This window comes from Oncorhynchus masou, chromosome 9, assembly GCF_036934945.1.
Source record: "Oncorhynchus masou masou isolate Uvic2021 chromosome 9, UVic_Omas_1.1, whole genome shotgun sequence".
NCBI classification, from domain to species: domain Eukaryota; kingdom Metazoa; phylum Chordata; class Actinopteri; order Salmoniformes; family Salmonidae; genus Oncorhynchus; species Oncorhynchus masou.
The window spans coordinates 50,475,339-50,619,517 of record NC_088220.1 but is presented as its reverse complement, the minus strand read 5'-3'; the positions used below and the strand labels follow the sequence as shown (position 1 = coordinate 50,619,517).

The 144,179-nt window shown below is 42.5% G+C and overlaps 4 protein-coding genes, 2 long non-coding RNA genes and 2 pseudogenes across 10 annotated transcripts; 5 read left to right on the top strand and 3 right to left on the bottom strand.

The window, feature by feature from the left end:
- The window catches only part of LOC135546128 (NTPase KAP family P-loop domain-containing protein 1-like), a 5,491-nt pseudogene extending 3,739 nt beyond the window's left edge, over positions 1 to 1,752 (top strand).
- A 143-nt stretch (positions 1,753 to 1,895) lies between these two features.
- On the bottom strand, positions 1,896 to 3,121 carry LOC135546127 (biogenesis of lysosome-related organelles complex 1 subunit 3-like). Its single transcript, XM_064974296.1, has 2 exons — positions 3,018 to 3,121; positions 1,896 to 2,637 (listed from the first exon to the last, which is right to left on the bottom strand). Exon 2 carries the CDS (start codon positions 2,622 to 2,624, stop codon positions 2,025 to 2,027), a length of 600 nt encoding a protein of 199 aa, XP_064830368.1. The 5' UTR covers positions 2,625 to 2,637; positions 3,018 to 3,121; the 3' UTR covers positions 1,896 to 2,024.
- Positions 3,122 to 3,367: 246 nt separating this feature from the next.
- LOC135546126 (uncharacterized) lies at positions 3,368 to 7,366 on the top strand. Of its 2 annotated transcripts, none has more exons than XM_064974294.1 (4): positions 3,368 to 3,542; positions 4,472 to 4,941; positions 5,058 to 5,324; positions 5,535 to 7,366. In XM_064974294.1, exons 2-4 carry the CDS (start codon positions 4,530 to 4,532, stop codon positions 6,053 to 6,055), a joined length of 1,200 nt encoding a protein of 399 aa, XP_064830366.1. In that variant the 5' UTR covers positions 3,368 to 3,542; positions 4,472 to 4,529; the 3' UTR covers positions 6,056 to 7,366. The 2 variants fall into 2 exon arrangements, with proteins under 2 accessions (XP_064830366.1, XP_064830365.1); XM_064974293.1 differs by having other exon boundaries at positions 3,368 to 3,570.
- A 242-nt stretch (positions 7,367 to 7,608) lies between these two features.
- LOC135545017 (RRP15-like protein) lies at positions 7,609 to 10,791 on the top strand (annotated as a pseudogene).
- Positions 10,792 to 11,741: 950 nt separating this feature from the next.
- On the top strand, positions 11,742 to 20,635 carry LOC135546125 (uncharacterized). Of its 2 annotated transcripts, XR_010456546.1 has the most exons (4): positions 11,742 to 11,865; positions 12,122 to 12,303; positions 18,527 to 18,710; positions 18,885 to 20,635. It is a non-coding gene; the product is annotated as an uncharacterized LOC135546125 (long non-coding RNA). The 2 variants fall into 2 exon arrangements; XR_010456545.1 differs by lacking the exons at positions 18,527 to 18,710; positions 18,885 to 20,635 and adding an exon at positions 12,359 to 15,113 and having other exon boundaries at positions 11,763 to 11,865; positions 12,122 to 12,213.
- Positions 20,636 to 27,580: 6,945 nt separating this feature from the next.
- Positions 27,581 to 35,392, top strand: LOC135546124 (mRNA decay activator protein ZFP36L1-like). 2 transcript variants are annotated; one of them, XM_064974292.1, is made up of 3 exons: positions 27,581 to 27,856; positions 28,936 to 30,063; positions 34,969 to 35,392. In XM_064974292.1, exons 1-2 carry the CDS (start codon positions 27,785 to 27,787, stop codon positions 30,061 to 30,063), a joined length of 1,200 nt encoding a protein of 399 aa, XP_064830364.1. In that variant the 5' UTR covers positions 27,581 to 27,784; the 3' UTR covers positions 34,969 to 35,392. The 2 variants fall into 2 exon arrangements, with proteins under 2 accessions (XP_064830364.1, XP_064830363.1); XM_064974291.1 differs by having other exon boundaries at positions 27,582 to 27,856; positions 28,933 to 30,063.
- A 22,698-nt stretch (positions 35,393 to 58,090) lies between these two features.
- Positions 58,091 to 60,651, bottom strand: LOC135546123 (mRNA decay activator protein ZFP36-like). The gene is made up of 2 exons (XM_064974290.1): positions 60,527 to 60,651; positions 58,091 to 60,255 (listed from the first exon to the last, which is right to left on the bottom strand). Exons 1-2 carry the CDS (start codon positions 60,557 to 60,559, stop codon positions 59,194 to 59,196), a joined length of 1,095 nt encoding a protein of 364 aa, XP_064830362.1. The 5' UTR covers positions 60,560 to 60,651; the 3' UTR covers positions 58,091 to 59,193.
- A 7,583-nt stretch (positions 60,652 to 68,234) lies between these two features.
- Positions 68,235 to 96,316, bottom strand: LOC135545242 (uncharacterized). Of its 2 annotated transcripts, none has more exons than XR_010456431.1 (4): positions 95,881 to 96,316; positions 87,008 to 87,083; positions 68,696 to 68,764; positions 68,235 to 68,533 (listed from the first exon to the last, which is right to left on the bottom strand). It is a non-coding gene; the product is annotated as an uncharacterized LOC135545242 (long non-coding RNA). The 2 variants fall into 2 exon arrangements; XR_010456430.1 differs by having other exon boundaries at positions 95,885 to 96,316.
- Between the last annotated feature and the right edge of the window lie 47,863 nt (positions 96,317 to 144,179).

Here is a 144,179-nt window from a genome sequence, read left to right as displayed (position 1 = left end):
ACTGGGAATTTCTCTGCATTTGAAAAAGGCAAGCTTGATGACAGCCTTGTGCCCTTCATTGGAAAGGGCAAAAGTGAGACTGAGCTACTAGAAAATGGCATCCATTGGGAAATCTGGGCCAAGAAAATCAAGGCGCTAACAAATGAGGCATTCCACGACATATATACCAAATACAGCCCTCATGTTTATCTTATGGGAAACCATGTGCATATGAGAAGGATAATAAACTCTGTAAGGGGGACAGTCATCGTCATGGATGCTATGAATTACAGGGGCTTCTCCAAAGCTAAAGACCTTGCTGCCTGGGTGGTGATGGCCAACCTCTGGCCCTGCCACCTGGGCTGGATCCTGCAATGCTCAGACGATCGCCAGCAGAGGGCTGACACTGATGGCGCTGATGGTGACATCAACCAGGCCAAGACCTTATGGGAGGTGTTCAGTGAGACCAGTCTGGAGCTCCACATGCTCAGAGATCGTCTGGAGACTGTTCTAGAGCAGGATGGAGACCCTGAGCTGTTTGAGAGGTTCCGTAAGGTGGACTTCCAGTTTACTCTGAAGGATGTTGAGAAACAGAACCAAGTCAAATGCCATCTGCTGATTGGAAAATCTATCAGTATGAGAACAGAGGACACCTGCAAAGAGGTTAGTTCAAAATAAGAATCTTTATGCTGATAGAATTATTTTATGAGAGACGCTAGTATTTCATGGAGGTCAGTATAGTGTCATGTATACATACTTATGGTATTTACACAACTCATGTGGATAAGTCCATTAGTGCCTTAAAATAATTGCGGAACGTTACACTTTTGTATCACAGATCAGTCACAACAGAATCCAATGGCCCCGTAAGACGGTTTCACTCAGTTCGCTGCTACAGAGAATCAACTCGATCATGCGTCTCTGGTTTATGGGTGAAGCAGTGAGATCAGACATGCACTAGTTAAAACATGGAAAATGCCAAGTCAGTGACCTTGAAATAAGCTGTTTCAGGAGGGTAGTATGCTAATAGCCCTCAGCTGATAAGCATTGGATTCATAGCAGCAGCACTGAAGAGGGGTAGTCCCATGCACGCCATCGCCAATGATGGAACTTCCCACACACCAGAATATTTTCCCACGAACCACCGTTGGCCCATGAGAACAAGTAAATGACGACCAGCAATGTCTAATGACACAATTTAACAATATATGTCAATGTGTCTCAATGTCATGTCTGCATTGTTCTCTAGATGGAGAAGCTGAACATTCCAGTGAAATATCAGCAGCTGCTGACAGAGAATCAACTCGAAGGAGCGTCTCTGGTGTATGGGCGCAGCAGTGAGATCAGACATGCCCTTCAGATGACCTTGGGACAATGGATTACTTTCAGCTCACACTTCCTGGAAGCCAGATGCTCAACCTCACGCGACATGACGGTGACTCTGCAAAAGCATTGACTGATCAAACCCTCTGGATTCAAAATGATCTTTAATTTTATAACACTTTCTATATCTTTGGTAAGACTACACTGTATAGGGATGGAATGTATATTAAACGTTTTGAAACTGTTCCTTCAATGTTCCCTGAAGATAGAAGCCTATTGACTGACTTGTGAATACAGCAAATGCACAATGAATGTCCTAGGATTCATTTTGTTAATACATGAGGATTCTGTAGCTACTTCAACTCTAGGCCTAGACTAAATTGACCACAGCAGTCCCATCACTTGCGGTGTTTTGCTTACACCACAAAAGTGGGCGCTTCGGGAAAATACATTGCTTAACGAGACGTGTTACATGGTTGTGAATGTGACCAGCTAAATACTTTCTGCTATGATCAAGATCAAAAAGCATCCTTTGCGATGACCAACTACAATGAATAAGCCATCGGAATGTAAATCAGAACATGGAGCAGAAATAGCAAAACAGCATGCATCATTTATTCACCTAATGCAAGTGCCTTTTACAAATAACAATACTCCAGCCCGTTGTTTAGCCTACCTAAGACATATGAAAGCATATTGAACAAGGAACATCATAAGGAAGATCATTGGCCGGGAATAGGGGTAGTGGGAGAGGAGGGGATGGTAATATCGGGGAGAAGGTAACAGCTGGTGATAATGTCCATTTTCTCTGAGACAGACTTGAGGTCCTCCAGAATGAGTCGGATGCTGTGGGAGGCGTTGATGATTCCGTTCTGGGAGACGGTCAGGTGGGTCGTGGCCATGCGGATCTCCTTTGTGGCATTACCATACACCTGTTTGATGGTCTGGGACACATCCGTGCACAGACGTGCATTGCTCTCCTGTAATTTCTGCTGGAGTAAAGTGTTGTAGTAGAGCCCACTGTGTTCGGGCTGAGAAACAACCCTCTCCTCTACCACGGACTGAATGTCAGAGTTGTCTCTGATCACAAGCAGGGGAGTTAAGTCCTTGCGTAATATTTGTGTGTTTTCAGAGCTTGCAGCAGTGACACATTTCCGTGCGTTCTCAACCTCCCCCTCGCTCTCAGTCTCAGATGCTTCCCCTGGTACCTTTTGCCCTCCGGCTGTTGAATGTGGAGAGAGGGAGGTGATGTATACCTCATCATCTGAGTCGGTCTCTGACGCCTCTCCTTGCACCACTATCTGGTATTTGTCACTTGCCATTACACCACACCACCTAAATACACAAGAGAACAGTGAAGGCCTACAGTAGGAAGTAGAAACTGCTCCCCATCTTACGGGGAGGCATAGTTTCAATGTTACAGGGGGGGCATGTTCTGATGTTTAATGGAACTGCTATGATGATTCCTGTCTGCCCATCGGAATGTGCCTCCCCCACATTTGAGCGCTAGCCCAAATCATTTTTTTAGCACGAGATGATACGCAACGAAATGCATCCCTCACCCCTGTTGAATAACATTATGTTATAAAGTTGAACTCAATTTAACTAATTGACATGTTATGTAAATCAATCTACGTAAAATCAAATCACCAAATCGAATATAGATAGCTAGCCTGCTATTATTCGAAAAATGTATGTAAAACAAATTCTCATACCTCCACAGTCCTGTAAAAAAGGAATCACATGAGCACACGGAAGTAGCCGGAAATCGCTCACTCACGGGGGTTGGCCCACACTAAGTACTGCACAAATTCACAAATTACAACCAGATGTCTGTTAAATCCGTTGGAATTGAACATTTAGATGATGTGTAGATCTGAGAATTTGCGCAGCTCCTCACACAGACTCACCCTCTTGAGTATGCGGTAAGATTTTAGACCAATCACAGTAGAGATCGAAGGACATGTGACATTGGGAACCTCAATCAGAAACAGTCATTGGGCGTGTTCGAGAGCATCAAATTCGTGATGTATCATGGGTAAATAGTGACTGACTGACGGATCTACAAATAATAATGAGTGGTTATTTATGAGGCACGGTGATTTGTAGATCAATCAGTCGGCAGTTTCCTCCACAGTTGGCTGCAATTTCGAACAAGACCATTGATGTCAACAAACCCCATGTGATCGTGCGACGCGAGCAAGCTTCCTCGACGCAGCGTAAAATATATCGAGATGAAGGTATGAAGTGCAATCTGTAGCAGTAACAGTAAGCGCTATTTTTTGGTTATTAACTTAGAACAATGGTTTGTGTATGAAAAAAATGTTGTCCGCAGAGTTCTGTAGGAAATTACATTCTTCATCGTCAGCATTCGCCGGTGATGGCCACTGTAACCACCCAGCTGAGTCCACGGCCACTGTCAGCAATTGGCACACACACTGCACCTGTCAACTAGCCAGTGATAGCTAGTTAGGTTGTCAGTGGTCAGACTGTTGATGACCACTTAGTTAGTTTTAAATGAATCTGTATGGTGTGGTTGTCAGTAATATCCAGGATCAATTTTATTTCAAGTAATTCAGTGTTGTACGAAAAGGGAAGACTATTATTGCATATGTATTTATTTTTTGGGGTAGAGGAAAGCGTTATACAGTACTCCTGTTTGGCTGCATAAATTCACATTGTAAGCGTACTACTGAGCTCATCATGTCTCATCTGAGTGGAATTGACGTGGGAAAATCGTGATTTGCTGTTGGGTGAACTTCAAAGGGACTGGAGAAGAAACTGTCACTGTAATCTTGTGTGAATGTTGTAATGAACATCTCTGGAGTGGTTTATGTCATAATTTATTCCTTTCATTTATATCCAGTATCTATTTTGGATGCTGTCATGACTTATTTATTCTCCCATAGTGAGGTTGTCCTATACCTTCGATTAAAAACACCAATGTTCCCTTCTTGAATACAACTTTATTATAATGCAACGTGGATGCTGCTCTTTGAATATTGCTACAAAATGTAATTTGAGTAAAAAGTCTTAATATTTATTTCAGGGTCATTTTATCATAATCATTCGACTACCCCTCAGTCTACCTCTAATGTATAGAAATTACATTAGCCTATGGTGTAGTACTTCAACCTCTCTCCATGTGTTCTTGTTTACTTCCAACCAGGAGGAGCCCAAGGGGCTGCTACCAGCACAGGTACACCCAGTGAGAAGAGGCAGAGACCATGGACCTGAGTGAGAGGAGGCCCAACAAGTGGTGGACAGAGTCGGACACCTTCGCCATGCTGGCCCTCATCGAGCAGCTGGACCTGGTGCATGAGCTGGATAAGAAGCGCCAGCGCAACGACTCGCACTTCCGCCGCCTGCGCTACAGCCTGGCCAAGCGGGACATCCACTTCACTGTCAACCAGATACGCAACCGCTGGAAGAGCCTAAAGCACAAGTACCGCAAGATCAAGACGGCAGGATACCGTAGCCCCGCTGCACGCCTGTCCGCCATCGAGTCATTCCGTTACTTCCGTATGCTGGACCGCATGCTGGCCAGGAGGGCCCGGGTGGGGGCCCCAGTGCAAGGCACTGCAGATGGACACAATATGGTGGTGTTGACCCATTCAGACCTGGAGGATCATACTGATGGTACAACTTTCTGGCTTTATGATTTTTATACCTTCAATATTTTCCATTGAAGAATTGTAAAGAAGTGTTTGCTTTGCATTGGCCTGCGCTGCTCACTCTTCTCTCTCTCTTCCCAGGTGATGTTGCTCAGCCTGACTCTGTGGCCCCTTGGCAGGAGAGCCTGGCTCCAGCTCTAGAGGGAGAAGGAGACAAGACTAACGCCATCCCAGAAGAGGCCAACATCAGCACTTCGGGCTGGGCCCTGAAGTCAGAAGAGATTATGACTTTGGGTCTATCTGGAGAGTATCTTTACCCAGTGAAGAGTGAGCCACATTCAGTACCCTCTTTACATGATGGGGAGGAAGCTAGTGACCCCACTAGCTGCAGTCCAGAAGAACAAACTGGTGAGTGCTTTTACAACTGATGAGTTTAGAGTGGCTACATGACCATGACCATATTCTATGTCAATAATGTGATCTTTGTAACTAATATCATGTCATGAATATGTTGGAATTTTACTTTGTATTCATCAATTGTTTAGAGCTTTGGATAATAGATATTACAGCAGTAACCTAAAACAAATGCAAGTTGTCCTGCTGTTCATTTCTCTACAGGCACTTGTGAGGACACCAGCACCCTGATCCTCCAGCAGCTCACCATCCTGAACCATCAGCTAGGGGAACAGCTCGCTGAGCAAAGGGCCTTCCACTGCAGCATGCTGGGTATGATGGACCGACAGATAGAGGTCCTGGAGCAGCTCTCTAACTTCTCCACAGACCGTCAGGTCAAGACCGAACCCGACGACAGTGACACTCCTATCAGCCGGCAGGTCCACAACTCCCTGGTGCGTATCTTGAGAGGAGTGGAACAGGTCCAAACCCAGGGACACCAGCCGTGCTCATGCAAGGCCTCCCCCTCACAGCCTACATCTCCCTCCTGGACGGTCTCTCTGTTGGAGATCCACAAAGGATCACCCTCCAGGGATGGAAACTCAACTAGTGACACATCCAACCCTCAGCCCTCAGACCATGGGCGGCCTGAACCTCAAGGACCATCCCCCTCAGAGCAGCTTTCCCCTTCCCAACAGAAAGGTGATCTGCTTAACGGACTCTCAAACAAGTGCCAGCACAAGTGAGTGTTCTTGTAGCTTCATAGTGGAAGGTACAGTAGTGGAACGTACAGTGCTCTGACAGAGGAGAGCATACACTCTTAGAAGAAAAGGGTTCCAAAAGGGTTCTTCAGCTGTCCCCATATGAGAACCCTTTAAGATTCCAGGTAGAACCCTTTTAGATTCCAGGTAGCACCCTTTTAGATTCCAGGTAGCACCCTTTTAGATTCCAGGTAGAACCCTTTTAGGTTCCAGGTAGAACTCTGTGAAAAGGGTTCTTCAAAGGGTTATCCAATGGGGACAGCCAAAGAACCCTTTTAGGTTGTAGATATAACCTTTTTTTTTGGAGAAGAAAAATATATGGGTGCTTACATTTATGAATGAGGGACTTGTCCTTTTGAGAATGTCTCAGAATAAAAAAACATTTTTATTTTTTTTACATCTTCCCTCTTTTGTTTAATTTTGTCATGTCCAAATGTTTTAATGTGCAGAAGTAAATCATCTGATGTTTTAATCAAGATCATTTTGACAAACCGTAGCGCAGAGGTTTACTTAATCTAGTCAAGAAGAGAAATTCCAACTTGCCAGTTATCATCCACTGAGATATGCTAGAATCCCCAAATGATGTTGAAATGTAAGTTTCCATACTAGGAAAAAGTACACTTTCATGAGGATGTAATGGTGTTTGATTAACTCATGAAAATGTATGTGGAAGCTGGGAAAGCAAAGGCTTCATCCAAATGTGTCCTCTTCCCTAAATGTTTCATTTCCTAAGCATATAGGATATTTTGTGTAACTGCATTTCTACTATGAAAACTTGTTTAGAAAAGGGCCTTTGTCGAACTCGATTTGCACAGCTGTTTGCAATAGTACTGGATACACACGGCTGCTTTAATTTAGGCCTGTTTTACTTTGCTTTAGCTTTGCTGAAGATGAGAGGTACTGTAGTGTGTAAGTGCAATATGGTAATGAAGTCTACATTTGCAATCTTACAAGAGACTCATTCATCCAACATGTTTATTTAGATTTTGAGATCGCTTCATTTGTGTCCTGGAATTGTATTACCACATATTGGCAGTACTGCAATTAGGCATGTTTTGCTTGTAATGTGTTACCTGGCTGCAATTTAAGACGGACCATGTATTCAAACTCTCAATTTACTTAAAAATAGGGTATCATCAAGATACTGTAGACTCGCACACAGAGAATATTGTTTTGTATTTTTCTCAACTATTTACAAAACTGGAAATGCTGTATTAATACTGTATGCTTATAAGATAACTTAAAGGTCCAATGCAGTTGTTTTTATCTCAAGATTAAATCATTTCTGGGTAACAATTGAGTACCTTCCTGTGATTGTTTTAAATTAAAATGGTCAAAAGAAACAGCAATAACTTCTTAGCAAAGGGCAATTTCTTAAGCAATCATTTTTGCTTGGAATGTCTGGGAGTGGTCTGAGTGGGGAGGGGAAAACTGAAAATTAGATGTTATTGGCAGAGAGGTTTGCATTCAGTACGCTTTTACAATCTGGAACATTCAATTGAATGAAAACGATGCTGTACTGAACGACCAGTCGAAAAATGGGGAAGGGTTGGGGTACGCTGTCAACATGGCCACTGCCCATTAAATACGTCACTCATTGCTTCAAGCCACACCTCACCACACCCACCAAATGGGAACAAACGGTCAAAGTCTGTTCAAGAATTTTTTAGGGAAACGTGTCGTTCAGTACAAGCCGTTCCGCAACTTAGCAAACGTTCGAATGAACTGAACGCACCTTTGGTCTATGAACTAATTTCAGTGGTGGAAAAAGTACCCAATAACAGTAAATATACCTTAACTGAAAATGACTCAAGTGAAAGTCACTCAGTAAAATAGTACTTGAGTAAAAGTCTAAAAGTATTTGGTTTTAAAGTACTTAAGCATCAAAGTAAATGTAATTGCTAAAATATCAAGAAAAAGTTGAAATATTTTCAAATTCCTTATATTATGCAAACCAGATGGCACCATTATCGTTTTTTATTTTTTATTTACAGATAGCCAGGGGCACATTCCAACCCTCAGACTTAATTTACAAACTAAGTATTTGCGTTTAGTGAGTCTGCCAGATCAGAGACACTAGCGGTGACCAGGGATGTTCTCTTGATAAGTGTGTTTATTGGACCATAATGGTGTCCTGCTAAGCATTCAAAATGTCCTTTTGTGTGTCAGGGAAAATGGATGGTGTAAAAAAGCAGTGAAGTAAAAGTTGTCAAAAATATAAATCGTAAAGTACAGATACCTCAAACTACTTAAGTAGTACTTTAAACTATTTTTACTTCAGAACTTTACACCACTGACTAATTTATCGCATGGTGATGTCACCATTGAAGGCCAAAACTCCATCCCACCAAAACAGGCTGAAATTTCAGGCGTCCTTTTCAAAGAGCTATAATACACTAAAAGGTCGTTATCATAATTTTCTCAATTTCTCATTATTATGCCAACCTCTTAGTGTGGAAATATACGGTGCATTCGTAAAGTATTCAGACCCCTTCCCTTTTGCCACATTTTGTTATGTTACGGCCTTATTTTAAAATTGATCAAATTAATTGTTTTCCTCATCAATCTACACACAATACCACATTATGACAAAGCGAAAACAGGTTTTTAGAATTTTTTTGCAAATGTATTACCAATAAATAACAGATACCTTATTCACATAAGAATTCACACCCTTTGCTATGAGACTAAATTGAGCTCAGGTGCTTCCTGTTTTCATTGATCATCCTTGTGATGTTTCTACAACTTAATTGGAGTCCACCTGTGGTAAACGCAATTGTTTGGAAAGGCACACACCTGTCTATATCAGGTCCCATAGTTGTCAGCAAAAACCAAGCCATGAGGTTGAAGGAATTGTCCATAGAATTACAGAGGCAGGATTGTGTTGAGGCACAGATCTGGGGAAGAGTACCAAAGAATGTCTGCAGCATTGAAGGTCCCTAAGAACACAGTGGCCTCCATCATTCTGAAATGGAAGAAGTTTGGAACAATCAAGACTCTTCCTAGAGCTGGCCGCCCGGCCAAATTGAGCAATCGGGGGAGAAGGGCCTTGGTCAGGGAGTTGGCCAAGAACCCGATGGTCACTCTGACAGAGCTCCAGAGTGCCTCTGGATATGGGATAACCTTCCAGAAGGACAACCATCTCTGTAGCACTCCACCAATCAGGCCTTTATGGTAGAGTGGACAGACAGAATCCACTCATCAGTAAAATGCACATGACAGCCCTCTTGGAGTTTGCCCCAAGGCACCTGAAGCTTCTCAGACCATGAGAAACAACCTTCTCTGGTCTGATGAAACCAAGATTGAACTCTTTGGCCTGAATGCCAAGCGTCATGTCTGGAGGAAACCTGGCACCATCCTGATGGTGAAGCATGGTGGTGGCAGCATCATGCTGTGGGGATGTGTTTCAAAGGCAGGGACTAGGAGACTAGTAAGGATCGAGGGAAAGATGAACGAAGCAAAGTACAGAGAGATCCTTAATGAAAACCTGCTTCAGAGTGCTGAGGACCTTAGGCTGGGGTGAAGGTTCACCATCCAACAGGACAACACCCTAAGCACACAGCCAAGACAATGCAGGAGTGGCTTCAGGACAAGTCTCTGAATGTCTTTGAACACGATCAAACATCTCTGGAGAGATCTGAAAAATAGCTGTGCAGCAACGCTCCACATCTAACCTGACAGACCTTGAGAAGATCTGCAGAGAAGATTGGGAGAAACTCTCCAAATACAGGTGTGCCATGCTTGTAGCGTAATACCCAAATAGACGCAAGGCTGTAAATCACTGCCGAAAGTGAGTAAAGAGTCTGAATACTTATGTGAATGTGATATTTCAGTTTTTTATTTGTAGTACATTTGCTAAAATATCTAAACCTGTTTTTACTTGGTCAATATGTGGTGTTGTGTGTAGATTAATGACGGAAAAAAATATTTTATCAATTTTAGAATAAGGCTGTAACGTTACAATATGTGGAAAAAGTCAAGGGGTCTGAATACAATGAATATAAGACACAGGAAAATCACATGTCTGACCTCACTGGGGATTTAAATTTTCCGCCTCTCTCCAAAAGTAATTTTAATACATGACTTCCAGCTTCAATCACAATTTGTATTAAGTCCATTGATATTGAGTTATGTAGTGTAATGTATTTGATGCACCTAGTCCAAATGAGTACAACACAAAGAGGCATACTTATGACAATAGTCTTATTTATGGACTGAAACGTCTGTGAACATGTCATTGTTGTAAAGAAGAAGAATAAAGGAGAAGGAGAATCTGGAGAGGAAGAAACAGACTGATAAAAAGCAAGCAGGGGAGATGATGTGTCGAGAGAAACCAGATTTTGTAAAAGACCGAGAGAATGAGAGGAACCTGCAGAGAGTTGCTACCAGGGGAGTAGTACAACTGTTCAACGCTGTGAGGAAGCACCAGAAAACAGTGGATGAGAAGGTGAAGGAGGCGGGCGGCTCAGATAGGAAGAAGCTCCTCTCCTCTTGTCTCCAAGAAAGACTTCATCAACGTGCTGCGGGGCAGCGAGGTCGTCACCAAGACAGAGAGACAGACGACTGGTAGGGAGGCAGAAGAGAAGCCAGCTTGGAGCGTGCTGAGAGACGACTTCATGACGGGTGCCTCCATGAAGGACTGGGACAAGGAGAGCAACGAGGAGGGGGAAGAGGAGGAGGCACCAGGGGGTGCAGAGGACTACAACAGCAAGTCGGACTGAGCAGACAGGCCCATCTGTAGGCAGCCCTACCAGGCCCAAAGACCCCTCTTTTGAATTTTCTACATGGAACCAGGAGCTGAAGAAAGACTGTGGTCAATGTCCTGTTCTGGCGCACAATTATTTGCGTCAGGATCCCTAGTTTGTTTAATGCTGGTGCTCTCTGGCTTGTAAATGTCCCACTGAACATTTTTCTGTCTGAACTCTGTTGTATATATACCTATTTTTTGTTGCATGTCCCTCAATAAAAGCCAGTCATAAAAAAAAAATTAAAAATAAACTATTGCATTTTTAAAAGTGAAGAATTGAACATGCAATGTATTGGAAGGACTGTTTTTTTATATATTAATTGCAAATCTCATTAGCAGCTTTAGCCATTTTGGACTTAGAAATGCATGTTGCCATGTCCAACGTGGGCCTACTTCAAAAGGAGAATATGATGCACATTTACTTCAAATGCAAAACAATTTTGCAGGAAAATGATTTGTGTGGCCTTTTTCCGACTCAGATATTCCAAGATCTCCAAACTGTTTTGTAGTATACTCTAATAATGCTAAGCAATACCAGAGGCCTGAATATATTTTTTTATCATAGCATTGAAGTGGTAACAAAAGGTAGCCTAAAACGAGAAGATATTCAACAAAACATAAATTGTTTATTTTGACGTTTTGTGAAAATGTGAATTAGAGAGTGAAACATTTGCGTTAGAGAATTAAACCTGTCAATTTAAAAGTAAATGCATTGAGATTATGTGACACTTAAAATATGTATTTGAGAATTTCACATGAATGTGTAAGGGTGTGAGCTGGATGAAGAAAATAACTGTTTGCATTGTTGTCCTAGCTGGTGACTATATTAATAAATGAAGAGTTTCTGATCATTTTTTCTTCTGAAGTTAACACTAAATAAAAATGTTTAGCCTTTTCACTTGTTATCAGTCATCCAAACCAACTATTTGTGTCCTTCGACACGCCTAAGCAAAGTTGTGCCTCATTTGCAGTTTCCGTAATCAGGAAGTAACGCTTTGTTTACATCGTGGGCAAGTTCGGGGAAAATACCTCAAACCAGAGCTGTACAGTAGGTATTCTGTTGGATTTACATGCGTTACCAATATATGATCATGTTGATTGCACATAGATAGAAAATTATTTTGTAACTTAGAAGAAAGCATTGCCCGCAGTATCAAGCACTAATTTAGCTAACGTTAGCTACAGTAGTTGGATGTTGTCCCCAAATGTACCAGGATCATTTAGCTAGCATGTTGTGTTCGTTTGTCAGTCAGCTAGAGAACCTTGCCTAGGTTTTTGTATTAAGAGTAACATTTTAATTTCAGACATGGCCGACGACGTACTCTTTGCGTTCCTACACCTAGAGATGGTGTCCCATATTTACAAAGACCAAGCCTCAAGAGGGGAAATGGACAAGGTGACGTTAGGTTAAGCTCGTAACGTCACACATGACATCCACCCGACATACACATCAACAATTGTTTGAAGGCTTGGTCATCATCAAACGGTATGTTTGTTGTATCCATTATTGTCACATCGAACTATTTGTTTTCTCTCCACAGGATAGGACCTCTTGTGTGTTCACTTGAAGGCATGGGCAGTTTTCACTATTGCATATGCCCAGTTGTACTGTATTTCAGTTTGACCTAAGTTCCACCTTTAAGTACTTTAATATGAGTTTACCTGACTGAAATGTTGTTACCTAAATGGCATGCTCAATATACAGCACCAGTCAAAAGTTGGAACACACCTACTCATTCCAGGGTTTATTTTTTTATTTTTGCTGTTTTCTACCTTGCAGAATAATAGTGAAGACATCAAAACTATGAAATAACACACATGGAATCATGTAGTAACCAAAAAAGTGATTTTCATATTTATCCCATGTTGTTTCATTGGCTCTTTGTTGACTGTATATGCTAAAGCAACAACACATAGTTGTGGGGAAAAAAACATTTTATTGCCACTAGAGGGTAGTGTCTGCAAAATACTCTTCTGACAGCAAGCAGGTGAATTGTGTCAGTGCATTTTCCTTTGAAAAGAGAGCCCAGTTGAACATTATAGCAGTGATATCCAGCTCTCAAGTTGACTCTGTTATTATCTTGGGATATGATCTGTCTGCCCTACCCTGCATCAAAAGCAATACATTTAAGACCTGGATTGAAGATGTTGTTTGTACAAAATAATACTTTAAAGGGGCACTCTGCAGTTGCTACATTTTTGTACTTGTGAATGATATGTACCTATTGATTATTTAAGAATATAATTTATAAATGCCTTATCGCTTAGTTCAACTGTTGTACCCCTTACAGAACCCAAAATATACGATTATTTTACCCCAATGTTTGTAAATAATTTAAACGTAAACAAACACTATATAGCCTTAACTTGGTTAAAACTATAATTTGGTATGGTCAGTCCTTGCATCCATAGCTTTATCTATGATTTTCAGAGTGGTTCCATTTCTCCAGCCCATCCCTCAGCTTTTTACCAAAACGGGCTGAGAGTACACTTTTGTTATTTTTACAACTACCGATTGCCGCTTTAAAACACTATTTGATCTAGTTTGGTACTTCCTGGAAACAGGAAGTTACCTCATCTCTTACTGTTCCATGAGAATGTTTTATGGATTGAAATGCATAATTCTGTTCTGTTTACGATCAGTGCCTCAGGCTCTAGAAAGGCTCTGTGTTCAGCTTTCAACATTTCAAAGGGAAAGCCACCTACAGCCAAAACCTCTGTTTTGTATGAAATTGTGCTTACATTTTTTTAGGCAAGTCAGTATAGAAAAATTATGATTTACAATGACGGCCTAACCCAGATGACGCTAGGCCAATTGTACGCTGCTATATGGGACGCCCAATCACGGCCGGTTGTGATACAGCCTGGAATCGAACCAGAGTCTGTAGTGGTGCCTCTAGCACTGAGATGCAGTGCCTTAGAACACTGTGCCACTCGGGAGCCCCAACAGGACATGATTGATTTATTTGGCACAAAACTTTTGTGATGGTCAAAATGGCATATTGTTAAATACAGAGCAACAAAATTAGCCTAGGTTAGATAAATCCTCTTCTAGTTTTTTACTTGTCCGGGGACTTTTAAGAGGAAGGATGATGTATGTAGGCTATGTGACTGGAGTGTGTCCCAGATATCCATTCCCTTGTGATCTTGGCTTCATTCGTTTTGACATCAAGCAGAATATTTTACAGTACAAAGCCATTAAATATTCAACATGGAAACCTCTCCCTACCTCTGATGATAGGTTTTATACCTTTTTCAAAGACCCTGTCCTCTTCCTGATTTTGACATGTCAGTCAAGTCAGGTTTATTAGTGCTCTCTTAAAACCAGCTTTATTAGACTGACACATCTGTTATGTAATTCTCTGTAAGATTTTGGCTTTGGTTCACATTACTTGGAAATGTCTTGCCTTGCCCTTTTTAAGGAAAGGCATTCTTAGGATAAAAGGATTTGTCAGTACCTCCAAAACCAAAACTTGTATTGCTCCCCTCAACATAGCCAAAGGTCGATCATTCCTTCACCTTAACGCGTCTTAAATCGCCGTATCCAAGCACATAGTCCACCGCGCCACACCGGCGCCTTCGCTTAAACGCCTTTTTCCCCCTTTGATGAAAAGAAACAAATACAAAATGCTTTGGCTTTAAACTAAGATACACAAAGGAGAACGTAGGGCAAGACTACCCGGGGTGAGCCATTCACCGGTTCTCTTTGTGGAGAACTTTTACTTTGCCACAGGGAGAAGTAAATAAATGCTCTGAGCCAGATCTCCAGCTGTCTCACTTCTCCTTTCTAAAGCAATAAAAAAAAGAGAGGCTGGAGCGAGGTGGTGTCTACTCCTCCATTCTAAAGCAGAGAATTAACTATGGCCAACTTCAAACACCCCGTCTGGTCTGAATGTATGTTCAAGTCAACATCCTCCACAGTTCCACCTCTTCATTTCTTGTCCTTCCATTCCTTTATTTTCCTTCTGATGCAGTTCTCTGTTTTATTTTTTTTTGGGGGGAGGGGGGTTTCCCCAAGCATAACCACCTGCGCTGGAGCGCTTTCTTCCCTCAAATGTTTTTTTTTTCTTTTCTTTTCTTCCTGTGTTGTGTACTGTTTCTGTTTTATATTTCTACCTTATAGAGTTGGTTGTTGTGAATGTATTTCAGATTTTTTTTTTTTTTCAGGAAACCGGTTCAAAGACCTATGCAATTTTTACTACCATGGTTGTTGTACTATGCGTACCTGTACTTTAATAGCTGTTTTGGTCTTTAATTGTATGTTTTTTTCCCTCCAAATAAATATCATTTTTTGAACTCTTCAATATATTCATCATGCCCACTGTGAAAGAAGTGGCACACTGTCTTGTGATGTAGAAGTTAGACTGATTCAACATGCAGAAAGCAAGGAGGCTGGCAGTGAGCCGAGTGTAATACACAGTGACCCTCCATTGTCCATATGGCATTGTAATATTTTCAGAATTAACTTCCGTAATGTTTGCAACACTGATACCGAACTCTTCTGACCATGAAAGGGAGTCCTGAGAGAAGTGGAAGGAAAACATTAAAAAAAGAAAGGGAAGATTATATGAATTGCTAAAAAAAACAACATTGACACAAGTCAAAGGGACAGAGACGATCTGGCTGACAGCATAAGGATCCTCTTCTCCAAACTCCTGTAAAATGGTCTCTGTCTCCAGAGCTTGATTGTGCTGGAGCAGTGAGCTTGTGGATAAGAGTGGGCAGGGAGCCAGCTGCTGCCCTGCATAGCGCTGCATGGCGTTCCCAGGCCTTCCCTGCATCACAATGTAATCAATAGAGTTACAAGAGGGGAAAAGGGGACTCTTTGGTTGTCCCACCACCCCTCCTGCATTCCCCCCCCCCCCCAAACCCAGCCCGTGGAAAACACTCCTCATCATTCTCCTTTTCTCCTTCCTTTCTCCTCCCCCTCCTTCATCAGTAACCTCTTCACACACACACACACACTCATTTATCGTTCGAATTTGGATGATTTAATCTAAGTATTGGAACCAGAGCCCTGAAAACCGTCTGCAGCTGGGGAGTGAATGAGTGAACAACGTACTTCTGACACAAAAGCAGCCCCCCTTCCTACACCCACTGCCCCATAGCTGCAGGCCTTACTGATTTGTGCTGCTGTCACAAGTTCTCTCAAGATTCCACTCTTTGCTCATGGCAAAAGAGAGATGCAGAGAATAGTTTTTTTTGTTGATGCTCATAGCTATGTTATTACACATCTCTCTGAATTCAGTGTATTTGTGTCTAATGATATTATAGTCACTATACTGACAGTAAAACAAGATGAGTTGGATCTTGATTCAATGAATCAACTAAATATTTAACAACTACTCATATCAAAATGTTGAAAGCTACATCAGAGAGGCTAATTTTGCAAGAGTAGTTTACGGTATGCAGAAAGATTTCTGTTCTTCAAACAGCTTAACTGTGTTATCCTGTTTGCAGCGTAGAGGGCTATATAACCCACATCATTGCTCCAGGTTTACCTCAAACTGTTTGACATTTGCGCTCTCCAAATTACTTTCCACCCATTGTTTCTCCAATAAATCTTCCAGAAGGTTGGAATGAGGTAATGGGTGGTGGGTGAGTATGGGGTCCATATCTCCAGGAAAGTAACAATAACTTTTAATTTACCACTCTTTCCTCAAAAGGGAAGATATGACCATTTCTTTGTGGGTGAGAGAGGAAATCTGGCTACAATACCAGGATGTCTGGGGAACTTTTTTCTCTTTTGCCGTTAGTGAAAGGATTACATTTTTTTTTTGTACGAGCTTGTGGCTAATCACTTCCCCCAGATAAAGCCCCTCTCTTGATTAATAGACAGGCAGAGACCATAGGAGGTTATCAAGGGGATAGGAAGGCAGGTCTTGGAGGAGGGGGGGTACCTGAGAAAAGCTTTGGAAAAGATTGTGTGGACTGGGGTTGGTGTGGCAGTTCACTAATCAAAGGGTTCTGTTGCCGTTACAAAAACCTGCCCAGCCAAAGCCTGTGTTGTCAGACATCACTTCAGGCTATTCAAATGGGTTGATTGGTCTCTAGATTATTTGGGAATTACATTGCTAAATTCAGTTAAAACAGTATTAACCAATCCCAACACTGATTTTTCCCCCCCACAACAAATCTTGATCACCTGATGCATTTTGGGCCAACCAGTCACATGTAGGCTACTAAACCGACTCAAGCTAATGGGATTGTTTTGCCTTTACACAAGCTGAAAAGCTAATCGTGCCACTGCAAGGAATTGACAGAAAAAAGTTGTTTAGAATCACATTGTTTTCCTGGATCTTAGCACTCGCACTCTAAAGTTGTAGTCTTCGTCGTCATGAGCCACATGGGTTTGTTTACGTTGAACTGGGGTGGGGTCGCGTTAGAATCCCCCGGATTAAAGAGCACCTTTCTTTCAAATAAACCTTATAAGCGCCACTTTCTCAACTCCCGGACTGCAGTCACACACACACACACACACACACCCTCCCTGATCTGACTCCGGTGCCAAGGTAATGCAGGCAGACCTTGTGGGTTTTGGGTTTCACAGAGCTCAGGGCTAACTTCATGGATTGTTTGGACAAATCAGACACTTTCCTTTGTCACACTTGTTTTCGTCCTTCATGAAGACAATGCCCCAAATGCCAATGGCTAAGAAAGCTAGGTCCAACTGGTATTTCATTAGAATGCCCATTTGGAACCTTCACAGTTAGTTTAGCCTGCATGTATGCTGTGCTGTTGGGGAGGGATGTCTCAAAGCATTTGCAATGTTGACTTTTGAGGTTTGCCATTACTGGCTTCGAGGAGGCTATGTTGTTAACTGTTCGTGACACACAAAGGCTGATAACAAAGCAAACGGTCTACCTCACCTTTCCCCTCACCTTTCCCCACCACAACCTAATGAATTGTCTAATCCTTGGGACCAAATCTATTTACTATACCTACATTACTTGATATATAACATTCGTTAAAGCTCTTAGTGGTTGAGAGTAAATTAACAGCTACCTTTCTGCTTTTCATCCCCTACCTACTTGTCAACACGAATTGAATGTGAGATTGTGTTGTATGTGTACATAGCACTTTAATCAATCACCTCACCAAACCTACATGTACATATTACCTCAATCGCCCCAACTACCTCATACCCCTGTACACTGACTCGGTACCGGTACTCCTTGTATATGGGGCGGCAGGTAGCCTAGTGGTAAGATCGTTGGACTAGTAACCGAAAGGTTGCAAGATCAGATCCCTAGCTGACAAGGTAAAAATCTGGCGTTCTGCCCCTGAACAAGGCAGTTTAACCCACTGTTCCTATTCTTTCATTGAAAATAAGAATTTGTTCTTAACTGACTTGCCTGGTTAAATAAAGGTAAAAAAAAAATACTGTCTAGAAATAGGCTCGTTATTTTATTGGGTCACTTTTCTTATCTATTTGTTAATTTTGTTATTTTTTTTAACTGCATCGCTGGGAAAGGGCTCGTAAGTAAGCATTTCATGGGAAAGTCTACACTTGCTGTATTCGGCACGTGAAAAATACAATTTGATTTGAAGTACTGTTAGTGTAATAGAATGTACAGGATGTATAGTCTACTATATCTGGCCTCAGTGTGTCTGCAGCTTGAAAACATTTTATAGTGTCTTGTTAAATTCTCATTCTATTTGTTGCCTAACTTGCCAGCTCTGACCTACAGTATATTGATTTTCCACAGGCCATAGTCACCATGGTTCACTGCGACAGGCCCTCCCCTCACCAGAGTACTCACTGGGTCATGAGGGCTTTGGGGGCACATGCTGCCCTCGGGATCAAACCTTTAGGCGGACAGATTAAAAAGGAGAGATTGGGTGGTTCTGCCCTCTCACCTTCCAAACCAGCTCATCATGACAGAAATGCAGGTGTGTGGGCTTGCTCAACCTTTAAAATCAACAGTTTGATTTAAATCACGAGAATAAATATTTGTGTATAACCACCAAATATGTCATTTTTTCTCTCTCTGCCTCATACAAAGTTATCGCAGGGCTGTATGCATTTCATTTGCGTCAACATTGTCATTTGTGTTTTGTTTGCAGAGCAGCACAACAGACACCTTCCCTGTCTCTTCTCATCTCAGAACTGACACAGTCCTCAGTAGAAAGCCACATCCCCTAAAACCCATAGAAGAGTTACTCTTGCTTATCCTTCAATGTTTACCTAATGAAATGTCGTGTCAGTGGTAATCTGGGCATTCGTGGCCAGTCGACCCCCATCGAGTCCTTCACAGCTGTCTCACCCTATGTCATCGCTGCTGGGATCCAATGGGCTACCCCCCCCAACAATAATGACCCCTTTGTCCAACCCCTTTACCTCCTCCTCTACCCCAACCCTCCCACCTCCACCCATTTGGCCTCTCCCCGGTCACAGAGCATTTGTTTGCCTGTCTATGGCTCTAATGGATGCCTTTTTGCCTTCCATCTCACTCCATGACTGGCCTTGTACCTTTGCCCCTTTGTGCGGGAGCACCACAGCACTTTTTGTGTTTAATTGAATCACCAGGATTGCTGTTTCAAGGAACGGAATGGCAGGGTGGGGGGAGTCCAAGGGTGGGGAAGAGGCCACCTGTGCGGTACCTGCTGAGCATGCCTGATGGGTGTCAGGGCCTCTGCGTTGGGCTAAATTAAGCCTGTGTGTATTTTGCTAACTCTAATGGGACCCAGATGGATAGAGGAGGCTGACTGTTTTTCTAGTGTAGGGTGAGCAAGGAGAAAGATCCACTGGTGAACTCATTACCATGACCCGAGTGAGTTTTTTCCCCCTTCTGGCCACACTGATTAATCTTGGGTTATGAAGGTAAACATAGAAAATATGTGACCGAATTACGATCTGTATTTGTCATTAGGAGTAATTGAGGGATAGAATACAATCGAACAATCTGTTTTTGAGTGTTAATGGAAAGTTTGAACAACTATTGACAACTATTGACTTACAACCCTTCAGTAGCAACACTTCACATTATGCTTTGGGAAATGAAGCATATCATGACATACTCACCAACATGAAACAACATGAAAATTGTCCAACAATACGTGCGGCTCCTATAAAAATATTTTTCCCATAGAGTCGGCTTTGCTTGGCTTTAACAGTGAGGGGATACGGAACCAAATTACAATCTCAACAACAGTAGGCCAACAAAGCAACCTAAACAAACATCGACTCAAACAGACATGGCTGAGAGACCATAAAAACATGATTTTTATGAAGGCCTGGCAGAAACCTGGAAGTTGGGAAATGGTTAGCCAGCTGGCAGCCTGTTGATGCCTAATCATCTCAACATGTTCTGACCCAGAGCCCATCTGCCTTACCTCTGCCTGGGGGGTGGCTGGAGGTTTGGGTGGAGCGCACACCTCCCCCTCCACCACCTCCCTCCTCCCCATCCGCCTCTCTCTCCATACCCTCAGGATTCACAAATCAGGCCAGTAACCAGATGATTTGTCAAGTGGCCTTAAGGAGGAACAAACAACAGAGCCTAAAGAGAGGGTGAGGTGTGGGACTGTTTTAGATTTTGGAGTTGTTCAAATGGTGACCTACGTAGTGCTGGGGGTAGAGCAACACAGGATTGTGGGGGAGGGGATCTGTCTCTTTTTCTAAGCATCCCCTCAGCCATACATTTTGTATATAGGCTTTTTTTCTTTCTTTTATTGTTATTGCGGAATATAAAACTGTGGTGCTCTGCGGAAAAGTGCTGAAATACTAGCAAGGAAATTCCCTCGGTCTGAGATACAGATAAGGAAATATAACTCACTCTGTCTCTCTCGCTAATTACTATAATAAATGGTGAAACGTCTTTATGAAAGAACAGTTTGTGTTCTCTCATGGCAGTGTGACATCTGATTCCTGCCACAGCCCTCATGTGATTGTACCGATAACAGGGAACTCTGAAATGTCATAACACTCTAACCTGGTTTTCTCCCCCATCCATTTCCACTTTGAACCAGCCGAGCCATTTTGCTCCCCCGTGGAAGGACATTATATTCCAAAACAATACCAAGCACTAAGAGGTAGTTTTAGAAAAGCTTTACAATTGGGAGCGATGGGTGATGGGGAAACGCACAAAAATGGTGTCCCTGCCGTTTAGGATTAACTTGCATATCTATATCTCATGCATTCCATCGATACATCCGGCATTCTTTCCGGTTGACTGGCAGTGATAATATTCCATTTCAAGACTCATACTAATACCTTATCACAATGGAAATCGATGAACATTTTATGGTAAACAAATCTTTGTAAACCATCTAATCCGTATTGATTATATTCCTACAAAAAAAGAGAGGAAAAATCCAAGATGCCCAACTAGCTACTTTTACAAAAAAAAAAAAAAAAAAACGGCATTTCATTTGATACAACCCCATTTCCTTGAGGTGAATACAGGTAACTGCCAAAACAAAGGAAAAACAAACATAAAATGTCTTAATAGGGCTTTAGGCCACCATGGGCCGCCAGAACAGCTTCAATGCACCTTGGCATAGATTCTACAAGTGTCTGGAACTCTACTGGAGGGATGTGACGCCATTCTCCAACAAGAAATGACATCACTTGTTATTTTGTTGATGGTGGTGGAAAACGGTGTCTCAGGCGCCGCTCCAGAATCTCCCATAAGTGTCCAATTGGGTTGAGATCTGGTGACTAAACTGACACACACGCACCCTTTAACCCCACTATGCTTCTTTGAGACCCCTCTTTCAAAAGTCTCTGCCATTTTTTTCTTCTAACCATGGAAGCCAAAATAATGGGCAACTGGGCATTTTTATGCATGACCCTAAGCATGATGGGATGTTAATTGCACCTCTCTGATTCAATGCGGAAGACACATTTCGGTTGAATGCATATCAGTTGTGCAACTGACTAGGTACCAGGTGCCCCTTTCCCTAATTGACTCGGGAACCACACCTTTGTGGAAGCACCTGCTTTCAATATACTTTGCATCCCTCATTTACTCGAAGAGTTTCCTTTATTTTGACAGTTCCCTGTACATTTAGAGTCATTAACAACTTTTGTTCTATACCATTTCTTTACAATTCTATACCATCAATTTCCCTCATTGAGCATGTGCCTCAGCACGGTACTGTAGCTGGATTATTTCCTTTAGAAGAGGAGCCCCTCTACAGAGCAGTGGTGGTGGAGGTGGACTCTTTGTTCACGTGACGGATAATCACAATCACTGTGCTCAGGCATGCACAGCCAGTCGCTCCTCAGCCGGCAGGCCAGCCCTAATTAGAGCAAGCCCTAAAGTTTGTTATGATTGGATGGCCGTGGTGAAAGGGAAGGAGCGGGAGACTGAAAGAGAGGGGGAGGGGAGGGGAGGGGGAGGGGGCTTGTTCACTGCGAGCAGATGTTCAGCAGCGTCCAAATAACTCCCGGGGCCTTCAGAAAATCCCTCACCGGCATAGCTGTGCAGCACCCTCGAGCCTCGTTCAATGGGGTTTTGTACAGCAGGACGTGTTTTTTTTTTTAAATGTATCTCCCTCCCTCCCTCCACCCCTTCCTCCCCTCTCCCATCTCCCATTATGCACCCACATTTCCATGCTTTTGAATGGCCATTAAAGAGTGGCCATAAAGGGGGCCAGCAGGGGCAGCCTTTGAAAGAATATCTGCCTGATGTGAGGTAAGATAGGGCCCCCGGCGGGGAGCGGGACAGAGCGGACGGCGTGTGGAACACAAGGGCCTTCCTGTGGGTTCAGCGCTGGAAAATAGAAAACAGGCCCTCTGAGAACTGAAGAAAAGCACCGTCTCCCCTCTCATATCCAAAGATTAAAAGAAAAGATTTTTCCACTCTCACTCTACCTCTCTACCTTCATTCTCCCATGAGTAAGGGGTTTGTGGCTAGGTTGTTGCAGCTGGTGTATGTCAACATATTAAAGCTAAGGCTCAAATAATATACTGATTCCTCACGTGTAAATGAAAATGTCCACAAAAATGAAGAGGTCAGGTCAGTATTGTCACTAAATGATTTTCAATGATCTAAAAAGCATCACTTGATTAAAACGTTGCTCTAAATGCTCTGAAATCATGCTCTGTTAGATATTTATACATTTTCCTGCCATTACTACTGTGTTTGTTCCAATGCATTGTGGGAAAGTGTTTCATGCCCTTTCTGGTCCTTTTACTATACTAGGCCTTTAACAACCGAGCTGACCCCTTGGATCGAGTTGCCAAGTACATGCCATTTGGACCCCTCACCATGACCTGCCATTCCCTAATGCTCTTTCAAAAACTCCACTTTTGTGAAGAGAGCATGCTGAGTAGTTTAAGGCCCAAATGCCTCATGTGGTTTTGCAATTATATCTGGCTAAACAAATCCAGTGAGAAGGACCATCAGAAATCAATCTTCCTCCATCCTTCCTTGTGCTTTATCTCATTGCCTGCACTGGATGGCGCATCCTCTAACAACAAACCAGAGTGATTCTTGATAACTCATCCATAACCCCTGGGCAAACTTTGGAGTATTGCCAAACGTTCATTATCTTGTATATGGTTGTGGTTTTCTGGAGACCCGATCTGTCGGTCGAGCCGTTTGTTTGTGTCGGGGTAACCAGACTCCTCTCTGCTCCAGGGCTGTGGCTGATTAAAGTACACCCCCACCGCCCACCCACCCACCCATATCCCCTCAGCCTGTTCAGTGTCATACACTCTCATGCTCACAAAACATAGACACAAACACACACCAACACCTTGGCAAGAGAGGTTGTGGTGGGGAGGGTTTTTACCTGTCCTTCTGTCCTGACAGAGTGAATACCTCCCCTCAGGATGAGAGGTTGTTTTGGCTTGTCTTAAGTAGAGGTGTATCACCTGCTATTGGCATCCCCTCAGGATCTCTCTGGCAGTTAACACTATCCACGGTTAACACTGCGCACTACTCTCTTACCGAAGAATATAGGTCTATAGACACACCGCTAACATTACAATCCATAAAATACTTCAGTTGGTTATCATCAAATCTTTGGCATAGCCATTTACAGTATTTTTACCCAATCCGACATAGAAACCACTGTTCACTCACAGCATTATGCTACCGTATTTTAACTATCACTTTGGCTTCCTGAGCACAAGCTGGCTCTCCGGTGTTCAGGCACAGATGTATGGTGTCAAACAGTGGACATCAGTGTGTGTGACACGTAATAACACGCAGGTGGGGTTCATCACCTGCTTAATGAAATCACAACAGATTTGCATTGGAGAGGACAAACAAACGGGGCGACCCGCTGTCACAGGGCTGTGTGCAGATGGCCCAGAGCCGAAGATCATGGGAGCTAGCCTGAAAGAGTAGGCTACAGGTGGTACGCCTCTGATTCCAGGCCCAGACTGTTGTTGTTTGTCTCATGAGCGATGAAGTAGGACTACCACTTGAAATAGGCCTCACAGACCAATATGAAGCAGACACATCAAAAGGCCTGGGGACGCACTAGATGGAGCTGCCAGACTATAGAACTGGTTGAGGGACTGTCATGTCCAACATACTTGGTACAGAATATTCAAGATTTCCAGAAACATACTTCAGTAATAAGGCCCGAGGGGGTATGGTATATGGCCAATATATCACGGCTAAGGGCTGTTCTTATGCACGACGCAATGCAGAGTGGTGTATTGGCTATATACTATACCCCCTCAGGCCTTATTGCATAAGTATGTTCCTGGAAATCTTGAATATTCTGTACCAATTAAGTTGGACATGACAGTCCCTCAGTCAATATACCACGACTAAGGGCTGTATCCAGGCACTCCGTGGTGCGTTCCGAAGAACAGCCCTTAGCCATGGTATATTGGCTATATACCAGAAATCCCAGAGGTGCCTTTTTGCTATTATAAACTGGTTAACAACATAATTACAACAGTAAACAAGTAGCTCTGCGTCATACCTGTGATATATTTAAGCAATAAGGACCGAGGAGTTGTGGTATATGGTCAATACACCACAGCTAAGGGCTGTTCTTAAGCACGATGCAATGTGGAGTGCCTAGATATAGCCTTTAGCTGTGGTATAACATGGCTTTCAGCCAATCAGCATTCAGGGTTCGAACCACCCAGTTTATAATGTCTGATATACCACGGCTGTCAGCCAATCAGCATCCATGACCCAAACTTCCCAGTTTTTAAAGAAAAAAACCTGGCCATTTTGCATCAGAACTGTGGAAATAATTTTTAGAGTAGATGAATCATGTGTATTGGTGGGTATTACACTTGAAATATGTTTTATTTAACCTTTATCTAACTAGGCAAGTCAGTGAAGAACACGTTCTTATTTACAATGACGGCCAAACCCGAATCACATCCCACAGGTATGCTCTCTCTCTCTCTCTCACACACACACACACACACACACACACACACACACACCACCATCCCTCAGGAGAAGAGTTTTGGGACTGGGCTCTTCAGTGCCTCCTGACACTCTTCCCCCTAAACAATCGCACCTTACCCCCAATACCCCTCCCCCAGTCCCTTCCAGTCAAACCACTCCCCTTCACATCTTCAATGGGGGAGGAAGGCATTGTTAGCCCAAAAACATCTTACTCATTATGCACTAAAGCCCTATTAACCAAGCTGACCTAAAAGAGGCAAGGATGCACATCCACCTCTTCTCCCGGCCTTCTCTTCCTAGCCACACAAAACTCACCCACTCCCCCTGCTTTTGGACAACATTGCATCAAACGTAGAAGCCCTTAATGCTCCGCTTAAACTCACAGATTGATGTTTACCACACTCGAATGGTCTTTAGACCAGACGGTTTGGAGGTCTTGTCTGTGAGGTGTTTGCATTTGTCATGGTCCACATAATCTATTCGACAGCTAGCTGTTCCCTTAAGCCCTATGTTTTTCAGTCCTCTTTTAATGGAAACCAGAGTCATGGGTTATTTCACTGTGATTATAGAACAGCAACTTCATTTTTGAACGGTTAAAATATTGCAGAATCACAATTTTTGTCCGCTTCCTATTCTTTGCATTTGGCTCCAGAATTTGAAAACAGTCATTCTTCTTCATTAGATTAGATTACATTAAATTATTGTAATGAGGCTTGATTTCTTAATTGTTGTGACATTCATTTTTTTGTTTTCTTTCAAGTTGTTTTTACAATTGATACTGGGGGGTGGATAGAGGAGCCTGTTTTGAACTCTGCTATAGTTTCCTTCATCTCACAAAGAGGACCTTTGATTAAAATGTGCTGCTGTTTCGAGAGGGCACAAACCATTGAGCTTTGGGCATAACCAAAACAAAGCTTTTCTTTCGGCATTGTCCTGTGCTCAAGTTATGTTACTGAAAGACCTTAAGTGCATGGACATAAGACCTAAGTCAGCTTGTTCACAAGTGCCCTTATTTCTCCAAAAGCCCCTTTGGCCTAACTTAACCCTCTGTCTACCCCCTATTCCTCCTCCTCAGTCTTTTCTCCTTTCCCTCAACAAGGTGCGATGCTCAGTATAGCAAAAGGGGACCATAATATGAACTAACAAGTTGTCACTGACTACTTACTAAGAGAGATTGGGACAATGGGATAAGACTGCAATTGATAGGATCCTGCAACAGTTTCTTAGTGTTGAACATCCAAGATCACATACTATGTGTCTGCAAACATCCCCAGGGCCATCTCCACTCACGCTGCGTCTGGTAGGTTTTTAGTCTGCCGTCCCTGACCGCGCTACCTCTAAACCAACGTCCCCAATGCTGGCTGCACCCAATGTGTGACTACGTCACCCCTGCCTGCCTTCCGTCACCTCCAGGCATCATTGGCTTTAATGTCTGTATCTCTGGCCTGGGGGTGAAAACATTCAACACCTTCCAACTCTGAAATCAAAGGCCTTTCTCCAGGAGGCCTGTCGTCTCTGTATGTTTGAGCTCCAGTGGCTGATGCTACTGGTGGGCTCTGCCTGGTCTAGCCAACACTCGTTTATCTGACCAGGGCCATAACTCCCCCGTGATCATGACATCAAGGTACTTCAAGATCCTCCTCCATATGGACACACACTCACAACGGGTTTGATGTTTTAATTTGGTGAGCCTTGAGGATGAAACTATATATTGATGTGTAGTATGAGATTTCCATAAGTTAATCTTGTGGGCTACAGACTCCACAAGTGAGATGGTTTGTGACTATAGCACGGGCTCCTGAATGGCGCAGGGGTCTGAGGCACTGCATCTCAGTGCAAGAGGCGTTACTAAAGTCCCTGGTTTGAATCCAGGCTGTATCACATCCGGCCGTGATTGGGAGTTTCATAGGGCGGTGCACAATTGTACCCCAGCGTCGTCCGGGTTTGGCCGGGGTAGGCTGTCATTTTAAATAAGAATTTGTTCTTAACTGACTTGCCTAGTTAAATAACGGTTTAAAAAGCATTGCCATGCTGGCCAATGTGGCCATGCATTTGAATGAGCATGTTATGGACACAACTTAGTGTTGGATTCATTACATGTGTTCTTGGATGGTATGCAGAATGCTGATATTTTGCATGAGGTTCTGTTGCTCATTGCAATGCACTGACATTGGTTTGAATTGCTACATTGCTATTGCATCCTATCATCTGCTCATTTATATTTATGTGAGGAGAAAAGCGCACCAACTTCATCATCTTGTTCAATTTGACCGTGAATAATTATGTGCTTGTGGCTTCTGGCTTCATCAAACTGCAACATATATCTGGCGTCTTTTGAGAAACGTATTCACTCAAAATTCCAAAAAGGATTGTACGGGAGAAATGTTATGTTGTCCAATATTGATGTTCATCAAAATGTTATGTTGTTGTGATGTGCTGTTTTGCCTGACTGGTATGCATCCAACTACTCGGACGGTGGGCCATACAGAGGGATGAGAGTTGGTGCGGGGGTGTGGCTATCGTATACAGTGTAGAGTTAAAACCACACGTGGACCAACACACGATTTGCAGTTCGTACAGGAAACTTTGAAAAGTTTGACAACTGGAGCTGACATACTTCCCCGTGTGTCCAAGATGGAACCCCATCTAAAGAAAATGCCATACGCGCTTAATACATTTCTTGATTTGGAAGAGGTTATGTGCAAGGTAATTTTGATGATTTTTATACCATTAAACATAGCTACTTAGTTAGCAAGTCTATGTTGCACAAATCAACGGATGCCTTTTAAATTCTCAAAATCCTGCATTCTATATCCATAGTTTTGCTATATACCTAATTAGTTCAACTTGCCAACCAGTCGATTTCGAATGAATACCGGTAGTGAGTGAATTTGCAATGCTGCATTTTGGAACTGCAATATGGAGCCATTTGTTTTCATTTAGCAAGTTCAGCCCTCAGCTAGTGGTGTGGTACCTTTTGGGTTCGTGATATCATGTTAGCTAGCTATGTTAGACGGCAAATTGTCTGCCATATTTTCTAACATAAAAATCTGCATATAGTCGTGCAACTGCTAGTGACGCTGAGAAATTGCATCTTGTCATTAATTGACGTGCGTTAAGAACTTGTTTCACTAGAAATGACTCAAAACTATTGTTGGTTAACACTAGCTCGATTGCTCTTCAACTAAACATTCGTTTCCAACATACAATTGAAGCTTTCAGTGCACAAGCTAAACGTGAAGTGCCGATTGTGTCCATGTGTAGATTAACCAACGTGCATTTCAATGAGTTTTTGTGCGCGCTTCAAAATGGTATTAGCTAGCTATAGTAACGATATTCTGCTAACTTGCGAACTGAATCCAAGCAACTAGCTAGAGGTAATAGCAACACTGAGAAGTTGCATTTGCTAAAGTCACCCACAGTAGCCTTTCTTGCACATTTGCGAAGTAAATCTTACAGCACCTAACTAGATGATCGACTGAGTTGAACTATGCTGTTTCTTTGGGCATTTGAAAGTATAATCATTGCAAAGTTTAACATGCTCATGTTAGGCCTTTGGACAGAATAGAACAGTCTCAGTTGATTGACTGTGCTTAAGTTTCCCTTGGTTTTTGCTATTTCCTGTCATTGTTTTTATGTAGAAGTGGGTCCTCCAGATGAAGTTAACATGAGATGCTGTTCTTGGCTTAACATAAAGAAAACTAGTCATATTTTTGTTTTGAAAATGTAGATGTATGTATAAGTTGTTTTTTTCTCTCCCCTTTTTCTTACTGTCTATTCAGCAGCTTCTGAGCCTGGACCTCCGGGACGCATCCAAGCAGTCAACATTCCCAGTGAGACCTGTTGGTTACAATAAGCCCTGGGCCCCATGTCCCCTCTCTGCATCTAGCTCTGCCCTCTCTACTCACTCCACAGAAAGTGCAACCATGACCTCCAGCCACTGGGGGCAGAACACAGAGGCCTCACTCCCATCAAGATTGAAGATGTCATTCTGGGCTGAGCGCTCGGTCAGCATGGTGGAGCCCAGTACGTGCACCCTGGGCTGGGCCTCTACAGAGCCTAAACAGCCCCCAGCCTCCCCTACTGGTGGCCCTGTCTCTGGGTCTCCCACCTCCTCACGCTATAAGACTGAACTCTGCCGCACCTTTGCTGAGAGTGGCATCTGTAAGTACGGGGGGAAGTGCCAGTTTGCCCACGGCTTTGATGAGATGCGTGACCTCAACAGACACCCCAGGTACAAGACGGAGCCTTGTCGCACCTTCCACACCATTGGCTTCTGTCCTTACGGCATCCGCTGCCACTTTGTTCATAACAATGAGGACGACCTGGGCCCTGGTCCTGCCAGACCTGGGCCTGGTCCTCAAACCCCCCGACCCAGACGACCCCCTCTACTTAGGCAGAGCTTCAGCTTCGGAGGCTTCCCCTCCGCCCCTCCACAGCCCCTGGAGCACTCCCTCCCCCACCCCTTCCTTCTTGGGCCTTCAGTCTCCCCTCCCACCTCAGCTGACATAACCGACCTGCTCTCCCACGCCTTCTCTGAGGTGGGCTGTGTCTTTGAGCCGGCCCATGAACTCCAGTCTCAGTTTCTTCCCTCTCCTGACTCAGGCTGTTCCCTCTGTGGGCTGTCCCCTGTGCCTTCCCCCTCCCAGAACCCCTGTACCTTATCAGAGGGCTGCAGCCTGCAGCAGAGCCAGAGTCCCCCCTGTGGGCCTGCTCTCAGGGCCAGGAGCCTCTCCTATACCTCCCTGTCTGACCACGAGGGTGGGTGTGGCAGCTCAACCAGCAGCCTCAGTGGGTCTGACTCCTCTGGTCCAGATGGATCTGGTCGGCGGCTGCCTATCTTCAGCCAGCTCTCAGTGCCTGACGAGGGCTTCAGCAGCGAGCTCTGCAGCGGCACTAGCTTTTTCCTCTAGGTAGGACTTGCGTCTTTTTTTTTTTTTTTTTTTTTTTTAAGAACCATGACTGCATACTATTGTGTACCTAATGTATTTTTACGGGCAGATGCTTGACGCAGAAATGTGCTTCAGTTAAGCTCAAGCGAAATTAAGCTGTACAATTTTGAGGTACAAGTTGACAACAAGGCAAGGTGCCAGAGTTGCATTGCACTGACTATTTTGGAGAGAGAAAAATAGTGTAATCAATGTTATTGCCCCTGGAAGTCCTCCATTCCTGCCACCTGCAGTTGTAAGAAGTGAACTAGTCATGTAAATGACAGTTTGAGAAGCAATTCATGAATCTTAGAATGTTAAAGCAAAAAAAGCCAAAGACAAGAACACAATGCATCTCTGCCAAGTTAGATTTACCCCTATGAATGTTGGTTGACTATTGTGATATTTGTTTCTTTATTGTACACTGTTCTTCTGACTGGGCTTAAGAAATGGACCTTTCAAAAAACCCACTTTTAATGACTTCAGTGCCTGTAAACTTTTACAGTTTATTTTTTATGTTGTTGGAAACTGCAATTTTCATTGTTAGTTGCAGGGGGACCTTGGATTTTTTTTCTCTATTTTAGATCAAAGCTTAAATTGGTTTCCTTACTTTACTTAGCAAGGTGGCTTGTGAGAATGAATAATTGTTTTCTCACTTGTTTCTGTAATCTCTGCAAATGTTTGAAGTTGTATGAAGAAGTTCTATGTCCCTTGTGTGGTAGACTGCACGTAATCCCCGATGAGCAGAAAAATACATGTGCATGGCAAAGTGATATGATTCAACTGGGTTGCCGTTGGAATCCGATTTGGACCTAAACGGCACCCGGTTCAGTAGATTGAATCGTAGTCTTTCTAGAAGTCCTTGGGGAGATCTAATGGTAGATGGTTTGTATCTGAGATGTTTTGGTAGTTGGTTCTGAGAGTGGGTGCTTTTTTTTTTTGCATTCCATTGTATTTAAATACCTTTTTGACCAACATGTTTAGTGATAATGGAGAATCTTTAGTAAATTAAGTTTAATTTATTTTAATGTATTTATAGAACTTTTTGAGTTTGTATTAAGTTTAATATATTTTTTGTTGTACTGGAAATAAACTTTTTTTTAAACATTGTTTAATCTTACATTAATTGTATTTCCTCTGCCTTCCAAGGTGGTTGGGGGCATCTGCACACAATGGTGGCTTCTGTGAAATGCAGCACTACATTTTACAAAGACTGAATTTGTCATGGAGCCGTTGTTTTTGCATAATATCGACCAAATTCCCAAATGAACATCAGACTCTTAAAATTCTGCTGAGTCGCACCAAATAACTTGTGTATATCACACTGAGAAACTTTTGGTTTGTTTGCCGACAACATCCTGCCGCGCTAACCTAGTTAACACAGCTACACTGATTTTCTTTGGAACTTTTGTTTCAAAGTAAAGCAGCTCAATAGAAACACGACCCACAGATTTATCTGTTGGCTACTGTAACGGGACTACTCTTCTATAGTTAGTCCTTTTGTTATTCCGAGTGTGTGGGGAGCTCTCTCTCTGTGTGTATAGGGTGGGGGGTGGCCAAGCGGATCAGATTTCATATGGAGATAAGATGGCTTTTGTTTCATCCCTAATCTTTACACCCCTCTGCTCACTCCCTGCATAGCAACACAACTGAATGCCTTCAGATGACAGCTGACGCCTGGCCAAACCACTGCTGTGCCGTTTGCGGGGCTGCTATTTTTAAAGACGACGACAAGCTAATAGTTGCTCAATGTGAAACACAATCTCTTTACTTGAGTTACTCTAGGCTTCCATCTCCCTTTTCCCAATGACGAGACAATGACTTTAAATGACCATGTCGAATGATATCCAATAAGTGTTCCTCATATTTTAATAGGTTGATCAGTTGCCCTCTATCTCCAGTGAGCTTCATGGGTCATCGCAACGACAAAAAAGAATCGGAGCACAATAAAAAATATTTAAAAGTCAACCCACAGCACCGTTAGTGGTTCGCGGTTCAGTAATGAGAAACTGATAGTTCATCATTCCCTTGTCAGCGTGACAATGGGATGGGGTGGCTTCCATTGAGGAAGGCGTGGCCGGGAATGGGTTAAAAATGTTGACTGTTCTCCATTGTTGGACGGGGGAATTCTCCCACGTCGAGCCCAGTGAGTTTGTACAAAGACGGGCGCATTCTCACACAGCCGCGGATCATCTGGTGGACGGAGCAGATGGCTACGTTCACGGGTAACCACGGGTCAAACATATGCTCCTGGATAGAAAGGAATATATTTTAGAGGGAGGAGAGGTTAATGTGTCCATGCCTCTCAGCACTAAGAAGGGTGAGGGGAAAAGGTCTAAACATGAATGAATACAGAAAGTTTTCCAGTGGCTCACCTCGAAAGGCCTGGTGTATCCTTGTAGATGCTGCTGGTTTTTCGTGGTTGTTGCTGGGAAAAGTTATTTTCTTTTACTGCACCTTTACTTGTGGTGTTTCATTGCGGAAAAAGCCTCCTTGTCACAATAGCTTGTAATGTTACTTGGGACCCTATTGACGTGAGCTGAAAAATCTGCAGATTTCCAAGCCATGGAAGTGCTTCACCTGTTATATTTTTACTCAAGGCTATTTTCCACTGTTCTCAGCATGTCTGTGTTACTTTTAGTGCTGCATTGATATTGATTACTACATTGTTGAGTTCGGAGCTTGCAAGAAAGGCATTTCACTGTACTTTTTAAACATTTATTTTATTCTTCTTTGCACATAAAATAGCAGTAAGGATGTTCGCCACCAGAGGTCAGTAAAGGCTTGTTTAGTCTGATCTACACTGCTACTGATTCTGCTGTGCCTTGGGCCTAAAAGAGAAAATCAACTGCATCTAGGGGTCAGCATTTACATGTTCACCAATGCAAAGCATACACTTACTGTTGTGTATATATGATTGATATATGATAATTTGCTTATTGCTGGTCGTGGTTCAGTGAACTTTACATGCCCACATGGGTATGTTTTTGATTTATGGGGATTTTTGCATATGGATAGTATTTATGTTATCTCTTGATCTGTTTATGGCACTTTCTGGAATTATTTTAGTAAAGCATGTTGAAAGAATATATAATGTTGAAATTACTCACAACCCAAAACATTTGTACGTGCTCTCTCAGAGTCGCACAGTTCCCCTTTATAACAGTACATACGCTTCACCAATGGAATTCACCTTTGGGTAAAGCACGACTGGTACTAAAGCAACACCCGGGCTCTGACTTTTAGCCATATATGTATTTTTTGCTATTTCCTATCACTTCCCATCACATGATTGGTCAGTATGGTGGCGGTTAATGATCCTCTGAGCCCTGTCCAGTTGGTGCCAGCCTGGCGCCCACAGACCCCATTGCCTTAGTTTCACTTCCTCTTCCTGCTCTGCTCACTTCCCCTCATTGACACGCACCACAGGCTCACAAAAGAGGAAGTGGCCTAGGTCATCACCATGGCTCAGCCAAAGATGGTGGATAAATTAAGATGGTTCACTCAGGCCGTATCCTTGCAAAAAAAATTAAGTTCCTGTCTTCTTAAAGGGTGTCTCTCCCATAGACACCAACGCGATAGCAGCTGGGTCTGGTCTACTTAGTTCATTGACTTCTATTGAAACAGAAAAAATGAGGGAGTGGGATATTTCGCTTTGTCTTCCGTCTCTGGCTCAGCTATTTGCAATGTCTTGGTTTTATAGACCAAGAGGATATACAGGCTTCACAGCGAAATGCTGTTTTAGACCATCAGTCAACACACTGTAGTCATGGCTGGAGGTTAGAGTCGTCTATCTCTTTCTGAGTTCTCCTTTTGTGTTATTCCTGTATTCTCAACCAAATACCAGAGGCACCTTCCAAGTTAGTTTGTGTACCGGATGTCAATAAGTGTGGCCTTTTTCTACACCTTGAAAATAATGTAACAGGGTAGGAACCAAAGTTAGGTCAGTGTTTCCCCTGGGACCCTAATTAGTGGTAAACAAATCATGCCTTAGACCACTTCAGGTGAGAGCTTTCAACTGAATGTCAAATGTAGAGTATGTGTTGATGTACAAGTCTATTATTTGAATGAGGGCAACCATTTGAGAGAGGAAATATTTGGGGTGTGGTCAATTGTATTGAGGAGGTATGGGTTGAATTTGGTTATCAGTGTTTATTTAAGTTTGACAAATTCACAAATGTTTATTTAAAATGTATGCCAATGCAGTCTTTGGAGAGACTCAGATGGGGGTCCCAGCAGTGGTTTGAATCCAACTTCTCAATATCAAATCATTTTGGGTAACAATTAAATACCTTACTGTGATTGGTTTCAATTAAAGTGGTAAAAAAAAATAGCTTCTTAGCAAAGAGCAATTTCTCAAGCAAGAATTTTGCCAGGACTGTCTAGGAGTGTCTGAGTGGGGAGGAGAAACAGAAAATTAGGTGTTATTGACAGAGGTTTAAAACGTTCTTATTGGTCTAATGACTAATTTACGTCCTGGTGATGTCACCAGGCAGGCCAAAACTCCACCCCATCAAAATAGGAAGAAATTTCCGGCGGCCTTTTCAAACAGCTCTTACACTAAAAAGGCATTATCATGATATTTTACAATTTCGTAGTATTATTCCAACCTCATAGTGTGGAAATATGTATAAAACACAGGAAATCACGTTTTTGACTGCGCTGGGCCTTTAAAGGGAAACTTCACTCAAAAACCATATTTTCATATTTATTTTCCTTAGTCCACTCTTGATACAGTCCTAAAATGTTTTGCTGTCAAGTTCACGATATTGGACTTTCAAGAAGCAGTGTCAATGATCACATCACCATGTCGTGTATTTAAATTGCTATATTATTTACTGTTTATGTTTAAAATGGAGTGGCTAACTGGGTTCTCTCTTCTTTCATCAGAACTTGTCACTGTTTTTGGTAACCCAAAGGAAACCTGGTGAAGAACTGTGGACATGAGATGAAGGGCAGTGGCCTGTCATGGAAAAACATCCCCATAAAATCTAAATATCAGCAGCAGTGTCGCTTTCTTGTGAAAGCGTTATGTTCCGTCTAGGAACGAAGAGGATTAAGGATCTCTACGGATCGGAGTCCCGTCCGCGGGACGGTTGAGCTAACGTAGGCTAATGTGATTAGCATTATAAGAAACAAACAAAAATCCCAGGACATAGACATATCTGATGTGTGTAGAAAGCTTAAATTCTTGTTAATCTAACTGCACTGTCCAATTTACAGTAGCTATTACAGTGAAAGAATACCATGCTATTGTTTGAGGAGAGAGCACAATTATGAACTTGAAAATGTATGAATAAACCAATTAGGCACATTTGAGCAGTCTTGTTACAACATTTTGAATAGATATGCAAGAGTTCACTGGATCACTCTAAAACTTTGCACATACGGTGCTGCCATCTAGAGACCAAAGTCTAAATTGCGCCTGGGCTGGAATATATTGTATTATCTTTTACCAGATCTAATGTGTTTTATTCTCCAACATTTGTTTCACATTTCCACAAACGTCAAAGTGTTTCCTTTCAAATGGTATCAAGAATATGCATATCCTTGTTTCAGGGCCTGAGCTACAGGCAGTTAGATTTGGCTGTGTCATTTCAGGCGAAAAAAAAAATATTTTAAAGGGGGCGGATCCTTAAGAGGTAAGTATGTTTCTCGTTATGTTCTCGGGCCTGCAAAAAAATGGAATGTTGAATCTTTCATTGCAAATCCATATAGCTGAATGATTCCCAAGACTAAGATTGTTACAATGAGTGTGTTCACTGTAACCAAAAAGAGAGAGCACAAATATTTAAGGAATATAATTTCCAAGGAATATCTTGTCAGTATTCTCAGTTATCTGGTTGACATGGTCATTTACCAATATCAGCTGAAGGATCTGGACAACAGGCCTGTTGATACAGAGAGAAAACGGAAATGTTTTTTTTTCTCCACCAGACTCGACGATGCTCCACTTGAATAGATAAGTGAGTGAAGCTTCCTGGGTGACGCAAACCTTTTTTTTGCAAACATGTGCATTTCTGAGAATTTCATGGGACGAATGGGGGTACATGTTGTTGTCAGCAATTACCACTGGGGATACATCGTGAATTGAGATCAACCAAATAATGCATTTTTGAGTTAACCTTTCCATGTTGTGTTAGTCACGCTCAAGTCACTCTCCAATTATTTTATACAGCCACTTTAGCCACTGTGTGCAAGCACCGCCGGAAATGGCAGCAAACTCACAGCGAGTGAATTAGATTGACTTATTTTGAAACCCAACGGAAGTTCATTCACACCTTCATAGTATAGTGTACCTACTTTATACTTTGAAAACCACAAATATTTAGCTCTTCAGAGTTTTCTCACATCAGATGTACACGTACAATACATTGAGAACAACTTAGTAATATTGAGTTGCAACCCCCTTTTGCCCGCAGAACAGCCTCAATTCGTCAGGCCATGGACTCTACAAGGTGTCAAGTGTTCCAGAGGGACACTGGTCCATGATGACTCCAATGCTTCCCACAGTTGTATCAAGTTGGCAGGATGTCCTTTAGGTGGTGAACCATTCCTGATACACACGGGAAACTGGAAAACTCAGCAGCGTTGCAGTTCTTGACACAAACCGTTGTACCTGGCACTTCCTCATACCCCGTTCAAAGGCACTTAAATCATTTGTCTTGCACATTCCCCCTCTGAATGGCCCACATACACAATCCATGTCTCAATTGTGTCAAGGACTCAAAATCTTTCTTTAACCTGTCTCCTCCTCTTCATCTACGCTGATTAAAGTGGATCATAATAGCTTTCACATGGATTCACCTGGTCAGTCGATGTCAAGGAAAGAGCAGGTGTTCCTAATGTTTTGGACACTCAGTGTAGCGTTCTATTATTGAATGATGTGTATAGCCAAAGGGGGTAGATAGGGTTCAGTGGCTAACCTCTGCTTCAGAGGAGGGTGTTTACTGTAAGATGCAGATTAGGGATAACCAGAACCCTCAGATCCATTCAACGGGGCCGGGAATGGTGTGTGAGCCATTCATCTTGGGTAACAAATTCATGATTTGAAATATCCTCACATTATGGTCCACTTTTTCAACCCATGACCTGTGCTGTACTTGAAAACATTCCCCGAATTTACAGGAGTTGACTTTCACCTTGCCCACGTGCTTTGCCCTAAGAGATGCAGCTAGGGATAGGCTAGTGTGTGTGTGTGTGTGTGTGTGTGTGTGTGTGTGTGTGTGTGTGTGTGTGTGTGTGTGTGTGTGTGTGTGTGTGTGTGTGTGTGTGCGTGTGTGTATTCTTGCATGAAAGTGTGTGTGTGTGAGGAGATTACGAGAGCGGGGGCTCACAGGGCAGCTCTGTTCTGAATGGCCACCTTTGTGGTTCTCTCATGCTCGCTCCATTTCCCACAGGCCTCTTAGAGTTTACATCTCTCTGGTGACGGTGGGGTTGGAGCGGGAGCAGTGGGGAAAGCTCAACTTTTCTTTCTGTTTTTGTGGCACTGACTCTTCTTACTACATGTGTGGATTTGTCCCATTGCTGCAGGCACTCTGACAAGAGAAAAAAAAATCTTTTTTGTTCCCTAAATGCTTCTAAAAACACGTGTGGGTTTTGCAACACACGTTGTTGTCAGTTAGATTTATCTCTGAGTCAGTTCGAACTCTCCCACACTGCTTTTTCCCAGTTGTGTAAGATATGTCTGTACACAGTAACCTGGATGTATGTGAGGATTTTGTCAACATGCCCTTTTGTAAAGGGGTGAATTTCATATTTGGGAGGATGGTACATTTTGTGCCACACTGTTTATATATGAAAAGGGGATAAACAGTTTTGTGAACCTTATCCTCTAGTGTAATTTCTTAGCGTTTACTATAGAGGTGGCCAATGTATTTTGTAAAGCAAGTGGCTGATAGCACAAACTCTTGAAGTTTCCCACTGGGCACAGACGTCAGATCAACATCTTAGCTTTGATTTGAATTTGGTTGAGTTGTCAACTAATGTGAATTCAACGTGAAATCAACCAAACATTTCACCCTGTCATTGGATTTAGGATAAAAGTTAGGTGAAAAAAAATAGGAAATTCCCTTACGTTGATGACTTTTTGCAAATCCAATCAGTTGTCCACGTTAATCCGGCGTCATCACAATACATTTTTTTATTTAAATGATGTGGAAACAACATTGATTCAACCAGTTTTTACCCAGTGGGTTGTTTGGTTAGAATGTGGGTGTTCATATTTCTTTTTTTTAAGTAAAACCCCAATGATAACAAAAGGTAGGGTGGTTCAAGCCTGAGAACATCTGTGAAATCTTGAAGACATTGCCCAGATATTAGACGTGTGCTTAAACTCTTTTCAAATGTTTCATCCTAGTTTACGCACTGCAGCAAATATTTTTATGAATCCTTTATCGGGCAATGTTTGTTGCCTTGGAGAAATAAAGTGGCAGCTGTTGGATGTGTGGAATGGTGAATGTGAGTGTTTTCAGATGTGTGTGTGTGTGTGTGGACAAATGTGGCTTTAATATTTCAACATGAAGCCCTCATTTAGAGATGGCAGACCTTTAACATGGGCTCCTGGGCTTTACGGTCCTTACATGGCAATCGGAATGACTTGGACGATGATACATTTATGAACTAATAGATACCAAATGTATATCCATTTGGCAGCAACCTTTCATAGTCATGTCAGTATGTGATGATGTATTGTGTTAAAAACAATTGTATCTTTGAGACTTCTCCAGCACAGGGAAACCACCTAGTTCATTGCAAAAGCTAGCCTGGGTTGTTTAAGCCAGTGATGTAAGTCTAACACTGCCTAGCAAAGGCAATAATGCTTGGCTGGGCAGACGTATTGTTTGGACAAGAGTGTGTCACTGTATAAACTGAAACATGTCAAAGAATCATTTAGCACTGAGCGCTCCTGCTGATCCGACTCCTTAGTAGCGGTCTGGGTCATGAGGTTTAGTGAGAAAACAGTGATTTTCGAAACAGGAGGGGCACTATCGGTGAAGTTCAGTTGTCTACTGCTGCCATTGCAAACCTGACAGCAAGTCAGGGTTACGTTACAGTCTTGTTTTAAAATGGATGATATATATATATATATATATTTAAATCCAGCCATACACCTTAATGACAAAGCGAAAACATGTTAAAAAAAAAAAAAAAAATGCTATGGGACTTGAAATTAAGCTCAGGTGCATCCTGTTTCCATTGATGATCCTTGAGATTCAATTGATTGGACGTGATTTGGAAAGACACACACCTGTCTATATAAGGTCTCACAGTTGACAGTGCATGTCAGAGCAAAAACCAAGCCATGAGATTGAAAGAATTGTCCGTAGAGCTCAGAGACAGGATTGTGTCGAGGCACAGATCTGGTGATGGGTACCAAAATTAATATCTGCAGCATTGAAGGTCCCCCAAGAACACAGTGGCCTCCAACATTCTTGAATGGAAGAAGTTTGGAACCACCAATACTTTTCCTACAGCCGGCCGCCTGGCCAAACTGAGAAATTGAGGGAGAAGGGCCTTGGTCAGAGAGGTGACCAAGAATCCATTGGTCACTCTGACAGAGCTCTAGAGTTCCTCTGTGGAGATAGGAGAACTTTCCAGAAGGACAACCTTCTCCGCAGCACTCCACCAATCAGGCATGGTGGTGGCAGCAACATGCTGTGGGGATGTTTTTTTCAGTGGCGGGGACTGGGAGACTAGTCAGGATCGAGGCAAAGGTGAACAGAGAAAAGTACAGAGATCCTTGATGAACCTGCTCCAGAGTGCTCAAGGCCTCCGACTGGGTCGAAGGTTCACCTTCCAGCAGGACAACGACCTAAAGTACACAGCCAAGACAATGCAGGAGTGGCCTTTGAATGTCTCCGAGTGGCCCAACCAGTGCCCGGACTCGAATCCGATTGAACATCTTTGGAGAGACCTGAAAATAGCTGTGCAGCAACGCTCCCCATCAAACCTGACAGAGCTTGATAGGATCTGCAGAGAAGAATGGTAGAAACTTTCCAAATACATGTGTGCCAAGCCTGAAGCGTCAAACCCAAGAAGACTCAATGCTGTAATCGCTGCTAAAGGTGCTTCAACCAAGTACTGAGTAAAGAGTCTGAATACTTATGCCAATGGGACATTTAAGATATTTTTTAATACATTTACAAACAATCTAAAAAACTGTTTTTGCTTTGTAATTATGGGGTATTGTGTGTAGTTTGATGAGGAACAAAAACAATTGAATTTATTTTATGTGTAAAAAGTCAAGGGGTCTGAATACTTTCTGAATGCTCTGTATGTCACAGGTTGTGACAGCGCTTGTCCGTGCGCAAACAGTCTATTATTTGCTTTGCAATGTGTTCAATGGGTGTATGCAATGCTGGGAATCCAGGCAACTGCACAAAATATTGAGCGTGATCATGGATATTGATATACTATCATGTCGGTTGACATCTTTCTCTGTTTGTTTGTCCTCCGAAATTGGATTTACTATCTTTGTCTCGAGTCCCTCACTAAGTATTGCCATTAAACATGTATTCTCATGTATTATGGAACCAGAATGGACAATTACCATGGAACATCTTTGTAGAGGGAACAGCCTTCAGACATGTGATCATTGTCTCCCCGTACCTAATATAGGACTGTCTGCCCCATGGGACAAACACCTTAATTTAACAAGATCTTTAGTAACTCTTGAAAAAAGGGAGCCAATAGCTAATTCAATTAGTATTGAGGGATGTCGTCGTGTCGTGGCAAATTTGCCGTGTGACACTCAAGTAGGCCAAGACTTAAACTGAGTAATTATGTGTTCGCTAACGATAGACATTTGATAAATATCACATAATCACAGTGCAAGAGGTACAAAGCAGGAGTGCTGAATAACAGGCTGGAAGCTTAACTTGACTGTCCCACATTTTGAACAATAACCTACAATACACAAAACAGCCAGTGATCATCTTTAATAGTTTAAGATGTGTACGGTCTATACTAACGATGGTTTTGTCCTGGTGATTTCTGCATTGAGAACCGAGATACCCAAGTCTATTAATCCCAGGTAAATCCCCCTAACACTCCAACCCCTGTGTGTGGGTCGGGAACATTGTTTTTGGGCTACACTGTGTGCTGTAATCACTTCCTTCAAAAGGTTCCCCTCTCACTGCCAGCTAACAGTTCTCTGGCCTCTAAAGTAACCTTGTGCCCATCGGAACACCACTTTGTCCGATGAATATCTGAATCAGAGATGGATAGTCTCATTGACAGTTGGTGCGATTGAGGAGTTTTGAGCAATATCTTGTCCTCAGGCTTGAGCTCAGGTTACCGTAAGCAGCTTAGTAAAGAATATATTCCCACTTAACCATTTGAGTGACTACCCGAGGGGTTCTCTTAAAATAATATTTTGTCAGAATAAAGAAGTTGCTACAAGAACGCGCTGCAACATTGTCTCGTGTAGAGGTGACTCATTTGTGAAAAGTGCGTGGCATATCGGTTTCTGTTAGTTTCTATAGAATTACAAACCATATTGTGAAATGGGTAAACCATCCATCGAAGCAAGCCCATCCTTCGTCCCTTTTCACTCCTTCCTCTGATTATTTTCCTTGTTCCTGCTGGTTCAAAAGGAGGAGCTTGTCTCCCCAGCAGACCAAAGCATGTCTGTTCCCCTGCTGCACCCTACAGTCAGCTCTCCCTTCGTCACCCCCGGGCTGTAGAATGCGTCATTCAGCTTCACACCCAACACAACTCCCATCCTCGCCCCCTGCCAGCTCTACTAGACTGCACTTGATTCCCAGAATGGGTATGAGACTGAGAATATGAAAACCCCAAAAAACATGAGGATGCATGTATTGTGGTGTAACAGTGTTATTACACTGAGTGTACAAAACATTAGGAACACCTGCTCTATCCATGACATAGACTGACCAGATGAATCCAGGCGAACGCTAGGATCCATTATTGATGTCATTAGTTAAATCCACTTCAATCAGTGTAGATGAAGAGGATGAAACAGGTTAAAGAAGGATTATTAAACCTTGAGACACTTGAGAAGTGCCTTTGAACGGGTTATGGTAGTAGGTGCCAGGCGCATATGTTTGTGTCAAGAACTGCAGCGCTCCTGGGTTTTCCACGCTCAAAAGTTTACCGCGTGTATCAAAAAAATGGTCCACCATCCCAAAGGACATCCAGCCAACTTGACACAGCTGTGGGAAGCAGTGGAGTCAACATGGGCCAGCATCCCTGTGTAATGCTTTTCAACACCTTGTAGAGTCCAGTGAATTCCCGACATTTTGAGGCTGTTCTGGGGGCAAAAGTGGGTGCAACTCAATAATAGGAAGGTGTTCTTAGTTGTTTTCCTCTTTTCTTAAGGTTCTAGGCATCTTGACTGGATGAGGGCAACAACAAATAAATCATATCTGTTCAACTCTCTTCACAAACGAGCATCATTGGTCATGTCAGTCTTCTCCCTGACAATAATAGATTTTTCTCATATCTATTGCCCTATGCTTTGCCCAGTCATGTCCTCCAGTATTACCATAGAAAATGAAACTCTTTCACAAAAACAGCTCAATCGTTGTCCCCTGTACTCAGTTCGGCCCACATCAGCAGAGTAACCAAACTCTTCCGTGGACACACAACGGGTAGTAGCAGTTCGACTCGCAATGTCTGGGAGAGGTTGATGTACTGCCAGAACCAATGTTGACGCTAGAAGTGTATCTTGTACTTATCAACACTTGGCAACCCTCACGGTCTCCATGTAAACTTGTTTTACTTTCCTAAGGCTAATGTGGAAGATTGTATCTGTCTGCCTGAATGGCTGCAGGGCAATAGCATTCCAAAATGTGTTACCGTTGTCTTTCTGTTATTTTAACAGGTTGAAACATCGAAACCGTTTCTTTGCAGACCCTTTTTTTGCCTGAAACTATTTCCCAATATTTATTTTATTTTATATAACCTTTATTTAACGAGGCAAGTCAGTTTAGAACAAATTCAATGACGGCCTACCCCGACCAAACCCTAACGACGCTGGGCCAACCGTGCGCCGCCCTATGGGACTCACAATCACGTCCGGTTGTGATACAGCCCAGGATCGAACCAGGGTCTTTAGTGACGCCTCTAGCACTAAGATGCAGACCTCTGCGCCACCCGGTGGCCCAAGATTTCCCAAGATTTAATGCCTTGAACCGAGAAAGTCAGGGGCAAAAAGCGCAAACTCAAAGAGGAAATCCCATAAAGTTGTCAGAGACTCCAGTCACCCAAGTCATAGACCGTTTTCTCTGCTACCGCACGGCAAGTGGTACGCGCCAAGTCTAGGACCAAAAGGCTCCTCAACAGCTTCTACCCCCAAGCTATAAGACTGATGAACAACTAATGGCCACAGGACTATTACATTACCCCCCCCCCATGCTACTCGCTGTTTATTATCTATGCATAGTCACTTCACCCCTAACTACATGTACAAATTACCTCAACTAACCTGTCCCCCTGCACACTGACTAGGTGCCGGTACCCAATGTATTTAGCCTCGTTATTGTGTTACTTACCGTTTATTATTTTACACTTACATTTTTACTTTAGTTTATTTGGTCAATATTTTCTTAACTCTTCAAGAACTGCACTGTTGGTTATGGGCTTGCAAGTAAGCATCTCACGGTAAGGTCAACACTTATTGTATTCATCGCATGTGACAAATAAAGTTTGATTTGATTTGAAGTAAAAAGCCCAGACGTGATCATTACATTATACTGAGAATAAGCTATATCTTAGTTCAACATTTACGACAAAAACCACAGCTTATTGAGCAAATCATAAACAGCACGTCAGCATGAGTATCAGTTCCCCTTTTATGGTCGTCAGTAACTACCAGCCGTAGGTTAATCAAGTCTGAAGTTGTCAACAAACACTCACTAAGCTCTGAGGGCTGCATATTTTGGACCCTAGTCCAGTCTGACCTGCAGCACTGCCAATAAGGTAATACGTAGACCTTCAGTGACTATGAATGGTCCTAATAGGCTTTTCAGTAGACTCTATCATAAAGCCCAACTGAGGGAGAAAAGTGAGGGTTACGTTGTGAGTGCACAGGTGTCCCATTTCCCAGGAGGATAAGAGTTGCTGGGAGTTGGTGCTCACCTTTTGAAGTGGCCGCTGATATTCTGAGACTAGGCTCGCAAATAATGAGCCTTGAAGATGGCAATTTAGTCTCAGCCACTTTCAAAACACACAAGGGCAGTTATTCTTCCACGGAACAGTTCCAATGTTTCACTGGGTCCTTGACAATCTGTTTAATCAACCAGAGAAATGTAAATTGATACATTCTTGAAGTCCAGAGAGATGTTAAGAAATGGTGGATGGAGAGGAAGTTTACTGGAAACAGATGTCTAACGTTGAGTTTTGACATTCCCGGTATGTTTCCATTGTTCTTCCATCCTTTTTTTTTCTAGCTTCATTTTTCCATGATGGATTATTTTCACTGAGAGAGGAAATCATTTTGCTGTCCTCTGCAGTCGAGTTACCACAGTATGCCTGGGGAGGTCTGCCAGTAATATACCATTCAAAGCGACTATACATACCACCCTAACAGAATTCGCACCCCTGTTCAAATACCCAGCCTGTCCACAAAGGAGAATTGTCCGCTATCAGTGGTGGAAAAAGTACCCAATTGTCATACTTGAGTCAAAGTGTAGATAGAAAGTTTACTCAAGAAAAGTGGAAGTCACCCAGTAAAATACTACTTGAGTAAAAGTCTAAAAGTATTTGGTTCTAAATATACTTCAGTGTCAAAAGTAAAAGTATAAATCATTTCAAATTACTTATATTAATTTAAGCAAAGCAGACAGAACCGTTTTCTTGTTTTAAAAATGTACGGATAGCCAGGGGCACACCTCAACACTCAGACATCATTTACAAAAGATGCATTTGTGTTTAGTAAGTCAGCCAGATCAGAGGCAGTAGGGATGACCAGAAGATGTTCTCTTGATAAGTGTGTGAATAGGACAATTGTCCTGTCCTGTTAAGCATTCAAAATGTAACAAGTACTTTTGGATGTCATGGAAAATGTAGGGAGTAAAAGTATGTCATTTTCTTTAGGAATATAGTGAAGTAAAAGTGTCCCAAAAATTTAAATAGGAAGGGAAGTACAGATACCCCCCCCAAAAAATAAAAAAACTGCTTAAGTAGTACGCACTTTAAATTGTTTTTACTCAAGTACTTTACACCACTGTCCGCTACCATGTAATTGCAATGTCATGTGCTGTATTTCCAAACACTAACCAGTGCTTATTTTAGACCTAACAAAAACACAGAATTGTAATGACCTATTTGAAGTATGACCATCTGTACTATGCTAAGACAGTTCCTCTCTTGTATGCAAAATCACTGCATTCTCAGCTATACCTATAAAGTAAATGCATGACTGTCATTGCTGCTTTGGGATCTCAATGTAATGCACATTTTTTTTGAAGAGGGGGGGGGGGGCGCTATATATATTTTGGGGGGAATCGTCACGAACGAGAATGAATGGTTGCCAGTTTCGTTAAATTGACATGAAAATAGAAACATCATAAAGCTGCAATGAAAGCTTCAGACGCGCATTACTATTGAGTCTATGCCATCTGATTGTCAAGCTTCATCAGAGGTCCATTCCCACCCACAGGATTTCCATAGTCCATAATAAGGTAAACCTATTTGCTGTTGTTATGCGTGACTATCATTGTGCAACCAACACCTGCAAACGTGCATGGCTTTGTCAAGGCATTTCTTAACTGTGTGGAGTCAAATTCCCTCAGGACACCATTGTGTACGTGCTATTTCAGTGGATGCTTATTGTGCGAGTGGAAAGAACTCTGGGACAATACTTGAAGGGTTCCCGGTGCAAGATATCTGAGGTCAAGTTGAAAATGGAGCCAGAAATGTGATTTGATTGTGTTTGCCGTTTTTGATATGCACGTTGTAATGACCACCCAGGGCTATAGGGTTCCACAAAGGAACATCAGACAGGAACGTCGGTCTGAACTTCTGCAGGTTTTAAACACACGGTTTGTGAAGTCTTTTTTTTTTTTTTTTTTTTTGAAAACTGGAGATGTGAAACAGGCTGACAGGGTATTTATTTTACAGAAGAGAGTTACACAAGGTATGCCGTGTGCAGATCATCAGCCAATGGCAGGGTTCAAAAGGAGATGGCCTCACTATGTGAGAGCATTGCTTTGGGGTTGATGTCTGTTTCCCTTTTTTGAGTCCATTTAGACCCTTGTTTCACTTCATTTTACATGCTCAATAGTAAAAGCACAAGACAAAGAAACATAGCTTGGGAGATGGTATGTCACAGTGGTGAATTATTAAAATATATTTTTACTCCCGTGCGATACGTATATATTTTTCTAGGGTTAACCATCATTTGATTTCCGGTGACCAAGGGCGTCCTCCAAAGAGCACTACTTATTTCCACCCTAGAAAGCTAAAGTGTGTTTTATTGAAAGGCATGCCAGAGACTGTGAGGACAAAAATGGCAAACTTCTAAACTGGTTTAGAGTCATCGCATTGAACGTAGCTGCAAAGCAGAGAATGAGCTGCTTTAGTTTTGCTTGTACTAAAGTGATTAGAGTAAAGGGAAATAACTGTCCTCTGACGTCAACGCCCATGAGTGGAAGTGATCTCCTTTTATAGCCACGTTTTCGCTCTCTCTCTGCATTCCTTACAGAAGCAGTGGAGAGGGCCGTGACGCACACACAGGGAGAAAGAGAGAAGTTGGCACATGCCGGTCCGTGAGGGAAGAAAAATCCCCCCTCCCAAAGCTTTTACTTTCACTCGACAGGCTCAATCAACTCAAATCTCCTTATCTTTGAGGAAATGTAAGACACGTTTTACTTTAGAATGGACTGAGGTCACACTAAGACTTGGCAAGGAAGACGCCGTCGGACTACTGCTGAATCTGTTCAGCATTGTCAAAACGTGACGTATTGCACTTACACCGTGAAGAAGATTTAGTATTTAGTAGAAAGCACAGAATGTTAAATACATAAATACATATTCTGTTTTCTTCTGATTTAACATTTCCTTCCCCCCTTGGCACAGAATGACGCCAAATCACATGCCCCAGTATTATATTGTTAGGGATATGTCAACATTTTTTGAAGGGGAGGGTTGTCCAAAATAAGGGAGGGTTGTCAAACTTTTTATTTTTTTTGCATAGGGGAGGGTTATGTGCTTTTTTTTATTTAGCACAGGGGAGGGTAGTGTGTTTTGTCCCTGGTTTACATTCAGTCATCTGCTGGTATTTTCCCCATAAACAATGGCTTGACTTACCTTTGATGTTACCCTAATACATTTCGAAAAGATTGTGAAGGTTTGGTATGGTGTGGCTATTATGACGTTTTCGCTACTGTCGGCCTTTGATATGAAGGAAGCGCTCCAACTTACTCCAACAGCTGGAGTTGAGTTGAGGAAGACTGTTACTCCTATAATCGAACAATATAATCTTTATAAAAAAAATGTTCTGGTCATCTATATCTGCATAGCAGATGCAGTAGCCATCTGACAGAAAGAAATGCATATCGGTGTCGTAGCATGCCACTGGCATATCTCTCGCTCTCTCTGGGGTTAGGCCTAAGCTTCTCTTCCTTTTATATAGACTATATATTTATTAAAATATGAATATCACACAGTGGACACCTAAGGCGATAGGCCTATGCATGCAGTACCTTGATGCAATTAGTGCTCAAATATCTGACAGCTGAACTGAGAGGTGGACAATTATTGTTTAAAGAAAGTTGCCTGAAAAGCAATAAAAGAAATTGGCTATAAAGTTTTGTATCACCTACACATCGAAACACAAGTAATGGTGTTTTTCAGTTGATTTATTCTTGCTCACAGATACAACTGAAGAAATGTAGAATTTACATAAATAAGAATGGCAAAACACTAATTAAAAACACACAAAATGTGATATACAGCGCATTCAGAAATTATTCAGACACATTCCCCTTTTCCACATTTTGTGCATAGTCTATGGCTGTCTGGAGTGGTTCTCAATCAGAGGCAGGTGTTTATCGTTGTCTCTGATTGGGAACCATATTTAGGCAGCCATATTCTTTGAGTATTTCTTGGGTGATTGTTCCTGTCTCTGTTTGTTGTCACCAGATAGGCTGTATAGGTTGTCACGTTCCGTTTGTTGTTTTTGTATTGTTAGTTATTTCATGTCCAGTTCATTTCATTAAAGAACATGAATAACCACCAAGCTGCATTTTGGTCCGCTTCTCCTTCGACAGACGAGAACCGTTACAGAATCACCCACCACAACAGGACCAAGCGTTGTGGTAACAGGCAACAGCAACAGCAGGAGCAACAAAGAGAGGAATGGACATGGGAGGACGAATTGGACGGAGAAGGACCCTGGGCTCAGCCTGGAGAATATCGCCGCCCCAAAGAAGAACTGGAGGCGGTAAAAGCGGAGAGGCGCCGGTATGAGGAGGCAGCACGGCGACGCGGATGGAAGCCCGAGAGTCAGCCCCAAACATTTCTTGGGGGGGGCTCAGGGAGAGTGTGGCAGAGTCAGGAGTCAGACCTGAGCCAACTCTCCCTGTTTATCGTGAGGAGCCAAGGTGGAGACCAGAACCAGAGCCGGTGTTGGAGATGAGCGAAGCAGAGACTGTGAAGGACTTAATGGGGAGATTGGAGGAGAGAGAAATGAGGGAGTTGCTGTGTTGGTGCTTTAAGCATGGAATTCGCCCGACAGAGCGTGTCGGGGATTTGATGGCACCTGGGTCAGCGCTCCATACTCGTCCTGAGGTGCGTGTTAGTCGGCTGGTGAAGATGGTGCCAGCCTCACGCACCAGGCCTCCTGTGCACCTCCTTAGCCTTGCACGTCCTGTGCCAGCACTGCTCTCAAGATCTCCAGTACGCCTTCACGGTCTAGCCCATCCTGTGCCACCTCCACACACCAGCCCTCCGGTGGTAGCTCCCCGCACCAGGCTTCCTGTGCGTGTCCTCGGCCCAGTACCACCAGTGCCAGCACCACACATCAGGCCTACAGTGCGCCTCGCCTCTCCAGCGCTGCCGGAGCCTTCCTCCTCTCCTGCGCTGCCAGAGTCTCCCGCCTTTCAGCGCTGCCAGAGCCTTTCTCCTCTACAGCGCTGCCAGAGTCTCCCGCCTGTTCAGCGCAGCCAGAGCCTTCCTCCTCTCCTGCGCTGCTGGAGTCTCCCGCGCTGCTGGAGTCTCACGCCTGTTTAGCGCTGCCAGAGCCTTCCGCCTGTACAGCGCTGCCGGAGTCTCCTGCCTGTTTAGCGCAGCCAGAGCTGCCAGTCTGCATGGAGCAGCCAGAGCTGTCAGTCTGCATGGAGCAGCCAGAGCAGTCAGTCTGCATGGAGCAGCCAGAGCAGTCAGTCTGCATGGAGCAGCCAGAGATGTCAGTCTGCATGGAGCAGCCAGAGATGTCAGTTTGCATGGAACAGCCAGAGCTGCCAGTCTGCATGGAGCAGCCAGAGCTGCCAGTCTGCAAGGAGCTGCCAGTCTGCAAGGAGCTGCCAGAGCTGCCAGTCTGCAAGAAGCCGCCAGAGCTGTCAGTCTGCGTGGAGCAGCCAGAGCTGCCAGTCAGCATGGAGCAGCCAGAGCCGCCAGTCAGCATGGAGCAGCCAGATCCGTCAGTCTGCCAGGATCCGCCAGTCGGCCAGACTCTTCCAGATCCGCCAGTCAGCCAGACTCTTCCAGATCTACCAGTCAGCCAGACTCTTCCAGATCTGCCAGACAGCCAGACTCGTCCAGATCTGCCAGACAGCCAGACTCTTCCAGATCCACCAGTCAACCAGACTCTTCCAGATCCGCCAGTCAACCAGACTCTTCCAGATCCGCCAGTCAACCAGACTCTTCCAGATCCGCCAGTCAACCAGACTCTTCCAGATCCGCCAGTCAGCCAGGATCTGCCAGAACCGCCAGCAAGCCAGGATCTGCCGGATCCAACTACCTGCCTGAGCTTCCTCTCAGTGCTGAGCTTCCTCTCAGTGCTGGGCTTCCTCTCAGTGCTGGGCTTCCTCTCAGTGCTGAGCTTCCCCTCAGTGCTGAGCTTCCCCTCAGTGCTGAGCTTCCCCTCAATCCCGAGCTTCACCTCAGTCCCGAGCTTCCCCTCAGTCCCGAGCTGCCCCTCAGTCCCGAGCTGCCCCTCAGTCCCGAGCTGCCCCTCAGTCCCGAGCTGCCCCTCAGTCCAGTGGGGTTCTGGGTGAGGACTACTAGGCCATGGTTGGCAGTGAGGGTGGATTATCCTAGGACGCGAGGAGGAGGGACTAAGACATTGAGAACCGTTACAGCTGAGTACAACAGGTGAAGACCTTACCGTGAAATGCTTACTTTCAAGCCCTAAACCAACAATGCAGTTCAAGAAATAGAGTTAAGAAAATATTTACTAAATAAACTGAAGTAAAAAATAAATGAACAACAATGAGGCTATATACAAGGGTTACCGGTACCGAGTCATTGACCGGAGGTACAGGTTAGTCGAGGTAATTTGTACATGTAGGTATGGGTAAAGTGACTATGTATAGATAACAAACAGCGAGTGGGGGGGGGGGGGGTCAATGTAAATAGTCTGGGTGGCCATTTGATTAATTGTTCAGCAGTCTTATGGCTTGGGGGTTGAAGCTGTTATAGGGAGCCTTTTGGACCTAGATTTGGCGCTCCGGTACTGCTTGCCGTGCGGTAGCATAGAGAGCAGTCTGTGACTTGGGTGACTGGAGTCTTTGACAGTCGCCAAGTATATAGGTCCTGGATGGCAGGAAGCTTGACCCCAGTGATGTACTGGGCCGTACGCACTTCCCTCTGTAGCGCCTTACGGTCGGATGCCAAGATGTTGCTCTACAAGAGGGTAGTGCCAAAGGTCTGAATACTTTCCGAATGGACTTTAAATAGAATACAGAAACATTACAGGATATTTGTCATGATGGAAATTGAAATGTTAAAATGTGATTGTAAAAAATAAAATGTTTGCGGAAACCATTTACGAGCTTGAGTTATTATACAGTGTCACACCCTGACCTGTTTATTTCTCTATTTGGTTAGGTCAGGGTGTGATTTGGGTGGGCATTCTAGTTTTCTATTTCTTTGTTGGCCGGGTATGGTTCCCAATCAGAGGCAGCTAGCTGTCTATCGTTGTCTCTGATTGGGAATCATACTGAGGCAGCCTATTTTCCACCTGAGTTTGTGGGATCCTGTTTTTGCATAGCTGCTGTATTAGCCCTGCAGAACTTTATGTTCGTTGATCTTTTGTTGTTTTTTGGTGTTCATCTAAAATAAAGAAAGATGTACACTTTCCACGCCGCGCTTTGGTCTCATTCCGACGACGGACGTAACATACAGTCTGACAGCAGCGGGTAGATTGGCATTTCGCAGGCAGTTCGTACGGGCGGTTATACAGGACAGGTCGTGGGTGTTTCTCAGGAGCCTGGTGTTGTAGTTACCTCTTTTTGGAGGGAGCAGGTCGCTCAGTGGATGGTCAAGGGTGTGCATGTCCTTCACCGGGCGCACCGCAGACTGCTCTCGCCTGCTCTGCAGTGGCGGGGGCCGTGGTTGGGCTGCTCCACCTCTGGGGATGAGCCTCAAGGCCCTCTTCTGTGCCCTGTCTATTCGGGCCTGTTGCTTTTTACTGCATCCATCCTTTTATCATTTGTTACAGGCTGTTTGTAAGGACATGTAAATGGGGCTCATTTGGCCAACATCCCTCTTTTATTGATTTGCGCTGGCTGTGCCAGGCCGCATCTGAATGCATATGGACGTCTGTAAAATGTCTCAAATGTCTGGTCAATTAAAAAATCTTCCCTGTCATGTTTTCCGGCACCAATGGCATATGGGTTTTTATTAAGATTTTAGAATATTTGCATGAAAATCTGTCTCCAATTGGATGGGAACCTAGCTATAGGCACCCTAAATACTCTGGCAAGTGCGTATGCCTGCACATCATGGTTCACCAACAGCCCCAAACATCTAAAGAATAAGCTACCAGCCAAACAAGCTTGGAAGAATTGTACCTAAACTTCCCCCTCACACTCATCTCGAGATTGAGAATTGTTTTTCACCTCGATCTCTGTAATGTGTCTGTATCTCTGTAATGTGTCTGTATCTCTGTAATGTGTCTGTATCTCTGTAATGTGTCTTGTATCTATGTAATTGTTTATGTGTTCATGCAAAACATAGGGACCACAATGTAAAGGATCTCGTCCTCCTCTGAGGAGGAGGAGAAGCGAGAAGGATCGGAGGACCTAAACGCAGCGTGGTAAGTGTCCATACTGTTTATTTTAAAACATAAACTGAACACTACGAAATACAAAACAATAAACGTGAAATGAACAAAACAGTCCCGTGTGGCGACAAACACTGACACGGAAGACAAACACCCACAACCCAAAACTGAAACCCAGGTTACCTAAGTATGATTCTCAATCAGGGACAACAATTGACAGCTGTCTCTGATTGAGAACCATACTAGGCCGAACTCAAAAACCAACATAGAAAAACAAACAGACTGCTCACCCCAGCTCACGCCCTGACCATACTAAACCAAAGACAAAAACAAAGGAACTGAGGTCACTATGTATTTATGTATTTGTTTTTAGTGACAAATAAAATCAATCAAACAATCAATCTATGAACGGAAAGAGACGTCTGTCACAAAAGGCCAAAATGTTGAATGACATTTGGAGATTGTCAAGCCAAGCCTTCGATACTGGGGAAGCCTACAAGGTAGGGAGGGATGTCACGATCGTCGTATGAAGCGGACCAAAGAGCAGCGTGGTGGGAATGCATTATTTTATTGAATGGCGAAAAACACGACGTAAACTGAACAAGCTAACAAAACAACAAACGAACATTACTGCTAATGAAACATAGTGCTAACATGCATCTAGACATAGACAAACTAGACACACAACATAGAATGCCCACCCAGCTCACGTCCTGACCAATACTAAAACAAGGAAAACACAAAAGAACTATGGTCAGAACGTGACAAGGGATGTGTTTTCTGTTGGTCAAAATTGACATAGTCTTTTTTTATTGTGGTGTTGAAAATGCAAACCATGATTTTGAAGTGCCTGAAGGTGGTATTCTTTGTTTATTGGTTGTGTTGGTGCATTGGCATGGAAACCTGTTGGTGGAAAATTCCTTTCATATACTTTACACAATTATGAATATGGCATCAAAATGTTGAAAGTCTGATTTCCCCCCTAGCAGATCATTGTCTGCCAGCTGGCTCTGGTCATAGTGTAATGAGACAGGCAGGGAGAGCGAGCTCATCGGTAGTGGTCGGGGAACCTTCTGGCCCATACCCCTGCATGGTATCAACAGTGCCCCCCCCACCTACACATTTCAATCTGTCCCTTACAATAGCCTGTATCCCATGGCCTGACTTCCCGCATAACACCCAGTGAATGAAGTCAACACACCACAAAGTCCAAAGTCTTCAATGGAGCTCCCTCAGATTAACTTGATTCATAAAGCCAAACACATTTAAAGCCCATTTCCGAACTCTCTGATTCTTTAGTCAATTTCCCCCATTGTTCAGGTATTTGTTTAGCTTAAACACTTGGCTCAAAGATGTGCCAACTGCCTATACACACACCTGCCAAAATACACGTTCATATAAAGTACCTTTGATTTGACTTGGGTGAAGTTTTATAGACAGCCCTGAATGATTATACTAGCATAGGGAGTGCACCGTTCAACCTTGAACGTGCCTGACTCTAAATACAAAACTGTAGCAGTGCTTAATAAATGTGACTGTTGCAATAACTTCTCCATAGCTCATATTGCTGTGCCCACATGCTTCACATTAGATATGTAAGAATTCTCCCTCTGTGTTGTTCTTGGCCGGAGGAGTCTTGATAGGATTTGACACTGACTTGCATCGGCAGAATAGAAACCAGACTTGTTTCCATGACGCTGAGCACGCCTGTTTCAAGAGGCTTTTGCAATTAATCTTGTCTTGCCTCAGTAACTTGTGCAAATAGACCAGTTCTACCTTTGAACTGCTGCTCTAGCAACCACCTCTCAGCAAACGTTGATAGAGAGTGGTTCAAACTGACTGCTTTCAATCGGTTCACATTGCGGTGCTCCTGAATGAACTTTCCTAGTGTTTGTAAAGAAAGTTTGCCTGTTCGTGTTTATTACTGTACGTAGAAGGATGTGTTTTAGGGATGTCTTTTTTTTTTAAATGGAAAAAAAGTAGATACCTTGTTCAAAACATTGCTTTTAGTCATACTTTAGCCATACATGTTTTTTGATGCCCTGTCTGCCAAACATAACAATGTCCACACTAGCAAATGTATTATTCAAATGAGTTTTTGGTTTTGTAAGGCTTCACTGTTTCCTGATAGTAGACTGTCTATTAGGCCTACTATTTCCTGTTTGCTTGTGGGGGTGGGTCTTGACGGTCCACAATGACGCTGATGGAGTAATGTCTTTTGTTTATATTTTATCTCTTTCTAGTGGTTAAACATTGATGTTGGGAGGGGTTTTGGCCTCTGATTATGGATCTGCTTGTCTGCACTAAGACAACCTTGCCAGGGCACAGGTAAAACCCACTCTGCCAGAGGAAACCTTATGCTTAAAATAAGACTTTTCTGATCCCATTGTCCTTCCTCTGTCCACATTACGAGGTTCTGTAAGAACAGTTATTCTTTTGGGTTCAGGCCACAAGGCAAAGTGAGTTATTGCAGACCCCTAGAGGTCTCTAAAGGCATTGCAAGAAGGAATGGGGGTTCGGATCAGTTTGCCATGCTAATAAATCATCATACTGTCAGTCCAGAATAGATCGCCCCAGAGCTTGCCAGCTTGTAGTCCATAAAAATTGAAATGAGTCACGACTGGTTCGTTCAGCCATTCCTATGGGGAAAGAATAAGGTTTTGTCATAAACCCTGAAAATTAGGTCTGAGGTAAACACAGGCTTAGGATCCCATCTAAGTTTGTTCTATTAGATAATATCAGTCAGTTAACATGGCCTTAATAAATGATGAAGCCTTTATGTGCTTTAGATGCTTGTTTTGAATACAGAAATGCTTCAAAGTTCACCAAAAGTTAAGTTCGCTGATGAAGATTATCTCATAGAACAAAATGTAATAAATCTCCTAGGCCTGTGTTAACTAACTAACTGTTGAGACTTGGAATCAGATCGGAGTAGAGCATTTGGGATTCATTTGTGACTCACCATGTGACCATTTCTACAGAACTGGGTCCATTACACAAGGTGTGATGGAGTTTATCATAGACAGTAAATATATCCTCCTTGGCAGGAATCTACAAAACATATATAAACTAGCATAATGCTCTCATTAACAATTGATCAAAATGCCAACTAAAGATAGGGATTTCACTATCCATTCCAAAAGATAAAAGGCAAAAATAAACTAAATAAACACACTATATGCGGCATTACACTGTTGCGGTCCAAACCGCAATGCATGGTCCACCAGCTGTCTATGTTTGCAGTGTGAGGCTATGCCAAACCTAGAGAAAACACACTGCCCGTTTTGTGCTCTGTGTTGGTCATTTGATTTTACTGGATGACCTCTGTTGTTATGGTAACGCATCCTGTGTCTGTACTGACTTAAAGGACAAGAGAAACTAAATGGACTGTGAATTGATTTCTTTATTGATGTGACTGATGGCCTGCAATCACAGTTCCCCTATGGTAGGTGTTTTTGTGCAACGGCATGATCTTCCCAGGGATGTTGTGAGGGGTCCTCTGGTCCTGCATTCTAAGGTATTGGTTGAAATACAGAGAAAATGTAATGGCAAGATCATCTGTATTGACCGAAAGATGTTCTATTCTTCAGATCAAACTTGAACTTCCTCCTTGTCAACTGACACCTCAACTACCCATCTTGAGGAAGAACAGAAGAGGAAAGGGGAAGTGGCAAAGGCAACAAATGAATAGATGGTGTGAATTTGTCATATCCTTTACCTCACTTGTAGCTGTCACAATTAGATACGCTGCGGTTTCAACAACGCTGTTTATCTCGTGCATCAACCACTGAGTGGGGGTCACTTTCCTTAAGTTAGAAGTGAAAACCACTCTAGCAGCACCATGCAAGATTACATTACCTTAACAAATAACAATAGCTTTTGCTCTCATTCTATAGTATGCGGGCAATGTATGTCTATGTGGACAAATTGTTGCAGCAATTGATCTGTCTGTATTGGTGACCTGTTCAAAGGTTGTGTTTTAACCTACAGATGGATTAGGGCTATGTACGTACATGCATAGATAACTGATCTCAGGACAGGTTTATCTGGAAGTGTTACCCTTCAGCACTGTTTCTTCACTGCTGATTGCATTGACAGTGAGAAGATAGCATATCCAATCCATAGGCGTAGCCTGATTTGTATTAGTAGGCTATTCCCAGCCACCTCTCATTTAGAGTAAATGGCAAACTGAAAAGCATATGAACTTGGTAGCATATAGGGTTACAAAGCTACTGGTAATTTACCAAAGTTACCGTAATATTCAGTAATTTTAGTAATTAACAGAAAATGATGGCAATCCAGCATAACTTTATTATATCTGTGTGTACATATTGTCCACGAGTTTCTAGTTGATAGACCATATGGTTCAAGTGAAAATAGTCTAACTAATGGAAAAATAATCTAATTAACAAGGGCTTCATTTTCAATTAACTCTGCAACTCTTCCAACTATTGACTTTTTTCTCAACCGCCACCAGTTTGATGCCAAAGCATTGACAACTACATATTGACATAGTCAAATAAATGTTTGTAAACATTTATTTATTTAGAATTAAAAAGGGTATTTCATGCTGAAACTCTCATATTAATCACCAATGGTATTCAAGTAGATTGTTTAGATTTAGCATAATGTTTTACAGCTTTGCCATTTCTTTTTTACATTTTAAAATCATCTCATTCAATTATTTCACATATTTTACATGCAATAAGGCCGCACAGAGGACCAGAGATTATTACAGACACGTGGAAATCTGAAAATCTCAAAAGGGCCACTAGATGTCTTTTGATAGATTACATAAAATCCTTGAAAGATACAGACATTCTAAAGTTTCCAGTAATATACCCAACCTTTTTAACTCTAGTAGCACGTCTGCGTTCAGGTTTGCTTTTTTGACCCCTTCCTTATTCTCGGAGAAGGAATTTCAGATGATCCCATCAGAAATGTGCAGCGTATAGACTTTTGAAGGTCTTACTGGATTGAGGAAAAGTAGGCTATTGAAGGAGTGAGGTTGACTTAACACTATAAACCTCACATTTCAAATACACACTTTAAGGAAGTGTTTGCATTGCTCTTTGTGTTCATCCTGTGTCCATATATTAACAACTTCTCAATAAAACCTCGTCAGCTATCCTTACATGAAGGGATAAATTGCAATAGGAGATTTCTGGAGTTCACTTGTAATACAAGGCCTTTCTGATGCAATCCAGTCACATCTGACATCATAAAAATGGATACCCATTTGGGGATAAGAATGGCAAGTATTGGTGCACACTCAAGTGTACACAGAGCAGAGGAAAGATGGGTAACCATGGCAACCTTGCCAGTGAGTAAACACAAGGGTGAGCACAAGGCGTCCTAAGAGAGGAATGTCAAATAAGCACAGGCACTTGACCACACAGCTAGGTTACAGCTCAGCTCCCTATCTAATGGTCAACACACCAACTTCAGTATATCCACATGGCTAGTTATGAAACTGAGCTCAATGCATGCAGGATAAGGACTAAGTTGTTGTTTTGGGTCAAATGCCTTCAGTTGACTGACAGTATTTGGGGCCAAATACAATATCACCCATTTGTGTTGACATAGCAGCCATCTATAGATAGATATAGACTGGTTTCTCACAGCGAGAAAACGAGGGTATATGCTGTTTCTGTAATATGATAAGTTATGTGTTGTGTGTGTATCTTTGCATAAACCATGTATTCTGCCCTCATATAGCCTCGGTTTGTGTTGTCATCAAGTAGTAAGGAATGTTTGCCTTATTGAATCAAACTTGAAGCAAGCTGTAAAACGGACAAAAAGACCATTAAATGCAAGAAATTACATTTCTTTATCATTTTAATTTATTTCTCCTGTTCAGGCGATCAAAAAATAAATTCATCCTTTTTTTCTTAATAATTCACACATCGTTTTCACAGACCCTGACATGTTCTTGATAAATAAGTACAAAATACATTGGTATTAACACAATAAATATCATAATAAATATATTAGTTAAGTCTATACAATTACAAAAAGGCAAATAAGTCAACCTATAGTCTATGGAAATACTGTGATGTTACAGTCCCTGATGAATTAGAAGTCACCTACTACAGTTGAGTAAGACCCAACCAGGGTTGTCAAAACATTATGCAACAAAACAGGTCTCTAAATAAATGGTAAGGCTACACAAATACCCCCTCCTAGATCTGTGACATACACAGACGGCGTACTAGCACCTTCTCACTTTTGTCACAGATGTGTTAAAATATGATGGACCCCCCCCCCCCCCCAAAAAAAACTGCTCTTACACAAAGAATGTAGCAAATGTAGAAAAGTAAGTATAAAGCTTTGGTTAAATGCTACATAGAGAGACTAGTCTCCCAATACCTATTTTAAAGTGCATATCACAGTGAGAGAATGTCTTGTCATTTTTCAAGTCACATTGATGGTTTGAATATTTTCAACCGTTTTTTTGGTATACACATGAATACCAACAGTATGAACAGATCTGACAAATAGTTCTGGCAGCTTACTAAATGGAGGGGAGTATTTTGTTTCATATGATCATATATTTGAAGGCCAAATCGAAGTAATCCAGCTAAAGTAAGGCTACTGGGCCCTTCTCATATTGATTGAGACAGGTAAAGGCACTTAAAACGTCTGTACTGTCATAACCATCAAAGTCATTTTTAAAGAAAGTAATTAATGGAAGACAAGATGAAAAGTTAAATGAAAATATACATAAGTATAAAAAAATATACAGATTTTGATAAGTTTGAGTACCAAATAAATTTCACTGAGCAAGTAATTTACTAATAAATAAACAACCGTATAAAGTGTTGATGCGCATCATATTGATAGGATTTCTGATTTGTGTAAGCAGAACCTTCACAATTGATCGAGGTTCGTGATTTGGATTGTCTCTGTGTGGTTTGGGATTCCTAGTCAGAGAGTGACAGTCGCGCAAAGACGGTGAGGCGCTTGTTGCCAGCCCCGTCAAAGGTGGGGGACTCTGACCCGCTGGTGCTGCCTGTGCTGGTGCAACTATCCCGATCTGAGAGGGAATCTTCAGAAGAGAAGCGCTGGAGGTTTGGCTGGGTGATGTAGACATTGTTGCGGTCCTCCATAGCGTAAGATTTGTTCAGAGTGTTTGGGAAGTTATTTCCGTGGCCACAAACGCAGCGTGATGGCTTCTGTGGCTCAACTATCATAGGGATGTTGTGGATGTCACCAACACTGGGTCGGCTCTGACAAAACTGAAATGTGTTGCGTTGGGTGTCATTGAACACTGGGGAGAGAATGTCCGCAGGGGGTGGTGACACGGAAGGCGCACGGGTGAAGCCAAGGGGGTCGTGGAGCGCAGGGGGAGGAGAGCTGCGTGATCCCATGAAACCTGCGAAACTGACGCTCTGACGGAGCTGACGTGGGTTCTGATCAGCAAGTGCTTGGTTGTGGAACTTTTGGGTCAAGGGGGTGAGTTTCTCTTCGTGAATGAAGTGACAGCGGGCTCCATATGGGCAGTAGCCAAAGTTGTAAAAGGTGCGACAGGCCTCCGTTTTGTATTTTGGGTGCCTGTACAAACCGCGCAGCTCAGGCTCTCCATGGGCAAACTGACACTTGCTCCCATATTTACAACTTCCGTTCTCCTGGAAGCTACGGCACAGTTCGGTTTTGTAACGGTTGGAAGGGAGAGGTGTAGGGTTGTTCAGGGGAGGAAATCCAGGCGGTGGAGGCACTTCATCCAGGGTCTTCATTTTACCGAAGGAGAGGATATTGGATTCGGTTAGACTCATGGAGCGGTCAGGTCTGAAGGAAACTTGTTGTTTACTTGGAGCCATCTTGCTCCAAATGTCAAGTGGCCAGGGGGTATCGTCGTTCAGTTGCTCAGAGCTTAGACTATGTCTCTTTGGTGAGAAGAACGAAGTTGAACTGTTGAGACGAGGAGCCATTGGTTGAATTTGTTGCTGGATGAATGGTTCATCTAAACCAAGATTGATCAGATTCTGTGGAGAGAAATATGACTGTCAATAAATGATCACGTTATGCCCATCCTATAGACTACCCAGGATGCAGAATTGTAGCCTATGCCCAGTTCCCCATTAAGCTTTTAATTATGTTAAATATGTTTTGTGAATATTTCAACATGTAATCAAAGTTGAAAGTAGCAGTTGTAGTTGTAGTTGTAGTTCTTTTTAACGAACCAAAAGCATAACCTAAGCTTATATAACTGATCTGAACAAAAACATAAATATAAACACAGTGAATAAACCTTACCCTCGTGATAATATCGTCGATCATATCGGACATGCTTCTACGTGTTCTTGTCCTTTGAAACGTTTCAGTTCGCCTGTACTTTCAGCTGCAAGACATGGGCGATTGCGCTGCGCTGTTAATGCAGTGCCAGCCTTTTTATAGTGTGTCTGGGCTGCAGGCAGGCGGGGTTTCCTGTGCTATTTTCCCGGACACCACTCCCATAAAGTTTCATACACAACTCAACCAACCAAGGTTGCTTTGTTTTTGTATTTTTAGTCAGCTGTGAAATGTTTCAGTTTCACCAACATTCGAACATAAACGCGTCGTACTGACTAGGCTTCGTAGGTCAACAACATAATACGCCCACAAATATTGACACACTTGTACATAATTTGCCTATGTTCATTAGATTTTCAATCACGATAAAGACTAGTTTTGTGGTAGTAGGCTATGATTAACTACTTCGTCGCCGGACACATTTTCCCCAAGGCTGTTACCAGAATCACCCCAGACTTTTTCCTCGTTGGTTTCTATGCGTGACACCCCGCTCTCTGTTTTTTTTTTTTGTAGAACATCTGTCTTTAATATAATTTCCAGTCTTTACATTCATTTTCCAACAGTTATAGGCTGTCTCTCAAAGGGGGGAAATACATTTATTTATATATATTTCCTTAGGCTGTAGACGCAAATATGCTCTCATGTGCGTTATGACAACGTAAAAACACTTGATAGGTAGGTAAAATACTTTAGTACGATCTTACTGCAACAAGCAACATTATCCAGTAATCAGTCTATGGTTTAGTTTCTATTTGTGATATCATGTAGGCTGAATTAGGTTATGTGACTTCTTCCATCTGTGTTACCGGTAGACCAAGTATGAACTGGCAATGTGATTACTCGTCCCTCAATAGCAGGAAACTCTTGGATAATGAAAATATGTTTCTGTTTCTGCTATTTAACCAATAATGAAACCCTTGAGTCTATCTCTTGCCTGACATAGCAATTTTCACACACGTGAGAAACGCATCTGAATTTGTGTAGCTAAATACTGAAGTCACGAGGCATTAACTCAGCAGCTGTCCACCTTCCAACAACAATAAAGTATGTGCAAGAATGGCCAGATTTCAAAGTGAGGACTAACCAACTCTATGTCTTGATTAGTGGACTATATTCAGAGAGTATTTTGTACATTAGTTGTGCTATATTTGCTCATGGAAATAGTGTCAAGTTGAAGAAGTGGAGGGGGTTTAAAAATCGATCCAGTGACAGTGTCCCATGGATCGACTGGGCCATGTTGATTTGATCTACAGTTCTTAGAGGTATCTCTATTTGTCCTTTGGGTTTGTCGTCACACAGTTCATAAGTCTGACAAGGCAGTGTGACAGAGAGTCATATATTTACTTTGAAATGATTACACTTGGATGGGCTTTGAGCTCTGTCAGTTGAGTCAATTGATTGCAAAACTACCTAATGGCAGAAGGGGCACTATTTCAGTGTCCGAGGAAACTGCTCATTTTACTTGAACCCTTTCACACCCTAAACTGCTTACATAATGACTTCAGCACCGCTTTTGCTGGATAAGGATCCACACTAAGGGGTGTTTTTGCATTATCTGGTTGTGTCCTAAGCTTTAACGCCTCTATTTATCCCACTATTAAGGTCGTATTATGGAGACAACGTGAGGGAAATGGGTGCAGAGACTGGCCTTACATGATGTGTAGTAACTGCTGTGTACATATTCCTGTAAGCCAACTCCCCATGGTCTATATAGCCAAGGGTTGGATGTGAAACGGGAACACAAACTTGGAGGTAGAGACACTCTGTGTCCCTCCCTCCCTCCCTCCCTCCCTCCCTCCCTCCCCCTCCCTCCCTCCCTCCCTCCCTCCCTCCCCCTCCCTCCCTCCCTCCCTCCCTCCCTCCCTCCCTCCCAAGACATATTGTGTCAGTTTCCCACCATAGTGGTCACAAGTGTACCTTTTCACTTTATGCCATTATCCCAACAGCAGTGGGACTCGTCCACCAGGGGCCCTGAAAAGCTCAGGTTTCATCAGTCGCAGGCAGCATAATAACTCCCGGGCCACAGTCGCAGGCAGGGCAGGCATGCCTACTCATGTCCAGTTAAAAATAACCCCAGGCTTCCACTACCTTGTCAAATTTGGTTGGAAATTCTATTTTAAAAACGCTTAATGAGAAAAGGAAAATATTTCACTCCTGGCTCTCTCCCTTTCCTTTTTCTTTATATTTTGTTTCCCAATCCACCGGTTTGGTTTCTCAAGCTGTGCAGTTGGTGTGCATTTTCTCCAAGTTCCTTTTCTGGCACCAGTCCTGAGAGTATGGAAAGTCGCTCCTAGTGAGTTGTGGAGGGGCGCGGCGTACTTGCTCATACACACGTGCTCACACAAATATACATACTAGCTAAGCCCTAAGGGATATTCTATGGTGAGCAACGATGTGCAATACGCCAAGCTTTCCATTCGAGCTTTCCTGTCTTGGCAAAGGTGCCGTTTGTAGACTTACATGCATACCAATAGGCATGTTTAGGCAGGAACCCCCTTATGAACACTCATGCTGACATATGTGCATGGGGTGGGGTGGCTGTTGTATGAATTAGGGACATTTTCACAAAAACTTATGGTGAAAAATCTGACTGTATTGAAATTGATTAGCAATGGTTGGTATTTACAGTGCCTTCATAAAGTATACACAATCCTTGACAATTTCCACATTTTGTTGTGTTACAGCCTAAATTTAAAATTGATTAAATTGAGATTTTGTGTCCCTGGCCTACAAAACCCGTTAATGTCCAAGTGGAATTATGTTTTTAGAAATGTTTACAAATAATGATAAAAAACAATTATCAATAAATATTCAAACTCTTTGTTATGGCAAGCCTAAATACGTCCAGGAGAAAAATGTGATTTAACAAGTCACTTAATTAGTTGCATGGACTCATTCTGTGTGCAATAATAGTGTTTAACATGATTTTTGAATGACTCTCTGTACTGCACACACAATTATTGGTTGAGCAGTGAATTTCAAACACAGATTCAACCTCAAAGACCAGGGAGGTTTTCCAATGCTTCGCAAAGAAGGGCACCTATGTGTAGATGGGTAAAAAAAAGCAGATGTTGAATATCCCTTTGAGAATTGGTAAAGTAATTCATTTTTACTTATGATAGTGTATCAATACACCCAGTCACTACAAAGATACAGGCGTCCTTCCTAACTCAGTTGCCGGAGAGGAAGGAAACCATGTGGCCAATGGTGACTTTAAAACAGTTAGAGTTTAATGGCTGTGATAGGAGAAAACTGATGATGGACAACATTCTAGTTACTCCACAATTACTAACCTAAATGACAGAGTGAAAAGAAGGTAGCGTGTGCAGACTACAAATATTCCAAAACATGAATCCTATTGGCAATATGAAGGCACTATCTAACACAACACATCACTGAGTACCACTCTTCATATTTTCAAGCATGGTGCATGTATTCCGTTTATTTTTATCCCCCCAAACTGCAAGCATGGGTCTGCTTGCCATTGGCAATTACTAAGGAGGTTTGTTTTTTTTTGGGGGGGGGGGATGAAAAATAAACGGAATAGAGCTAAGCACAGGCAAAATCCTTGAGGAAAATCTGGTGCAGTCTCCTTTCCAACAGACACTGGGAGACAAATTCACCTTTCAGCAGGACAATAACCTAAAACACAAGGACAAATATACACTGGAGTTGCTTACCAAAACGACATTGAATGTTCCTAGTTGTGGCCTAGTTACTAGTGGCCTAGTTACTGTTTTAACTTAAGTCGTCTTGAAAATCTATGACGAGACTTGAAAATGGGGGGGAATAAGTGGGGGGGGGGGCATCTACCCTCTTTCTTTCTACATGTCCTTGTTTTGTTTGTCGTGTTTTGTATTATTTGTTTTGCACCCAGAACTCTGGGTCTTGTTGTTCCTGTATGCTCTTTTATGTTTAGATAAGAATTGTATACCTGTCTTGTATACCTATACACCATTCTTGTGTGTTTAATAAAAAATATTTGAAACAGAAATACAGGGGCTCTTATTTCTTCAAGAGTTGTGTTCTTATCCTTTGTTTGTAATCAGTGCGTCTTTGTGAAATAGGTGTACTGCATATGAGCACTTGTGCTGTATAGTAGACCTAAGTTCTTTACAGTAGCTAAATATTGCTCTGCATTGATTGTAATGTTTGTGAGATAGACATTTTCCTCTATTGCCTTTGTATGTTTTACCTTAGCCAATATTATTATTTTTCTGTCAAACTCACCTTTGAACCTTTGGTACATAGACTTTTCCAAGTACTGTATGTCTGATTTTTTAGAATGACCTCAGCAAGTCAAGGCGGTAGTTTACTGTTGAGGTCCTCAGAGAGATTGCATTTGTGCCACTTTGTTTTCACTATGGTGGTGTAGTTTTTACACTTCCCTCCGAAACACATTTTGGCAGTGTGAAATATTCCCAGAAGAACAAACATGGTCTTATATATGGAATACCACCCCTCGTCTTTCACACACTGGCTCTGTGAGTTGATGCTGTACTCCCCTCTATTTACCCAACCCCACTTAAACACAGCACTGTCTACCATACCTGGAAAACCTGAATGGATGCCAGTATACATATGTTACCGTACCCTGTTTCCCTGTAATAGAAAATGGGCTATCAATGAATATCAAAACCGAGACACGTAACCCACTTGCTTTGTGCCCGTTGAAACGTGGACGCTTGTTTGTCAATCCAAGCGTGAAACCATATTCCTTAATGTTTGCATGCACCGTTCACTGAATATCGTGGCCAAGCGCACAGTGACAACACCCCGCAGTACCAGTGACGCTGGGCTTCATTGTCCATCTTTATCTAGGTGAAATTTCTGATGCATTATTTTCACACTGAGCAGAGGTTGGAGATAAGATCAGTAGCCTGTCGGGGAATGAATGCAGTGGAATATTTTTCCCAGGGAATGTACACAAGGTTCAAGATTGCGTGGAGAACCTGATAGTCTTGGAAGAATCCAGCATGTGAATTACAGATTTTGTTTATGCATTACTTGTAACTCAGTGCGGTATGTTCCTTCCCAATACAGTCCATACACATATCACTGATTTACAGGTGCAATATCATCACACAACATGTAGCCACATTTTGACTACATGTGTGATATCCCATGTAGTGACATTCTATGATAATATTCACAATTGGTGGATGGTGACATCTCAGATTTGACCATTTGTAGGGCGGGGTGGGGGGGGATACTGGTAACTGTCTTGTGAGGTGGGTAGGTGTTGCTAAACGCAGTGCTAGCCTATTCTTGTTAATAATATGGCTGATCCTAGGTCCGAATGGCCAGCCGCCGTGGGAATGATTGAACCAACCCCTCACAGGCAGGCGTGATATGGCAGTCAAAGCTGAGTGTAGAATCTGCCAGTCCTGAGCTAGATCTGAAGTACTACTCACTGCAGAAGCACAGCTCTCATAGTCTCTCTCTCTCTCTCTCTCTCTCTCTCTCTCTCTCTCTCTCTCTCTGTATAAAGTAGGGAACAGTGTTGTCAGTGAACCATTTAGCTGTGTCCAGGGTGGGGATGCCTTGTGACAAAAGGCTCAGACACTGCCAGAAGACAGTTTTTTTTATCCATGTGAAATAGTTACCGTATGTTCTGCAAAGTTTTTGTATTTTTGACACGCATCTATTCATAACATGCAATAGGCTTTCAAATCTAGTATATGTGAGAACTCTTTAGGCTATGGCCAAGCGCACACACTCCTTTTCTGAATTTTCACTCATAGCTGTGTTCAAGGTCAGGTGCCGTACCGCTAGATGATAACCGTGCGGTTGTGGACCCACTGTTCAGTAAAACTATGACTCAGCCTCACACCCTTTTTGAGGTGTTTTCCCACCAGCTTCGGGACCTCACAGTTGACAGGAACGACCCCTGAACTTTTTGACACTGTCTACCTGTTACGTGACTGTCATGTGATTTTTTCTCTCTATCTGGCTTGCCAGTAATGAGGGGTCATACACAGCCTCTCATCCTTTACTGTAGTGGACTGTACGGCATAATAGGTTAGGGAGTCTTCAGTTGTTTCTGTCTGACTACTGATGACTTCTTTATACGGATGCAGTAAAACCGATGCGTTGTCAGTGGCAAAGAACAAAATCAATGCAATAGTAAGACCTCTATGTCATCCATGGTCACACCTGTGGAAATAATGCATTTCCTCAAGATGAGGTTTCAAACATCATGACCAGTATTGTTCAGTTTCAGTAATATCAATGGAGTTTCAGTGTTGGATTGGTTTTCATGTGGATATTTTACAGGCTTGAAGTTCTGAGTACTTTGTGGATTACCACATACTGTATAGCAGATACTAATCCCTATGGGGCCGTGCTTATTTGAACGCCCCTCTGTAATTTAGCGGCATGTCAACACCACTCCAGGTCTCTGTATTACTTTCCCTCTAATTCTCTCTCTCTCATTGGCTCTCTCTTTTCAAACCTTCTGAAAGACTCTCCCTGGTTCCTCAGTAATATGAGAATCTGAAGTTGTAATATGCTTTCTCATTTTTTTTCTTCTTCTTCCCCATCCCCCCTATTTGCCTCTCCCTCGCTCCCTATCATATTTCTACATTCTTCCCCCACTCAAGGATTTGGGGCCAGCGTAGCCTAGCAGGAGGTTGAGGGGCGGGAGAGACGGGAAGCAGAAGTAGGAAAATGAAACAAAATGTCCTGTGCTCTCTGACAGTGGTTCCGCAACAGCAGACTTTTTTTCTTTCTCTGGTCTAGTGGAGATAAAAGAAAAGCACATGAGTGCGATTGGGAAACCAAGAGAGGCAGCTTCCCCTAAATGTTTCATAACACCATCAGTGCCTGTAAATACTGTAGAGGGAAACACAGGCATGTGAACTCAAATGAGACTGGCAATATAATAAGGGGAATGGAGTGTGTTCCGAAACCTTTGATTGCTATGGGAGGATAGCATTGTTTTATGAAAGAGGGAAGAGGTAATGAAACATTTTGTCAGACTGGAAGGGAAGGAAAGTTTTTTAAAAAAAAGGGCAAGAAATGGTTAGAAGGAGAGGGGGATGGGGGGAGGGAGGGAGTGGGCGTGGGAGTCTGCCGTGCGTCACGTCAGGCCTGATGTGCAGGCGCTATCTCTGCACCATACCGCCTATCAACATTCCCCACTCCACTGATAACAGGCCCTACTTCTCTCTCTCTCCCCCCTCTCTCTCTCTCTCTCTCTCTCTCTCACTCTCAGTCCCAACTCTATTGAAAACAGTCTCTCTCTCTCTCTCTCTCTCTCTCTCTCTCTCTCAGTCCCAACTCTATTGAAAACAGTCTCTCTCTCTCTCTCATTTTTTATTTATTTTTTATTTTTATTTAACAAGGCAAGTCAGGTAAGAACAAATTCTTATTTACAATGACGGCCTACCCCGGCCAAGCCTGGACGACGCTGGGCCAATTGTGCGCTGCCCTGTGGGACTCCCAATCACGGCCAGATGTGATACCGCCTGGATTCAAACCAGAGACTGTAGCGACACCCCTTGCACTGAGACGCAGTGCCTTAGACCACTGGCAAAAGTATTTCCCTCTAGGGTAGGCAAAATTCGCAGCGTAAAGTTTGACGTATGAGGAGAGAGTTTCAGTGATTTGTGCTGTTGTCCTCTGGGTGTCATGTTGAATAATAACTGATACTAGTACCTGACTCGGGCCATTCAAATCAAATCCAGATTTATTTATACAGCACATTTAAGACATGGGATGCAATGCAATGTGCTTTACAGGGGGGAAAAAACACAAAAAAACAAGGAAAATAAAAGCTGAAAAATTTTCGACACAACAAACACAAGATTAAAAAAACGAAAGAATGACAAACAGCAGCCAAAGGAAAAGTATGTTTTAGTAAAAATATGTTTTAGTATCTTTTTTAAATATTTGGCCACAGTTTCGGCCCCCCTCAGGTTCTTTGGCAGGCTATTCCAGATGCTGGGGGCATAATCTCTTGGTCCAAGACTTTGGGATAAAGGGAAAGATAGTTAAAAGGTCAGTGCCAGAGGACCTTAGAGACCTACTTGGTACATAAATTCAAAGCATGTCTGACATGTATTGGGGTGCACAATCGTGGTTTGATTTAAGAACCAATAGCATAAACTTAAAATGAATTCTAAAACTCACAGTCAGCCGGTGCAGAGACCTTAAAACAGGTGTAATGTGTGCTCTCCGTCTGGTCTTGGTCAGCCATGTCTAATTGGAGAAATGTGGAAATATAATAAATGATCATAACAACAATAATCAGAACAGCAGTAGTACATAAAAATGGTGGTGTGGACACGTTCCATACCATACAGTGCATTTGGAAAGTATTCAGACCCCTTGACTTTAGAAACATTTTGTTACGTTACAGCCTTATTCTAAAATGGATAAAAACATTTTTTTCCCCCTCATCAATCTACACACAGTATCCCATAATGACTAAGCAAACAGGTTTTTAGACATTTTTGCAAATGTATTATAAATAATAAACTGAAAAGTTACACTTACAAAAGTATTCAGACCCTTTACTCAGTACTTTGTTGAAGCAACTTTGGCAGCAATTACAGCCTCGAGTCTTCTTGACGCTACAAGCTTGGCACACCTGTATTTGGAGAGTTTCTCCCATTCTTCTCTGTAGATCCTCTGAAGCTCTGTCAGGTTGGATGGGGCGCGTCGCTGCACAGATATTTTCAGGTCTCTACAGAGATGTTCGATTGGGTTCAAGTTCGGGTTCTGGCTGGGCCAGGCAATGACATTCAGAGACTTGTCCAGAAGCCAATCCCGCCTTGTCTTCGCTGTGTACTTAGGGTCATTATCCTATTGGAAGGTGAACCTTTTTCCCAGTCTGAGGTCCTGAGCGCTCTGGAGCAGGTTTTCATCAAGGGTCTCTCTGTACTTTGCTCTGTTCATCTTTCCCTCGATCCAGATCAGTCTCCCAGTCCCTGCCGCTGAAAAACATCCCCACAGCATGATGCTGCCACCACCATGCTTCACCATCGGGATGGTGCCAGGTTTTCTCCAGATGTGATGCTTGGCATTCAGGCCAAAGTGATCATACTTGGTTTCATCAGTCCAGACAATCCCTTAGGTGCCCTTTGGCAAACTCCAAGCGGGCTGTCATGTGCCTTTTATTGAGGAGTGGCTTCCGTCTGGCCACTCCTCAGTAAAGGTCTAATTGGTGGAGTGATGCAGAGATGGTTGTCCTACTGGAAGGTTCTCCCATCTCCACAGAAGAACTCTGGGGCTCTGTCAGAGTGACCATGAAGATCTTGGTCTCCTCTCTGACCAAGGCCCTTCTCCCCCGATTCACCAGTTTGGCCGGGCGGCCAGCTATAGGAAGAGTATTGGTGGTTCCAAACTTTTTCCTTTTAAGAATGACGGAGGCCACTGTATTCTTGGGGACCTTCAATGCTGCAGAAATGTTTTGGTACCCTTCCCTAGATCTGTGCCTTCACACAATCAGTATCAAAACTCTACGTACAATTCCTTCAACCTCCTGGGTTGGTTTTTGCTCTGACATGCACTGTCAACTGTGGGACTGTCAGATCTCCCCAAGGAGATGTGGGTGTGGAGTCAGGCACAGGAGAAACGAGTTTTAAAAGAAAAGGGCATTTCATTTAACTAGCTCAAAAAAACAACAGGAACACCGGACTACTGCAATAGCCACGAACACCCCCACTCAGACACAGTCTAGGGAAAAACACCTGTAAAACATGAGCTAATAAAAACGAAACCCAAACTCACTGACAGTTCAAACGAAAACAATCCCGCACAAAACCCCAGGAAATGTCGAATTAAATACCCCCCCCCCCAAATAACCTAAAAGAAACCAGGTGAAACACAAAACAGACATAACCAAAAGAAAAGGAAAAAGGATCGGTGGCAGCTAGTAGACCAGCGACGACGACTGCCGAGCGCCGCCCGGACAGCGCGAGGAGCCACCTTCGGTGGAAGTCGTGACAGGGGCCTTGTCAAACAGCCAGGTGTGTGCGTTTCCAAATCATGTCCAAACAATTGAATTTACCACAGGTTGACTCCAATCAAGTTGAAGAAACATCTCAAGGATGATCAATGGAAACAAAGAGCTGAATTTCGAGTCTCATGACTCAGAAAATGGTCAGAATACTTATTTTTATTTATGTTTTATACATTTTGTATACATATTCTAAAAACCTGTTTTCACTGTGTCATTATGAGGTAGTGTGTGTCAATTGATTTTTATCTAATCCATTTTAGAATAGGGCTGTAAAGTAACACAATGTGGAAAAAGTGAAGGGTTCTGAATACTTTCCGAATGTACTGTAATTTCCTCATACTTTTCTGAAAGGTCATGTCTGCTGGACATTTCTCTGTAGTCCCATTTCAATCCGCAAATACTTGAGATAATACTTTCAAATTTAAGTACAGGGGAAATGCAAACCTTGTTGGCGTATCCCTTTCACCAATCAGATCTTTAGCCAATGTGTCTGGTGACATCTCCCTATGAATGTTCTCTCATATAAAAGTAGGCCAAAGGTACCGTGCAACACCTTTCTGATATCTCACACACCGCTTTTTTATGTCTCCTAGGAGCGTATGTGTGTTACCCATATTCCTGCCTGTGTAGTTCCTCTGTCTGCTGAAGGAGGCTTCTCCATTCTGCCGGTGCTCTCACGTATGCTCTGTATTTGCCACCATGGCACTATTGACACTCAAAGCAGAAAGAAGTGCAAGGCTAAGCAATAACAGCAAATGAGTGCACACGTACATGGACACACACACACGCACGCACGCACACACACACACACACACACACACACACACACACACACACACACACACACACACACACACACACACACACACACACACACACACACACACACACACACACACACACACACACACACACACACACACACACACACAGTCCCTCAGACTTTCAAAGGGAACCTTGTGAGGAGGGTGAAAACATTTAAGAGGTGTGAAGGAGGTTGCTGTTGTGTAGATGTCAATAAACACTAGGTCATGTTCATGCTTTGCAAATCACCAAATAATTCATTAAAACACACTGTTTTGCAAAATTGGTCGACAGTATTCTCAACAGCAATCTCTGGGGTAGCACCATGGTGTTGCTGGAGGACAGTTAGTTTCTGACCTCCTCTGGGTATATTGGTTTTCACCCTCTTCCATAGACTTACACAGTAAGTATGACAACTTCCGGAGGACATCCTCCAACCTATCATAGCTCTTGCAGTGTGAACTGAAATGTTGTCCACCCAATCAAAGAATCAGAGAATTAATCGAGTACTGAATGCTTAAGCTACAGATAGCTAGCACTGCGGTGCATGAAATGTGGCGAGTCGTTGACTCAAAGTGAGAGAAAGACAATAGTTGAACAGTTCTGAAGAAATGTATTTCTTCAAAAATTAAGAAGCCCGGGAGAGAGTGAGAGTGAGAGTGAGAGAGAGAGAGAGAGAGAGAGAGAGAGAGAGTGCTATCTATATCTCTCTGTAAATATACAGTGCCTTCGGAAAGTGTTTTTTAACTCCGCAATCTACACACAATACCCCATAATGACAAAGCAAAAAAACGTTGTTTTTTTGAGATTATTTAGCAAAAAAACAAACAAACAACGGAAATACCTTATTTACATAAGTAATCAAAACCTTTGCTATGAGACTCGAAATTTCATTGATCATCCTTGATGTTAACTTGAATTAAATCCATTGGACATGATTTGGCTAGGCACACACGTCTATTTAAGGTCTCAAAGTTGACAGTGCATGCCAGAGCAAAAAACAAGCCATGAGGTCGAAGGAATTGTCCGTAGAGCTCCGAGACAGGATTGTGTCGAGGCACAGATCAGGGGAAGGGTACCAAAAGTTTCTGCAGCATTGAAGGTCCCCAACAACACAGTGGCCTCCATTCTTAAATGGAAGAAGTTTGGAAACACCAAGACTCTTCCTAGAGCTGGCCGCTTGGCCAAACTGAGAAGTCGGGGGAGAAGGGCCTTGGTCAGGGAGGTGACCAAGAACCTGATGGTCACTCTAACAGAGCTCTAGAATTCCTCTGTGGAGATGGGAGAATCTTACAGAAGGACAACCATCTCTGAAGCACTACGTCAATCAGGCCTTTATGGTAGAGTGGCCAGACGGAAGCCACTCCTCAGTAAGAGGCACATGACAGCCCGCTTGGAGTTTGCCAAAAGGCACCCATGGACTCTCAGACCATGAGAAACAAGATTCTCTCGTCTGATGAAACCAAGATTGAACTCTTTGGCCTGAATACCATACATCACGTCTGAAGGAAACCTGGCACCATCCCTACGGTGAAGCATGGTGGAGGCAGCATCATGCTGTGGGGATGTTTTCAGTGGCAGGGACCTGGAGACTAGTCAGGATTGAGGTAAAGATACCAGAGCAAAGTATAGAGAGATCCTTGATGAAAACCTGTTCCAGAGCGCTCAGGACCTCAGACTGGGGCGAAGGTTCAACATTCCAACAGGACAATGGCCCAAAGCGCACAGCCAAGACAACGCAGGAGTGGCTTCAGGACAAGTCTCTGAATGTCCTTGAGTGGCCCAGCCAGAGCTAGAACGTGAACCCAATGGAGCATCTCTGGAGACACCTGAAACTAGTTCTGCAGTTTTCCCCATCCAACCTGACAGAGCTTGTGAGATCTGCAGAGAAGAATGGGAGAAACTCCCCAAATACAAGTGTGCCAAGCTTGTAGAATCATACCCAAGAAGAGGTGTAATCGCTTCCATAGGTGCTTCAACAAAGTACTTAGTAAAGGGTCTAAATACTTATGTGAATGTCATATTTTCTAAACCTGATTCTGAATTGTCAGTATGGGGTATTGTGTGTGGATTGATGAGGGAAAGAAATCTATGTAATCAGTTTTAGAAGAATGCTGTAACCTAACAACATTTAGAAAAAGTCAAGGGGTCTAAGTACTTTCTGAAGGCACTGTGTGTTTATATATATATATATATATATATATTTACCTAGCTAGTGAATGCAGCTAGCTAGTTTAGCCTACTCAAACACCTGGCTCAAACAGAGAAGGATGCCATGTTAGCTAGCTGGCTATGACTATCCAACACTGGAACTCTTCAAAGTCAAGGAAAGTTTTGGTTTTATATATTAGTTGATAGCCACTGGGGCCCTCTGGTGTAACTGCTAAACTGCATGCTGTTCACTGTACTGCATTGATTGTAGCTGGTTTATTAACTTGATAGTTCTAGTAGATAGCCATGTTGACTATGACGTTAGCTGACATTGAGGTATGCTGTGTGTAGTGGTTAACGGTTATGTTATGAAGGTTTGGCTTGGAAAAGTTTTGTCACCTGGTCACAGACAGTGCTTTTATTGTGCACTGAAGTCCACAAGCGAAGGGAAAAGGGGAGAGGAGGAGAGCAGCAGTGGTGTAAAGTACTTAAGTAAACATACTTTAAAGTACTACTTAAGTCGTTTTATGGGTATCTGTAGTTTACTATTTCTATTTTTGACTAGTTTGACTTCACTATATTCGTACAGATTTTTTAAAACCTTTTACTCCATACATTTTCCTTGACACTCAAGAGTACTCATTACATTTCAAATCAAATCCAATCAAATTTTATTTGTCACATACGCTTGGTTAGCAGATGTTAATGCAAGTGTAGCGAAATGCTTGTGCTTCTAGTTCCGGCAATGCAGTAATAACCAACAAGTAATCAAACTAACAATTCCAAAACTACTGTCTTATACACACAAGTGTAAGGGGATAAAGAATATGTACATAAAGATATATGAATGAGTGATGGTACAGAGCAGCATAGGCAAGATGCAGTAGATGGTATCGAGTACAGTATATACATATGAGATGAGTATGTAAACAAAGTGGCATAGTTAAAGTGGCTAGTGATACATGTATTACATAAAGATACAGTAGATGATATAGAGTACAGTATTTACGTATACATATGAGATGAATAATGTAGGGTATGTAAACATTATATTAGGTAGCATTGTTTAAAGTGGCTAGTGATATATTTTACATAATTTCCCATCAATTCCCATTATTAAAGTGGCTGGAGTTGAGTCAGTGTGTTGGCAGCAGCCACTCAATGTTAGTGGTTGCTGTTTAACAGTCTGATGGCCTTGAGATAGAAGCTGTTTTTCAGTCTCTCGGTCCCATCTTTGATGCACCTGTACTGACCTCACCTTCTGGATGGTAGCGGGGTGAACAGGCAGTGGCTCGGGTTTTTTTTCCATTTTGACTGTTTAGCAGGACTGTAAAATCCTCCAATTCATTCACTTATCAACAAAAACATCCCTGGTCATCCCCACTGCCTCAGATCTGGTGGAGTGTGCCCCTGGCTATCCATAAATAAAAATAAAAAATATAAAAGGGTGCCTTCCGTTTTGCTTAATATAAGGAATTTGAAAGGATTTATATACTTTGACACTAAAGAATATTTTAGCAATTACATTTACTTTTGATACTTAAGTACATTTAAGAGGTTTACTCAAGTAATATTTTACTGGGTGACTTTCACTTTCTGTTAAGCCATCTTTACTTTTACTCAAGTATGACAATTGAGTACTTTTTCCACCACTGGAAAGCGTGTAGATGCGAGAAGGAATCATACAATGAGCAAATGATCATGCTGTTTGCATGTGGCTGCTATGAAAGTGAACTGTGATTGCGGTGATCAGGGGTATATTCATTCCGCCAATTCTATTGAAAAACTTTTCTTAAACGGAAGAAGACGGAATTAAATGGGGATAAGCATACCTGAATTTGTCCAATAAAAACTCTTGTTTGCAACTGTTGGACTAATGATTACACCCTAGATCAGCAAGATGCAGGCAACAGTGTGCAAGGCGTTGTTGAATGTATTACTGTCTGGATAACATTTTCTCTCGACCAGTATAGCAACCTCATGATGGGTATAGGGAAATTTGAGTGTCATGTAGTAAACTAAACCTATTGATGTTACATTGATCTGAGTGAATGGAATATGAATGACAGTCATCCAATATGCTGTAATAGAAATAAGGCCATGCTCATTTAAAAAATACTGTCCTCCTTCATCTTAAACGCCACTGGCGTATGTACTGATAGAAAAACTAAAATCTGACACAATTACTTTTATAACTGAGACATTTACATTCAGTTGACATTGTCCCTCTCTTGCAATTCCCCAATTTAAGAACAGGTTATTTTTCAGGGGCAGCAATCAATTCAGAATCTAAACCTATCTGATTCCATGTATAAACATTTCCCTTCATCGAAACTTGGATACAGTCCACTCCTCTTATCCATCTACCAGTGACTTCTACTCCCGGTGCCCATGGACACTACAGTTTATCCACGATTGTGAAGTGCAAATATTGCTCTGTAAAATACACTCTACCCTCAAAGGTCATAGCCTTGGGTTTATGTCAGGCCTGGTGTGAGTTCAGATTCAAGGGCTTCTACATCAAAGCAGGGCACCGGTGTGTTTTCAGACCTACATCAAACCCCTTTCTGAATATGCCTCTTTTTTTTAAAGGGGAGGGTTAATCTGAGCAGTAATCCACACATCAAACATCCCGGGCCACGTGAGAGAGCCCCAAAATCCTGGGATTATTTCTGATGAAATCCTCCTTAAGAAGGTAAACCTCCCAAGTCGGCCCGATTGTTTTGGCTGTGCTTGGGTTGTACGTAGTTCTGTGAGAGTGACATCTCCTGAACCCGAACCAAAACTCAGGCCTGCCGGAGTCCAAACCTTGGCAAGCCAAGCCATCCGAGTAGAACGCTATAGAGAGGTCTGTAAAAGGGACATATGTAATCACCTCTATCTGGGATAATGTATTACACTTGAGTCAGTTCTACGTTATCAGAGAAGTTAAAGTCATGGCACGCATGGAAGAAATGCATCTGACCACTCTGGAGGCTTTAGTTTTGAGGTTCTCTTAAAGGTTGCGAGGATTTAAAAGGGGAGTTATCAGGGTCAGGAAGGGTAATAAGTAAGAAGGCAAAGAGCATCGGAGTAATGCTGTGACGCAGGCTTGCGGTTGTGTTAATGGGTGATATCTGCGCAGTTAATCCATGTGTTTGAACAGGCCAATCTCTGTTGTTCTGGGATGGCAAACAACAGTACTAGAATTGAGTAGCTCTGACAACCTGTTCACATCAGTTCTTCTCAATGTGGGTACATCTGACTTTTTCAGATAGGGTACTGGAAAATGTCTGTTTGGCCCTTTGATGTGGTGTAAATGATCTTCCACCTACGCATCTTTTCTGAATTGTTACAAAGTCTAAAACTTTCTTTGTCTTGGTATGTAGGTCATATCTTTCAACAGTGAGCTTAAAAATGCCCAGGTTGAAATGTGTGGATCACAGACTTTTTAAACTCGCCCTTAACACCACACGGCATTGTACCATCTGACATACAAAGGAATCTCTTTTTTTAAGTGACAACTTCATAAGGTGTAATTATTTCAATTAGATGAGCAATGTATTTCATCTTTTGATCAAAACCTTACTTGACTTTCAATGTAGCATGATTATGTAATCTGCGTGTGAGGTTTTATGTCTTTGTATCTGTCGTTGAAAACGGGAGCATAGAAACATCTAGAAGGAATATTGAGGTGTGTCGTCCATTGAGCAAACGCCACATGCCAACATTATTACATTTTCCATTTGAATCATTAAACCGACTCTCTTATCCAGAACGACTTACAGTTCATCTTAAGGTAGCCAGATGACACAACCACATATCGCAGTCATAGTAAGTATATTTTTCCTCAAATTAGCTATCAGCAAAGTCGATGGTGATAAGGGGAAACAAATCCGAGTGCGAATGGCTTTTTTTGGGGGGAGGGGGGGGGGCGAGGAGCGGTACTGTGGAATTATTTCAGATATTATTTAAGAAGAGTTATTTCAGGAGGATTGGCAGGAACTCTGCTGTCCTAACTTCAGGGGGAAGTTGGTTCCACCATTGAGGTGGGCAAAGAGACCAGAGGTGACAGTACGGAGCACTTGGTTTGGGGTGTAGGGTTTGAGCATAGCTTTAAGGTAAGTTGTAGATGCGAGCTTCGGCTGGAAGCCAGTGGAGTGTGTGGAGGAGCGGGGTGACATGGGAAAACTTGAACAACAGGTGGGCTGCAGCGTTCTGGATAAATTGCATGGGTTTGAAGGCACAAGTGGGGAGCCCAGCCAATAGTGAGTCGCAGTAGTCCAGATGGGAGATGACAAGTGCCTGGATTAGGACCTGCACCTCTTCTTGTGTGAGGTAGGGTCGAGTCACTGCTTTTATATTTGCAGAGAATGACAGGGTGTTGCCAAGGTTCTTTGCACTCTGGGAGGGGGGACTCCGTGGAGTTGTCATCCGTGATAGAGAGGTCATGGAGCGGGCTGGCTTTCCCCGGGAGGAAGAGCAGCTCTGTCTTGTCGAGGTTGAGCTTGAGGTGGTGGGCCAACATCCAAGCTGAGATATTTGCCAGGCACGCAGAGATGCGTGTCGCAACCTGGGTGTCAGAAGGAGGGAAGGAGAAAAGTAGTTGAGTGTCATCTGAATAACAATGATAGGAGAGACCATGTAAGGATATGATTGAGGAAATATATTTTATGATGTCACATAGCAGGTGCAACCTGTTTCTGTTGGCAGCAGGCAGGAAGTCACACAGTTGGCAGAGAGAGAGAGAGAGAAAGAAAGAGAAATAGTATGGATGTTTCTTGCTGTTTGGCTGTCTTCACTCTTCTTGAACCAGTTTTAGAGAAAACAGATGAGCCTCTTATATCCCTAGCTAGATGAGTCGAGCCGTGATGCTACATGTCACGTTTTCTATTTTGTACATTTAATGAGCTGTAAGAAAAGTGAAAAAGTCTGATAATTCAAATCATGATGCATTGAAAGTGGTATGTGTGCTGAGTTGGCTAATTTGCAGGGTAATTTAGATTAGAAATGGTTTCTGACACATCTTCTCAGTTTTATACTGGTCTGGTACAAATCCTTTGGGAATTATTGAGAGAAAAGATATACTAAACAATCTTAGCAATGACATGTCACTATAAACATTTGTATACTGAAGACTTGGGCCAACTAGGGAAGTGACTCATGATATACTTTGAGGTCAACCAAAAACCATTTTTTTGGGCAAGTGAGAATTTCCTTTGAAAAGAAATGCCTTGCGTTTTGTCCACTTATCAGGTCTCATTGGTTTTGGCTGGCAAGGGAGATAGATAGAGGCTTCTCCTTTCCTTTCCTCTCTCCTCGTCTCTCAGTGGGGCCCGTTCGGGTGCTTAGTCACTTGGGTGTGAATCAGAGGCCACATTTGCACCGAACAAAGTGACTCACCCTGCTGCCTTAAGTCATAGGAATGCACGCAATGCAGGCTGCAAGATGGCCGCCTCTGGGTTGGCTGCATACGGACTCTCGCTGAGAGAGAGGTTTAGGTTTGACTCCCTCACTGCCAGAGAATTCCCCCCCTCTGCCCTTCTCTTTATACCCCTTCAGTCACACTGATTTGGTACACCGTTTTAAACAGGTTGATTAATGTCTTCAGATAGCTTTGACTGATGCTTATGTTTAACCCAGAATTCCCTGCATAGTTTTGAGGTTGATAATAACCTGCATATGAACAAATTACAAATGTTTGGCTTTTTTTAGTCACCCATGTCATGCTTTTTTAACAACCTATTTACCTCTTAATGTTATGACAGTAAAACCCTATTTGTATGCCCATATACACTACCGTTCAACATTTTGGGGTAACTTAGAATTGTCCTTGTTTTTGAAAGAAAAGCACAACGCTGTGTACTACTCCCTTCACAGAACAGCCCAAACTGGCTCTAACCAGAATCGAAAGAGGACTGGGAGGCCCCGGTGTACATCCGAACAAGAGGACAAGTACATTAGAGTGTCTAGTTTGAGAAACAGACGCCTCACAAGTCCTCAACTGGCAGCTTCATTTAATAGTACCAGCAAAGCACCAGTCTCAACATCAGCAGTGAAGAGGTGACTCCGGGATGTTGGCCTTCTAGGCAGAATTCCTCTGTCCAGTGTCTGTGTTCTTTTGCCCATATTAATCTTTTCTTTTCATTGGCCAGTCTGAGATATGGCTTTTTCTTTGCAACTCTGCCTAGATGGCCAGCATCCCGGAGTCCCCTTAGGTGTAATTATGTACCTTCAGTCATCAGGCGAATGCTTAACAATATTTTATCACTGTCTGTTAAGATCATCAAGCCTTTCATACTGAGAGAGCTTTCATGAGAGGTTCAAGCCCCTCTTAAAGGGGGGAAGGGGTCTGGGGAATGTTCAGACTTTTCTTGCAGTATCCTTTTCCGTATGAAATGCAGTCCAGGCTTTCCCACATGTTTTTCATTTCCTTCCTTGTTTTTTCTTCTCTGCCCGTCATCTGGAAGCCCTTCTCATTTGTTAGTGAAATATAGCTGAGCGGTGTTAGTCACAGGCCCAGTTGGAGCAACTGGAGATGCTGGGAGACGTCGCGCAGTGGGTCCTGTCAAACAATCGCCAGATGTTGGGAGAGGAGGCGGACCAAGACCCTAGGCTTGGGCCTACCATATGGAGGGGTGTGGTAGTGGACTAAATGTTGTGCGTTTAGCCTACTGGGGGTGTGTGATAATGGGTCAAAGGCTTGGGCCTGGGCCTATGGAGGGGTGTGGTAGTAATGGAGGGAATGATTCAGTCTTACTCTGCTCCAATTTATGTAATTAGTCATTAGGGGTACGGAAGTGAAATAAAAAGGTGTATTATTACATTCTTAGCTGATTTTAACAAAGTGGGTTCAAAAAGGGGCACTCTACTGTCACACTGTCATGAAGTTTAGTCACACCTAATGTATGTCTGCTGAAAGAAACAATCTGCTGAGCAAATTGTGTGGTTACCGACTTTGCATACATGATTTATATTTTAAATGTGTATTTATACATTTCTATTAGAAATGTGCTGTCTTTGAACGCTTCCCACATGTAACAGAACATTCCTGGTTTCTGTTATGTTTGTAAAGTCAGCATTTGTAGTCAGCAAAAAAAACTATGAAAGTTTTCCATCCCCCAGAGACCATATCACAATTCCTTCAGCTCATTCCTCTGGCTGAAAGCTCAGGGCATGTGTTGAAAACGTCTCCAAGGAGATGCCTTTCAAACGATGCTGTTCTGCTCCCCACCCACGCTATCCTCAGCTCTTATCATGAAGAACTATGAAGAGCCTAGGACTAAAGCAAAACATCTGTAGTCCTCGATCGGTGAGAGCTGCATTCTTGCCCTGTGGAGGTGACGTCCATTGGAGGAGAGATCTGCGGCTTGATTGGTGGCTTCTCTTTTCAATCAAACTGCCAAGAGCATAAAACAGCCAGCGTGGCCAAGAGTACCTCCACAGGTTTCTAAGAATTCTGACAATTCCAAGAAAGAGTGATTAACACACTTGCTGTAGCACCGCTCACTAATTACAACTCTTAATGAGAAATCTTTTGTGATTCTAAACCTTAGGTTCCCACAGCCTAAAAAAAATGACTGGCAGCTTAAAACCAAGGGGGCGGGTGATCTCTTTTCAACCTGACCTTGTTTGTTCACAAGTTCACCACTTTGTTTCCACTGGATGCACATTAGAAGCTTTACTGGCAAAAAAAATCCAGAAACATACCACTGCTAACGCTAACTCAGCCTGCCAATGTTTTGGCATTGACGGGTGTGACTGTAATGTTTGATTTGAACCGGTAAATGTGAAACTTTTGACATCTTTTGATTTATTACGTCATTTAACAAGTGGACTTTTCAGCCTGTGTTCTTCTTATGCTCATATTGTGGAAGAACCCAAAGCTTACATGACCAGTGTTTGTGACAAAACTTAACCCCCCCCCCTATAACTACTTGTTGTTGCTATCTACTGACTCACTGCTGTAAATCAGGTTGTCTGCCATTCCTTCGCTGTGTTGTCACGGTATTGCTTATTCTGCCAATCAACAGTGCTTCCTTGTCAAATGGGCACTTGAGACAGAAGGAAGTTATTTAAAAGAATAACACCCCACAAAGCGTGCTCTCATTCACAGCATCTGAACATTTTCATTGTTTTGATTGTCTGCCATGTTGTCACTAACATTAAGTCAATCCATGTGTCTTCTTTTGTTCCCTCACAGATGAATCCATCTGCAGCACCTAAACCACAGTGAAACAGAGTCACATGAGGTGGAATGAGCAAGGAGTGAACACGGAGGCCTAGTCATAGGCTACAATGACTCAGGCCTAGAGGACCCAATTTACCCACCCGCTAGCTCTGAGACAAATACTCATTCTTCTCCATATTCACAACTATTTCTGCACATAACTTCACATTCTGAGAACTCGGTTTACCACTTCTCGAAAGTGCCATGAGTTGTGTTGTGGTGTATAAGAATATGGACCAAGAACGAATCTTGATTTTGATTAGGATACAGGTTCATACCGTTCCCACACGTGAAAAGTGAGAACAAGGCCTAGAGTAAGATTATGAGTAAGATTTTGGTACAGAGCCAATATTGGGCCCTTTTCAGCTCTTAAAGGGAAAAAAATAACCCTTGTGGTCAACCAAACTACAAATATTTGCCCAGCGCGGTTTGCTGTAGTCATCACAATTCTTTGGTGGCAAATGTAGTTGATTTTTCCTTTAAGGTTCTAGATAACATTTTTTTTAAAGAGTGCACCACAAATCATGTCATCACAAAGCTGATTGGGGGAACAAGGGCCAGTGTGACAGAAGTTTACTGTAGTCATCACAATTCTTTGGTGGGAAATGAAGCCTTGTTTTTTTCCATTTGCTATTGACGATAAGACACACATCTTTATCTCATCCTCAAATATGATAGATAACATTTCCATAACACAATGAAATAGGACCAACCTGTGTAAACCTGAGGAGCAATTGGTTATACAACACAGGGCAGGCACCTGATTGGTAGATTTATAAGTAGCGTCATAAATAATGACATCATACGATATCATCTGATTGGTGGAATAATGGCCAGTGTGAGTCCCTGGTTTACAGCCTTCCCCCTAGGCGTGTGTTGTGCCATAAGACAGTACTGATTTATGGAGCTGTCTTTGATTGGGCAAGTCTCTGAGCTGGTGAAACGGGTTATACTGTTCCACAGCAGGGACAGAACACATCACAGTTTTACCTGGAAGTCCGGGTGGGGCACAGGTAGGGACGAGGCCCCACATGACACAAAATCCACAGGACAACAATGAATTGCCTGTCAAAATGTCCCAGTGATATACGATCTAGAGTACTCAACCGAAGAATGATGAAACCATGCAGATTACTACATTGTTCCAATGGAAAAGTTCACAAATTTGCAGAATGTCGTTTTTTATGTCATGTGTCACAATTCATTGTCCCTCAACAATAGTGGGAGAAGCATTGCTTGTCATACTATTTTCAAATATTGAACTCTGTGACTGAGTTAAAATAGCCGTCAAGACCTCGCACACTCTTTTGAACCACTCACACATTTCAGGTCAGGATAGTGAATGGTGGGGTCGAGGCAGAGGCTTCATGCAGGTAATAACACACAGACACAGAGACACACAGACAAACACACACGAGCACAAACAACTGACCTTTACGACGGTAATGTTTCATCTCAGTAACAAAACAAAAAATGAATCCATTAAATAATTATGTCAGCATTACTACCTTTACTACCATTCCTGGAAAGAATGAATCTACGTATGAATTGCATTTAGAAGCCAACCTGTTCACAAGAATTCTTGCCTGAAGGCCCCTTTACATAAGGCAACAAATGATTACATGGAAATGTTGAATAGTAAGGTCAAGTGGACTAAGTGACTAAAGTTCTGCCTTTTTGTTGGGTGACCGTGGTTTATTCCATGTTCTGTCTCTGTCTGTTGTCTATTCAGAGAACCCGCACCCTATTTTAAATAGATTGTCCCATCCAGTCACTGATATTTAGAAAACTGGAAAGACAAGCTTAGCTTACTGTAAATCTTGCATTCCCAGACCGAAATATGGTGTATATAAATAATGGTAAAATATTTGTACGGTATATACACTGAGTATACAAAACACGCTCTTTCCATGACATAGACTGACCAGACGAATCCAGGAGGAAGCTATGTTCCCTTATTGATGTCACTTGTTAAATTCACTTTAATCAGAGTAGATGAAAGAGAGGAAACAGGTTAAAGAAGGATTTTTAAGCCTTGAGACAAATGAGACATGGATTGCGTATGTGTGCCATTCAGGGGGTGAATGGGCAACACAAGAGATTTAAGTGCCTTTGAACGATTTATGGTAGTAGGTGCCAGGCACACCGGTTTGTGTCAAGACCTTCAACGCTGCTGGGTTTTCCACGCTCAACAGTTTCCCATGTGTATCAAAAAGTGGTCCACACCACCCAATGGACATCCAGCCAACTTGACGCAACTGTGGGAACCATTGGAGTCAACATGGGCCAGTATCCCTGTGTAATGCTTTCGACACCTTGTAAGGTCCATGCCCCGACATATTGAGGCTGTTCTGAGGGCAAAAGGGGGGGGAAGGTGTTTCTAACGTTTGGTATACAGTATATGTCAGACACAATACAGAAGGGGACGGACTAAACATCTGAGTGTGCACTAGCTGGTGCTAGGTTACAATGTTGACTGCCATTAGAAAGTTTCAGTCGACTTGTTTCACTTAACCTGCTCTGCGGGCCACGTCTTAACGACGTGTCCGACTCTCTGTCTCTCGCTTTCCCTCTGCCTCTCACCCATACACACACGTACAACCTCACACATGCTCATAGACGACCGTTCATACTTTGTAGCTTTAAAGATTGAGCCGTCACCTCATGAAGCCTTCTGTGTGAAGTGTTTGTTTGCAACGTAATGTAGGCGAGGGAAGAGCAGAGGCGGCTCTGCAGGTTGTTCAAGGAGCGGTTTGTGGTGTACGTCTCCCACAGCTGTGAGCTACTAGGGTGTTGTTCACCATTCACCAACCAAACCTCCTCACAAGCCTTATTTCCCACCCTTCGGGGACAAACACCGTCCAGCATTTTTCTGACTCTGTTTTACCAGGCCTTTGGCCAAGTGTTTGCAGAGTGAGTTTGTGTTTCTGCCTGTTAGTAATAACAGCCCTCAGATTTCTAAATGTGGCCAGTATCACAGCTGGCTGAAAGGAGAGAGCTGTGGGCAGAGATTGTTGGAAGGGGGTGGGGATGGGGAGGTTTCTATACATGTAAGGTTGTGTCAGAGCCCTGGATGTTGTGCTAGTGTATGCTAAATACATACTACACCCCATCAGTAGTAGATCTATAGTAGAAAGCAGAATAACACAGGAAAAGGTTCTCAGTGCAGTACCTGTTATAATAACACAACAGAGCCAAAGGGGAAGCCATGCTCGTAATGATGCCGCACAGATTAACAAAGAGCAGACAAAGGAACTCAGTTAAATATCAATTTATCCTTATCAATGGTCATTTTTAGCTCATGCGTCGTATCAGTGAAGGAGATTTGCAGACTTTACCCTTCAACCATAAAACAATCTTAGGACCAGAGTAATGTTTTACCACAGGAGGGAAAGAGACTTCCTGAATGAAAGTTCTGTCTCAAAAAGGTCGACATGGTTCTTCAGGCGTTTCCACCGACAAAATAATGTATAGATTGACGTAATTCAGGGACAATCAATATAGGCATTGCTAACGCTCACCTGATTTGACAATGTGCAGGTGGCTAGGTGTAAGCTTGCCAATGTTAACAGAAAAACCTATGGGACAAGTGACAGCTCATCGAAATACATTGTTTTACACCTCTGTAGTTCTAGGCCAGTTGTTGTGTGGGCAAGCTTATCTGCCATGTGTGCATATGAAGATACTAAACCTTCTACCAATAGGTCTGTGTCTTTTATGGCTTAGCTGGTAGTGCAATTGATTTGTAACCCAAGTCAGTGGTTAATGTTTAGTAGCCCAGACAACCTCAGGCTGCCCTCATTCTAATGGACGTAGGACTCAATTTCTCACTTTATTGTACCTTTTATTAGGTCTGTACACTCTGCCCGCTGTACTGTAAAGGCTCTCTGACGTCAATGTCTGTGCTTGGCCTGAATACTGTTAGGCAAACAGCCTTTGGACTGTGTAGAGGAGGAACTGCACACTTCCTCTGTGTTCTTGCGTTGCGGTTAGCCTGTGGTACTCCATGTTGTCTTACAGCATAACGGCACTAAAACCTTTTTATGGCACACTGAAATAAGTCCGCGTTGATCGATCAGTCTTTTATGTCATCCGAGACGCAGGGACCATCTCAAAATGGGAAATGTTCTCATTCATCATTGAGACGAACGTGCCTGCTTAAACTTCAACTGAGGTTTGATTAAAGACTTATGCTGGCTACACAGTATCTAGACATGGCCACTATTTACACTGCACTGGCCAAAGCTGGCCTGGGCCCGGGTGGAAACAGCACACCCTCATAGCGCTGCCTTTGTTTTTCTTCTTCTTACCTCTACGTCATGGTGTCTCCATTCTCGCCTGTCGGTGTGAAGCGCACGTTACCAGCACAACCACAACATCCTGTCCATGCAGACTGCTGTTGACTTGCTCGGGGAGCTGTGCAGAGGGGCGGCTGCTGAGTTTAGGTATGCTAATAAGACGCGTGGGAGTGTTAACTGCACGCGCAAACACGGTCTAATGAGAACAGAAAAGTCCTTACACGCAGCATGGGTTTGACTCTATTTTGATGGTTTGATTTTGATTTGATTCGGATCTCTTTTATTTAGTCCCCATTTCGACTAATCTTCCAAGAGTCCTTAAACGATGGTAATACCGGTATGTGAGTTTAGTAAGTAAAGGTGGTCCATTTTTAGTGTCATAATGGCTGGCTTTGGCGAGTCAGCAAGCACCATTTGGGTCAGTATGAACATGGTTCATCTTTGCACTGGTTGAGCAAATGTTTTTCATCTGTCTGATCACTTCTGAGAACATGACTGTATCAGGTGCAGGGTGAAGGTCACATAGTGTGGGAAGTAGAGCAGGTTGCGAAAGCATGTACACATGCATTGTTCATGCCTGGGTGACTGTACCAACCACAGTCTAACAGACCGCGTGTCTTAGAAACGGGAAAGTCAAAGTGCTTTCCCGCTCAGCATGTTCACACAACACAAACGTATGATCATCTGACCCTCACACCTATTCTTCTAGATTGATCTATAGGCTACACAGCAACCAAATCATTTCCCATATAATACATGTTCATTATCAAAGCTTTATCAAGGAATCAAACTCACTATCTATTGGATAACTGTTGTAGTTAACTTCCAACTGGTGACTCATTCCACTCAATACCATTTATATTTTAATGTTCAGGTGATACACTTCCCTATCACTGCAATTATAGCATATATATGATTGCTATTAAGTGTGTCCCCTTTTCTAGTACATAGAAAGCACGAGGAATTAGTTGCTTTGTGTACGTGAAGTTGGTCACTTGTCCGGATTGGCTCCCTACCTTTTTCCATAGCAACAGTTCTCATGACCCAGCAACTAGCCGCACACGCCTCAGAGGGACACCCAGCATCTGTAGTCTGAGGGACGGAAACATGTTATTGTTAGGCAAAGTCGCGGTCAGTTCATGGCATTATATCCTCATTCCCTCTGCCCCTTCTCAAGAATCAGCTCCCTCGATTCCAGAATGTCATGCAATAGAAGATGTTACACATGTTTAATCAGCGAATAGTGGATGGTTAGTGGCAATGAATGTGTTCCAGAGGGTTGAGATGGTGTGAGGGGTGGTGTGGGTTGGTGGTGTAGGTCGACTTGCTCAATCTCAATGTCATTGTCAATGCTTATGAAGACAGGGGGCTGAGTGAAGGAATGGGTGCGTTGTGATCTGATGCATAGGGGGAGCCCTTTAGTCCAGTTGGAGTTAGATACTGCAGGGGCTTTTTCTGGTGTCGGGGGTGGAGGGTCATGTTGACCTAATCTCTGAGGAATGTCCTTCCTTCAAGGTCCGATTGTGCAAACTCAAGGACAGTGGGTGGACTATTGGCCTGACTGAGTGAAGTTCACTGAAATATCTGACTGTTTAAGTCAAAGACGAGGGCTTCAACAGATGACTGCAAGCTGTATTTATTTTGTCATTGGTTTTTGCAACCAAATAATCTCATAATGTATTTTTGTCTCAGAGGTCAAATAGCCCATTGTGTATCATAAAGGACATACACTTCATGACCAAAAGTATGTGGACTGGTGCGTGTCGAACATCTCATTCCAAAATCATGGGTGTTAATATGGAGTTGGTCCCCCCTTTGCTGCTACAACAGCCTGCACTCTTCTGGGAAGGTTTTCCACTAGATGTTGGTCAATTTGCTATGGGTGAGGGGGGTGAGGCAAAAGGAATGGCAAATAAATCTCTCCGCAAAAGTGATTGCAAGCGAACTGTAAATTGAGAAATCATGTGACTATACTGAATAAAAATAAGAAGAAATTATAACATGAAACAAAGATAAATTATGTAAAGAATGACAGTAAAAAAGCTCTGGGACACCTTAAATTACATTTTGGGCAAAAAGCCAAAACTCAGCTCCTTCATTCATTGAATCAGATGGCTCATTCATCACAAAACCCACTGATATTGCCAATTACTTTAATGATGTTTTCATTGTCAAGATTAGCAAACGTAGGCATGTTCTTTAATGGAAGCCTCTCCAACATAATCCAGGTAGAATCAGGAATTCCCCAGGGCAGCCGTCTAGGCACCTTACTTTTTTCAATCTTTACTAATGACATGCCTCTGGCTTTGAGTAAAGCCAGTTTGTCAATGTATGCAGATGACTCAACATTATACACGTCAGCTACTACAGCAACTGAAATGACTCCAACACGTAAGAGCTGCAGTTAGTTTCAGAATCGGTGGCAAGGAATAACTTAGTCCTAAATATTTCAAAACTAAAAGCACTGTATTTGGGACAAATCATTCACTAAACCATAAACTAAATTGTGTAATGAATAATGTGGAAATTGAGCAAGTTGATTTGACTAAATTGCTTGAAGTAACCCTGGATTGTAAACTGTCATGGTCAAAACATGTTGATTCAATAGTAGCTAAGATGGGGAGAAGTCTGTACATAATAAAGTGTTGCTCTGCCTTTTTAACAACACCATCAAAAAAGAAGGTCCTACAGGCCCTAGTTTTGTCACACCTGGACTACTGTTCACTTGCGTGGTCAGGTGTCACAAAGAGGGACTTAAGAAAATTACAATTGGCTCAGAACAGATCAGCGCTGCTGGCCCTTCAATGTACACAGAGATATAACATTAATGATATGCATATCAATTTCTCATGGGTCAAAGTGGAGGTTCATCACTGCTTGTTTTTGTAAGAAGTGTTGACATGCTGAATGCACCAAGCTGTCTGTTTAAATTAATAGCACACAGCTCGGACGCCCATGCATACCCCACAAGACATGCCACCAGAGGTCTCTTCACAATCCCCAAGTCCGGAACAGACTATGGGAGGTGCAGAGAACTACATAGAGCCACGACTAAATGGAACTCTATTCCACTTTAGGTAACTGATGCAAGCAGTAGAATCAGATTTTTTTTTCAACTGATAAAATACAACTTATGGAACAGTGTGGACTGTGAAGAGACACACAAACACAGGCACAGACACACGCATACGCACACAGGTGCTAGCACACGCACTCTACACACATGTACATTGTGGTATTGTTGTATTGTGGTATCGTGCATTTTGTGTTGTGGATATCTAGTGGTGTAGTGATGTTATATGATGTACGGTTTTATCTTTTGTTTAATGTGTCTGATGCGTTAGGACCACAGGAAGAGTAGCTGCTTCCTTGGCAACAACTAATGGGAATCCCTAATTAAACACAAAAAGACCCGTCCAACTGATTTGTTCTGGTACCAGTCCTGTGTATGGCACTAGCACTAGCCTATGGCCTTTAGCTCCTGTCCTGGTCCCTCCTCCAGATCTAATCTCCTCCTAGCTTGGCGTGGACCGCCGTTCAGGAAATGCTCAGATCATTCACTGTTCCGAGGCCATCATAAAAAATGACTTGCCTAGTTAAATAATGGTCAAATAAAAAAAATGTATATAACAAATTCACAGTAGTAGAGATGCTCCAAGAACACGATGACCATGTGGGAATGTGGGAGCACGGCCAAAGATACGTGTCCATCCTCAGCAAGTCAGAGCGGCTGGCTAACGGTGCTCAGCGGCAGAAAACGACACAAGGTGGCCGTTCCTCGTAAAAGAGTGGGGAAAAAACATATGTAAACACATAATGACTTTTTGGAAAGAAAATACTGAGGACAGGATAGGTTTAAGACTCCCAAGAGTTCTCTAGTAGACTGTTAGGCTATCTCCACCCCATTTGTTCATTTTGTGGAGGCAGTCGAGTTGTTCACCAGTCTACCAACTAGCCCCGAGCATAGAAGCTTTTACTAATCTTGTGAGAAAACACAACAATAATTATTGTCATCAACTATACCAATCAAAAGACCACATCCTACAAATAAAAAGTATATGTTTAGTTACATGGAGTGTTCCACAGGTGTTCTACAGGTCAATAATTATTTAAAAAAAACATAGGCATGTAGACACACTTTCCGAGCTTTGGCACATTTAATAAGAGCTTTGGAAATGGTTTCTAAGCGGAGTCATTCAGCCTCTTACAACTGACCCGTGTTACATTTGGCACCGGTCTCTCCCATAGTTGTTGTGAATATATCTAATTTGGTTGAAATTTCTCTGTAAGGGTTAACTACAGGGGCGCAACTTTCACTGGGGACGGGGGACGGGACATGTCCACACATTTTGAATGAAATTTTTGCCCTCCCACTTTTATCATTGGAATGTGATACAAAATATGGCCTGGTGGGCTTTAGGAACACGCGGACGTCTCCGAGTGGTCGGGTAAGGCTGTTTGGAGTGTTTATTCAACTGGATAAAAAAATATATAATAATTATAACCCCCCCACTTCTAAAACCAAAGTTGTACCCTGGTTAACTAATTAAGTAATTTAGAAAATACATATTCACTTGTATTTTCAGCTTTTCATAAAAACGTTTTATGGCGACGCGAACTTAGCTGCTCTACAGCCACATCGAAACGAGTGCGTCCACTCTCTCTCTCCATAGGGCACCATATGCAATTTGAACTCTGACCAATGGAGGCTTACAGTAGCATTCACGAGTGCACTTTGCCACACACATATTTGTTGGTGCTACTAATGACTAATACGTAAAGACTTCATGAACAACTTCGTGTTAAATCATTGTGAGAATTGATAGTATCTTTTAAACAAAGTTAGGGGCCTACATTTAATTTTCAAACCGTGTTTGTGTTTGCCTTCTCCTCTTGTTGTATAGGGTGCACACCATAGAGATAGATAGAGGACTCGTCATGAATATAACCCATTTTAACGTTAACATTGTCATTGAGGGCTTCCACCAATTTAAAGTAGTCAACTGGGTGGGGATTCCTATGATTTGGGAGCAATCAGCCAATATAGAAGAAAATTGACTATTTTAAAATGGAGATTGCGCTGCTTCAATGGCGCTTCCCATGCTGCCACAGACACTATAAAGTCATATATACAAAGATGAGTACTCTAACAATCTCTATGGTGCGCACTCTCTTCACTTCCTCATTACATTATGTCGGGGACTCCAAGAATGTCTTTGGTTTATTCCGTTTTGGATAAGTAGGCTATTGTGGCTCCCGAGTGGTGCAGCGGTCTAAGGCATTGAATTACAGTGCTAGAGGTTCGACCCTGGTTCGATCCTGGGCTGTAAACACAACCAGCCATGATCGGGAGTCCCATAGAGCGGCGCACAATTGGCTTAGCGTCGTCCGGGTTTGGCCTAGGGTAGGCCGTCATTGTAAATCAGAATTTGTTCTTAACTGACTTGCCTACTTAATTAAAGGTTAAATAAGTAAAAAAATAAATTGTAATAGGCTACTGAAAATATGAACACCTGCTATCGTCAGTGACTGCAGTATCATCATTGATGTTGTCTGTTGTTTAAATGTGTCTATTTACTTTGGTAGGCCTATGTGCATTTGACCTGTTTAGGCCTACATAACCTTTGCCTCATATTCATTGTTCAAGAGAACTGCTAATACAACATGTGTTGCGAAGCTATCTTGAAAAAACTCAGTTGGGGGAGTGTTTTTTTGCATTTTTGAGCTGTCAAGCAACTTGTACATACTGTTGAACTTTTTATTAAAGTTAACTGTAAATAAAAACCTGTATTGCAATATATTTTTATTCTCTGGTTTCCTTTGTTTGCTCAAACACTCCAAACTGGACTGCAAGAACCTGGTAAATCTTTACACATACACTATATAAGTACAGTGGGCAAAAAAGTATTTAGTCAGCCACCAATTGTGCAAGTTCTCCCACTTAAAAAGATGAGAGAGGCCTGTAATTTTCATCATAGGTACAATTCAACTATGACAGACAAAATGAGAAAAAATTCCAGAAAATCACATTGTAGGATTTTTAATGAATTTATTTGCAAATTATGGTGGAAAATAAGTATTTGGTCAATAACAAAACTTTATCTCAATTCTTTGTCATATACCCGTTGTTGGCAATGACAGATTTCAAATGTTTTCTGTGAGTCTTCACAAGGTTTTCACACACTGTTGCTGGTATTTTGGCCCATTCCTCCATGCAGATCTCCTCTAGAGCAGTGATGTTTTGGGGCTGTTGCTGGGCAACACAGACTTTCAACTCCCTCCAAAGATTTTCTATGGGTCTGAGATCTGGAGACTGGCTAGGCCACTCCAGGACCTTGAAATGCTTCTTACGAAGCCACTCATTCGTTGCCCGGGTGGTGTGTTTGGGATCATTGTCATGCTGAAAGACCCAGCCACGTTTCATCTTCAATGCCCTTGCTGATGGAAGGAAGTTTTCACTCAAAATCTCACGATACATGGCCCCATTCATTCTTTCCTTTACACGGATCAGTCGTCCTGGTCCCTTTGCAGAAAAACAGCCCCAAAGCATGATGTTTCCACCCCCATGCTTCACAGTAAGGATGGTGTACTTTCGATGCAACTCAGCAGTCTTTGTCCTCCAAACACGACGAGTTGAGTTCTTACCAAAAAGTTATATTTTGGTTTCATCTGACCATATGACATTCTCCCAATCTTCTTCTGGATCATCCAAATGCTCTCTAGCAAACTTCAGACGGGCCTGGACATGTACTGGCTTAAGCAGTGGGACACGTCTGGCACTGCAGGATTTGAGTCCCTGGCGGCGTAGTGTGTTACTGATGGTAGGCTTTGTTACTTCGGTCCCAGCTCTCTGCAGGTCATTCACTAGGTCCCCCCGTGTGGTTCTGGGATTTTTGCTCACCGTTCTTGTGATCATTTTGACCCCACAGGCTGAGATCTTGCGTGGAGCCCCAGATCGAGGTAGATTATCAGTGGTCTTGTATGTCTTCCATTTCCTAATAATTGCTCCCACAGTTGATTTCTTCAAACCAAGCTGCTTACCTATTGCAGATTCAGTCTTCCCAGCCTGGTGCAGGTCTACAATTTTGTTTCTGGTTTCCTTTGACAGCTCTTTGGTCTTGGCCACAGTGGAGTTTGGAGTGTGACTGTTTGAGGTTGTGGACAGGTGTCTTTTATACTGATAACAAGTTCAAACAGGTGCCATTAATACAGGTAACAAGTGGAGGACAGAGGAGCCTCTTCAAGAAGAAGTTGCAGGTCTGTGAGAGCCAGAAATCTTGCTTGTTTGTAGGTATTGTAGTATTTTCCACCATAATTTGCAAATAAATTCATTAAAAATCCTACAATGTGGTTTTATGGATTTCTTTTCTCATTTTGTCTGTCATAATTGAAGTGTACCTATGATGAAAATTACAGGCCTCTCTCACCTTTTTAAGTGGGAGATCTTGCACAATTGGTGGCTGACTAAATACTTTTTTTGCCCCACTGTATGTGGACACCTCTTCAAATTAGTGAATTTGGCTATTTCAGCCCCACCCATTGCTGACAGGTGTATACAATCGAGCACACGGCCATGCAATTTCCATGGACAAATATTGGGAGTAGAATGGCCTTACTACCTGCCCCAATGCATAGTGCCAACTGTACAGTTTGGTGGAGGAGGAATAATGGTCTGGGGCTGTTTTTCATGGTTTGGTCTAGGCCCCTTAGTTCCAGTGAAGGGAAATCTTAACGCTACAGCGTACACTGACATTCTAAACGATTCTGTGCTTCCAACTTTGTAGCAATAGTTTTGGGAAGGCTGTTTCCAATTTCAGAATGACAATGCCCCCATGCACAAAGTGAAATGTTTTGTCGAAATGAAATGGTTTGTCGAGATCGGTGCGGAAAAATTTGACTGGCCTGCACAGAGCCCTGATCTCAACCCCATCGAACACCTTTGGGATGAATTGGAACACCAACTGCGAGCCAGGCCTAATCGCCTAACATCAATGCCCGACCTCACTAATGCTCCTGTGGCTGTACTGCAGCGCCAGCTGTGCCATCAGAGACTCTGGGTTCGCGCCCAGGCTCTGTCGTAACCGGCCGTGACCTGGAGGTCCATGGGGCGACGCACAATTGGCCTAGCGTCGTCTGGGTTAGGGAGGGCTTTGCCGGTAGGGATGTTCTTGTCTCATCGCGCACCAGCGACTCCTGTGGCGTGCCGGGCGCAGTGTGTGCTAACCAGGTCGCCAGGTGCATGGTGTTTCCTCCGACACATTGGTGCGGCTGGCTTCCGGGTTAGATGCATGCTGTGTTAACAAGAAGTGCGGCTTGGTTGGGTTGTGTATCGGAGTACGCATGACTTTCAACCTTCGTCTCTCCCGAGCCCGTACGGGAGTTGTGAGACAAGATAGTAGCTACTAAAACAATTGGATACCACGAAATTGGGGAGAAAAAAGGGGTAAAATAAAATAAAATTTAAAAAAATCAATCCACAGGGATTTAATTGTTTTTACGGTCATTTTCTCAATGGGAGCATACTTATTAGTAACTGGAATAAGCAATTTCATAAATGTGTTATTTGAAGCATCTGGTTGCTCCTCATTACACACCACAGACCAACTAATATTCTTTACATCAACAACATATGAATCACTACAAAACTTTTTGTATGACTTCATAGGCGGGCACGTTTCTTTTCACCGAACCTCCTATGTGCGCATGCGCTGGTGCGTTCACCATTTTTTTAAATGGGGGTTATGGTAAAGACCATAGGCAGCTCTTGAGTTTCAAGTTTGGGGAAGCTTACAATTTATACTACCATTTCTGCGTGACAAGTATGATTATTTTGACACGTGCATTTTCGTGGAACAGTTTCATTTCAGTAATAATGTTTGAGTTTCTCCAAATCATTGTCATGTGGTCAGTCATAACAATCTGAAGTAAAATGATTAAAATCTAAAATTCGACTAAGAGAGCACCATGCTCTGCCATACGGGAACATTGCGCATAGAACTCAGAGATAGCCTGTAGGCCAATGAAGCAGTGGCCTGTAACTTCCATCAACCACTAAGTAAAATACACAGTCCTAAAGTCAACAAATAAAAACAGTAGAAAATATCCTGATGAACATTCCGGTTCTTTCAATCACATTCATCTCTCTACTCAGCCTCCCTTTTTATCTGTCTTGAATTGAGCTATCACTAGTAAAGTCCATCCTTGTATTAAATCATTCAATTATTTATACTTTGTACTTTTACTTTTGATACTTAAGTATATTTAAAACCAGGTACTTATAGACGTTTACTTAAGTAGAATTTCACTGGGTGACTTTCACTTTTACTTGAGTCATTTTCTATTAAGGTTTCTTTACTTTTACTCAGGTATGGCAACTGGGTACTTTTTCCACCACTGGGATTAAATTGTACATTTTCCAGGCCTACTGGTGACATACAGTATGTAATGGGGAATTAATACAAAATAAACATTCAAAGGGCAAACAATTCACAGAATGAAACAGTGAATGGTGCAAGAATTGGCGGGAGACAGCTGATCACATTCTGGAGAGCTGAGTGCATGCATTCTGGAGAGCTGAGTGCATGCATTCTGGAGAGCTGAGTGTATGCATTTTGGAGAGAGACGAGCCATATCTTCGCTGCACACCCCTCCCCTTCTTCTTGTTGCAACATTTCAAGACACATTATTTTCCACACTAGATTTTAGATGCTTTTCACTGACAGACGCAACTCAATCAGCTGCCCATAGGCCTACACACTTGTGATTTGAGAGAATCATTTTTTTTAAAGAAGCTAATGATCCTCTGTGGCTAAGTCACCTCACTGGTGAAGTATTTGGAACGTTTTTATGTAAACAAAATTATATAATTTTGGCAAAAAAATCGACTTACATACCAACTTTCCTTTCCAATTTGCAAGAGGCTGAAACCAGAGAACTGTATGCGATGACGAGATGCTCATGTTTCCACCCTAATAATGGGAGTCATTGTCCCAAAGGTCAGGAAGGCAGGCGTCAAGCTTAGGTCTGCATATTATGCCTATAGAAACGCATTGGGCTTATTATGGACAGATTTTGGCGAGAGTGAGCCCTCTCGCTTTTCGCCTCTTCCTCTCTGCTGAAACTCTCTCACCGGACAGAACATCCGAGTGAGCGAAACAGCATCCCTCTGTCTTACTATATGTAGCCCATGTCTCTGATGCTGTCTGGCCAGAAATAGTATGACAAACCATACTCTTTTGGTCCAGACAGCATCAGGTACATGGTCTACACATACTGAGAGAGCTGTTTCGCTCACTCGGATGCTTTATCCGAGAATAATGTGTCTTTCTGCAGGCGCGCGTCTCGGTCAAATAAATGATCAACGTTTCAATATTTGATTTGGACGGGAAAGGAGGTATGGTAGGGCGGGACAGGACACGCCCATAACTCCGGCCTTGGCCATATAGTAACCCGTATAGCAGCCACTTTAGTAGTGGCATGGACATGCCCTTTGCTCTCTCCGCAACTGTCCTTACTAGACTGTAAAACAACCACTCATAGTTCTCTTCAGTTAGATATCTTCATCATGTCGTTTGCACAGATTCAGAAGCAGCCACTCTTTAGATTTCCTCACTGATTAGAAAGTGCAGAGGTGTATTGCTTTGCAGAGAGTCTTGAGTCTATCTGTTCTGCGAGCAGTACAGTGCTATCACAGTCATCTCTGTCTGTCTACAACAGCATGTTCAACTGTGCTGGTAGAGGAATGGCTTATCGCCTTTGTCCCCGGCTTCAAAAACACAAAACCGCTTCTGAGAAGTCAAATGTCAAAAGGCAGTTATAAAACAAACTACGCTATCCACAATCTGAGCTTAGTAACATCACCACCCATCCCACAGCTAACGCCTGCCGACTGTAAAGGGGTGAGTTTTGTCTACGCCCCTGCCCTACTCAGAGGTTCTTATAACTGTATATGGGTAGTAGGAAAACAGTGTCTGTCTGTCAATTTCATCCTCTGTGTCACGTTCTGACCTTAGTTCATTTTTTATGTCTTTATTTTAGTTGGTCAGGGCGTGAGTTGGGGTTTTGTTTTGTTCTGTTGTTATATTTCTATGTGTTTGGCCGAGGATGGTTCTCAATCAGAGGCAGGTGTTAGTCGTTGTCTCTGATTGGGAGCCATATTTATGTAGCCTGTTTTCTATTGTTTTGTGGGTGGTTTTATCCTGTGTTAGTGGTTTCACCATACGGGACTGTTTGGTTGTACTTTTGTTATTTTGTTCGGTGTTCTGTTGATTTATTAATTATATCATTATGGACACTTACCACGCTGCACATTGGTCTGATCCTTGCTACTCCTCCTCCGAAGAAGAGGAATTCCGTTACCATATGCCACCTCTACATGACTTGTGCATCTCATTAAGACTCACCTCAAATGGTTTATTCTGTTATGCTTTTGTATTTCTGGAATAAAATGTGTTTCCCCCAAAAAAGAAGACTGAGCTGTTTTGAAAAGTTAATGCCTCAAAATGAGACAAGGGCTCATTAACAAATAACAAATTGTACTCAATATACAAAACAACATTTGAACGGGTATACACACACACACACACACACACACACACACACACACACACACACACACACACACACACACACACACACACACACACACACACACACACACAGTAAAGACTAAATATAAAACAAATATTTTTAGATCAAAACATGAGCACTTCCTTTGACATTTTAGTACATTTCCCTTACAAATGTCACCAGCTTAATGTTCTAGGCCTGTCAGTAGTATATCAAGAGAACTGTCACCACACGTTGATCAGTGACATTTGATTTCCCTCTTATCCACTAACACACCATTTTACAACATGTGAACTTTAACCCTACGTGGTAAAACCAAGCCCCTATTAACTTCTTCCTCTTTGACCTTTACGTAATGTACAGTAGAGTGTGATGGGGCTGATAAGTATTCTAGATGTAATCGTTCAACACCACAGAGCAGGGGTTCTGTTTCCATCGCCTCTGCTTTGTCTCTCCGTCTGGGGGCTTTCATGGCTAAAAATAACAGGTGGGGTTAACCGTTTCCACCCTCGAGCCTGGCTTCTTTTTTAACACCAACATTTTCATACAGATCAAAGTGTTGATGGGGTTTATTTCTGACAGACATGGCTCCAAAAAGAGATGCTATTCAAAAGATGGTCTGAATACTCAACTGAATATGGAACAGTAGGTCTGAAAGTATTCCGTTGTGAAGTCTAGTCACACATGCGGTACAATTTTACAGTGCAGTCCGACTTCTTTCTCCTCAAAGTATGCAATAGAAAGACAGTTGGTGTAGGACATGCTTCTGGGTAATCAAAACATTGATCGATTGAACAACACAAGTCACCATTGGTGATGCCTTTTTGATTGTCTGCTATTTACACTTCAGATGAACTGTTAACATAACGTACGACTTCTCAGGACCATATTTGCATGGCTGTGAAGTGATACTGAAAAGAATGTGATACTGTAACGCAACCCATATAGTTGTGCTGATAGAGCTCACCGCACCTTGTATTCTCAGTTTGAATATGACATTGCATCTGTAAGAGCCTCACAATAACGTCAAACCAACCTCCTAATGAGGCCCTTCAACTGAATGAATCTATAAAGTCACGACAGGGCCACCATCATACTCTGTCTACACTTTTGACTGTGTTTCAGTCACCAGTGAAGGGGCTACTCCGGGATGCTGGCCATCTAGAGTGTTTTGCGGGTACTGTTTATTAATGAAGCTGCCAGTTGAGAACTTGTGAGGCATCTGCTTCTCAAACTAGACACTCAAATGTACTTGTCCTCTTGCTCGGTTGTGCACTGGGGCCTCCCACTCCTATTTCTATTCACAAGGTAAATTCACCAATTTGTAAGTCGCTCTGGATAAGAGCGTCTGCCAAATGACTTAAATGTAATGTAAATGTAACTAGTATGGGCTGTGCTGTGAAGGGAGTAGTACACAGCGTTGTACGAGATCTTCAGTTTCTTGTCAATTTTTCACATGGAATAGCCCTAATTTCTTAGAACAAGAATAGACTGATGAGTTTCAGAAGGAAGTTATTTGTTTCTGGCCATTTTGAGCCTGTAATCGAACCCACAAATGCTGATGTTCCAGATACTCAACTGGTCTAAAGCAGGCCAGTTTTATTGCTTCTTTAAATCAGAGCAACTGTTTTCAGCTGTGCTAACATAATAGCAAAAGGGTTTTCTAATGATCAATTAGCCTTTTAAAATTATAAACTTTGATTAGCGAACACAACATGCCATTGGAACGCAGGAGTGATGGTGGCTGATAATGGGCCTCTGTACGCCTACATAGATATTCCTTTACAAATCTGCCATTTCCAGTTACAATAGTCATTTACAAAATTAACAAGTATACACTGTCTTTCTGATCAATTTGATGTTATTTAATGGACAAAAAAATGATATTTTCTTTAAGAAACAAGGACATTTCTATGTGGCCTCAAACCTTTGAACAGTCATGTATGTGGTTTACTTGTGTTAATAGTCACCTTACTGCTATTCTAGTCATTCCTTAAGGTTCATTGAGAATCAAGAGGCAGTCATTTCACCTCTGCTACTTCAGGATCACTCCTCCTTACGATGTGTCTCAGACAGCCCACATACATAAGCATTTCAGACATAGAGAGCCAGTGTTTATTTTCTGTTTCAAAGAAATAGATGTCAGCTAATGTGACAGGCTTTCTAGCCAGGCCTAGGAACTTCTAAATGCCTTTGGTCATCCAATCCAAACACTGTTTAGATTGCCTTGAGGGTTAAAGTGCAGCGACAGCGCGAGAAATACGAATAACTCACCCAAGCAGTCAAAGCAAAAGGTTTTCATGAGACCCCTCTGAGTAGCCCCACCGCCCCTCTCAGTTCAGCCCTGGCTGTTGGTGTTGGATCAGGTTTTGTCATTTCAGGTGGTGTGGCGCATTGTTTCCTGCGACGACTGCCAATGGAGCGGTAGACATGTGGTATTTTTAGCACCTGAGCTTCCTGAGGCCGGCCCATGGAGAGATGATCATAGGAAAACACTCATGTAAGACTCCTGACTACACAAATTCCAGGGACTTGGTTAATTATTTCGCCCCCAGTGAAATACCTCATTAGCTAAGCTCAAAAAGAGCCAGAGTGAAAAGAAGAGAGAGAGATGTCAGAGAGTAGGTCTGGGCAGTGTGATATATTCAGTAGACCTGTTGGAACATCACAATGTCCAAACTCTCACACCAATATACAGCGGGACAACATGAGATGAGAGGAGTCACCAACAATTATAGTGACAATGTTGGTGATTTTAATGGCAGATTTCTCTACCACGCAACCACAGGATATGGAAACCACATTCCTGAACATGGAAATAAAAACGTAAAGGCTGCTTGCTACAGGGGGGTCTGGCACGTTCCACTTGCGGAGGTTCTTTCATGTAACCTTAGCAGGCATAGTGAACAGCAAATAATATCAATTGTCAACAAACATCCAGTAGTCTTTGGTCACGTGGGGTCGTCAACACATTTTATACATCTCAGGCTGACATTCAAAGCTATTTGACCTAGACTAACCAACACAGGTTTGTCGGGAATACTCCAACTGAATAAATGGTCTGCATGCCATAAAATGTACAACATATGACATTTACTTGAATGCCGTAAATGTATAATATTTGACATTTACTTGACTTTGGGTTTAGATTAAATAAAATATCCTGCATTTTTGGAGCATTTCACCTGCCCAGTAATGCAACCCTAAAAACCGACACACAATCGAAGCTTATTGTAAAATAGACACAAATAACTTAATCGGATTTACACAAATTTCATTTTGTGTGCGTTACACGATTTTCCTTATTTTTCCTTTCTTTGTTTCTTTCACTTTTATTTAACCAGGTCGGCTAGTTGAGAACAAGTTCTCATATACAACTGTGACCTGGCCAAGATAAAGCAAAGCAGTTTGACACGTACAACAACACAGAGTTACACATGGAATAAACAAACATACAATCAATAATAGAGTAGAAAAAGTCTATATACAGTGTGTGCAAAGGAGGTAAGATAAGGGAGGTAAGGCAATAAATAGGCCATGGTGGCGAAATAATTACAATATAGCAATTAAACACTGGAGTGATAGATGTGCAGAAGATGAATGTGCAAGTAGAGATACTGGGGTGCAAAGGAGCAAGATAAATAAATAAATACAGTATGGGGATGAGGTAGTTGGATGGGCTAATTACAGATGGGCTATGTACAGGTGCAGTGATCTGTGAGCTGCCCTGACAGCTGGTGCTTCAAGTTAGTGAGGGAGATATGAGTCTACAGCTTCAGTGATTTTTGCAGTTCGTTCCAGTCATAGACAGCAAAGAAGTGGAAGGAAAGGTGGCCAAATGAGGAATTGGCTTTGGGGGTGACTAGTGAAATGTACCTACTGGAGCGTGTGCTATGGGTGGGTGCTGCTATGGTGACCAGTGAGCTGAGATAAAGCGGGGCTTTACCTAGCAAAGACTTGTAGATGACCTGGAGCCAGTGGGTTTGGCGACAAATATGAAGCGAGGGCCAGCCAATGAGAGCGTACAGGTCGCAGTGGTGGGTTGTATATAGGGCTTTGGTGACAAAACTGATGGCACTGTGATAGACTGCATCCAATTTGTTGAGTAGAGTGTTGGAGGCTATTCTGTAAATGACATCGCTGAAATCGAGGATGGGTAGGATGATCAATTTTTCGAGGGTATGTTTGGCAGCATGAGTGGAGGATGCTTTGTCGCGAAATAGGAAGCCGATTGTAGATTTAATTTTGGATTGGAGATGCTTAATGTGAGTCTGGAAGGAGAGTTTACAGTCTAACCAGACACCTAGGTATTTGTAGTTGTCCAACGCATTCGTGTACATTACACAAATTCCAATTTGTTTTGGCTAACGTTAGCTAGGCTAACTAGGTGGCTAATGTTAGGGTTAGGGGTTAGGGTTAGGTAACATGCTACAATAGCTAAGTAGTTAAGGGGTTAAGGTTATTGTTTCTGTCTTAATTAACCTACTGTCTTCATCTGTGATTGACATTTACTGTATACAGAATCATGTACTGCACACGAAAATACACTTCAGTTTGCATTCAGACGGTTTAATATGGCTGACAAGTGGTCAGTTGTACAGCCTGTTGTACAAAACCTGTGCAGTTGTACAAGAGGAAGGCACATAATATGTCTCTGCTGAGCCACACAAACATATGAGGCTCCAACCTCTTAACCGAGGGGATACTCTGAGTGGTGCAAACATAAAAACGTTTCAGATACTCTCGGTTTCACTGATGAAATCCTTGCTTGTGTGACCCTTTTGCAGTTAGTGTATAGGTTACTGCCAAGTCAAACCTGTATTTAAGTCCCCTGTGTTCATCATTATCCTGGGGGGAGAGTGAATCTACATAATTCTCACAGCTTGAGTCACACTCGCGTCACACGACTTTTTGACTGCTTCCCGGCAGGGCAGTGGGAGTATGGGGAGGAGTGTGGTTATCCCTAAGATGACTTCAGATGATTCAGGTTCAGACATCTGTAGACATCCTTGATTTCTGGAAAACAAACTTTGGTTGAGTTTCAGATCATTCTATCTACAGTGCTGGTGGACAGACCCAAAACAACAATATTTGTCACTGTCACAATAACTATGGAGGTCAATGTAAGGGCAACAAATCCGTAAGCTTTAATGATCGATTGGCTTGATGAGTTATGATCCTCTGTGATCTTCATGTTTGTAGAATGCCGTTCAGTGACATGATGCCATGCTTGTAAGGGCGGTCATGGCCTTTACAGTCTTGCCCAATCTTGTCATTTCTGTCAAGGGTAGCCTATTTATCAAATCAAGCAATTTCAACTGAACATAATGTATAGGATCAGTTTACACTCCCTAAATCCTAACATTGTATGTAGCCCCCAACACAGTGTTTGAGGTAAAGTTGTTCTATACCAACTTGGAATAGAGATACATTGAGAAGAGGAAGTGCAAAGGGTCTTTTCTGTTGTGATGCCACCTGGTGGAGAACGCAGTCGAAGTCCAACACTGGTCTGTGAAAGAGCATGCTGGTGATGTGCAGTTCGCAAAATAATTAGTTATTTTTACTGACTCGAGAGTCGTTATTTGTTTTCCGGAGTGACTCGTTCACTTTTGTCGTTCATTTGACCTTCTAGTGCTGGCCACGATGAGTCCTACAGCAGGAAAATAGGTCATGGGCATAGAGACGAAGTCATGTAATAATTGATCTCATGGTGCAAGAATGACTGCAATTAATTGATTGTTGAATGTTACGATGGACACTGCTTTGTAGAATCAAAACATATGTACAGCCTCTGCTTACCAAACAAATTGTTTGGGGGGTAGATCAGCTTTAATATTGCAGATAGATTGTGGCTTCCATCAATGTAATTGTCGGCATCATTTCTAATTCCCCAATATATAAAAATATGTATGTATATATATATATATATATATATATATATATATATATATATATATATATATATATATATATATTTTTTTTTTTTTTTAAATATATTTTTCTTTATTATTTTCGCCTAACCCTACCATTCCTCCCCTAATTGGAGTAAACTAATGGACTACAACACTTAGGCTTTTACTTCCAGTTTACACATAATATATACATTTTATGGACACTATCTTTTGTTTGTTTTTAGTCCCATCCTTCAGCTCCACTCAACCCCTCCCATCTATCTCTGAACACCTTCTGGAGTTACCGCAAGTCGCAAAGAACACTGGAGCTGCCTCCACTATTCCAGCACGATTTAAACTTCAACTTTTAAACTCACTATGCTTAGTCTAACACAGTGACAACTGAAAGGTTGTTAAAACATTTGAATCCAATCAACTAAAAATATAGTCCAATCAACATCATCTATAATGTGGCTGTCAATGGTTCTGATTTGTGTGTGTGTTTGCGTGCGTTTGTACAAGTAGAAAAAAAACATGTTGACTCTACAATACTTGTAGAGAAACGCTAATGCCATCCTCCTCTCTTTCATGTTGACAAAATGGTCTATGACTTTATTTTTTGTTTGCGTATGCTACCTGGCTTAAAAGCTTGCTCGCTAGCCTGACTTCCTTTCATGGGCAACGTTAGCTAGTTAAAGTTTGCCCCCTACATCTAGCTCCGTATTGAACTCCCATCCTCTCAGTTCAGAGGCACAATGTATGAATTTATGTTAGGATCAGAATCGCTGTTATATTCATTGGTCAGTATGGAGAACTAAATAACACCAAATCCCGATTTCCATTCATGGCAAATTTAGGAAAAGGCCAATTTTAGCTAGCTAGCCACCAGAGGACAACAACGCAACGAGATGCAACAGAAAGTTGTTTCTGTCAATAAATGTATTCTCTCGATGCGATGTGATAGGAGTGAAGCCAAATCCAAACTGGCTTCCCTTGACACGTTTGTTGTGGTGCGTCAGGAGCATTCATAGTTGAGCTATCTCAGTTTAGCTCAACAATAATTTGGCTATTATTTTATGCTTTTTTATCAAGGGAGGCCAAAGGCTGGCTGGCTTCCCTACTGGCGGCAACAATGTCATACTCTTTTTGACCAGACAGAGTCAGATAGATGGCCTACTCATACAGAGACAGAGGGCAGGGGGTTTCACTTGCTTCGATGCTTTCTCGGTGAGATACATTCAGGCTCTTGCAAATTGAAGGAAAATTATGAAATACAGAGAGACAAGATAAATGATTGTATTTGTTTTTTTTTCTTTTACAAGTTTACAAGTCTAAATCACAAATGACGGCTCCAACATTCTCCTAGAATGAACGAGAGGCTCGTATAGACCAGACTCATTTGAGTTTTCAGTTCATTGTTTGCCGGTAGGAAGACCTGCCTGCTCTGGGCATTGCTGACTCAAATGAACAACATTTTTCAAACGATTCATTCTTTGGACTGAACGAGTCGAAAAGATCAGAGTCAGTAAAAAGAGCCAAACTTCCGTCACTACATACATGGTAAATCCAACGGTAAATCTTGTTCCCACTCCAGTCAGTACGGGTTCCATCCTAATTATCTTAACACTTCAAATGTGATTCTTATATAGAAATAAACCATCAGAATGTGTTTCCCACCAACTCACTTGCACCATCATTGTGTGTGATGACTTGGCTTTTTGTGAGATATTCTAGTTATTTCTGTAAGACCACATGTAGCATAAAGGAACTAATGGAAAGTTTTCTAGCATATGAGGAAACACAACCAGACGAACCAGTACCTGATAATTCCACTTTATGTAAAATAAACAGCATGAGGTCCCCTGGTTACCTAATAACTCAGTGTATCACAGTATACATCACTTCCCTTGCCCACAGAGATGTTCTCTGAGAGCCAAATCAAATTTTGAATATAATGCATCACTCTTCCAGGAACCTCGGTTTCCCTGTAAACCAGAGATATTGGGCTGGGAAGTATTGTGCCACCTCTGCAATATTGTGTAATCCCCTTCCATTATCAGATGTGGATTCTTGTTTTTTCAGTATACTTTTTGATCACACATTTCATGTAAACAAGCACTTGGGAAGTGTGCCACTATTGCACCGACATGCTGTAGGTTTTACACAGATGCAATGTTTTGGGGAGTGGGGTTGTGGGTGGAGAAAGAGGTAGAGCTGTTGACCAGTGTATCATTAGGAAGCATCACAGTCTTCCTCCCAGAACATATTATATAGCTTTATGAATCTCCCAGAGCAAAGTTGAGATTTTATTTGTGTGCCACTATTAGGTTGTGTACAGTTTTACATGTTTTCCCAAGAAACCTTAATATCTCTTTTGAGGATGTCATTGCAACGAGACAGCCACAGGACACAGCATGTATGGCAAAACCTCCACTGGCAATTCCCTTTTGTTGCAGTGGATGGCCTGCAATAACCTCTGTGGTGACTGATGGCCTGGGTGTAATGGCATTCATTAGAAGAAGGTGAAGACCAAGGTGCAGCGTGGTACATGTTCATATTATTTAGTCTGAGTGAACACTGAATACAAAATAACAAAAAGAATAGCCAAAACAGTTCTGACAGGTGCAACAAACACTAAACAGAAAATAACCACCCACAACTAACAGTGGGAAAACAGGCTACCTAAGTATGGTTCTCAATCAGAGACAACGAAAGACAGCTGTCCCTGATTGAGAACCATACCCGGCCAAAACGTAGAAATACACAACCTAGACATACAAACATAGAATGCCCACCCTGACTAAACAAAAAATAGAAACACACCACGCAATCTACGGTCAGGGCGTGACACTGGGCTGATTTCCTCAAACCCTCCCTGGCTCCAGACAGTGTCTCTCTGATGTCACCCGGCAGACGGGCACAAGGAGGCGACAGGTTTTCTCTGCCTCTGCTTCTGTGATTCCTTAGTCACATGTTTTTCACAGGACTTCCCAACTCAGAAGCAGAGTCAGTAAGGGTTGCAAATGATGACTACAGAGTTTCCTGAATGTGTGTGAATGAGTGCATTGGTGTAGGTATATTTGCATGTGAGTATGTTGACTGAAATGTTCTGCTATGCCTATATTTCCCACCAGTGAGTGACACCATTTACCATACATTGCTGCCCACATTTCCCACAACCTTAACATAGGTAAGTACATTGACTAGAGAGCTACATAGTTTCTTCATGTCTTTTGCCATTTACAACTTGCTTATTCCAGTCCTCAACCCCATGGAACAGTCTTTTTACAGTTTTCATATTGGAATACAGGATAATTTATTACACCAATTTAATGTGGAATGGAGAGATGTAATTGATACACTGGGTATCATCATCTACCTCAGTAATATTGACATTAAAACCTATACATGCTGAGGAAATTAGCAGCCGTGCCAGTAACTGTGCTGTCATGTAAACAGTTCTGCTTCAAATGGAAATGTTTTATCGTGTCACACGTTACCTCCTCAAACCCTGTTGAAGACGTGAGAGGCGTGTTGTGAGAGGTGTGTGTCACAGTGGAAGACGTAGCTTCCAGGAAACACCACGTTCACAGATAGAAACCGTCACGTGTGTATCCAAATATATCATGTTTCACTGCGATTCACCACTTCGAGATGGTTTCGTTCTGGTCGGAAGCACACAGAGATACAGGCGCACATACACAATCACAACAAAACATCCCAAACGAGACATTCAGTAAGCAAAAGAGAAGTGAGAAAAGTAACCGAGCCAAATCCTGTAACAGGCCAGATAATCATCTTGAAACTATGACGATACAATATTGTAAATTCTCTCCCATGAATCAAGTGTTACTAACCTACAGTACAAGAAACGAACAAAATATAACTAAATTGAAATGTGTACAAACGTGTATTCATTTAACGCTGGCATTGGGGAGCGATTCTATATCGGAAAGTTAAACAGTATTCAATGTGTTTTATTTGGATTGCAGAGTGTCTTTTCCCTCCAATGTGAACTCCTATCCATTGAGACTTGTTTTGTCGTTCTTCCAGAAATGTACTGTGTGATGCATGTACCAGAACATAATTCTATGAGGCTGAGTCATGTTTTGGATTGTGAACTATAAAAATGGGGTTTGAATAACATTTAATCCGCTTGAAACATTGTCCAAAGCAGTGTAATTACAATGTAACGTGATTCAAAATTAAATCAAAGTTTATTAGTGGTGTACACAGATTTGCACATTTTATCGCAAATGCAGTGAAATGTTTGTGTATCTAGCTCCAACAGTTCAGTAATATCTAGCAATACAAAACAATTCACACATAATCCAACATGTAAAATGGTAATACATTAATAAATATCAGAATGATCAATGTCATAGTCCGAAATATTTGTATATGTATGTATATACATTCAAAAGTACCATTCAAAAGTTTGGACACACCTACTCATTCAAGGGTTTTTCTTTATTTTTTACTATTTTTACTATAATAGTGATATCATCAAAACTATGAAATAACACATATGGAACCATATAGTAACCAAAACAGTGTTAAACAAATAACCATTTATGTTAGATTTTTGATTCTTCAATGTAGCCTCCCTTTGCCTTGATGACAGCTTTGCACACTTGGCATTCTCTCAACCAGCTTCACCTGGAATGCTTTTTCAACAGCCTTGAAGGAGTCCCGACATATGCTGAACACTTGATGGCTGCTTTCCCTTCAATCTGTGATCCAACCCAAATCAAATTTAATTAGTCACATGCGCCGAATACAACAGGTAGACCTTACAGTGAAATGCTTACTTACAAACCAATGATGCAGTTAAGAAAATACCTAGAAAACAAGTTAAAGACAAGAAAAAGAAAAATAAGAAAAACAAATAATTAAAGAGCAGCAGTAAATAACAATAGCGGGGCTATTTACAAGGGGTACCGGTGCAGAGTCAATGTGTCAATGAGTGGGGGCACCGGTGGCGAGGTATTTGAGATAATTATGTACATGCAGGTAGGGTTGTTAAAGTGGATATGCATAGGTAATAACAGAGAGTAGCAGCAGCGTAGGGGAGGGGGGGGTGCAAATAGTCTGAGTAGCCATTTGATTAGCTGTTCAGGAGTCAGAAGTTTATGGCTTGGGGGTAGAAGCTGTTTAGAAGCCTCTTGGCCCTGGTGATGTACTGGGCCGTACGTGGTCGGAGGCTGAGCAGTTGCCATACGTCAGGATGCTCTCGATGGTGCATCTGTAAAATATTTTCAGTCTCCTGAGGGGGACCATGTCAATTTGGTTGAGGTCGGGTGATTGTGGAGGCCTAGTCATCTGATTCAGCACTCCATTACGCTGCTTCTTGGTCAAATAACCCTTATACAGCCTGGAGATGTGTTGGGACTATCATTTGTTTTTCAACAGGACAATGACCCATTAAGCGCAAACCAGATGGGATGGCATATCATTGCAGAATGGTGTGGTAGCCATGCTGGTGAGTTAGCCTTGACTTCTAAATAAATCACAGACAGTGTCACCAGCAAAGCACAAGCACACCGTCACACTTCCTTCTCCATGCTTCACGTTGGGAACCCCACATGCAGAGATCATCCATTCACCTAATCTGCGACTCACAAAGACATGGCAGTTGGAACCAAAAATCTCAAATTTGGACTCCTCAGACCAATGGACAGATTTCCATTGCTCGTGTTTCTTTGCCCAAGCACGTCTCTTCTTATTATTGGTGTCCTTTAGTAGTGGTTTCTTTGCAGCAATTCGACCACGAAGGCCTGATTCTTGCATTCTCCACTGAACAGTTGTGGTTGAGATGTGTCTTTTGCTTGAACTCTGTGAAGCATTTATTTGGGCTGAAATTTCTGAGGCTGGTAACTCTAATGAACTTACCTTCTGCAGCAGAGGTAACTCTGGGACTTCCTTTCCTGTGGCGGTCCTCATGAGAGCCTGTTTCATTATAGCGCTTGATGGTTTTTGCAACTGTATTGACTGACATTCATGTCTTGAAGTAATGATGGATTGTTGTTTCTCCATGCTTATTTGAGCTGTTCTTGCCATAATATGGACTTGGTCTTTTATCAAATAGGACTATCTTCTGTATACCAACCTTACCTTGCCACAACACAACTGATTGGCTCAAATGCATTAAGAAGGAAAGACATTCCACAAATGAACTTTTAACAAGGCACATCTGTTAATTGAAATGCATGAAGCTGGTTGAGAGAATGCCAACAGTGTGCAAAGCTGTCATCAAGGCAAAGGGTGGCTACTTTGAAGAACCTTAAATATAACATATATTTTGATATGTTTAACACTTTTTTGACATGAATCCTTATGTGCTCTCAAATAGTTTTGAAGTCTTCACTATTATTCTACAATTTAGAAAACAGTAAAAATTAAGAAAAAACGTTGAATGAGTAGGTGTGTCCAACTTATGACTGGTACTGTATATCAATCAAATCTATTTATAAAGCTCTTCTTACATCAGCTGGTGTCACAAAGTGCTGTACAGAAACCCAGCCTAAAACCCCAAACAGCAAGCAATGCAGGTGTAGAAGCACGGTGGCTTAGAAAAACTCCCTTGAAAGGCCTGAACCTAGGAAGAAACCAAGAGAGGAACCAGGCTGTGAGAGGTGGCCAGTCCTCTTCTGGCTGTGCCGGGTAGAGATTATAATAGAACATGGCCAAGATGTTCAAATGTTCATAGATGACCAGCAGGGTCAAATAATAATAATCACAGTGGTTGTCAAAGGTGCAAAAGGTCAGCACCTCAGGAGTAAATGTCAGTTGGCTTTTGATAGCCAATCATTCAGAGTATCTCTACCACTCCTGCTGTCTCTAGAGAGTTGAAAACAGCAGGTCTGGGACAGGTAGCACGTATATACAGTACATTCAGAAAGTAATCAGACCCCTTGACTTTTTCCACATTTTGTTACGTTACAGCCTTATTAAAAAATGTTCCTCATCAATCTACATACAATACCCAGAATGACTAAGTGAAAACAGAAATATTTGCAAATGTATAAAAAAATGGAAATACATTATTTACATAAGTATTCAGCCCCTTTGCTATGAGACTAGATATTGGTCTCAGATACAGTTGAAGTCGGAGGTTTACATCCACCTTAGCCAAATACATTTAAACTCAGTTTTCACAATTCCTGTCATTTAATCCAAGTAAAATGCCCCTGTTTTAGGTAAGTTAGAACTCCACTTTATTTTAAGAATGTGAAATGTCAGAATAATATTAGAGAGTATGATTTATTTCAGCTTTTATTTATTTCATCACATTCCCAGTGGGTTAGAAGTTTACATACACTCAATTAGTATTTGGTTGCATTGCCTTTAAATTGATTAACTTGGGTCAAACGTTTTGGGTAGCCTTCCACAAGCTTCCCACAATAAGTTGGGTGAATTTTGTCCCATTCCCCCTGACAGAGCTGGTGTAACTGAGTCAGGTTTGTAGGCCTCTTTGCTCGCACATGCTTTTTCAGTTATGCCCACACATTTTCGATAGGATTGAGGTCAGGGCTTTGTGATGGCCACTCCAATACCTTGACTTTGTTGTCCTTAAGCCATTTTGCCACAACTTTGGAAGTATGCTTGGCGTTATTGTCCATTTGGAATACCCATTTGCGACCAAGCTTTAACTTCCTGACTGATTTCTTGAGATGTTGCTTCAATATATCCACATAATTTTCCTCCCTCATGATGCCATCTATTTTGTGAAGTGCACCAGTCCCTACAGCAGCAAAGCACCCCCACAACATGATGCTGCCACCCCCGTGCTTCGCGGTTGGGATGGTGTTCTTTGGCTTGCAAGCCTCCCCCTTTTTCCTCCAAACATAACACTGGTCATTATGGTCAAACGGTTCTATTTTTGTTTCATCACACCAGAGGACATTTATCCAAAAAGTACGATCTTAGTCCCCATTGTGCAGTTGCAAACTTGTCTATGGCAGTTTTGGAGCAGTGGCTTCTTACTTTCTGAGTGACCTTTCAGGTTATGTCGACATAGGACTCGTTTTACTGTGGATATAGATACTTTTGTACCTGTTTCCTCCAGCATTTTCACAAGGTCCTTTGCTGTTGTTCTGGGATTGATTTGCACTTTTCACACCAAAGTACTTTCATCTCTAGGAGACAGAACGCATCTCCTTCCTGAGCGGTATGATGGCTACGTGGTCCCATGGTATTTATACTTGCTTACTATTGTTTGTACAGATGAACGTGGTAGCTTCAGACATCTGGAAATTGCTCCCAAGGATGAACCGGACTTGTGGAGGTCTACAATTTTTTTTCTGACGTCTTCACTGATTTATTTTGATTTCCCCATGATGTCAAGCAAAGAGGCACTGAGTTTGAAGGTAGGCCTTGAAATACATCCACAGGTCCACCTCCAATTGACTCAAATTATGTCAATTAGCCAATCAGAAGCTTCTAAAGCCATGACATAATTTTCTGGAATTTTTTAAGCTGTTTATAGGCACAGCCAATTTAGTGTATGTAAACGTTTGACCTACTGGAATTGTGATACAGTGAATTATAAGTGAATTAATCTGTCTGTAAACAATTGTTGGAAAAATTACTTTGTCATGCACAAAGTAGATGTCCAAAACCGACATGCCAAAACGATAGTTTGTAAACAAGAAATTTGTGGAGTGGTTGAAAAACTAGTTTTAATGACTCCAACCTAAATGTATCTAAACTTCTGACTTCAACTGTATATCCTGTTTTCCTTGATCATCCTTTAAATGTTCCTACAACTTGATTGGAGTCCACCTGTCATTATTTCAATTGATTGGACATGATTTGAAAAGGCACACACCTGTCTGTATAAAGTCCCACAGATGACAGTGCATGTCAGAGAAAAAGTCACGCCATGAGTTCGAAGGACTTGTCCGTAGAGCTCAAAGACAGGATTGTGTCAAGGCACAGATCTGGGGAAGGGTACCAAAACATTTCTGCAGCATTGAAGTTCCCAAAGAACACAGTGGCCTCCATCATTCTTAAATGGAAGACGTTTGAAACCACCAATAGTGGCTGTTCCACTGATGTCAGAAGGTGAATTCACCAATTTGTAAGTCGCTCTGGATAAGAGCGTCTGCTAAATGACTTAAATGTAATGTAAGACTCTTCCGAGAGCTGGCTGCCCAGCCAAACTGAGAAATCGGGGGAGTTGACCAAGAATCTGATGGTCACTCTGACAGAGCTCCAGAGATCCTCTTTGGAGATGGGAGAACATTTCAGGAGGACAACCATCTCCGCAGCACTCCACTAATCAGGCCGTTTATGGTAGAGTGGCCAGAGGGAAGACACTCATCAAAGGCACATGAGTTTGGAGTTTACCAAAAGGCACCTTAAGGACTCTCAGACCTTGAGAAACAGGATTCTCTGGTCTGATTAAACCAGATTGAACACTTTACCCTGAATGCCAAGTGTCACGTCTGGGGGAAACCTGGCACCATCCCTATGGTGAAGCATTGGTGTGGCAGCATCATGCAGTGGGGATGTTTTTCTGCGGCAGGGACTGGGAGACTAGTCAGGATCGAAGAAAATATGAATGGAGCAAAGTACAGAGAGATCCTTCAGGAAAACCTGCTCCAGAGCGCTCAGGACCTCAGACTGGGGTTAAGGTTCACCTTCCGACAGGACAACGACCCTAAGAACACAGCCAAGACAACATAAGGCTTTGGGAGAAGTCTCTGAATGTCCTTGAGTGGCCCAGCCTGAAATTAGCTGTGCAGTGATGCTCCCCATCCAACCTGACAGAGCTTGAGAGGATCTGCAGAGAAGAATGGGAGAAACTCCTCATATACAGGTGTGTCAAGTTTTTGGCCTCATACCCAAGAAGACTTGAGGCTGTAATCGCTGTCAACGGTGCATCAAAAAAGTACTGATTAAAGGGTCTGAATACTTGTGTAAATGTCATATTTCAACTTTTTTATATATATACATTTGCAAACATTTCTAAAAAACAGTTTTTACTTTGTCAGTATGGGGTATTGTGTGTAAATTGAGGAGTATTTAATAAACGTTCGAATAAGGCTGTAATGTAACTAAATTTGGAAGTCATGGGGCTGAATACTTTCCGAAGAAATTGTATACAGATGTGATCATTATCTCTTCTCTGTTTGTCAAAGACCAAACAGTAGATGGCAGTAATGCACCTCAGAGAGAGAGGGACCGTGAGAGAGAAGTGAAGAGAGAGGAGAGAGGAAGAGGTGGACAGCTGGAGATAAGTTAGGTTAGGAGAGCATGTCATGCTGTATGATTGAACAAGTTAACATATGGAGAGAGATGGAATGAAAGAGTGAGATGAGAGAGATGTATGGCTGTACAGTGTAGGGTATGGATATTGAGGTGTTGGAAGTAGCTGAGACACCCATGGTGGTTATGTTTGAAGTTTGTGCTCCATGTATGGTTTAATAGGTGTCCAATCAGCCAGCATGATCTCTATTCAAAGTTAAATTATTGTGGATGGATTCTATCTACTTCTCTATTCACTTTCAGCTGGGGTCTCTAGAAATATGGGCATTTTGAGGACAAATACACTTAATGAGTCAATAGCTAGTGCTTGACTTGGACTGAAATAAGTGCCGGTACTCATTTTGGGTGCCAGTACTGTTTTAACATTAGGTGCAGGAGCTCCACAAGACTTGTTTAGCTAATATTCTATAAGAGGAACAGGTGCTCCACAAGACTTGTTTAGCTAATATTCTATAAGAGGAACAGGTGCTCCACAAGACTTTTTAGCTAATATTCTATAAAGAGGAACAGGAGCTCAAGCAGTAAAAAAAATGTTTTTTTTTATTGCAATAATGAATAGAACATGTACAGTACCAGTCAAATGTTTGGACACACCTACTCATTCAAGGGTTTATTTTTACTCGTTTCTACATTGTAAAAGAAGTCTTAAACAAATCAAAATGTGTTTTAGATTTTAGATTCTTCAAAGCAGCCACCCTTTTTTCTTTGATGACAGGTTTGTACACTCTTGGCATTCCCTCAACCAGCTTCACCTGGAACAGTCTTGAAGGAGTTGTCACATATGCTGAGCATTTGTTGGCTGCTTTTCCTTCACTCTGCGGTCCAACCCATCCCAAACCATCTCAATTTGGTTGAGGTTGGGTGATTGTGGAGGCCATGTCATCTGATGCAGCAATCCATCACTCTCCTTCTTTGTCAAATAGCCCTCACAAATATCAAATTTGGACTCCTCAGACCAAAGGACAGATTTCCACTGGTCTAATGCCCATAGCATGTGTTTCTTGGCTCAAGCACGTCTCAGCACGTCTCTTCTTATTATTGGTGTCCATTAATAGTGGTTTCTTTGCAGCAATTTGACCATGATTGCCTGATTCACACAGTCTCTTCTGAACAGTTGATGTTGAGATGTGTCTGTTACTTGAACTCTGTGAAGCATTTATTTGAGGTGAAATTTCTGAAGGCTGGTAACTCCAATGAACGTATCCTCTACACTAGAGGTAACAGTGCATCTCACAAAGACAAGGCAGTTGAAACCAAAAATCACAAATTTGGACTCCTCAGACCAAACAACAGATTTCCACTGATCTAATGTCCGTTGCTCGTGTTTCTTGGCCCAAGCAAGTCTCTTTTTATTATTGGTGTCTGTTAGTAAATGTTTCTTTGCGGCAATTTGACTATGATGAGGTATTTTTGCCATAATATGGACTTTGTATTTGACGAAATAGGGCTTTGTTCATTATACCATCCCTACCTTGTCACAACAACTGATTGGCTCAAACACATTAAGAAGGAAAGAAATTCCACAAATTAACTTTCTACAAGACACACCTGTTAATAATAGAAATGCATTCCAGGTGACTACCTCATGAAACTGGTTGAGAGAATGACATGAGTGTGCAAAGCCGTCATCAAGGCAAAGGATGGCTACTTTGGAGAATCTCCTATATAAAATATATTTGTATTTGTTTAACATTTTTTTGGTTACTACATGATTCCATATGTGTTATGTCATGGTTTTGGTGTCTTTACTATTATTCTACAAAGTACAAAATAGTTAAAAAAAGAAAAGAAAAGAAGACCCTTGAATGAGTATGTTTGTCCAGACTTTTGAATGGTACAGTAGATGCATTCGTTAGACAACGGGAAAAGAATTGAAGAATGCTTTGAACTGTCATACACCTCTCTAAATACATTATCATAGCCTACACACCACCCGTCTTTTTTTTGGTGTTTACGAAATTAAGCAATTTGATAGTATCAGAGCCTGGAAAAGAACACGAAGGTCCGCCATGTTTTCAGTGCAGCCTCCTGCACCATGATTGACTCATTCTCTTCGAAATCATCACCATTAACTGCCGGTGTACTTATTTGAGTAAATGCACCATAAACACCTCCATAAATGACTTTCAAAAACATCCTGTGCATATGAAGTGCGTACAACACATACTTTGCTGGTGGATAGTCTGTAGTGTTGTGGAGAACATGGTCATGTTTGAATTATGATTTACATAGGAAATGTATGTAACCACACCTTGACCTGACACATAGTGATTAGTTGTAGCCGACATCTACGTCTGGATGGATACAATTGATGGCATCTTTAAAAAATGAACCATCCTATGTTAGATCTATAAGGTGATTAATGATTGTGAAACTTTGAGTTATGAATGCATAACCATTGGCCATTGCCACAGAGTGTCAATGTCACGGACACCCATGACATTTCAGAGATACTGACAGCTGCTCCACGGTGAGATAATACAGCTGCCTACAACTGGGTCATTTATGCTTGTGTGCTTATCTTCATATTGACATACTTAAAAGGGACGGTTTGTGTGATCAAACCCACAATACATGTTTAAACCCACCTACAGACCTCGAAAGTTTGGGCTATTTTGGTCATCTGATGGTAGACTCATTTGCTCATGATTTTACTTTGTATTTATTTTATCAATACGGTATCATGTTTGCCTTTACCCATGAGTGAGAGACTCAGAACATCCGCAGCTCTTCCCTCATCAAACATGCAAAGCAACGGGAGATGCTCTTGAACAACAATGCAGCAATGTCGAGCAATGCAACAACAATACACACATAGTCCAAAAGCAAGAAAGAAAAGAAAAAAAAGAACAGAAATATATCAGAACGAGCAGAGTTCTGAATAGAAATATGTATCTAAATTGTGTGTGTATAGACAATATGGACAATGTATGAATAAAACAAGTTGTGTACAGCAGTACCTATACAGTATGAGCCATGACTAAAATACAGTATATTCATATCTCCCCAGCCCCAGTGTGTTTGGTTTCTATTCAGCACTGGTAATGGGTGGGTGGGAGGAGAGCCTTCTGGCATTTCCCCTTTCCCCACATTAGCGCTGAGCCTCCCATCCTAATGACAGAGCGGGCATGATTGGAATCCTACAGGCTGTTATGATAGGAACGAGAGTATGTCCTCGCTGAATATTCTTGCTGGCAATGGCTGACTGGCAATGAGGGGAATAAATGGTGCTGACGTGCAAGGCTGCTTTGGATCTGGTGAATACCAAATGACATTTTACACAGAAAGTTGGATCGTGTACGTTTGCGGTTGAAAGATGGCAAAGTAACTCCATCCTCACAACCAGTTCAATCTTGCATAGGTTCTGGTCACTGCAACCTCACTTGCTGTATGAACCTTGCTAGCTTCTCCGTTTAAAAAAAAAACTGGGATTACTGTCAGACAGGTGAGGGACAGAGAGATGTAGCTATTCTTTGACAGGAAGTCATGAGAGGTTCACAGCAGCCTATCTCACACTCCTCTCCTTCACAAGCCCCCCCCCCTCTTCATCACTAAAAGTCATTTCTGATGTAGCGCCTGATATAGCTCAGTCTCCTGTACTTTTCTATACAGAAAAATATTTGGGCTTGTAGGGAGGGAGGCTGAATACCCTCTCACGTACACGCACACCAAAGATGAGCAAGAGCCATACAGGAGGAGATTAAGAGACAAAGCAAGGCGTGTGACACGACACCGAGGGGAGAGTAGAAGCGGTACTCTGAATATAGCGCATTGTGTCGCCCATAGAGCGACCGTTGCGAGAAGATTAGCAGGAAGATGAGTCAGAAGCACACATATTCAGTTTCTCAATTCGTCATGAATTAGGCTGATGTGGCTCTGTTCAGTGGCCTGGTTCATGACAATGCAAATTAGTGCTGACGGATGTGTAATGTTCTCTGTGCTCATGTTCTGAGCTCCAAAAGCTTGCCAGTTCCCAACATGATACATGAACCACTGCCTGTTCACCCCGCTACCGGCAGGAAGGCGAGGTCAGTGCAGGTGCATCAAAGCTGGGACCGAGAGACTGAAAAATAGCTTCTATCTCAAGGCCATCAGACTGTTAAACAGCCATCACTAGCACAGAGAGGCTGCTGCCTACATACAGACTTGAAATCATTGGGCACCTTAATAAATAGATCACCAGTCAGTTTAATAATGTCAGTTTAATCACGTTTTCACGTCTTGATTACTCTTCCCATACGTATATACTGTATTTTTATACCATCTTTTGCATCTTGCCTATGCTGCTCGGTCTTCGCTCCTCCATATATTTGTATGTTTATGTTCTTGTTCCATCCCTTTACTTAGATTTGTGTGTATTAGGCAGTTGTTGTGGGATTGTTAGATTACTTGTTAGATGTTACTGCACTGTCGCAACTAGAAGCACAAGCATTTTGCTACACTCGCGATAACATCTGCTAGCCATGTGTCTGTGACCAATGCAATTTGATTTGATTTGATTTGGTACTTGCAGGAAGCTGAGAGAGAAAAAAAAGCATGCCGCATCTGTCAACACTGTCAGCATTACACAGCAGTGCTGGGACTCAATCACAGTGGGGAAGACAGGTCCGCAATGAAACGGCACAGATGCTCCGATGACCTTAGCCAACCTTGTTTGATACCCTGAACAAAGATTTAATTAGCTCTAAAACAAACACTCCAAGGGACCAAACGGTCGGAATATATAAAGTGGCCTGTGCTGTAAATCGCATCCCAGCAGTTTGACATTGAACAGTTCAGGAGGCCCGTGGAGAAACCAACCCATCATGTCATGTTAGCACACAACTCCTGCTCAGACATGGCATGGCGTGGCGCTAGCATTTTACTCACTTCGACGGCGGAGTGCTAGCGCTCTGCTAATATTCAGCATGCAGCAGCTTGCATAGCAGTCTGCTATCACACCCAGACACAACTTCTGCTGGTGCTGGATCTGTGTGTGGATTAGGTGAATTATAATATAACAGTTCTCAAGGAGGATTAGAGAGAGACCAAGTGAGGATCTATAAAGCCTTGGCTTCAGTCCTCCACATTTCTGAAATGAAATCGATATACCGATGATTGGATAGGTTCAAGATGTCTAGTCTGCTTTTCAAGAGATGAATCTCCCAGACACTCCATTGTTCTCCCATCTCCCTATTTAGAATCACTCCAGTGGTATGTAAGTGGCTAAATCTTAATGGTTGGGAAGTGTGTGTGGGTGACTTTGGGTAATGGCCATGGCCATCTGTGAAGGGGTACGATTGTGGGGGAGGTGGAAGAGCCGGACAGGACTCCGACTGACTTGGCTAGTCTCTCTCTGGGTTTCCCCCAAGCAGATGGATCTGATGATGTGGATTTTGGACACTTTCAGGTGGGATCCATCTCCGTATCTCCCTGACAGAGTTGTGAATCAGTGGGATGTTTCCACTCACTCTGAACAGAACAATGTGTTAAAGCTGAAAGCCAAACAAACATCCCTGCCAGCACCAACCCCCAGGTTCAACCGAACCCCTACTCCCCTAACACACTCCTGCCAACACGACAAACTCTTTCCGAGCTGCTCCCTCCCACGGCCCCAACACTAGAAACCTACAGAAGCAGAGCAGCAAACAAACATCACACAGGCTGGTTTAGTCATATATATATATATTTATGTACAGAATATCTTCAAAAGGAAAATGTAAACAGTTTTACATGGTTGGTAAATGTGGCGGTGGAGAGTTAGCACTCATTTCATTATGTATGTTTAAAATAAAATCTGAAAATAATAAATTGACTTCTGTGCCACGGAGTGCTTCAACCAAATCAATCAAATACAGAAAATTAAGTTAGTCTTCTAACAGGCTGATTACACCACTCGCGTCGCACCCACATTGCTCACGCACGCCAAAGAGCATCTGCGTTGTCAAGGGCTAAAATAGAAGTCAGTTCTGTTTGTGACGCAGTCCTGCCTCTCCCAACTCCTCATTGGTTTATAGAAGCAGGTACCCACGTGCCATCTCCTCATTGGTTATACCCATGTGGGTGACTGAAAGACGAACAAGGTCAGTGGCGCTAATGCACCTAATCTATGAAAGTTGCCAATCGCGATATAAAGTCTAGAGAAGAAAAAGCCTAGAAGGATGAGAGATGACTAGAAACGATTCGGTTGACCATTAAATTTATGAATTAATTGTCGGAGTAGAGGACCTTGTGCATTTCAAGTAAAATAACAACTCAATGTTTATATCCGAGGACAAATTAGCTAGCAACAGCAAGCTAGCTAAATAGGAATAATTATAACATAATAAATGTTTAATGTTTTTTGACCTGTTCCCAAATTAATGTAATTGGTTCAGAGTTTGTTTTGTTATTTTAACCTGCATGTCACGTTCACATTTGGTGTGGGGGGACAAAATAAATGTGTGCACGATGGCGCACGATGGTGCACGCACCCAGACGGTTTGGGTTCTGTGTTAGAAACCTTTCTTAATTTACACTGAGCCAACCGAGAGAGGAAAGACAAAAAGAGATGACTTCATTTACGCAAAAAATAAATTATAATTTGGCTCATAAATTACTTACGCACTAGTCACCGATGCTATTTCAACATCTATTTGATTTACATTTAATTGAGTTGTCAACTAATGTGAATTCAAAGTATTACATTTAACCATCTTATTAGATTTAGGGTACAAAATAAACTAAATAAATACAACAAATCCAGAAATTCCTTTACGTTGATTACTTTTTGCTAATCTAATCAGTTTCCACGTTGATTCAACATCATCACATTGGATTGTATTTGTTGAAATGACATGGAAACAATGTTGACTCAACCAGTTTGTTGTGCAGTGGGTAATGTCCAGCATTAGTGACAGATCTAGCCAACTGCCATTGTCATTCATCCCAACTCAATGGTTTGAATATGGCACCTCCTGCTGGCCAATGGAGTGCATCACTAGCTACAATAATCTCACTTGTGCAGGCTAAGCATAACTATTTCCGTCTTTCACAAAGATTTGTGGATATTCTTCCTTCCCCCTTCAAGTCCCTTGAACAGGTGCTTGAACATGAGAAGCTGACCATATTTTGTGTGGCCTGTTATGTTCTGTTGACAGTAGGACAGCGAAGAAGTGAAACCTCAGTGAGTAAGGCTACCACATCCCAATGATTCCATACTGGTATTGATTGAGTCTTGTAGCCTTTTATCTGCCAGATTTAATCTGTTAATATTGAGTCTCCCAGAGGGTATTTCCCATATAGTCAATGCATATAGTCAACACACACACGTCTGTGTGTGTGTGTGCGTGCGCTTGTGCGTGCGTGTGTGTGCTTGTGTATGTCTGTGTGTGTGTGTGCGTGCGTGTCTGTGTGTGTTTGCGTGTATGTGTGTGTGGACACGTTCAAATGTTATTTTTATGCCCAAAATAAACGTAGAAACGGGCAGCTGAAATGTCATCACACATTCAACTCAAACCACACAAAAGTAATGAATCCAAGAATGGTACTTTAGACTACTCACAATAACCTTGTTCTTTCAGGGCATTAAACTAATCTGGATACAAGGTTGAAGTGTTCACGGCTGTAGTCAAGGCCTGTGCTTGGAGAACAGAACATTGTATGGGGAAATGATCTGGGCCAGCTTAGTCTAAGAAATTCAATTAATACTTCATGCCATTATAGAGAGGGCAAGGTGCCCCCTATTAATGCCCACCCTTGCCACTCTATGAGCACTTCAGGATTACAGAGAGGGGCCAGCCACGGCCATAGTTTCTGCACTTGCATCTATACATGTCTTGATAACCTCTGTGGTGGCCCTGTTTGGCCCTGCGTGGACACGCAGTACAGACAGCCTACATCAAGGCTATAGCAATGGGGCTACAGCAGGGCAGAGACCATTAGCCACAAGGTCTCACACTCCAAATCCAGAAGGTCATTGGCAGGGAGACGCAGGCCGGATCTCGGCACGGATTATCCCAACCATTTTAATTAGAGGCAGGGGTTGAAGTAGGGCAGGGGCTAAATGCCTTTGAGTCTCTGGTTGGCCTGTGCAACGTGAAATATGGGCTCTCTCTGCCCAGCCTGTGATGGGTATTATTGTAGCATGTCAGATGAATAAGGATTCCATTTCTGGCCTGTATATTGCAGTTTCACTATATCAGATAACAGTGGAGGAACATAAACAACACGCGATGAAGCGTCTGCATGAATGACATTGATGAGTAGTCTTGTATATCCTCTACGAGGTCTTTTCGGGTTGAAGAGGAATGAGGTGATAATGTATTGGATTGTACTTTCAGGTGATATATAGTGTTTTTCTTTCTGTCCTCAAAAAGTAAATGACTGTTTGGTAAACACAACTTGTCCTCTGTCAAGGCAATGTTATTGTTCTGAGACAAGCGCCTGAAGATGTTTGTGTTTACCTACAGGATTTGGACATTGTGACGCTGGCGTTTGTTTGGTTTATTGTTGGACTTGTCACTTCCCTAAACTTACTGGTGTGCTGCAGTGTCAAAGCCATGAAATCGTGTCATTGTCTCCTGCGAGGGAGAATTCCCTATTAATGTGTTGTTTATTACTTTTTCTGTAAAAACACATCTTATTTTTGGTAGTACTTTGTACTGATGTGGAAGTGTATATCAGGGTACCAGATACAACTGCAGGTGAATAGCATTTCTAGCAGATCTTTGGAAGAAGACGTATTGCAACAGAATTCCATCAGGTTTCAAATAATATATAGGGTAGGTGTAATTTTCTTTCTCTCTGTTGCTAAAAACGGCCCCGGAATCATATTATGTTACGGTACATTGCTAAACCATATGCTGAACTTCCAAATGTTAATAAGCCAACAGTGCATTTCAAAATATTAACTGATACACTTGTGTGAGGTACCACCTCTAATCACACATGCTCCTTTTAACTCCGTCTTATATGAGAGACTTGTAGAGTGGAAAGTGGTCATTCTGGCCGACTGTCATCTCTGTCCTCTTGATCATTTGATATTAGTTGGCTACGCTGCCTCACAAATTCCTAATTCAAGGTTGACCGAAGCTAATTTAAGTCATCTCTGGCAGTGTCATTCCTTCTGATGCTTCATCTGTGGGAGCTGTGAGGAGTGGTGCGTGCCACGGTCAGTACAATATGATAGCGCGAATAACAGCCACGATGCCGCCAACAGTCTCCCAACTCCGGCTGTGCTCCACAGTGGCATTTTGCTGACATTGTCCTGGCAGGTGTGAGCAACAAAGGGTCCTACAAGTAATGTGATAAGATAGCAGGGGCCACAGACACAACAACAGATTTATTCAGGGAATAAGGCTGCCTTTGCTGATTGACTTTGGGCAGCCAGCCCTTACTCTGCAATATGGGTGTGATGGGGATATCGCCATATCTGGTTTGGTCGGACACGAGACACTCTCCATTTCCTAATGCATTCTGGGATGTAATCTCAGTCATATACTAGGAGTGTTAGCAGCTGGCAGGAAAATGTTGATGAGATGTGATTGAATGGATTTAGTTAATGATGTGATTCATTATACATTCATTATTCCCTGATTGTGACTTTTTTTATTTTATTGATAATCAATGCGTATGATGGCACTATAGGGAAATAACCATGAGCATATAATTGTAACTGAAGTGGTTGATGGTAGTTTGTTGCCTTCTGTGCTCGGCAGAGTCCCAACCAAACAAGCCTTGGTAGACTACAAACAGAGGGACAGTAAACAACATACACTGTTCCCCCGTTTCACCAAAGGGGCCTGTCATCAATGTTATGACCATTTACAACAGACACACAGCTACAACAGGCCAAGACATCTCTGTTTTTTGGCACCAAGAGAGAACTATAATCATCATCTGTATAGAGAGGGACAGACAGAAAGAGATATAGAGAGAGAGAGACAGTGAGAGACATAGAGAGAGAGAGAGAGATGTGTGAAGGGAGAGATTGACCGCCACTACTCATTCCTTATACCTGACTAAAAGCAAGAGTCGTGGGCTTTGAAAATAATCGATTCGAAACGCTCAGGCATAAAATGGAAGGCTGCAGGACAAAGGCGATTTTCGTTACATGCCACAGAGAGAAAACGTTTGTTGCCTCTGCTGCTTGGGTGACCCCTTAGTGCCCATGGCAACTCATCCATAACTTCCAGCTGTCAACCATGAAATTGAGTAAATGTAACAGAATTTTTAAATGCACCTTAGCATTTCTGCTTAGCCAGTCTTATTTACTGGTGTGCACACCTCAAATACATTCTCCTACAGATATTGAGCATAGCTGACAAGTCTCAGGGATGACCATATGATAATTATGTTGTCAGGCATGTGTTGTAAATAGATTTAGTCTCAATCAATCAATTTAAAATGATTTGAAGCACTGGACATCAAATGGCCTATCTGATTCCACGCTTCAAGATTGCTTCGATCACGTGGATTGGGATTATGTTCCGCATTGCGCCAAACAACAACATTGACGAATACGCTGATTCGGTGAGCGAGTTTATTAGCAAGTGCATCGGCGATGTCGTACCTACAGCAACTATTAAAACATTCCCAAACCAGAAACCGTGGACTGATGGCAGCATTCGCGCGAAACTGAAAACGCACCAGGGCAAGGTGACCGGAAACATGACCAAATACAAACAGTGTAGCTATTCCCTTCGCAAGGCAATGAAACAAGCTAAGCGTCAGTATAGAGAAAAAGTAGAGACGTCATTCAACGGCTCAGGCACATGAGGTATGTGGCAGGGTCTACAGTCAATCACAGATTACAAAAAGAAAACCAGCCGCGTCGCGGACCAGGATGTCTTGCTCCCAGGCAGACTAAACAACTTCTTTGCTCACTTTGAGGACAATACAGTGCCCCTGACACGGCCCGCTACCAAAATCTGCGGACTCTCCTTCACTGCAGCCGATATGAGTAAAACATTTAAACGTGTTAACCCTCTCAAGGCTGCAGGCCCAGATGGCATCACCAGCCACGTCCACAGAGCATGCGCAGACCAGCTGGCTGGTGTGTTTACGGACACAGTCAATCAATCCTTATCCCAGTCTGCTGTTCCCACATGCTTCAAGAGGGCCACCATTGTTCCTGTTCCCAAGAAAGCTAAGGTAACTGAGCTAAACGACTACCGTCCCTCACTTTCGTCATCATGAAGTGCTTTGAGAGACTTGTCAAGGACCATATCACCTCCACCCTACCTGACACCCTAGACCCATTCCAATTTGCTTACCGACCCAATAGGTCCACAGACGACGCAATCGCAACCACACTGCATACTGCCCTAACCCATATGGACAAGAGGAATACCTATGTGAGAATGCTGTTCATCGTCTACAGCTCAGCATTTAAAACCATAGTACCCTCCAAACTCGACCCCGCCCTGTACAACTGCGTACTGGACTTACTGACGGGCCGCTCCCAGGTAGTGAGGGTAGGTAACCATATCTCCAACCCACTGATCCTCAACACTGGGGCCTCACAAGGGTGCGATCTGAGCCCTGTACTCCCTGTTCACCCACGACTTTATGGCCATGCACGCCTCCAACTCAATCATCAAGTTTGCAGACGACACTACAGTGGTAGGCTTGATTACCAACAATGACGAGACGGTCTACAGGGAGGAGGTGAGGGCCCTCGGCGTGTGGTGTCAGGACAATAACCTCACACTCAACGTCAACAAAACTAAGGAGATGATTGTGGACTTCAGGAAACAGCAGAGGGAACACCCCCCTATCCACATCGATGGAACAGTAGTGGAGAGGGTAGTAAGTTTTAAGTTCCTTGGCATACACATCACAGACAAACTGAATTGGTCCACTCACACAGACAGCATCGTGAAGAAGGCGCAGCAGCGCCTCTTCAACCTCAGGAGGCTGAAAAAATTCGGCTTGTCACCAAAAGCACTCACAAACTTCTACAGATGCACAATCGAGAGCATCCTGGCGGGCTGTATCACCGCCTGGTACGGCAACTGCTCCGCCCACAACCATAAGGCTCTCCAGAGGGTAGTGAGGTCTGCACAACATATCACCGGGGGCAAACTACCTGCCCTCCAGGACACCTACACCACCCGATGTTACAGGAAGGCCACAAAGATCATCAAGGACAACACCCACCCGAGCCACTGCCTGTTCACCCCGCTATCATCCAGAAGGCGAGGTCAGTACAGGTGCATCAAAGCTGGGACCGAGAGACTGAAAAACAGCTTCTATCTGAAGGCCATCAGAATGTTAAACAGCAACCACTAACATTGAGTGGCTGCTGCCAACACACTGACTCAACTCCAGCCACTTCAATAATGGGAATTGATGGGAAAGGATGTAAAATATATCACTAGCCACTTTAAACAATTCTACCTAATATAATGTTTACATACCCTACATTATTCATCTCATATGTATACGTATATACTGTACTCTATCATCTACTGCATCCTTATGTAATACATGTATCACTAGCCACTTTAACTATGCCACTTTGGTTACATACTCATCTCATATGTCTATACTGTACTCGATACCATCTACTGTATCTTGCCTATGCTGCTCTGCACCATCACTCATTTATATCTTTATGTACATATTCTTTATCCCCTTACACTGTGTATAAGAAATAAGCACTCACACACTTTTACAGATTCACAATCGAGAGCATCCTGTCGGGCTGTATCACCGCCTGGTACGGCAACTGGTCTGCACAACGCATCACTGGGTGCAAACTATCTGCCCTCCAGGACACCTACACTGCCCGATGTCACAGGAAGGCCATAAAGATCATCAAGGACAACAACCACCCGAGCCACTGCCTGTTCACCCCGCTATCATCCAGAAGGCGAGGTCAGTACAGGTGCATCAAAGCAGGGACCGAGAGACTGAAAAACAGCTTCTATCTCAAGGCCATCAGACTGTTAAATAGGCACCACTAACATTGAGTGGCTCCTGCCAACATACTGACTCAACTACAGCCACTTTAATATCGGAAATATTGATGTAAAAAATGTATCACTAGCCACTTTAAACAATACCACTTAATATAATGCTTACATACCCTACATTACTCATCTCATATGTATATACTGTACTCTATACCATCTACTGCATCTTGCCATCTTTATGTAATACATGCATCACTAGCCACTTTAAACAATACCACTTAATATAATGTTTACATACCCTACATTACTCATCTCATATGTATATACTGTACTCGACACCATCTACTGCATCTTGCCTATGCCATTCTGTACCATCACTCATTCATATATTTTTATGTACATATTATTCATCCTTTTACACTTGTGTGTATAAGGTAGTTGTTGTGAAATTGTTAGGTTAAATTACTCGTTGGTTATTTCTGCATTGTCGGAATTAGAAGCACAAGCATTTCGCTACTTCCGCATTAACATCTGCTAACCATGTGTATGTGACAAATAACGTTTGATATAAGTTTGCCAAATGATTTATCCAATTTTGAATTCAATGGATTTGGATTCTGCTTCTTCCTGTGCTCCCTTGAAGTAATGGGTCTGACTAAAGCAGTGAACTAAGCAAGACCACCCACACAATTGCACACACAATGACATGCATGCATGCACACACACACACACACACACACACACACACACACACACACACACACACACACACACACACACACACACACACACACACACACACACTCCAATTATTCCATCACCCACTTAGCATTATTCTACTGTATTTGTTCCTAGAAAACTTGAGTACAGAAAGATCTCCAGATTCAGTCGTTTTAATTCCAATCAAAACTTGTATTTTGAAAGTTATGTACCTCTTTCTCTGTTCTATTTTCAGCTATGTGGCAGAAATCTAGAGTTTAAAAAAACAAACATATTTTCCCCTTCCATTTCTTCCACTTTGTTTTCTCTCCGGTCAGCCACATCCAGTCAGTCGGTTGAAAGTTTTGAAAAGTGTAGAAAGTCATTTAGCTTCCTCTGCAGCAGTGTGCGAGGGAGAAGCAGATGGAGAGATGCAGGGGAGAGAGAAAAAAAAGAGTTAGTGGTCGATTCAAAGGTGTGGAACTTGACTTTCATCTAATATCCAACCAGACGGCCTTTGGCAAGAGATAAACACTGTTTTTTTAAGCAGCCTGGAGTGCATATGCACCCCACAGGAGGCTGCTGAAGGGAGGACGGCTCATAATAATGGCTGGAAAAGAGCAAATGGAATGGCATCAAACACATACGGCAACCATGTGTTTGATGCATTTGATGCCATTCCACTAATTGCGCTCCAGGCATTACTACAAGCCCGTCTTCCACCAATTAAGGTGCCACCAATCTCCTGTGATGCACACCTATGGCCTCCATGAGCAGACTCTGTCAGGGTAGCACCATCAGCAATGTCAGGTTTTTATCAAAGGACATCAAACTCTGGACACAGACTGGGCGATGGTCTCAGGTGCTCTACCGTTCACAGTGGGGGAATATGGGCCCAGCGCTGATCTGTTATAGGCCCGTTTTTGATGTTCTACCCAGATCGAGAGAAATGAGACATTCAGTGCTCTTTCTCTGTGGTATGCTTGCACCAAATAGTAACATATCTTCTTATTTTATTAAATAAGATATCCACACATACAATTCTGTCCTTATTCACCATAATCTCATTCTAAAATAGTTCACTTCCCTCACATGGGTGGCAACCTGACCGTAGATAGAACACTGCATGTATTGTCTATGAACCTGACCAACCACCCATCTCGCTCACTCAAGAGGATCAGTCTTGGTTCTTTAACGTCATGGAAACGCATGCTCTGATCTGTAGGTGCACTCGTGGTACAAAATGTGTTTATTGCTTCCATGTTCTCTTCCCTTGATCTGTGCATTAAATTGACCGCATACCAGGGCAACCTTATTCATGCACTTTTTGTGTGTGTGTGTGAGAGCCTCCCAATGCATCTGTGCCTCTTTGTCTGACTGGGTACAGGCTACATGTTCTGTAACCTGCAGGCACTGTGTTCAATTGGCAAGAAGGAACGAGAGGAATGGGAACACTTCACATCCTGTGAAGAGAGAGTAATGGAGAGAGGCAAGGGGTAAAAACCCCTTGTGAACTTGCTTGTGTTACAGTAGTTTTGTCTGCCTCCTTTGGAATGGGGACCGGCAAGCTTTCGTCCTTCCCGAGACCGAACATCTATCCCTTCTTGGAGGACTGCATACTGTATGATAAAACTAGCATTGAAGAAGGACTCATTTGGTGTCAGCTAACAATCTGAGGGACTGGTCAGACAGATCAGAGATGGGATCTAGCTGTCCAAACAGGAAGTTAAGACACATGGTGAGAGGGGCGGGGTGAGGGCAGCCTTGTCCCTTGAATGGTCTGTGGAGCAGAACAGTGGAGTAGTGTTTGGATACGATGCCTGACTCGAGACCTATTGAATGCAGGATCAGACAACATATGGATCGTCAGCGACTTGCACTTCCGTTGAACTTAAAGATGGCTTATACAAACTGAATAATTATTTAAATGTCTTTACGTTAAGGTTACTAAAGGAAACTGTTGGAAGAAAATGAAAGCGATACATGGTCCCGGTGTTTTGCCGTGTTGGTGTCTGTTGCTGTGTATATTGCTTATTTTTTCATTACTTAACAGCGTACACAAATTACTTGACCAATTACACATCCATTAAAGTGATATAATTTCCCAAATGCTCCTTGTGAAATGGTAATACCCCCCAGTGCTGAAGCATTATGGGAAAATCTCCCCGGTGATGATATTACACCTCTTTATACTGAGTATACCTGCTATCTCCATGACATAGACTGACCAGGTGAATCTGTGTGAAAGCTATGATTCCTTATTGATGTCACTTGTTAAATTCATTTAAATCCGTGTAGATGGAGAGGAGGAGACAGGAAAAAATAAGCATTTTTAAGACATGAGACAACTGAGACATGGATTGTGTATGCCATTCAGAGGGTGAAGGGGCAAGACAAAATATTGAAGTGCCTTTGAACATGGAATGGTAGTAGATGCCAGGGGCAATGTTTTTTGTCAAGAACTGCAATGCTGCTGCGCTGTAAAATATGTACTGGAGAAATTACAGTAAATTAATGGCAAAAAAAGATGCCAGTAAATGTACTGTAAAAAATGTTTTTTTTACTGTAAATTAGAAATATTACATGTTGCTGTAGATGTACTACAATAACTTACTGTTTATAAATAACAGCAATTCACTGTATTTGTACAGTACCTGTGCACCTTTCTAATTACAATATATTACTGTGCTTCTATTTCACGTTAATTACTTGTATCTATGAAATTTACAGGATTTACTTGGCACCTCGAATTGCTGTTCAATTACTGTAATTTATTATACAGTATTTTTGCTGTAAAACTACAGTTATCTGTTGTATGTCCTTTTACAGTAATATATAACATTTACAGATAAAATATGCCAGTAGTACTGTAAACTTCTAAAACATTTCCATCACCAAAACAAGTAAACACAATACAAATAATATGTTCTTAATTAAGCATGGTTTAATGATAAACAAACCAAAAAAGTGACAAACACATTCAATAAGCTCCCAAAGTACAACTTCACACTTGCTTGGTGGGAATTGCCAATAAACTGTAACGAAATGGGTTGCATCACAAATGCCTCAGTTACAAACGGACAACTTTCCCCAAGCACCTATCAACAAGTGTAGATCTGAAAATGATTCATCGGGACAGAATACAATTGTTAATCTTAAAAGTATTCCTATGACATAACTTCACAAAATCAAGGGTTTCCGTCCTAGCATTAGTCAGGATGGATGCAACCAACCCATTCTACCAAACTGTAAAGCATCTCCCTTTACGAATAAAAAAATAACACAAAATGATGTTTAATTATATTCTAGCTTGTATGTGACATAAAACATAATGCTAGATTATCACAGGGCTATTCTGTCACTTTGTTTGCATGGACAGATATGAACATACACCTTACTCAGGACGTTGATCAATTCTGAAGACTGATACATTTTAAACCTTTTTGTTAAAAACAAAAAATGCTGAATGCAGATGAAAAACCAGTTTTAATAACTGTTGCAGCATAGAAAGTGACAGAATTACAGATAAGAAAGGCACTGGTATACTGTATGTATCTTAGTTTTTGAAATAAAAACAACCTTTCAGACACAGGTAACTCAAAAATCGTATTGCCTTGCTTTGAGCTCAAATAAATAAAACATGTACTGTGTCTTGTTTCATAATAAGAAGGGTAGTAGGGCCTACTCTCAACAGAGATTTGTGCCCGGCTGTCACGGTTTTCTATAGGTGAAAGAGAGTCAGACCAAAATGCGGCGTGGCTATTGCGATCCATGTTTAATGAAACTGAAGTAAACACGAATCAATACGAAAAACAATACACGAAAACCGAAACAGCCTAATACTGGTGCAAACTAACTAACGAACGACAGACATAAGGACAAAAGGACAATCACTCACAAAACCCAACACCAAACAGGCTACCTAAATATGGTTCCCAATCAGAGACAATGACTAACACCTGCCTCAGATTGAGAACCATATCAGGCCAAACACAGAAACAGACAAACTAGACACACAACATAGAATGCCCACTCAGATCACACCCTGACCAAACAAAACATATAAACATACAAAGCAAACTATGGTCAGGGTGTGACACCGGCCTTACCTTGGGAGGTTTGTCATTACCTTCGCTCCCAGATTTAAAGAAGAGTATTTCGTTTTGGGAAGGGTAATTTGACTTTTTAATTATGTGAGATTATGGTTATAAAATACCTCAATGGACATGTTGTCCTATTCCCAGATTTCTAATTATGCCCTTTCCAAAACGACATACTCAAGCTTTAATAAGGGTTGCCTATTCAAGTTTGGAGTAAATGCCAGACATTTCCAAACATCCAAAGTAGCATTACTTCCTCAACAATGTGCCAATTTCAGTGCATACTGGATCATTTTCTAACACCTTAGGTGTGAAACACAAAAAAGAGTAAAGCCCAGTGACAAACCAAACTTACTTGAGCAGGTCACAATTAACATAGATACATTTAATGTATGCCCGAGATGGAACTAGCCTATAGCTGTTCGAAGTCCATTATCTTCCTGAGCAGAGTACAAACATGTACAGTACATTAATTGTGTGTCTCTTCTTCTCCACTACCTTTCCGCTTTTCTCACTGACAACCTCGGCTGTGGCGGTCTTCGAGCCAGTTGGATGGACTGATTCCAGCAAAACATCTGTGAAAACAAAGAGCACATCCAGACAAAATTTGAGAAAGATTGTTAGTCCACTGATGTGTTCAATGGTGCCCGAAGTGTAGAGATTTTTACCTCTCTACATTGTCCCCCAGTTCAAATAATGGCTTCACATTATGTGTTTATGCTCAGACAAAGGAGCCTTTCAAACGTATCCACATATCTGGATTGAATTAACCTGCCGAACTAAGCTGTGATACAAAATGCCTCAGTTTAAACCCTCATCGGAATTCTCCCAAGGAAGAAGCATATTTGTGTTACCTTCGGATGACCTCCAGGGTGCGTGAAGCCTCCTCTTGGTACTGCTGACTGAAGTAGAATGAGATTTCTTTTTTAAAAGCTGCCAGCGCTTCCACAAAGTTGGAGTGGACCGACATCACAACCTCCTCGATGCTTATCATCCATTTGGCAGCAGCCATTGAGTCACCTGAAATCAGATCACATTTATGTTTCGCAATTACCTCTGTGAAACATTGCTATTGTAAGGCCCTGTCTATAAAACAGTTAATCACACAGAACGTCTTATTGGACACATTAACTTGAACAATCAGTCTTGGTGAGTCCGACAAGGGAATTGATCCCTCCACATCTGTGGCTGTGGCTGACACCTCAAAGATATAAAACAACACATTCTGTAACTTTCAATTCACCTATTTTGAACATTTGGCACATCTTGATTTTAAACTTCTAAAATATATAGGAATGTATTATTGTATGCATAAGATGCAGATGAATGTAAAACTCGTGTCGGCCTGTAGAAGATGTGCATCCGTCCTTTCTATGAAATCAGCAGGAAGACAACACAAGGGCCAACAGCAGACCCTCCACCCTTTTCAAACGTTGACAGGATGTGCCGAACCTCTTCATTTGTTGGTTTGTTGCAGAAGTATTGTGTGAAAATCCATCCTTTTTTCTGCCATCGTTGCTTACATTTTTTTTTCTCCAGGATTGAGACATCTGTCAGTAACTTGAAGGGGGTGTAGAGTGTCTTCTGTGTGAAAAGGTATGACCACTTACTCTTCAGCTCTGCTATCTGAGGTGTTGGGCTAGCGTTGATGGCATAGCGCTGTAATTAAAATGTTGCTTGCATGAGCTGCGAGAGATGTCCTCTGTCACATCCTGCCGGCCCTTTTCTGGAATAAAGCTGCTCCATTTCCTTACGCTTTGCCTCCAAAGTTTATTCCGTTTCGTCTGTGGGAAAGTCAGGCTGCCATATTTGTCACTTGGCCCTCTTGCACTGGATACAGTTGCTGAGCCTGAGAGTATCTCTCTCTTTGTTAGCCATACCAGAGGGTTATCACAATTCTTATGCTGTTTTCATCTGATTTATTAAGAGGGATCCATAACCACCCCAATTGTAGTGCCATCTTTCGTTGTCTCAGCGAAGCTTTTCATGTACTGTTGTACCATCCTCTTGGCTATTGCAATCTGCTCTGGTCGGATTAGGCTCAATAACTCTCAAAGCATCTAGTGTAATGCTCACCATCTCTCTTCATTCTCCCGGGGTTGGCCGTCTGCCTCTGGCGATGGTTGATCTCAGGTTCATGGACATTTTCCCCAAGTGATGCCAGATATCCAGGTCTACAGTACTGGTTATACTGGTTGTTGACCAGGTTGTGCTGAATGTGGATGACTGTAAAGGGGAAGGGCTTGATGGCTCAAATGTTGATGTATCCTTGATGGATCCTTGTATGAACTGGTAGTAAAATAGTTGCTCAACTCAGAAATCTAAAGTAGTAAAACTACAAACGTTTCCTCTCGACTGTACAGTACTAGTAAATCTTTTAACAAAATGTAAATTCCTTCAAATCTACATGCATTTAGCTGCTTCCGGCATTGTATTGGTCTGATGTGCTCCTGTAGGTCTTGTTCTTTAAGAAATTGAAGTTCTGGCTTTCCCTCTACTCCCACAATTGCAAACTTGTCCAGGATGGATGAAAGTGTCTCCTTAGGCAAATATGGTAGCACTGACAATACTGCCTCTCTTATCTCCTCTCGTAGCGCTGTCATGGCTCTACAACAAAGGGCAAGGATGATGAAGGATCATCATTGATTTGCCAAATGTCTTGTACTCTACGAAGGGGTAATAACCAAGAAGTTCTTCATGCTTAATGCAGGTCAAGTTTGAGTCCTGGGCTACTCCTGTTAGGCTGTGAATACCTAAATCAACTAGCTGCACAGCCTGCTGTAGCAACGGACCAGGATCAACTTCATCTCACCCTCTTGCAAACCATTCTCATCTTTCCCCATCACAACATACATTCCCTGTCTGTACTTTTGACAGTGATATCCTTTGAAAAAAATGTGTTGTCAGATTTGAAGTGAAATTCAGCAACTGAATCCTCAATCTTGTCTTAATCACTGGCATAAAACTCAGTTCCCTTTTCTACCTGAGTGAGAAGCGAAAATAAACTGCCAGCACTTAAATAGGCTTGGAACAGTTGGTGTCTCTCTGCTAGAGTCCCACATAGATTCCTGAAGTTGTGCAATTCCCGTGAACGCTGCCTGAAGTAAGTATGCTTACATTCAGACCTCAATGTCCAGAGACGAATAAGTGTACTGAACCAGACGATAAGTTTGGGGTAGTGGCAGAGATAATGGTGCTTTGACTTGAGGGGTTTGTCAGGAAAATAATCAGTTCTGTAATGGATATATTCATCAATAAGGACTTGAAAATATGCCACCTGGTCAGCGGTAATGGCTGATGCTCTTATATATCCAACTGTCTTAGGAGCAAAATCAACTGCCGTACACCACTATCTGGTAGATTTTTGATCCAATCTCCTACTAAGAGGGGGAGTACTCTCAACAGAAACCAGTTTTATACAGCATGTCCACTTAGCTTCTCATTGCCAGGTCTTATCTCAGGAGGTTTGTCATTACCATCATTCCCAAGGTATTTAAATCGGCTCAAGCACATAAATCGGCTCCATTCTAAATATGTAAAATGTTTCTCTTGATTGACCAAATGATTAATGAACAGTGCAAGGTCAAAAGAGACAATGCCCTCGAAGATGTCATGAACAAGGCAATGAGGCAGTCCAGGCTGGCAAACATGGAAGTACCTAAGCTCATTAAGTGAGGGAGACTCATATCTCACCCACTAGCTTTAAGCACCAGCTGTCAGAGCAGCTCACAGATCACTGCACCCATGGCCCATCTGTAAACAGCCCATCTATCTACCTCATCCCTATACTGTATTTATTTATTTATCTTGCTCCTTTGCACCCCAGTGTCTCTACTTGCTCATTCAAGTCTACTTGCTCAATTTGGCACATATACCATTCCAGTGTTTAATTGCTACATTTTAATTACTTCGCCACCATGGCCTATTTATTGCCAACCTGTTAGGGATAGGTGGCAGCATTTTCACTTTGGATGAATTGCGTGCTCAAACTTAACTGCCTCCTACTCTGTTGGGAATATATGCATTGTATTATTACTGGTGGATAGAAAACACTCTGAAGTTTCTTAAACTGTTTGAATTATGTCTGCGAGTATAACAGAACTCATATGGCAGACAAAAACCTGAGAAGAAATCCAAACAGGAAGTGAGAAATCGATTTTCAAAACAGTGCCATTTGAAGTCCATGTTAGTTATGGATGTGCATGCACTTCCTAGGGCTTCCACAAGATGTCACCGTCTTTAGATTCTGGTTGTAATGATTCTACTATAAAGGAGGGGCTTATAGGAGCTCTTTTACTGAGTGGTCTGGCCTCGGTCTCATTGTGTGCGGTCATGAGAGAGCATCCTCCCGTTGCAATGCTTTTCTTCAGACAATGAAATTCTCCGGTTGGAACCTTATTGATGATTAATGTTTAAAACATCCTAAATATGGATTGCATACATAATTTGACTTGTTTCTACGACCTGTAACGGAACTTCGAGTTTTTGTCTGGAGGTATTGCTCATGCATTTTGAAGATTGAATGCTGGGCTGAACAAGCTAACAACAAGTGGCTAAATGATGGGCTTTATGGAACTTTATGGAACAAATCAGTCATTTATTGTTGAACTGGGATTCCTGGGACTGCCTTCTGATGAAGATATTCAAAGTATGTGAATATTTATAGTTTTTTTTGTAGCTTCTGTTGACGCCAAAATGGCGGCTATTTATTTGGCTAATTTGGGTTCTGAGAGCCATTCTCAGATTATTCTTTTTCCGGAAAGTTAAAAAAAAAATCTGAGACAGCGGTTGCATAGAGGATACGTTTATCTTTAATTCTGTGAATAACACTTTTATCAATGTTTATTGTGAGTATTTCTGCAAAATCACCGGATGTTTTGGAATCAAAACATTACTGCACGTAACGCGCCAATGTAAACTGAGATTTTTTAAATATATATACTGTATATATATATATATATATATATCTGCACATTATCGAACAAAACCCACAATACATTTATAACATGATGTCATATGAGTGTCATCTGATGGAGATAATCAAAGGTTAGTGATTCATTTTATCTATATTTCTGCTTTTGTGACTATCTTTGGCTGTGAAAAATGGCTGTGTGTTTTTGGATTTGGTGGTGATCTAACATAAATATATGCTTTGTTTTCGCTGTAAAACATTTTAAAAATCGGACACAATGGGTAGATTAACAAGATGTTTATCTTTCATTTGCTGTTTTGGACTTGTTATTAATGTTTGAAAGTTATATATTTCTAAAAAATATTTTTGAATTTTCCGCGCCACCTTTTCAGCCGAATGGGGGGGGTGTTCCTTTTGAGGGACTCCAAGCCATAACAAGTTTTAAATCCCGTATCTTAGCTCATTTGCACCCACTGTATATAGACATTTTTTAACTACTGTATTATTGACTGTATGTTTTGTTTATTCCATGTGTAACTCTGTGTTGTTGTATGTGTCAAATTGATATGCTTTATATTTGCCAGTTCGTAGTTGCAAATGAGAACTTGTTCTCAACTAGCCTACCTGGTTAAATAAAGATTTTTTTATTTTTAAATTTAACACCCCATGCACTGTCTTTGTCATTAGCTTCTATGTACTGTACATGTTATATTTAGGACTGGGCAGTGCTAATTGAACCAGTTGACAGTGGATTAGACTCAAATGTTACTCTGTCAATGTCACAATATCGACAAAAAATATGTACTCCTCTTAGAGATCGGGCTACTTTTTTCAACATTCTGTTAAAAATCGCGCAACATTTCAACGTCCTGCTACTCATGCCAGGAATATAGTTTATGTGCATAGAAAACACTCTGAAGTTTCTAGAACTGGTTCAATGGTGTCTGTGACTATAACAGAACGAGTTCCGTGGTCAAAATCGCAAGGAAACCTGATCACAAAATCGACAAAGAAAAAATCCATCCGCCAGTCTCGGTATTGTCTATGGCTTGCCATAAATGATAGGACTGGGCTTGCAATTCCTACAGCTTTCACACGATGTCGCCAGTGTTGTGATTACCAGGACCCTTTATCCTTGGTCAGATCACTGAATAGCACATCCTGTCTTCAGGTGCGCACCCGGAAAAAATGTCAGTGAGAAAATGGACTTTGTTTTGAAAACTTCTATCTATTGAATACAGATCGCTCCGTAATCAATTTGATCGTTTATTAACGTTTACAAATACCTAAAGTTGGATTACAGAAGTAGTTTGAAGTGTTTTGTCAAAGTTTATAGGCAACTTTTTTAATTTAAAAAAATAACGTTGCGTTTAAAAACAGTGTTTTTCCTGGATCTGACGGTCTTCATAAATGGACATTTTGGGTATACAATGACCGATTTAATCGAAAAGAAGACCCAATTGTGATGTTTATGGGACATATAGGAGTACCAACAAAGAAGCTCGTCAAAGGTAATGAATGTTTTATATTTTATTTCTGCGTTTTGTGTAGCGCCGGCTATGCTAATTCCTTTGTTTACATCCACTTCTGATATTTCGGGGTGTTGCATGCTATCAGATAATAGCTTCTCATGCTTTCGCCGAAAAGCATTTTACAAATCTGACTCGTTGGCTAGATTCACAACGAGTGTAGCTTGAATTGAGTACCCTGCATGTGAGTTGTAATGAACGTTTGAGTTTTAACGAGTGCTATTAGCATTTGACGTAGTGCATTTGCATTTATTGTTGGCAAGGTGGGGCGATTGCTTCTCGGGTGGGCCAGAGAGGTTAAATTTTCCACAAATCCCCAAATACTATGAGATCCCAGATTATCTCCAGCTATGGCACACAAAGCACTTCTCAAAACATGTCCATCTGCTAAAACAATACCACCATCCTCTAGCTCCTTAATATCTCTTGGCAATGGGATGAGAACAACTTTCTTATGCTTAACACCTCTTAAGGATCTGACTCTTTTTTCAATGTTTGCCTAAACTGACATACCCAAATCTAACTGCCTGTAGCTCAGGACCTGAAGCAAGGATATGGATTTGTTTGATACCATTTGAAAGGAAATACTTTGAAGTTTGTGGAAATGTGAAATTAATGTAGGAGAATATAACCCATTAGATCTGGTAAAAGATAATACAAAGCAAAAAACATGCATTTTAATATTAGTTTTTTCTTCATCATCTTTGAAATGCAAGCGAAAGGCCATGATGCAATTTAGAAGTCCAGGCGCAATTAGATTTTGACCATTAGATGGCAGCAGTGTATGTGCAAAGTTTTAGACTGATCCAATGAACCATTTCATTACTGTTCAAAATGTTGTATCAAATCTACCCAAATGTGCCAAATTACAGCAATTGATAAATTTTCAAGTACATAACTATAGAGAACATACAAAAAATGGTATGGTAATAAAACATGTAAGTTTACCCACTCCCAGGAATGTCATAAATGATGTGTAACTAGCTTCTATATATACTATAAACTATGCTACATTTTATCTCTGGGACCCTCAGGATGACGAATCAGGGCACAATTACTGAATGTAAGTACATTATTTACCTTCAGAGGTGAACGTATCAAACCAGTTGCCGTGATAAAATATTTTTGTTGTTGTGCACTCTCCTCAAACAATAGCATGGTATTTTTTTCACTGTAATAGCTACTGTAAATTGGACAGTTCAGAAAGATTAAAAAGAATTTAAGCTTTCTAATCACATCAGCGCACGTTAGCTCAACCGTCCCAACGACACACCGATCCCGTAGAGGTTAAAATCTTGCTCTCTGCACAGAAGGACTAGTTGCATGTGATCAATAATTGACCTGTTATAACACAAAATGTCACCTGTAGTAAGATTGAAAGCAGGCACCATTTGAGGATTTCCAACCTCAAATGCATCTTGATATAGTGTTAAGGCCAAAGATGATGGTTCTGTTTTAAATAAAGCATGGTCTGCAATATTCTGTCCATCCCAAATACCTTGAAAGATTTCCTCATCTGAGATGTGAGCATGTCTTGAATGTCTCTGACTCAAAAAGGGCACCAAGTGTTTTATTTATAGGGACATACTGGGCAAAGCACTCTTCCCCAGATTCATTATTATGATTTATTTATTGATTTAATCTTTATTTAACTAGTTTGTCAAGAACAAATTCTTATTTATAATGACGGCCTACTCTGGACGACACTGGGCCAATATTGCGCCGCCTTATGGTCTCCCAATCATGGCCGGATGTGATACAGCCTGTGCCTAAATGCAATGGCAAACAAACATAATTAAAAGTGTTTATGAAGATAGTCTTCCAACGCTGATTTGTTCGTAAAGAACAATTACAGGCCTTGAGAGGATCCTCCTTTTGGAGCTCTTCAATTACATTTTTAAATCATTCTCAGGAACATCAAAACCTAAATAGATCAGCTGTCTCAGTTCAAGCTGCAGTAGCCTGTACTTATTTCAGAAAATATAAATTATTGTGGAAGGACCACCAGAGGGCAGGCTGCTCCCACGGACAGTAGCCTAGTGGAAACGTACCGATATACATGGGAGTTATTAAACAAGGACGAGGAGGACCGGAAGGACTCTGTCAAGCCCGTTCCCTGGCACGTCTGCCACCGAAACGACCAAACCCGCTCCGGACAGGGGAGAAGTCATCACCTATACAACAGGGATTGTGCTATAAATACCATTCTCGGGACAATTACAGCCCACAAAGTCCCAGCAAGGACGAGTCCATGGCCACCGAGTCAGCGCTGGTCGTGCCCACGCATCCCGGTCCGAGAGGGCACCCCTGTTGGTTAGCAGAAATAGCCCCAGCCCCAGAGATTCCAGTTTGAATAGAAGGATGAGATGTGGTAGCCATTCTCGACTCGGGAAGTATGGTTACGTTAGCGAAGGAGCAGATGGTGACCACAACAACACTGCTACCAGACAAAGTAGCTCTGTCCTGTATCCATGGAAACACCCACTATTACCCCACCATGAGTATTTCCATTCTCAGCCCGAAAGGAAGGTGTAAAGTGAGGGCGGGGAAAGTACCCCAGCTGAAGGTGCCATTATTGATCAGGAAAGACTGTCCCCTATATAAGGAGCTTTGGCAGGTGACCTTACGCACCGGACAAAGAAGATCAGGTCTCCCTATCACATGCCAAGAGCCGGGCCACCGAAGGGGGACAGGAAAGCCGAGAAAGAACAAAACCAAGTCCAAGCCCAATGATATAGTCCTACAAGGAAACCTTGGCCTCATCCCCTGGAGCAGAGGAAGAAATACAGATACAACGCCTCTGACAGCTATTCCAGGAAACCTTAGATGAAGACACCTGCGAAGGGTTATACACAACAGAGGAAGGAAGGAGCCACCAGAAGCTAAGGGCTATATTTGAAGCCCCATCAGAGGAGGGACCATGGAAGGGATTCTCCTCAGGCACCCTAGATGGGGATGGGGTACAACCTCCACACCACTCTACCGAGGTTGACCTGCCCCAAGAATTAAAGGGACGGTTCGGTACCTCTCAGCATAGAGACCCAGACCTATGGGATGCCTTGAGGAAGGTGAAGGTGATCGACGGGAGGAATGTTGGCAGATCATTTGACCCCTCTCTTCCCTACTATGCAATCAGGCGGGGCCTCTTGTACTGGGTCGTGCAACGAAGGGGGGGAAAACAGGAATTACTAAATGGTGCCTAGACCTTTCGTGGACACTGTCCTACAGCTAGCCCATTCCCACGTTCTAGGAAGACAACTGGCACGGGACAAAATGATCGAAAGAATCAAGCAGAGGTTCTATTTCCCCCAGTGACACCCGAGAAGTGGCCAGGTATTGTAGGAAGGGTGATCAATGTCAACATATGGCCACACGTGCGTAATCCTTTGATTCCTCTCCCCATTATAGAGACTCCTTTCGAATGCATGGCTATGGACCAGAGGACACAAGTACATCCTGGTGGTCGTAGATTACGCTACCTAGTTCCCAGAGGCCAAACCCCTTCGCAAAATGTCATCTAATGGAATCGCCAAGGAATTCTTCATGCTGTTCTCCTGGCTGGGCTTTCCCAAGGTGATCCTAACTGACCAGGGAACCCTGTTCATGTCCCAGTTGATGAAGGACTTGTGTCGGTTATACCATGTACAACAGATACGCACAAGCATAGTCCACCCGCAGACAAATGGTTTGTGCGAATGTCTGGTGTCCAGAGACAAGAAAAACTGGTACATGCTTCTGCCCCACTTAAAGTTTGCCCTGAATAGAAGTACCCCAGGCATCCACTGGGTTCTCCCCATTCGAACTGAGGGATCCTCGATAGAGCCAAGGAGATCTGGGAGGCACAACCATGCACGTTCCGGTTGACGATAGAACATGTTACTCTGATGATGGACCCCCTGTCAGCAGTCTGGCCCATAGTAAATGAGTATATGGAGAAGGCACAACGGAATCAAGGCCGGGCCTACGATAAGTCAGCAACACCCAGGGACTTCACCGTGGGAGAAGGGGAGGCCCTACGAGGTAACGGAAAGTGTCTCACTGGTCAGTTACCTCATCAAGCAACCGGTCAGGAGAAGGAAGGTCCAACTCTATCACATCAATGTGCTGAAGAAGTACCATGGGAGCAAGGACAGTGTGGCTTTGATGGTCATGGAGGCAAAGGAAAAAGGAGATGCCCTGCTACAGGCGCGCCGTGGCCAAACTCTCCTGCCGGAGCAGTCGAGATAGCTAGACAAGCTGATTATGCAATTCAGCAGGGTATTCCCTTCCCAGGACAAACATCATATCCACACTGAACCAGGCAAGAAGGTGCATATCCGGCCTTACGCGATTCCCGAGACCTGCTAAGTCATCGCGAAGGATGAGAAAAGGGAGATGCTAAGGATGAGGGTGATCAAGCCATCTACGAGTGAGTGGTTCAGTCCCATAGTTCTGGTCCCCAAACCCGAAGGTAGTATGAGGCTCTGCAACAACTTTAGGGGTGTAATCGCCATCTCCACGTTTGACGCGTATCCCGTGCCCCACATGGATGAACTCCTGGAGGCCTTAGGAAAGGCCAAGTTCATCACCACCCTGGATTTTACGAAGGGATATTTGCAAGTGCTGGTGGCTCCGGAGGACCGCCCAATGACTGCCTTTACCACACCAGAAGGGCTTTTTCAGTATGTGAGGATGCCCTTCGGACTGCATGGGCCTGCAGCAACTTTCCAAAGTCGCATGGATGCCATTCTACGGCCCCATCAAGAGTATGCGGTGGCGTACATAGACAATGTGGTCATCCACAGCGAGGATTGGGATAGCCACCTCCTGCAACTATAGGCGGTGCTTGTGAGCCTGGAGGGTACAGGGCTGATGGCCAATCCCCCAAAATGTTGCCTGCTGCCTGGGATACACCATGGGGAATGGAAAAATACACCCACAGGCAGAAAAGACCAGGGCCATTTGGGACTGGCCTCGGCCCCAGACGAAGCGGGACGTCCGGGCCTTCTTGGGGATAACGGGATATTATCGCCATTTCATCCCTGGATATGCAACAATTGCCAATCCCCTCACATGCCTCATCAATAAAAACCTGCCAAACCATGTAGCGTGGAAGGACAAGACGGAAGACGCCTTCCAGTTGCTAAAAGATAGCCTTTGCTCAGATCCCATCCTGCAGACTCCTGACTCTCCCAAGAGTTCATTGTGCAGGTAGACACCTCAGATACGGTGATCAGAGCTGTCCGAGCTCAGGGTGAAAGCGAAGCTGAGAGTCCTATTCTCTTTATAAGTAGGAAGCTTAGTGATCGGGAACAGGGATATGCTACCGTAGAGCTCGAGGCCCTAGCCATTAAGTGGGTCCTTGATTATCTCCGTTACTACCTACTCGGGCGTAGGTTTGCCCTCATTACTGACCATGCTCCCCTCACGTGGATGGCCGGTAAAAGAAACAATAACAACATAATATCCAGATTTCTTGCTTTACAACCGTTCTCTTTCCATGTCATCCACAGGGCTGGATCGAGGAACGGGAATGCGGATGCGCTTTCCCGACAACGCTTCTGGCGCCCGGCCCTCCGGTCCAGTCCTGAGGGGGGAGGTATGTGGAAGGACTACCAGAAGGCAGGCTGCTCCCACGGACAGTAGCCCAGCCCTGCATGTGAGTCAAGGAGAGCAGGGGCAATTAAGCACAGCTGACGGTACTAATGAGCTATTCTCTTTCCCCTACAAGAGAGAGGAGAGAACCGACAGAGAAGGGAGAAAGAGAAGAGTGTTTGCTTCTCCAAGGGGGAGGACATATCTTTCGGAAGGGAGACGAAGGGGACAAACTACCTCTGGGGAATGGCCACCACGGATCTGGACCACCACCCGAAGGAAACTCTACACGGGCGGATTGTTAAGGCGGTGACACACCTGTGATTTGTGTTACAATTTAAATATACTCTCTTTATGTTCCTTGTTCTTGTAAAGAAGAAGATGTGTGTTTTCCTTTGGAGATAATCCTCGATTGTGTTGGAGTGTTTAAGAAGAAAGAAATATCTCAATAGAGAACTTTGTTCAATTATGTTCACCTTAAATGACAGCCATAATGCAGCTAACTCGCCAAGGGACAGATGGATTGACTACACATTCGAACCATCAAGCCTTAACAGACAACAAAAATATACAGTGCCTTGCGAAAGTATTTGGCCCCCTTGAACTTTGCAACCTTTTGCCACATTTCAGGCTTCAAACATAAAGATATAAAACTGTATTTTTTTGTGAAGAATCAACAAGTTGGAAACAATCATGAAGTGGAACGACATTTATTGAATATTTCAAACTTTTTTAACAAATCAAAAACTGAAAAATTGGGCGTGC

Bases quoted from the DNA above. Each gene is read 5' to 3' on its own strand.
- LOC135546127 (XM_064974296.1), bottom strand. From the start codon at position 2,624: ATGGCAAGTGACAAATACCAGATAGTGGTGCAAGGAGAGGCGTCAGAG.
- LOC135546126 (XM_064974294.1), top strand. From the start codon at position 4,530: ATGGACCTGAGTGAGAGGAGGCCCAACAAGTGGTGGACAGAGTCGGAC. The intron at 4,942-5,057 runs GTACAACTTTCT...CTCTCTTCCCAG, and splicing joins CCTGGAGGATCATACTGATG to GTGATGTTGCTCAGCCTGAC. The intron at 5,325-5,534 runs GTGAGTGCTTTT...ATTTCTCTACAG, and splicing joins CAGTCCAGAAGAACAAACTG to GCACTTGTGAGGACACCAGC.
- LOC135546123 (XM_064974290.1), bottom strand. From the start codon at position 60,559: ATGTCCGATATGATCGACGATATTATCACGAGG. The intron at 60,256-60,526 runs GTAAGGTTTATT...TTCTCTCCACAG, and splicing joins TCGACGATATTATCACGAGG to AATCTGATCAATCTTGGTTT.
- LOC135546124 (XM_064974291.1), top strand. From the start codon at position 27,785: ATGGAACCCCATCTAAAGAAAATGCCATACGCGCTTAATACATTTCTT. The intron at 27,857-28,932 runs GTAATTTTGATG...CTGTCTATTCAG, and splicing joins TGGAAGAGGTTATGTGCAAG to CAGCTTCTGAGCCTGGACCT.